The sequence below is a fragment of the Budorcas taxicolor genome, chromosome 11 (assembly GCF_023091745.1).
Source record: "Budorcas taxicolor isolate Tak-1 chromosome 11, Takin1.1, whole genome shotgun sequence".
In the NCBI taxonomy this organism is placed as follows: domain Eukaryota; kingdom Metazoa; phylum Chordata; class Mammalia; order Artiodactyla; family Bovidae; genus Budorcas; species Budorcas taxicolor.
In genome coordinates, this window is record NC_068920.1 from 59,864 (window position 1) to 170,247 (window position 110,384).

Here is a 110,384-nt window from a genome sequence, read left to right on the forward strand (position 1 = left end):
ACAACCTATTTTTACTTAACCACTGTTAAAAGAACCAGATTAAGCCTAACATGGAGTTGTTCACACTGTTTTCTACCTCCAGCTCTCCCATTAAAGGAAGGGTCAGGTCAACCAATCAGAGCTTGCCTGCTCAGCACAGGTTACCTTACCTGCTCGAAGACTTTCCACTGCTCCGTATAAGTGACACTACTGCTGTTTAGCTGCTAAGTCATGTCCAACTCTTTTTGACTGCTTGAACCATAGCCCACCAGGCTCCCCTGTCCAGGCAAGAATACTGGAGTATGTTGCCATGCCTTCCTCCAGGGAATCTTCCCGATCCAGGGATGGAACCCATATTTCTTATGTCTCCTGCATTGGCAGGTGGATTCTTTACCACTAGCACCACCATACTTCAGTAAAATAAAATCACAAAACCAAAACCAACCAACCAAAAAAAAAAAAAAAAAACATTAAAAAACTGAAAGGTCAAGAAGGCAGACTGGCTCATGACCTGAAGAATGACATGGGAGTGAGTTCCCTGGGTTTTGTTTGGTTTTGCTCTATATATGCCAGTGTTGTGGAAGAAACCAGCAACCTGGAAACACCCATGATCCCAGAAAAACTCCCTTCCCTCCCACAAAAGACCTCGACAAAATCTGCTGTGTCTAACCAGAGGACCAAGAAAGGAGCAACCTGGCAGAACAGACAACTTCTGACAATTACCACTCTACTCCAGGCAAAAACAGAGATCAAACTCTAGCCCCACCCGTAGCAGCACAGGCTGAACAGGGAGCTTAGATCTTCCTCACAGGCCAGGCTGTAACAAGGGGCTCAATTGCTCCTCAAGTTGTAGCGTCAGGAAGGAAGCTGGGACTTTAACCCTAACGGGGCTCATGAATGTCCTGTTCTCACCATGGTGTCACTGGAGACTTCCGCCATCAGCTGACAGTAATGAGCACCTTCTCTCCAGTGGAGTTGATCCTGTGGGTCTAATGAAAACTCAGGGCTTTACCATGCAGAGGTAATGAGGTCACCCCACCCAGTGTGAGAGTCGCAGCAGGGCCTCTTCCCAGCTGGGGAGATGTCGGCAGAGGCCTGCTTGGGAACCCACCCGCCCCCGAACCCCTGCACAACAGTAATAAGGATCTGCTCCTCACAGGGTGTCAGTGGAGACTGAGTGGGGACCCTGAACTTCCAACCCCACCTGGCAGTAAAGACATGGCCCCTTTCCCTTTCCCTGTTGAGCCAGTGTCCGAGGGAGCTGTTAATATGTGTGCTCAGTAGCTCAGTTGTGTCTGACTCCTTGTGACACCATGGATTTCGCTCGCCAGGCTCCTCTGTCCATGGAATATTTCCAGGCAAGAATACTGGAGTGGGTTGCCATTTCCTACTCCAGGGGATCTTCCTGACCCAGGGATCAAACTTGCGTCTCCTGCATTGACAGGCAGATTCTTTACCACTGCCTACTTGGGAAGCCCCCTAGTTAAAACAGGTTTAAATAAGATCCAGAGTCTCATAACATAATACCTCAAATGTTCAGATTCAACTAAAAATCACTCATCATACCAAGAACTAGTGAGATCTCCAAATGAATGAGAGTCAGTAGATGCCCATACCCAAAGGACAGAGACGCTAGATGTATCTGACAAAGATTTCTAAATCCTTCAATAAACATGCTTGCTTGAAACAAACAAACAAAAAAGTCTCAGCAGATAAGTAGACAGTCTCAGCAAAAGAAAATAACTTTTAAAGGTACAAAAAGCAAATAGAAATCTTAGAATTAAACAACACAATTACACATTCAGGTCCACAAGTCTAGTGGATCCCAGAATTAATTATTATTTGAAGGAATCACAAGACAGAATAGCCAACTGATGAGTCTCAGCCCAAGTTAAAGTTAATTCAGAACCAGTGGACAGGAAGCCCTAGCCAGCTTCTGGCACACTCTTTTTGATGCAGATATGAGGCAGTTATTCTCAAGGGAATATCTACAAACCATAAGAACTTTCTTATTCCCTCTGGTTACTCAAATGGCCACTATTACAGAGGCCATAGATGGTTTGGAATTACTGGCTGTAAATGAGGAGCTCCCGAGACTGGTCTCTATATTCTTCAGGCAACATATCCTACTACCTAGATAAATCTCCATCTCAGATTTTCCAGGGTCACCCTGAACTTGACATTGGTGACTCCATGATCCAGGCTTCCCCTCAGGATCTGATTTTGGATAGTAACCCCTGGGAGCTCCATGCTCAGAACATCTAATGTCCTGCATTCCTGAATGCAAATCCCCGAGGTATGGGACACAGAGCTCCATTCCCAGACCTGATCAATGGCATTCCCTGATCAAAGACAACCTCCCCGGCATTGCTAGGGACACATCATACCCCTGGATTGCAGCCATCAGTGGAGGATGTCACCGCTATACAACCACAGTGGGCCAGCGTTCTCCACATAAAAAGCAACTTTCTGTGGCCTTGACTGATGCAGTTTCCCAAATCACGGTAGTCCTCAGAGATGCCCTTAAATTTAAAAAAGGATCTCTATCCTCTCTGTGGAGTTATAGGATATAACGTTGAAGGCAAACAAGTCCACCTTACCCGACCTCTGCCACCATGCTAATGTGGTCACCTGAATAAACTGTTTCATTATTGAGTATTATATTAGTCTCCTCAACCATAAAATAAGGATAATGATGATGTCTGCTTAGTGACTAAATCGCAGGAACTTTATTGGTTACTGAATACGACAGTTTTATTGGTCTCACACTTCCATGCCTGTGGACAAACAATTCAGAGTTACTTCATCAGTGTGTTATAGGCTGGCTAATAAATTCTATGGAGTTTTATGACCTGTACATGAAAGGCTGGATGTTGGCTCCAGAAGGAGCCAGCAGTTTAGCCCCTTAGCCCAACAGAGGTCAGAAAATCATCAGTAAATAAATGGCAGTGAACTTCTTGAGGGCAGAGGCTGTGTCTTATTAAATATTTTATTCCTGGCATAAATCGAGTGGTTGGCATTTTGCAGGTACTAAGTAAATACTCATTTAATGGATGGACAGAAATACTTTGAAAGGGATATTATTGTTACTTGCTTCCTGGAATTGCTTTTCTCTATAGTCAGCCTGGGTTTGATCCCTGGGTCGGGAAGATCCCCTGGAGAAGGCAATGGCACCCCACTCCAGTACTCTTGCCTGGAAAATCCTATGGACAGAGGAGCCTGGTAGGCTGCAGTCCATAGGGTCGCGAGGAGTCGGACACGACTGAGTGACTTCACTTTCACTTTTCGCTTTCATGCATTAGAGAAGGAAATGGCAACCCACTCCAGTGTTCTTGCCTGGAGAATCCCAAGGATCGGGGAGCCTGGTGGGCTGCCATCTATGGGGTCTCACAGAGTCGGACACGACTGAAGCGACTTAGCAGCAGCAGCGTAATCAGACTAGGCATTTTTTATTTGCCTTGTTTTTGTATTATTTTTGTTAACACAAGGTCAATATTTTATTTCACCCTTATTGGAGAAAAAGCATCATATGTCTATAAATATAAAATACACAAAAATGCCTATGTCAGGTTCATAATTCAAATGCCAAATTATTCTTTTTCTTTATATAAACTAGAAGTAATCAGAACAAATTAAAGATCCAGCCTTCATTCATAGGCAATCTCCCTAATGCTTTCAGGCAAAATAATTTTTCTGGTCCATGTAATGGAAGTTTTTGACAATTGAGAAGTATTTTTCTTGGATATTTTATTATGTATAAGAGGAAAGCCAATAAAAGATGTGTTTACATGTCTGAATTTATATAGACACTCACATGTTTGTAAACTGGGGGTTTTTTTTTAATTTTTATTTTTACTTTATTTTACTTTACAATACTGTATTGATTTTGCCATACATTGACATGAATCTGCCACGGGTGTACATGAGTTCCCAATCCTGAACCCCCCTCCCACCTCCCATGTAAACTGGTATTAAATCATTGCTCTTAACACACAAGAGGACTTCATAATTTAGGGATGTGTCTAGCCAAAGATTTTAAAAGTAGTCTTGCAAAATAGAAGATTTTCCCCCAGAGAAAAACAAGCATGGAAGAACCTCTCAATGAACTGGGGCTTGACTACTAAGAACAAGACAATTCTCTGAACCCCAGAGCTGGCAGGAGGCTTCTTGTGAGCAAGATTGATCAAAATATCTCTCTTCTGCCAGCAATCACTGACAAGAAAAGCAGTTAGGTTTCAAATTTTCCTTGCAGCAACCAGCAGCATATTTAGACATGATACCTTTTCCCATCCAACAGTTTTTGGTAGTCAAATTTTTCTTAGACTGAAATTTCAATCATAGCTTTCCTTCACATTGACTTCATTGAAAACTGGAAGATATGGACTTTTAAAATGAAAGCGTAGACCTTTCTTTCTGAGGATGGCATCCTACACTGTGAAAAGAAACAGGAAAAAAATCATCCATAAATTCTGTGTTCAATGTATGAAGAAAAGGTTGCATAGATTTTATTGTTCCTGGGGTTTTGACTAATCTTTGATTAAAGAACAGGCTTCCCCAGTAGCTCAGTGGTAAAGAATCCGCCTGCAATTCAGGAGACTCAGGAGATGTAGGTTCAGTCCCTGGGTCAGGAAGATCCCCTGGAGGAGGGCATGACAACCCCCTTCGGTATTCTCGCCTGGAGGATCTTATGGACAGAGAAGCCTCACAGGCTACACAGTCCATGGGGTCTCAAAGAGTCGGACACGACTGAAGCGACTGGGCATGCATGCATGCATGAAAGAGCGATAATAAGGTTTATACGACTGAAGGATCTCTTCAAATGAATAAAAAGATTCTACAGATGCACATCAGACCAGATCAGTCTCTTCCTTGTTCTTAGAAAAGCAAAAAATATCCTTTCAGGATATGGAAACAGGAAAGCCGTCTTCAGCCTACCCACAGAGTGAGTACATCACACCCAGGATCCACGGGGTACATTCTGTGAGACTGCACCCCAAGCATGTGTCTGGGACCAGCCTCAGGGGAGGGAAAGAAGGGCTGCCAAGGGACTTCCCTTGTGGTCCAGTGGCTAAGACTCGGGTCAGGGAACTAGATCCTGCATGCCAAATCTCAAGCTCTGCCCCTCCATTTGTCCCCTTCTGGACACAGAGCCCCTAAAGCCTAAAGCCTTTAGAATTTCCTCAGTGATGAGAACCATAAAGTTGTCTTTTGTTATGTTAATGAAAGACCCCAAGGATCGGGGCTGGTTGCCAGGGAATCCATCAAGTGATCAGAGGACTGGAACTTCCAATCCTACCGAGGGGAGAGGGGTTGAAGATTGAATTCAGTCACCAGTAACCAGTGATTTAATCAATCCTGCCTCTACAATGAAGCCTCCATAAAACCCAGAAGGAGAGGAGTCATAGAGCTTCTGGGCTGGTAAGCATGTGGAGTTCAGAGTGTTCCCAGCACAAGGGGCGCTCTCCATCCCTTCCCCACCCCTTGCCCTAGGGCATCTTACCCATCGGGCTGTTCCTGAGATGCACCTTTTATAACAAACAGATGATCTTGTAAGTAAAAAGTTCTTGAGTTCTATACCCTTCTAGCAAATTAATGGAACCCATGGAGAGCTCATTGGCGCTTCTGATCTACAGCAATACAGCAGAAGCCCAGGTGCAACCTGAACTTACAACTGGCTTCTGAAGTCGGAGGTGGGAGCAGAGGGCAGTCTTATAGGACTGAGAGCTTAATCTGTGGGATCTGATTTCCAGGTAGATAGTATCAGAATTGAGTTAAATTGTAAGACTCAGCTGGTGTCACAGAACTACTTGAATAGGACAAAACACACACATTGAAATTGGTGTCAGAATTACAGAAGTGTGGCAGGGAATATCTTGAGCTGTTTCTCTTTAGTCTCACTTAAAAGCAACTTCAACAAGCTATTTTTTCAATACTTCTCCCAGCTTCCCCATGGGGTGTCCACCAGGCCTTTGAAAGGAAGGTTGTCCATAGAGACTTGCTGAAGACTGAACAAAGCCTGAGGGCATTAGTGGGCATCATTTATGTGGAGCTGTTGCCAGGCAACATGCAGGCTGCCAACCAGGGGAGAGCCTTCCAAGACGTTGATATGTGCCTTCAGTACTGGGTTAGATGGGCCCTGGGGACATGATGCCTTCACAGATGAGCCCAGGGCTTTTCCAAATTTCCACACATTCTAATGAATTTGAGTTGTCATGGGTGTGTGCTAGACCTTTGTAGACAAAATAAAGAGAGAGGATTCCATGGTTTGGTAGGGATATGGTTTATAATAGGGTATGTTGTTTATTTCCTTTTTTAAAAAAAAGTTTTTTCTTGATGTGGACCATTTTTAAAGTCTTTATTGAATTTATTACAATATTGCTTCTGTCTTACGTTTTGTTTTTTTTGGCCATGAGGCATGTGGGATCTCAGCTCCCAGATCAGGATTGAAATCGCACTTCTTGCATTGGAAAGTAAAGTATTAACCCCTGGATCGCTAGGGAAGTCCCTGTTTACCTGCTTTTCATCCCAACTCTGCCAACAACAGAGAGGAGATCAGCATTCTCACACCCTCTCCACAAATGTGAAAATCAGGAACTCTTGGTCTCTGGGTCTGGATGCTTGCTCAGAAAACCCTGCCTTCTTGTAGCCCCACCATCTCTGCCCTGGGGAGAGAACCAGGAAATCCCAGTCTCCAAAGTCTGGGTCATAGATACAGAATCGGTGACTTCCCCAAGTCATAAATATCCATTGGTTCTTTTATTCATTCCAGCAACATCTGCCAAATACCTCTCAGGTGCCATTTAGACAATACAGGGAAAAAGACCCAGGCTTTGCTCTCAGGTTGTTTTCAGGCTGAAATATCTTCCAGGCAAAATGGAACCCAAGATAGGATGTGGGGTTGGAGACTGGGTGAGACTGAAGGAACTCTTTCTGCGTTGACTGATTCAGCAAGTATTTACTGAATACACACAATGTGCCAGACTCTGATCTGGAATCTGAGGATGCAGCCGTGAATGAAGCTGCCAAGTTCACTGCTCTCATGGAGCCAACATTCCAGCTGCGGCAGAGCAGGGGGCTGGGAAAAGGCAGGGGATGCAGAGGAGACGATTTTCAGCAGGTCAGCCAATGAGCAAGCCCTTATTCCATGGGTCGAGCATCCCATAGGTGCTGGGCAGGATGTTAGGTGCTGGGGTTGTAGACTAAGGAGACGCCGATCCGGTCCCCAAGGGCGTTTCCACCAGAGGAAGGAGCCTGTCCATAGGCGCAGAGCAAACAGTGGGGCTATTTGGTGGCAATCAAGCCATTCAGTAGAAATGGGACATAGGGCATGGCGATGCAGGAGGCACCCTCTTTTAATTACAAAATTCATCTTTTGGGCAATCTGGGGCAAAGAGTCTTTCCTTGAAACTTCATATAAACCATCTTGTAGTATTTATTGGGGTAGACATTTAGGAACAAACTGTAGGTATCAAATGGGTACAAAAGAGCATCATTCAATCTAAGGCGTGGCTCTTGTTGCCTAAAATACAAACCAAAAATAAGAGTTTCTAATACTCCAAATTCAGTTCAATTCCTCCCTCCCTTTCTTCCTTCTTCCTTCTTTCCTTCCTAACTTCCTTCTCTTACCTGACCCCATTCCTAGAAATTGGTGAAAATAAAAACAAGTGTAGGATCTGAAGGGGCTTTCCCGATAGATAGCTCAGCAGTAAAGCATCCTCCTGTAATGCAGGAGACATGGGAGGCATGGGCTTGATCCCTGGGTTAGGAAGATCCCCCGGAGAAAGAAAGGCAGCCCACTCCAGTATTCTTGCCTGCAGAATTCCATGGACAGAGGAGTCTGGTGGGCTAAAGTCCATAGGGTCACAAAAGAGTCAGACATACTGAGCACCCACTCATGTAGGACCTGAAAGTGTCAAAGTGAATAGAAGTAGGATCTGCCCTCTTAGGTGTGGTCAGGATCTAATTGACTAATGTTTACAAAATGTCGGAACATTCCTGAATAAAAGGCCCTGTATAAGTTCAAAGTCTTTATAATTATTTTGATGATTACTATAATTTGTAAGACTTAGCCATAACTCTCTTCCCAAGAGGATAAAGCCAACACTTTTTGAAAGAGGAAGCAGGCCAGGGACTCTATATAAGGGGAGATGGGCTGATGGGCTCTAGGAACAAGAGCTCAGTGAAGACAGGTGAGTGGTGGAACCCTGCTCAGGCCTATTTTGTATGAAAAACTGATAAACTGATAATGAAGTCTGCTGCTAAGTAAATAAGAAAAACTGGAGTCAGAGAAAACTCAAGAAACTTGCAAGGAAAACTCAAGTTGTAAAAGATTATATAGATGATAGAATGATTTTTATAATAATACCTACACATGTTTAGACTTCTTTTAATTACAAAATGTATTAATAGTTACTTTTGGATTTGTTGTTGTTTAGTCGCTAAGTTATGTCCAACTGTTTTGCAACCCCATGACTGTAGTCCACCAGGATTTTCTGTCCATGGGATCTCCCAGGCAAGAATACTGGAGTGGGGTGCCATTTCCTACTCCAGGGGATCTTTCCATTCCAGAGATCAAACCTGCGTCTCCTGTATTGGCAGGCGGATTCCTTACTGCTGAGCCGCTAGGGAAGGGACCATGGGCAAGAGAAAAAAATGGAGAACAGAAATATGTGTGCATTTAACAGGAACTGTGATGGGCCAAATGGAATGTCTTCTTTTGTGGATTCAAAGCCAAAAGACAGAGATGTTTATATTTTTCCAGATGTAACCCCACCCACCTTAAGTGAGGCTGCTATAACAAACTCCTGTCTTCTCTGGAGGCTGTGAAAGATTGAAGGCCAACAAGTCTAACAGCATAAACTTGGCAATGTCCAAGAGTCAAAGACTGGACAGGCTTCAAGAGTCTTGGGTGGAAGAGAGACCACAGTCTATTGGACTTGATTATTGTTCAGAATAGGATATTCCTTAAGACTTCCCTGGTGGTCCAGTGGTTAAGACTTCATGCTTCCACTGCAGGGGAAGTGGATTTGACCCCTGGTTGGGGAACTAAGATCCTGCATGCTACGTGGTGTAGCGAAAAAAAAAAAAAAAAAAAGAATGGGATATTCCTGGGACAATCCTCAGCACTGGGAGAGAAACTTCATGGAGTTCTCAACTCTGGAAATCCCAGATAGGAAAAACGAGGAAAGCAGGCACAAGGGCCAAAGGGAGAGAAAGAACTCCCTCCTAGATTTCTATCAACCAGGAAAGGATTTGCCTTCAGAGAGTGAAAAGAAGAGCTTGAGCCTTCCAGGTTGGTTCCTTGCTTACCAGTCCAAATTCACTAAATACATATTTTCACAGAGCATGCCAAAATGCAACTCTGCAAAAAATGAGCTTAGAAGGCAGCTTATGTTTGACTCGAGAAAACGTGGTCTTAATGGCAGAAACATTCACTATGTGTGACTGTCATTGCTGCTATCTTAGTTTTAAGGCCTGTTGGTGCATAGCAGTCTGTGGGAAATGCGAGGGAGTGTGCGAGGAGGGAGAGAAAGAGAGGAGATGGCAAGACATGATGCTGCTCTCGGTAGAAAGGCCTGTTAGTCCACAGGGGCAAGCAAGAGACCCGAGTCAGCATTAAAGCCAGGGTGAGGGTGTACAGAGAAGTTCTCAATCCCTTCAGGACCAAATGGGGTGGGGCACGATGGGGCAGGGCCACCTCCATCTCCCAGGACCTTAGAATGTTAACATGGCACCTTTTCCAGGCAGGTTGGAAGGCCCCAAAGACCTGGGATGCCTGTGGTTTAAGATTTATGGGGAAAATCTGGGAGAACATTGGCGAAAAACAGATGGGGGCTCTCTGGTGAGAGAAGTACAAAGACCTTTATTTCCACTTTTTCAAGAAACATTGTTTAACTGAGGAGGAAATGGTCTACTATGCCTTACAGATATAAACCTGCTTTAAGAATTACAAAGTGCTCAGTGGAGGGAGGGTGAGGGGAGGCCACCAGGACCTAAACTGACCCCTGCCAGGAGCCACCACGGGAGATCCCCCCCATGACAAGGTCATGTGGAAGAGAACTGTTAAGCAAGGCTTCAGGACTCGAGGGGCTCCCTAGGCTTTCTCAAGCATCTACCTCAAAACCAGAATCTGTCTGTTTTACTATTTCATGACTTTCACCAACTCCTCTGACATTAACAGGGGGCTATCCCCGACCACCTTTCTCTGGAGAAAATCAACTTAGGGCTATAGCTAATAAGTCTCCTGGACGTGAGAGGAATATTTCAAATCAAACCCCCTCTGTTAGCATTCTAGCTTGCTTGGCAGGTCTATCCAGACTCTTGCAGCTACGCATATGATTATTCACAGCCTCCCAACTGTGAGAGGCATGGAAAGCCTAAAACATAGTGCCTTTTAAAGACTTAAAAGTTATTAGAGTAACGCTGGTGTAGGATTTCATTATTGGGCCAATGCTTGTTGCTAAGTTCCCATATCTCTTATCCACTGTGCACCTGGGAGTGCATTAGTTAACATAGTTGGAATGTAAAAAAAACAAGTGTAGCCTTGAAATTAACCACATCAGACCTTTGAGCTAATCGGTTCTTTCTTGTAACTCACTGCACCTTTGCTCTGTGAAAAATGTAACTTGTTTAATACTTTCTGAGGCTGACATAGATTAGAAATATAAAGAAAAAACATTTCAAGGGAAAATAAGTTTTCTGGTTGAGCAGCCTTTATCAAAAGACGGTCATAAAATGTCCACAGGCCTCCAAGGCCAGAAGATAAGTACACAACATTGTCTATGGGAAAGGTTTGCAGAAAAAATCCTGGTTTCGATAAAGACAAAACAGATGTAATGTTTGGGCTGACTCTGTATGACTTTGCATCTTTCATTTCCCTCTGTGTACAAGTAAAGGTATAAAAGACCCTTTGAAAATAAAAAAAATGGGCCTCGCTCGAAGAAGCTTGGTCACCCCGTGTTTTTCTTTTTTTCTTTTTTTTTACTCTCTTTTTCAGACTGATCCCTTGGAGCATAGAGGCTCCCTGCGTTCACTTATCTGCCCGGGTTTCTAAGACCTGAACAGGAAGACGTTCTGTGTCTTCACTCCCTCAGGAGACCGGGAGGGCACCAGTGGCCTCCGTGAACAGGGAAACTTCTTGTCTGGAAGTTTTATTGGCTTTCTATGTAAACCAAGGAATATCAGCCTCTTTCTCTCCTCTATTTTCTTATCTACAACATTCTTTCCTTATCTCTCTCTAAATCAATCGCTGATGCCGTTTTTCCTTCAAGTTTCCCTGGATCCTGCGGGGGCTGGACCCCGGCGGACCCCTGGGGGTGTTGAGGTTGTCAGTTTCCAGGGCATTCCCCAGTTTGACACCCTCATGCTGTCTGTCACTGTTCTGCTTTCAGGAAGGGAGAAGAGGGTTGCCATGCTTGGCATCACAAATGACCTGACACTTTGATAGTAGTTCCAAGTGGTGGAAGCCATGGGGTGTGACCAGATCAGTCCTGGGTGGCCTGTGGACAGTCCTCACATACACTCCAGTGACGCCTCAACACTCTCTTCTGAACATAGACTACTTTTTGGCACCTGGAAAGTTGGGTCACAGAGTTTGGGTTGCTTCATTATGCTGTGTTGACATCTTATTGTCACTTCTTGCTCTTTCCTGATATAATTGGAACAAAAAAAGAAGAGAGTGACTCGGTGTTCCTAAGTCATTGGCATGTGTGTTTACATAGTCTCTTTGCCTTCAAGAGCGTACTCAACACATTTAGTTCCATGGTTGGGAAATGAGACAAGCTTTCATGTTGCAATAAAAGCTAAGTTCTTCTACTTTGGTTTCCAAGAAGAAGTATTTTTGCTCCTTGGAAAAGCAGTAAAAAGAGTGAAATACTCTGGCTTTAGCAATTGGATGCAAGCAGTGCTTTTTTCTGATGGGTCCTTTCCAGAAAGCCAGTGAGAAGCCTCTGTAAAGATACACTTTCATGAAACTATGAGCTTTTCCTGCACCTACATGGCTCTTTATTCTTTTTCCTGGGCCAGAGTGTCCTCTTTCATTCAGTGCTGGGGGCTCAGTGGCTGATTCCTGTTAGGTGACTGAATCGGAGAGTTCCTGCAGACACAGCTAAGATTCCAAGTTCCTGTATCTTTCTGGTGTTTTGGACTGAGCACAACATTTTCTGCTCATCTAAGGGAAATCAAATAGACCATCTTGATACTGTAGGGGAGAAAAATGAAAAGCATGGCTTTTTGTTTGTTCAAATAACTTTCTTAATACCTCTTCTTCATCTTGGGACATATTCTCTTCCTGGGTGTTTAGAAAGAACCACCCAAAAGACTAACTTTCAAACAAAAAAGATAAAAAGAGCATTACAAAATTGCTGAGTACATATTTATACTCACGCTCTACTTGTAATGATAGTAATAATTCAAAATGATGGTAGCCAAGCTCAGCTGACCAAAGGAGATGCTGGGAGGAGCTGCAGTGGGAGGGGTTGGAGGTGGAGGCTTTGGGGCAGGTGAAGGTGGAGGCTTTGGGGCAGGTGGCTGGCTCTTCAGGCATTCCCTGGGGTCAACAGCAAGTTGTCCTGGGTGGCATTTGTGTATTCATTTAGTAACTACTAGGGGAACCAGGGCTCTTTATACATGAGGAAGATGATTAGAGAAATGGTTGGGATGAGAATGAACTTGAGAGCAAGTGCTTGACGGTGACCAGTTGTCTGATCTCTTGTCTGCCGAGCCTGCTATGAGTTCACTCCTGGACTCCGACCATGACCTGACTTCACAGGGGTTTAACTCTGCTGGCAGAAATAGCCTGTTTATTGGTATCCCCAGGCTCTGGCCCAGGTCTGTTCTCGCCTAGGCAGATGGAGAACAGGGAACATGACTCAAGGTGACCAAAAGGGTCTGAGATGCCCAGGCTAGGGGCTTAGAGGAGTGGGAATGTCTTCCAGCTCCTTCTTTATTTTTCTTTTTTAATTAGAGGTTAATTACTTTACAATATTATTATGGTTTTTGCCATACATCAACATGAATCAGCCATAGGTATACATATGCTCTTCCCTCTTGAACATCCCTCCCACCTTCCTGTCCATCCCACCCCTCTAGGTTGTTACAGAGCACTGGCTTTGGGTTCCCTGCATCATACAGCAAATTCCCACTGGCTGTCTGTTTTACATATGGTAATGCATATGTTTCAATGCTATTCTCTCAAATCATTCCACCCTCACCTTCTCCCACTGTTTCCAAAAGTCTGTTCTTTATGTGTGTGTCTCCTTTGCTGCCCTGAAAGTAGGGTCATCAGTACTGTCTTTCTAGATCCCATATATGTGCATTAACATAAAATATTGTTTTTCTCTTTCTGACTTCACTCTGTGTAATAAGCTCTAGGTTCATCCACCTCATCAGAACTGACTCAAATGCATCCCTTTTTATAGCTCAGTAAGATTGCATTGTGTATACGTACCACACCTTTATCCATCCATCTGTCGATGCACATCTAGGTTGCTTCCATGTCCTAATTATTCTAAACAGTGCTGCAATGAACACTCAGATCCTTCTTATAGCAAAGACTACGGCAAGGCACTGAGGAAAGTGTAACCTTTCCTCTAACCTAAAGGAAAAAGACCCCCAAGTAAGTGAAATACTAATATAAAATTCTCCTTTTGGTCATTATATTTTGATAATGAGGAGGCTACTAGGATAAGGCACAAACATCAGAAATTTCCTTTTCAAGATCTGTAGTCTGGTCACCATGCTTCTCCATGTTGAGAATCAGAGTATCTTGGTTTCTTGAAAGAATCAGTATTCTGTAGCTTGACAGTATGTTGAGTCTCTGTGGGCTGAGCAGGAGTCTCATCACTTTTAATTAAAAGGACAGATGGAGCACATGTCCCAGTTCAACTTATTTCATTCTGATTCCAATAATTAATTTTCTTATTCAGACATAGGGACACGGTCTGAAGGGACACTTCATTCTTTTCACGCCTTTCCATAGAAACAGTACATAGTGTTATGATGACAACTGATATTTTCACATCTTCGGGCTAATTTCTATTTAAAAATCATTTCAGGATCTGTGGTGCCAAGTCACTGATATGTCTGTGCTGTGGCTGCTTCTAGGCCTCCTTGTCCTTACAGGTGAGTGTGCTTCATTTTCCCAAATGACCTTGGAGATGGGAAAGATAAGCATGGGAATACAGTGGTATTTCTGATACTTAAAACTGCAGTGGAAAAAAAAAAAAACTGCAGTTTTTTTCCCCAAGCTGTTCAACAAATCCTGGGTTTGGTAACAGCCATCCACAGTCTCTTCCCAGATGCCTCACAAAAGCAGGGAGTTCTCCAGAATGAGGGGTGGGCTTACAACAGCATTGCTTGAAGCCAGACTTTAAATCTATTCCATTGAACAATGCTCATTGTTCCTCTATAAAAATTCTTTCACCAAAAGTGCTTACTGAATTTATTAATAGGCCATATATTTCTACAGAAGGATTAAGGTGATTTACTACTGTAAAACTAATGTAGTTCAATAGAAAACTAGCATTTTGGGGGTCAAGGAGAAGTGACTCAGTTAACTGCTGAGGCTGACATTGTTGCCATGCTTGAATTTCAGATTTGGTCCTAAGGTTCCTTGCAACTGGGGCAAAGAGGAAAAGGTCATGTTTTTTGACAAAGAAAAAGAGGAAGCATAGTGTCTTAAGAGAAGCAAATTTTTTTTTTTCCTGGATCTGAAATTTAAAAATTTCTCAAATGGGGCCGGCTTTACATTTCTTTCTTGACCCACCAATTCAAGAAATATATTTTTTTAAATTTTACAAGGAATTTTGGGACTATAACAAAGTAGGAAAGAGGAGAAAGATGGTGGAATAGAAGGATGTGAGCTCAACTCTTCTTACGGAAACACCAAAATCTCAACTAATTGCTGAACAAGCATCAACAAAAATATGCTAGGACCTATTGAAAAAGATATCCTACATCCAAAGACAAAGAAGGAGCCACAATGAGAAGGTTGGGGGGGCCATAATCTGATAAAATCAAAGTCCATACACGCCAGGTGGGTGACCCACAAACTGGAAAATAATCACGCCACCAAAGTTCTCTAACCCGGAATGAAAATTCTGAGCCCATGTCAGGGTCCCCAGCTTGGGAGTCTGGCAATGGGAGGAGGAACCCCCGGTGAATTTGCCTTTGAAGGTCAGTGGGGTTTGATTGCAGGAATTCCATAGGACTGGGGGAAACTGAAACTCCACTCTTGGAGGGTGTACATAAGGTCTCGTGCACACCAAGAATTGGGGTAAAATGCAGTGACCTCACCAGAGATGGGGTCAGACTCACCTGCTAATATCGGACGGTCTCTTATGGAGGGAGGCGGGGTGGCTTACCGTGAAGACAAGGACACTGGTGGCTGCAGTCCTTGGCATGAGCCCTCTTGGACCTGGCCCCACCCAACAGGTGGTCAGCTCCAATTCTGGGATGTCTCAAGCCAAACAACCAACAGAGTGGGAACACAGCTCCACCCATCAGCAGACAGGCTGCTTAAAGTTGTCCTGAGCACACAGCTGTCCGACAAACTATACTCCCTGACACATCCCTGTCTACCACCAGAAAGACAAGACCCAATTCCACCCACCAGTGGGCAGGGTCCAGTCCCTCCCACCAGGAAGCCTGCACAAGCCTCTTAGCCTCCTCCACCAGGGGGCAGACAGCAAGAACTACATTCCTGCAGCCTGCAAATCAGAAACTGCAATCACAGAAAGTTAGACAAAACCAGACAGCAGAGGAATATATTCCAGATGAAGGAACAAGATAAAACCCCAGAAGAACAACTGAAGTGGAGTGAGTGGAAATAGGCAATCTACCTGAAAAGGAATTCACAGAAATGATAAGAAAGATGACCCAAGACCTTGGAAAAACAATGGAGGCACAGATCAAGAAGATACAAGAAATGTTTAACATAGACCTAGAAGAAATAAAGAGCGAACAGAGGTGAACAATACAACAGCCGAAATGAAAAATACACCAGAAGGAATCAATAGCAGAATAACTGAGGCAGAAGAACAGATAAGTGAGCTGGAAGGCAGAATGGCTGCAGAACAGAATACAGAAAAAAGAATGAAAAGGAATGAGAACTGCCTAAGAGATCTCTGTGAAAACATTTAATGCACCAACATTCACACTATTGGGTCCTAAAAAGAGAAGACAGAGCAAGAGAAAGGACCTGAGAAAATATTTAAAGAGATAATAGCTGAAAACTTTCCTAACATGGGAAAGGAAGCAGTAACTCAAGTCCGGAAATAGCAGCATCTATGGAGGAATATGCTGCTGACATATAGTAATCAAACTGACAAAAATAAAAGACGAAGAAAAAATACTAAAAGCAACAAGGGAATAGTAACAAATAATGTAGAAGGGAACTTGCATAAGATTATCAGCTGATTTCTCAGCAGAAACTCTGCAGGCTAGAAAGGCATGATACATTTAAAATGATGAAAGGGAAGAAACTACAACCAAGAATACTCTACCCAGCAAGGCTCTCATTCAGATCAAACAAAGAAACCAAAAGCTTTACGGACAAGAGAATTTGGCACCATCAGACCAACTTTGCAACTAATCCTAAAAGAACTTCTCTAGGTGGAGAAGAGAAGGCCACAACTAGAAAAAAAAAATTACAAATTGAAAAGCTCACCTGTAAAGGCAAACATACAGTAAAGGTAGGAAATCATCTGTACACAAATGTGATATCAGAACCAGCAAGTGTGAGAAAAGGAGTCCACAAATGCAGGATGCTGGAAATGCATCTGAAATTAGAAGACAGCAGCTTAAAACAATCTTGTTTATATACTGCTATATCAAAATCTCATGGTAACTGCAAACCAAAAATCTACAGTAGGTACACACACAAAAAAGAAAAAGGAATCCAAACATAACACTAAAGTTAGTCAAAAAAATCACAGTAGAAGAGGACAAAAGAGGAAGGGAACAAAAAGGAGCTACAAAAACAAATTCAAAACAGTTAACAAATGGTAGCAAGAACACAGTGGTGGTGGTGGTTCAGTAGCTAAGTCGTGCCCAACTCTTGCAACCCCATTGGCTGCAGCCTGGGATTCTCCAGGCAAGAGTACTGGAGTGAGTCACCATTTCCTTCTCCAGGGGATCTTCCTGACCCAGGATCGAACCCACAGACAAGCATCTCCTGCATTGCAGGTGGATTATTTTATCACTGAGCGACCAGAGAAGCCCTACATATTGATAATTACCTTTAACATAAATAGATTAAATGCTCCAACCAAAAGACACAGACCGGGTGAATGAATCCAAACACAAGATCCGAACAGATGCTATCTACAAGTGATCCGCTTCAGATCTAGGAAAGCATACAGACAAACTGAGAGGATGGAAAAAGGTATTCCAGGCAAATGAAAGTCAAAAGAAAGCTGGAGTAGCGATATTCACATCAGACAAAATAGACTTCAAAATAAAGACTGTTACAAGAGAAACAAAAGGAACTTCGGGGAGGGAATCATATAAGGTGACTAGGAAGAGGCTACAGGGCAAGGAATAATGAGTGGCACAACCAACTACTGTTCAGGGTATTTGTCACCAGTTATAAAGATAAGAGTGAACTGATTAAACAATAAACAAGAAAATGTTGCTTGTTTAATTTTTAGTACACTCATAAAACATCAAGTCACTTCATTTCCTCATTTCTCTTAGGTTACTCATTGAAAGTTTTAAAAGTAGTATTTATTCTAAAATACCTGTATTTTCAGATGTCAGCCCCATGAAATTCTTAATAAGAAAACAGAACTTTAAAATGCATTTACATAAACCTACAGTGGGTTTCCCAGGTGGTGCTAGTGGTAAAGAACCCGTCAGCCAGTGCAGGAGACGTAAGAGACACAGGTTCAATCCCTGGGTTGGGAAGATCCCCTGGAGGAAGATCTTCAAGCCACCCCGGTATTCTTGCCTGGAGAATCCCATGGACAGAGGAGCCTGGCAGGCTACAGGCCTGACTACATGACTGAGTGACTTAGCACACAAATCTACAGTACACAGATGATGATGTGCAGCAGATATACTTCCCAAAATCTGCATATCATGAAGATTTGATGACAGTTCAATTTAGTCAAAGATGAAATAAATAAAAAAGAGTAATCTAGAGGGAAGTGCTTACAAGCTGATAGCAGTGAGATGATTCTGTCAAGGGGCAGTTTCCTGCGCTCTGTTGCTGGCTCGTGTGCCCTCCTGATGTGAACTATAAATTCTAGGGAATGCTCGCCCCTGCAGGGACTAGAATGGGAGTTAGAGAGAGAGACAGAGGGGCAAGAGGGGAACAGGAAGAAGAGGGAAGAGGAAGCCTGCTGCAGAGACCTGGTCCTGGACCTCACAGTGCGTCCTCCCCTCTTTGCTGTCTTAGGCTCCCACCTAGAAGTGTGCCCTAGAGCGGGGGAAGCCAACTCTGAGTCCAGTTTACCAGCTGTGCCTTCACTTTAACTCCGGGTTGAGCTCTCAGGGAGATCAGGCTTCACACTGTGTGTTTCTCCCGAGCAAGCACAAGTGTCTCCCCAGACTACAGAGTGAGGAGTATGAGGGAGAAGCTCTGAGGGCTCGCCTAAGACACAAGATGCAGACTGGCTTGTGGGCGCGCAGGATCTCTGCTCTGATTCCAAGATACCCACCCAGCAGCACTGTTCAGCTCCAGAGGCGTGCAAGGCTTATAACTCCAACTGTTCCTCAAGTCCATGGAAGAGGAGGTGAGACACGAGTTTCTGTAATCACGTAGTCGCCATACTATACATTTCAGACTGCTTTCCATGACTGCGTGATTGCCACTGTCATTGATTTTTGTCTGGATATTTTTATTAATATCACTTCGTAATGGACGGAGTAGGATTAGAACTCCTAGTTCAGTGTCTCAGACTGGCACTTCCTCCATTTGTAGGTTCATCAGAAAGCAGCAGTTGGGGATGCCGTGGAGACATCCGGACCCTCCACACCCCTGGGGCGTCTTGTGCCATCGGAAGGCGTCAAGGCCTGAGCTACTGTGGTATTCATCATCATTCTGTCCACCCTGCCTTCCTCCTCTTCTTCCCCTTTCTCTCAGAAGGTGACTCCTTTCAGCAAAGGTGTCTTCCACAGGGCTCTGACACTTCCCTCAGGAGGCCACCCTACGCCTCTCTGTCCTTTCCCACAGTTTTGATCCTTTCGGCATATCCTTCAGGTCCCCACTGCCTCCCACAGCCCCACCTGGTGGAGTGGTGAAGAGGGTACTAGATGTGAGGTCCACAGAGCTTGTCTGAGTGTCTTGGTTCTGGGGCTTCAGCAAGTCACTCAGTTCTCCTGTGTGTCCACTGGAAGTATAGCACCTACTGTAAGGTGGATGAGAGTGCTTGCGAAACCAGTAAAACAGACTAGCCAGGTAAACTAGTATTGATCTTCTTTTTTTGTCATTTCTCATTGTTTCTTAAAAGTTTAAGCTCACATGCTTTCTGGGTGTCATTTTAGGGTAGAAAGGTGGGCAGCGGTGAGCATACCTGTCAGGGAAACTCTCTGAGGACCCCTTGAAGGGTTGGGAAAACTTTTCTCTCACATTCTGTGTGTATGGGAGCTGGTTTTCCTGGGTCCCTCTGGGATGCTTAGGGGCCAATGGTGCCCGTGGAATTTCCCAGGTTGGCCAGAGCAGCCCCTGAGAGCCCAGCTGAGGAGCACAAAGGCCACTTCTCTGGGCATAGTGACTCAAGTTCAAAGGAAGAGAAATACAATCTCAGGTCTAGGAATGGCCATCAGGGATTTCAGACCCAAACTTGGACTTTTCAGTCCTAGACCACTGCCCAGACCCCTGGAGTGCATTTTCTCTCTCCTCTTGAGTTCCTGTTTCAGCACAAATCACCTCAACCTTCCTCCTTCCTTCTATGTTTGCTGTAGGAGTTCGTGCTTCTGAAAGACTGGCTGAAATAGACATGCCGTCCCTCCTGAGATATCGACCTATCATACATACTGTTGGCCAGAAGTACTGCCTGGACCCTGCTGTGATCACTGGTGTCTTGTCCAGGCAGTCTCATGGCAGCAACGTCCTGGCCAACGTGGACGGTGTGGGTTATGGGGTCAGGGTGGTGCAGGTAACCTGCCATCAGTCATGATATCTCATATGTCACTTCTTACAACCCAAGGGGTTCCTTCACATCTGTTAATTTTTAAAGAAAATATTTATTTATATTTATTTATTTGGCTGCCCTGGGTCTTAGTTGCAGCATGTGGGATCTAGTTCCCTGACCAGGGATTGAATCTGGGTTCCTTGCATTGGGAGCATGGAGTCTTAGCCACTGAATCACCAGGGATTGCAACGTTCAAAAAAAAAACTCAACATTCAAAAAACTAAGATCATGGTATCTGGTCCCATCACTTCATGGCAAATAGATGGGGAAACAATAGAAACAGTGAAAGACTTTATTCCCTTGGGCTGCAAAATCAATGCAGATGATGACTGTAGCCATGAAATTAAAAGATGCTTGCTCCCTGAAAGAAAAGCTATGACAAACCTAGATGGCATATTAAAAAGCAGAGGCATCACTTTACCGACAAAGGTCTGTATAGTCAAAGCTACGGTTTTTCCAGTAGTCATGGATGGATGTGAGAGCTGGACCATAAAGAACGCAGAGAGCCAAAGAATTGATGCTTTCAAACTGTGGTTCTGGAGAAGACTCTTAAGAGTCCCTTGGATAGCAAAGAGATCAAACCAGTCATTCGTAAAGGAAATTAACCCTGAATATTCAATGGGACTTTCCTGTAGCTCAGACAGTAAAGAATCTGCCTGCAATGCAGAGACCTGGGTTCGATCCCTCGATCAGGAAGAAATGGCAACACGCTCCAGTACTCTTCCCTGGAGAAGTCCATGGACAGAGGAGCCCGGTGGGCTACAGTCCATGGGACCACAAAGAACAAGCAACTCACACTCTCATTGGAAGGACTGATGCTGAAGCTGGAGCTCCAATACTTTGGCCACCTAATTCGAAGAGCCAACTCATTGGGAAAGACTGATGCTGGGAAAGACCAAGAAGAGGAGGAGAAGGGGGCAGCAGAGGATGAGATGGTTGGATGGTATCACTGACTCAATGGACATGAGTTTGAGCAAGCTCTGGGACATGGTGAAGGAGAGGAAAGCCTGGCGTGCTGCTCCATGGGGTCACAAAGATATGACTTAGTGACTGAACAACAAGATCACCAGGGAAGCCCTCCCCTCTTTTTATGTCCTTCACATGTATTGTTGCTGATGGCTTCCCTGGAGCAGTTTCACAGGATACAGTGAAAGGTGCTCCCTGGAGCTGGAAGAGCCCAGCCCTGCCTGAGAGATGGGACCAGCACTTCTGCCTTGCTTAGAGCCATAATTTCTTCAACCATACCCTATTCTGGATTCCCAATAACGTGATGGTGCATGAAAGAGATCACAGACTGAGTTCTTGCTCTGTTGTAACCATGTGACCTTGGATAAATCACTTACTCTCCCTGGATCTCAGTTTCCTCATCGACAAAATGCAGTCTCAGAGAATCATTATGAAGATTCAATGAAGCAATGTGAAAAAGTAGTTGGTATTTGGTGGATTCTCAACAAATACTGAATTTGTCTTTCCCTTGTCTTCTGTCTACACAATTCTTAGTTGTGAAGATTGGTTTCATTTTTGTGCTAATTCTGGCCAGTATCACTTACAACCAGATAGAACCTTTAAGGGAACTGTTGAATTCCACTGTTAAATTAAGTCTATGCTGGGGGAACTGAGATGGTAAAGATGACAATGAGGCTTTTTCCTCTGTATTTCACATTATTGTTTTAGTTGAGAAACCTTTAAGCTTTCAGGAAATAATTTAAGCTTTCAGGAAAACATATTCCTCAATGACCTTTAAACAGGCTACCCAAAGTATGTGACACTTGACAATTTAAAGGTACTTTCAAAAACTTTATCTTCTTTTGAAGAAAGATCTGGGGACTCACCCAGATGGGGTTGGAGGGGGTCAGGGAAGACAAGTCATCCATCCTGTACAAGTTAACAAGTGGATTTGCAAGGACAGAGTCATTGCTGCAAAGTCACCTGGCAGCTGGAAATGCACACCTGGGACCGAGGACAGCATTAGTGATGTTGTCACCAGCGTCATTTCTCCTGCCCTGTTCTGCCTTCTTTCTAAAATCTCATTCTTGGGGAAAGGACTAGCCACCTCCCCAGAGTCAGACATTTCTCCCACGTATGGTGAGACGCACATGCTGCTGCTGCTGCTGCTAAGTTGCTTCAGTCGTGTCCGACTCTGTGCGACCCCATAGACAGCAGCCCACCAGGCTCCCCCATCCCTGGGATTCTCCAGGCAAGAACACCGGAGTGGGGTGCCATTTCCTTCTCCAATGCATGAAAGTGAAAAGTGAAGTCGCTCAGTCGTGTCCAACTCTTAGCAACCCCATGGACTGCAGCCTACCAGGCTCCTCCATCCATGGGATTTTCCAGGCAAGAGTACTGGAGTGGGGTACCATTGCCTTCTCCCAAGACGCACATAGTGTCTAAGAAAAGTCAGAAATAGATTGAGACATTCAGGTATCTGGAAGAAGAGTTACGAGTACAGATAGAAAAGCCCCTTTCTAACTTTTTCCAGGGGCGGGGGGTTGTGTTTGCAGCATGGGAGGAGGGCATCAGACTGGTCCCTACACTGTGTCACCTCTGATTTCCAGCTGCGTCCGTCACCATTACCCTGAAACCCTTGCCCCGACTTGTAGCTTTACTATTTACCCTTGGGGAGATTGAAGGTGGCAATGGTTCTGCCAAAGGAGGAGGAGAGAAAAAGAAGGGAAATGAAAAAGTAGCCTTGATCCCAGGAAGCCACGAGACCCACTGCCTCTCTTCCTGCAGGACCCTGGTCTTTATGCCCCACATCCTGGTTCAGTGAGGCCCAGGTTTCCCGAGTGACTGAAGTACTGAATGTACGAATCAAAGAAACCCAGAGGAGGTTCCCAACCTAGACCCCTGACCAGTACCTGAGAGGTGCGTGTTCCCCATGGGTCAGTTTCCCAGAGTGAAATTAACAGGAATGCAATGTAATATGTTGCATCTGATTCCCCCAAACTCAGTTGCCTCCTGAAAAGCAACTCAGAAAGAGAATCTGAGTTAACTGCTGAGCACCCTGCCACGTGAGGGGCTGTGGGGTCAGCATTAACCAACGTCACAAATTCTAGGTGGACTCTGTGCCTACACGGGAGGCGCTGGCTACATCCGAAGCAGCCAGGACCTGAGCTGTGACTTCTGCAATGGTGTCCTTGCACAAGCCAAGTACTTCAAGAGACAAGGCTTCTAAAACTTCAGCTCAAACCTAAGATCCCTATCGTGCAGCCGGCCTCAGTTGTTACATAAATAAAAGTAGCCAATGAGGCCAATAACTGTGAATCTGAGTTTGCCTGAATGTCATCAAAATAACGTGAATCACATTAAAGAATTATTACCTGCATTTTGTGGTCTGATGTGTGTGTAAATAAAGGGCTGTGTCTCTTTAAAGGTATTTTTATTGGGCTTCCCAGGTGGCTCAGTGGGAAAGAATCTACCTGCCAAGACACAGGAGACATGGGTTTGGTCCTTGGATTGGGAAGATCCCCTGAAGAAGGAAATGGCAATCCACTCTAGTATTCTTGCCTGGGATTTCTCATGGACAGAGGAGTCTGGCAGGCTACGGTCCATGGGGTTGCAAAGAGTTGCACATGACTGAGCATATACACACACATATACATGTGTATATGCATGAGTTGTACTGTGGATTTCCATGAAATGCTTCCAGTACCTCATTGGCCTGCATTGCTGGATTAGGAAATAAAAATACTAGATTCCAGTTAAATTTGAATTCCAGATAAATGATTTTTTTTTAGTCCAAGTCCCACACAATATTTGGAACACAACCTAGACAGTGTACTAAAAAGCAAAGACATCACTTTTCCCAGAAAGGTCCATATAGTTAAGGCTATGGTCTTTCCAGTAGTCATGTATGGATGTGAGAATTGGACCATAAAGAAGGCAGAAAGCCAATCACCAAAGAATTGATGCTTTCAAACTGTGGTACTGGAGAAGAGTCTTGAGAGTCCCTTGGAGATCAAACCAGTCAATCCTAAAGGAAATCAACCCTTAATACTCACTGAAAGGACTAATGCTGAAGCTGAAACTCCAGTGCTTTGGCCACCTGAGGCGAAGAGCTGATTCATTGGAAAAGACCCTGATGCTGGGAAAGATTGAAGACAAAAGGAGAAGAGGGCAACAGAGGATGAGATGGTTGAATGGCATCACCGATTCAATGGACATGAACTTGGGCAAACTCCAGGAGATGGTGAGGGACAGGAAGGCCTGAGGTGCTGCAGTCCATGAGGTTGCAAAGAAATGGGCATGGCTTGGTGACTGAACAACAGTTGTTGTCTATCTGAAATTCAAATATAACTGGACATTTGGTTATTGTGTCTGGCAACCCTATCACTGATTTCTTTGAAAAAATTCATAGTTTCAAATTTTTATTGAAAACTTTTAATGAGAAAAAGGGTAAGAAGGTGGCCAGACCCATCTGCTGGGGGGAATAGCTTTGAAACAGTAGGGAAGGTGGCAAGGCACAATCTTTTAAAAAAAAAAAAAAGTCATTGAGGATATAACAAAAACTAGTTAGAACCAACTAGGTCCAAGAGTGTGAACATTTTACTTCTGGTACACCCTGATATTAGAAAAGATTGAAGGCAAAAGGAGAAGGGAGCAGCAGAGGATAAGATGGTTAGATAGCATCACTAACTTATGGACATGAATTTCAGCAACCTCTGGGAGATAGTGCAGGACAGAGGAGCCGGGCATGCTGCAGTTCATGGGGGCACAAAGAGTCATATATGACTTAGTGACTGAGCAACAAAGACCCTGAGTCTCAGTTTATGCCCATTCAAATATATTAGCTAAATGACATACCCCCAGGTACCATGACAGTTCGGAGGTCCGCCGTGAAGGGCCAAAAAGTGGGCAGTGGCCCAATTTCTAGAAATCTTTGCCTCTTCTCCAAAATAGTTGTTATACTCCTCTCACTCATTACCTTGTGAAATTACACAGCCCATAAAAGCTGATCACCCCCTATTTCAGGGCCTCTCACTTTCGGAGATGGCCCATAGTCTATCTGTGAGGTGTTTCTCCCAGGGCCTCTCTCCCTTCCTGAGACAACCCCATGCACTGGGGTGGCTCTTACTTTTTGATACAGTTTGCATTCTGTTTATGGAATGTGTGTTTCTCTAAATTAATCTACTTGTTAGCTACCACCTTGCTGGGAGCCACCACGGGAGATCCCACCCACGACAAAGGTCATGCAGAGAAGACCTGATAGGCAAAGGCGGATCAGGATTCGAGGGGCTCCCTGGACCTGCTCGAGCATCTACCCCAAAACCAGAATCTGTCTGTCTTACAATTTTATGTCTTTCACCAACTCTTCTGACATTAACAGGGGGCTATCCCCGACCACCTTTTTCTGGAAAAAATCAACTTAGGGCTCTAGCTAATAAGTCTGTTAGACATGATAGGAGTGTTTAAAATCAAACCCCCTCTGTTGGCATTCTAGCTTGTCTGACAGGTTTATCCAGACTCTTGCAGCTACGCATAAGATTATTCACAGCCTCCCAACTGTGAGAGGCACAGGAAGCCTAAAAATATAGAGCCTTTCAGAGGGTTAAAAACTATTAGAGTAGTGCTGGTGTAGGATTTCACTGTTGAGCCAATGCTTGCTGCCAAGTTCCCATATCTCTTATCCACTGTGCACCTGGGAGTGCATTAGTTAACATAGTTGGAAGGTAAGTAAAACAAGTGTAGCCTTGAAATTAACCACATCAGACCTTTGAGCTAATTGGTTCTTTCTTGTAACTCACTGCATCTTTGCTCCGTGAGAAATGTAACGCTGTTTAATACTTTCTGAGGCTGACATAGATTAGAAATATAAAGAAAAAACATTTCAAGGGAAAATAAGTTTTCTGGTTGAGCAGCCTTTATCAAAAGAGGGCCATAAAATGTTCACAGGTCTCCAAGGCCAGAAGATAATGTACACAACATTGTTTATGGGAAAGATATGCAGAAAAAAATCCTGGTTTCGATAAAGACAAAATAGATGTTATGTTTGGGCTGACTCTGTATGAATTTGCATCTTTCATTTCCCTCTATGTACAAGTTAAGGTATAAAAGCTTCCCTGAAAAATAAAGTGACGGACCAGGACCGGCTCCACGAAAGCCTGGTTCCCCCGTGTCTTTCTTTCTTTCTCTCTCTTACTCTCTTTTTCAGGCTGATCCCTTGAAGCATAGAGGCTCTCTGCGTTCACTTTCCTGCCTGGGCTTCTAAGACCTGAACAGGAAGGCGCTCTGCGTCTTCACTCCCTCAGGAGACCGGGAGGGCGCCTGCGGCCTCAGTGAACAGAGCAAGTCCCTTGTCTTGGGGTTTTATTGGCTTTCTGTATAAACCAAGGAATATCAGCTTCTATTCTTTCCTCTCTCATTCATTCATTCATTCATTCTCCAATGCCATTTCTCCTTCAGGTTCCCCTAGATCCTGCAGGGGCTGGACCCTGGCACCACCTCATCTCTCAATGAATTCTTTCTGTGATGAGACATAAAGAACCTGAACTTCATTAAGTCCTGAGACCAGGTGTGTGATCTCAATTATTGGGTAGGCCAAAAAGTTTGTGGGGATTTTTCCTTTACATTTTGTAGAAAAGCCCAAATGAACTTTTTTGGGCAACTCTAAAAACAGTGGGTTCAAGACCCAATCTCTGATGTGCAGTTTCAGTTTCAGGAGGGTCACTTTTAAACTTTGCAACATTATCTTAATCCTAGGTCTTTTTGACATGTAAGTTCACCTCTTCCTCTCCTCCGCTGGACCACAGTGTCTTCTACATCCAATTTCCCCCAACTCAGTTAAGCTCTCCCCTTGTTTAGTACACCAGACAGTGATTCCTCAGGCTTTCCCTGTGGCTCAGCAGTAAAGTATCTGCCTGCAAGGTAGGAGCCACAGGAGATGCAGGTTCTATCCTTGGTCAGGAAGATCCCCTGGAGGAGAACTTGGCAACCCACTCTAGTATTCTTGCTTGGAGAATCCCATGGACAGAGGAGCCTGGCGGGCTACAGTCCATGGGGTCACGAAGAGTTGGACGCGACTGAAGCAACTTAGAACACACACGGAGTGATTCCACAGTTGGAGCTGCCCTCAAGGACACTGACAACACACTACACTGCTAAATTTAGTCTCATGGTTGCACACTATAAAACTATTTATCAACACTTTACAGAGGGCCATTCTAGAACAGCTGTCATCATTTCAACCAAAAATATTTTTTTAAAACAACAACTTTGTCTCAGCATATATGAAGCACTGTATCAGAGGTTCTGCCCTCAGGAACGGTTAAATCAAACAACTGAGTTGAGAATAGCAGCCAGCCACACGTGCACACAAGGTACAGATGCAGGGCAGACACCGGGTGATTGTGTAAGTGCTTACATTCTGTGCTAAGGGGTATGCAGAAACTACTCGTGACCATCGATGTCCTTCAACTCCTGCAGGGCTACCTCCTTCTTGTCTCCCAACCCTCTGCCTTTCAAGACCACGCTGAAGCCTGAATCCAGTGAAGGGATTCTCACTCAGGACAGGAAGACTGAGAAGCCCTCAGGAAACAGCTTTGAAGATTTCCATTTCCCTGGCACTAGGGAGGTGAACTGGGAGACACTGGTTGCAAGCCCAGATGAGAATTAGTTGGGTGAATAAAGTCCTGAAATCACACCAGGGTAGCTCGTGTAGGCAGATTGGGTAGGGTGTCCCCAGAAGAAAAGAACAAGACTCTGAAACAGGAGGGAAGAGTGCAGGGCACAATCTTTAAAAGAATGGAAGAGGCATTGAGAATGTAACATAATCTGATCAGGACCAGTGAGGTCCGAGATGGCAGAAAACCAACTTCCGGTAGACTTTGAACCTCATTATGCGCTCACTGAACTGCGTCAGCAGAACGACACACTCACAGGTGACACGACAGTTCTGAGGCTGACAATAAAAGGACAAAAAGTGGGCATTGGCCCGATTTTTGGAAATCTCTGCCTCTTCTCCAAAATGGTTGGAATAATCCCCTTACTTGTTAGCCTATGAAATTACCCAACCTGTAAAAGCTAACCACCCCACATTTCAGGGCCTCTTATCTCCTGAGATGGCCCACACTCTGTCTGTATGGCGTATTTCTCCCAGGGCCACTCTTATTTTCTGAGACAACCCTGTTCCCTGGGGCCGCTTATGACCATAGGGTCGGACCTAAGAAGAGGTGGCGAGAATACACAGAAGAACTAGTCAAAAAAGATCTTCATGACCCAGACAACCCTGATGGTGTGATCATTCACCTAGAGCAAGACATCCTGGAACGTGAAGTCAAGTGGGCCTTAAAAAGCATCACTACAAACAAAGCTAGTGGAGGTGATGGAATTTCAGTTGAACTACTTCAAATTCCAAAAGATGATGCTATGAAAGTGCTGCACTCAATATGCCAGCAAATTTGGAAAACTCAGCAGTGGCCACAGGACTGGAAAAGGTCAGTTTTCATTCCAATCCCAAAGAAAGGCAATGCCAAAGAATGTTCAAACTACTGCACAATTGCACTCATTTCACACGCTAGGAAAGTAATGCTCAAAATTCTCCAAGCCAGGCTTCAACAGTAGGTGAACTATGAACTTCCAGCTGTTCAAGCTGGATTGAGAAAAGGCAGAGGAACCAGAGATCAAATTGCCAACATCCGTTGGATCATAGAAAAAGCAAAAGAGTTCCATAAAAAAACCTACTTTTGTTTTATTGATTATGCCAAAGCCTTTGACTGTGTGGATCACAATAAACTGTGGAAAATTCTGAAAGAGATGGGAATGCAAGACCACCTGACCTGCCTCTTGAGAAATCTGTACACAGGTCAAGAAGGAATAGTTAGAACTGGACATGGAGCAACAGACTGGTTCCAAACAGGAAAAGGAGTACGTCAAGGCTGTAAACTGTCACCCGGCTTATTTAACTTATATGCAGAGGACATCATGAGAAACGCTGGGCTGGAAGAAGCACAAGCTGGAATCAAGACTGCCGGGAGAAATAGCAATAACCTCAGATATGCAGATGACACCACCCTTTCGGCAGAAGGAGAAGAATCAAAGAGCCTCTTGTTGAAAGTGAAAGAAGGGAATGAAAAAGTTGGCTTAAACCTCAACATAAAAAAAAAAAAAAAAACCCTCAACGTTCAGAAAACTAAGATCACGGCATCTGGTCCCATCACTTCATGGCAAATAGATGGGGAAACAATGGAAACAATGACAGACTATATTTTCTTGGACTCCAAAATCACTGCAGATGGTGACTTCAGCCATGAAATTAAAAGACACTTGCTCCTTGGAACGAAAGTTATGACCAATCTAGACAGAATATTAAAAAGCAGAGAGATTACTTTGCCTACAAAGGTCCATCTAGTCAAAACTATAGTTTTTCCAGTAGTCATGTGTGGATGGGAGAGTTGGACTATAAAGAAAGCTCAGCACTGAAGAATTGATGCTTTTGAACTGTAGTGTTGGAGAAGACTCTTGAGAGTCCCTTGGACTGCAAGGAGATCCAATCAGTCCATCCTAAAGGAAATCAATCCTGAATGTTCATTGGAAGGCCTCATGCTGAAGCTGAAACTCCAATAATTTAGCCACCTGATGCAAAGAACTGACTCCTTGGAAAAGACCCTGATTCTGGGAAAGATTGAAGGTGGGAAGAGAAGGGGACGATGAGGATGAGATGGTTGGATGGCATCACCGACTTGATGGACATGAGTTTGAGTAAGCTCCAGGAGTTGGTGATGGACAAGGAAGCCTGGCGTGCTGCAGCCCATGGGGTCGCAAAGAGTCAGACACGACTGAGCTACTGAACTGAGAGGATAATGTGCTGTGCTGTGCTAAGTTGCCTCAGTTGATTCCAACACTTTGTGACCCTATGGACTATAGCCTGCCAGGTTCCTCTGTCCTTGAGATTCTCCAGGCAAGTATACTGGAGTAGGTTGCCATGCCTTCCTCCAGGGGATCTTCCTGACCCAGGGATCGAACCTGTGTCTCTTAATGTCTCCTGCATTGGCAGCTGGATTCTTAACCGCTAGCACCACCTGGAAAGCCCAGAGGGTATTATGTTAAGTGCATTACATCAGACATAGAAAGACAAATACTGCATTATTTTGCTTATATGTGTAATCTAAAAAGATAAACAAATGAAAAACACAACAGAACAGTTATAATAACACAACATTGTAAATCAACTATGCCCCCAATAAAAAATTTTAAAAAAATTTTGTAAAGCCCATAGAGTTATAGAAACAGATAACAGATATGTGTTCCAGAGCGGGAAGGGGTAGTGGGTGAAAAGAAATAGATGAAGTGGAGTCAGAGGTACAAACTTCCAGGTACAAAATAAATGAGTTGTGAGTATGAAATGTACTGTGTGGGGAATATAGTCAGTAACTATGTACTGTCTTTGTATGGTGATATGTCACAACTAGAATTGTTGCATTGATCAGTATGAAATGCATAGAAATATTGGATCACTATATTGTGTAATAGGAACTAACATGGTGTTGTAGGTTAGTTATACTTCAAAAACAAATAAATTCAGAAGAGAGATTTCCAGATCTGTGGTTACCATAGGTGGGGGAGCAGTGGGGAAGGGGGCCAAGATGAAGGCAGTCGAAAGGTACAAACTTCCATTCTAAGACAAATAAACATTAAGGATGTCACATGTGTGTGCATGCATGCTAAATCACTTCAGTCGTGGCCAACTCTTTGTGACCCCATGGACTGCAGCATGCCAGGCTCCTCTATCCTCCGCTATTTCCCAGAGTTGGCTCAGATTCATGTCCACTGAGTCTGTGATACTATTTAACCATATCATCCTCTGCATCACCCTTCTCCTTCTGCCTTCAATCTTTCCCAGCATCAGGATCTTTTCCAATGAGTCCAATGGCCAATCAGGTGGCCAGACTATTGGAGTTTCAGTATCAGTCCTTCCAATGAATATTCAGGGTTGACTGCCTTTAGGATGGACTGGTTTGACCTCCTTGCAGTCCAAGGGGCTCTCAAGAATCTTCTCCAGGACCATAATTTGAAAACATCAATTATTCGGTGCTCAGCTCCAACTCTCACACCCGTATATGATTATCGGAAAAACCATAGCTTTGACTACACGGACCTTTGTTGGCAAAGTGATGTCTCTGCTTTTTTTATATATCTCTGCAGAGAAGTGATTCTTTTCTTTAATTTTCATATGATTAACAAAAGACTCAGACCCAGACAACAGTGTAATAAAGAATCCTATTTTTAAAAATAAGAAAAAGACAATCAACCTCAATTGGGGAAATGAAACTTTTCTCACCCAATTTAAAGTATGATAACAGACAATATTTGTGCAGATGTTCCCCTCACCCCCAGAGGGTAACTGTAGTATGGCTGCTTTGAAGCATGACCTTATAAGATCTGGTACAGCTGAAGATGTAACTCTGCTTATTTTCTATAACTATATATACACCTGCTTAAAACAAAATTGGTAATATTCATTAGCGCCCTTTAATAACTTGCTTACATAAAGTGCTTAACAATGTCATGAATATTTCTTATTGATAAACAGAACACTTATTATTAAAAGCCTCCAGCTGAGGCCTTAACTGTGCTTCCTCTCTCTGTACCTCAAGGGGCCTCTGGCCTGATGAAAGGTCACCGGAGGCCTTTGCACACACCACGCTTGAAGGCCCCCCACTGCCAGTGAAGACGCTGCATGCTTGACCTGTTCCTCTCATTGATCCACTGCCCACCCCCAAATTGTCCTTCTGTCCTTGATTTTGCTCCTGTGACTGAGGGGGAAATGCTAGGGGTTTCCAGTTCTCCTGGAAATGAAAACTGCAGGAGGCAGGAAGAGGGAGTGAATGGCAGTAGAGAAGGGCCAGGCAAAGCAGGTGGAATCTTTTGTGTGGCCATAAGCTGCAGCTGTGGGTGGAGTCAGAAGTGACAGGGAGAGAGGGTCATGTGGGTCAGAGGCAAGCTCTCTGCTTTCTCCCTGTCCATGTTGAGGTTACTAAGCCCCAAATCTAGCATTTTGGGGCCTCTGAACATCGATGGGCTCCAACCTCAGCTCATTTGTGTCTGGAGCCCAGTAATCTTTTTGGCTGGGAAAGATTCAAGTCCTATCATTTCCAGGTACAATTTAATTTTTAATTTGCTGAGAAAGATTGAAGGCAAAAGAAGAAGGGGGCAGAGGAGGATGAAATGGTTAGATAGCGTCACTGACTTAAAAGACATGAATTTGAACTCTGCAAGATAGAATGGAGGACAGAGGAACCTGGTGAACTATAGTCCACCGGGCTGTAAAGAGTCGGACGTGACTTAGAGGCAGAACAACAATCCTTTTGGCTCGCTTGTCAGTTCTGAGTCTCCAGATTGACTTTCCCACATTTTCTCCATTTCCTTAAGCCTCTAATTCCACATATTTTTCACTCTCAGCACACGACTTGAACTCCTAATACACAGAGGGATTAGGAATCGTTAGAGAGCTCTCTCCATTTTCTCCCATCAATTCTATAAACTGGGGACTTCCCTGGTGGTCCAGTGGTTAAGAATCTGCCTTCCAATGCAGGGGACACGGGTTCAATCCCTGGTTGAGAAACTAAGATCCCACATGCTTCAGGACAACTAAAACCTGAATGCCACTAGAGAGCCAGTGTTGTGGCAACTTACTGAGTCCAAGCACTGAAACAAGGGAAACCCCCTCACACCACAGTGAAGAGCCCACACGCTGCACTGAAGCCCCAGCACAGCCAAAATATTGATTAATTAGCTAATAACAAATAAAATTCTATAAATTGAACTGCATTGCTATCTGACTTCTTCCTCTCTTCTTCCTGTTGCAGTGGAACAGGGGTTCCCATTCCTGCCCCAGGCCAGTCTCTCTGCTTTTAAACTCATGCCTTTAACATTACTTGATGACATAATGCTTCCACTCCCAACATCCTCAATACCTTCTACAGTATGTAAATATTCGGAGTCACTTGAAGCATCAGCCCTAGGAAAGCGGCCCCACCCAAGTCTTCCTCCAGGTGCCACCCCAGCTCTTGTCTCCATCACAGGCAGAGTGAACAATCCTGGCACATGTCTTAAAAATTCAGACTTCTCCTTTTTCCTTTTTAAACCACAAGGAAGCTTCTTTTCAAACAAATCTGTTTCTAGATGTAGTTGAATGTGGGCACCTGACCCAGCCAAGGGGTGGGAGTTCTACCTCCACTTGTTTGCCTGTTAATCTGAGTATTATTCCATAATACGGCTATACCACAGTTGGTTATCCTTTTCTTCCTTTTTTATAATTTATTTGTTTGTTTCTGGTTGCACTGGGTCTTCATTGTTGCCCGGGCTTTTCTCTGGTTGGGAGAGCAGGGGCTACTTTAGTTGCAGTGCAGGGGCTTCCTAATGTGGTGGCCTCTCTCGTGGTGGAGCGGGGGCTCCAGGGTGCTCGGGCTTCAGCAGTTGCAGCTCACAGGCTCAGTCGTTACAGCTCCTGGTCTCTGGACCACAAGCTCAATGGCATGTGGAATCTTCTCAATCAGGGGTCAGACTTGTGTCTCCTGCATTGGCAGGCAGATTCTTGATCACTGAGCCACCAGGGAAGCCCTTTGGTTTCTTTTTTTCTTTTGGTCACACTGCATGGTATATGGGATCTTTGCTCCCCAACCAGTGATTGAACCCACGCCCCTCGCAGTGAAAGCAAGTGGTCTCAACCACAGGACCACCAGGAAAATCTGCATATACCGCAATTGTTGATCCATTCCCCTGTTGATGAACGTTTGGAGTATTGGTCTATTATAAATCAAACTACAATGAACATTCTTGTACAAGTCTTCGGGAGACATTTGTTTTCATTTCTCTTGAATAAACACTGCAGAATGAAATGGCTGGGTCATGGAGCAGATGCGTGTTTAATTTCATTAAAAACTGCTACACAACTCTCCAAAGAAATGATACCATTTTACAGTCCAAATGTATGAAATTCTATTTGCTTTATGTTGTCACCGACATCGGACACAGCCAGTGCTTGATTTTAGTCTTTTCAGAGAGTCTGAAATGCTTTCTCATTGTGGTTTTAATTTGTAACAATTTCCTGATGTCTAATGATGTTGAGCACCTTCTTCATGAGCTTCTTGACCATTTGTATATCTTCCTTTCCGAAATGTTGGTCACATATCTGACCCTGGAAGGCCGTATAAGTGTGTCTTTAGAAGGATATGGCAGTTTACCTACCATATCGTGGTGCCTTCCTGCTCAGTTGCTTCAGTCGTGTCCGACTCTTTGTGACCCCATGGAGCCCGCCAGGCTCCTCTGTCTGTGGGATTCTCTAGGCAGAATACTGGAGTGGGTTACCATGTCCTTCTCCAGAGGATCTTCCCAAACCAGGGATCGAACCTGAGTCCCTTATGTTTCTTATATTAGCAGGTGGGTTCTTTACCACTAGTGCTAACTGGGAAGCCCCAGCATATAGTGGATTAAACCTCAAGCAAGAAAAACATTCAGCAGCTCAAGCCAGGCACGAAAATATCTTGAGATTAAATTGAACTTTTTAATAAAATGGGATCGAAAGGCTCCACTTCTGCCTTCCCCCCAGCTTCTGTTACCAAAGTGCCTTTGCCACGGGTGTTCAGGCAGTCCCTTCATTCCATAGGTTTTGAAGCCATGTAGTAGAGGCCTGGCTATTTCTCTTCTCCTCCAATCTCACTAGGCAGGCTGCAGAATCCCAGCAACAGCCCTTGCTTGTCCTGCCATAATTCCTTCCTGGAGGAAAAAAAGGCTTTATTTGTTACTTCCTGTCCTATAAGCCAATTCTTCACTATTGCTCCTGAAGCTTCATGGATAAATAAACGAGCAAATGAATAAATCAACAACCAGCTAACCCATCAGGATGTGAGGACAACCCCATCATAATAACTGGAATCTGTGGGAAGCGTTGCAGTTTACAAGATGTTTTCACATATATAATTTATTTTTATCTTCAAAACAAAGTTATAGGGCGTCATTATCATGCCCATTTTACAGATGAGGCCAACTAAGGCCCATAGAGGTTAAAGGAGTGACACATGATAATCAACCTTGGCTGTTCTTAAGGATGGAGCACCGTGGGGCTTCCCTGGTGGCTCAGGGGTATAAACTCCGCCTGCCGACATAGGAGACATGGGTTTAAGTCCTGTGCTGGGAAGAGCCCACATGCCATGGAGAAACTAAGCCAGTGAGCCACAACTATGGAGCCTGTGCTCCAGGGCTGCCACTACTGAAGCCTGCCCTAGAACCCACACTCCACAGCAAGAAAAGCCACTGCAATGAAAAGCCCGCGCACTACAACAAAGAGTAGCCCCCGCTTGCTGAAACTAGTGAAAGCCCATATGGAAACAAGTCCCAGCACGGCCAAAAATAAACAAACAAATACAATTATTAAAAACAACAAAGAATGGAGGACCATGGCTGGCATTCACAAATGGCAGCACGATGGAATCAAACCTGTGTCTATAACTACAGACCGGTTCTGGGAGGGAGGTGAGTGGAGATGAAGAGGCAGAGGGAACCAGGGGAGCGTGCGATGCTGGCCTGCTTTACCTCCCAAGGATGCGACATGGCTCTTTCTTTCCCGGGTGTGATTTGAGGACTCCCTCAAGGAACACCCACCAGTACTGACTTCTGGACACACACAGTGCTTCACATCCCAGCATCATTCATCTCCTTCTCCTAACTAGGAGGACATACTCCTTAAGCTTTTCCCTTGAAGGTCTGTCAATGGCAGAGGCACACAGAGGCCGCCCTGGAGGAAAGAGTATCTGAGCAGAGTCACAAGAAGGAGCAGAAAGAGAAAGATTTTAAATTTGATGCTCTATCTTAAACATTCATGAAGGTTGCACATTTTTCTCCACAATAAAGGTGTGGATTTTTAAATGTATGTGCTTTACTATAAAAATAATACCCCCTTTGCAATGATGCGTGTCACCTCTGTGCTCTGGTGTCCCCTAGCACAGCAGTCCCCAACCTTTGGCACCAAGGACGGGTTTCATGGAAGACATTTTTTTCCCAAGGACTAGGATGGGGTGGGGGGTATGGATGGACTTCAGGATGATTCAAGTGCATTACATTTATTATACACTTTATTTCTATTACTATTATATCAGCTCCACCTCAGATCATCAGGCATTAGATCCTGGAGGTGGGGGACTCACCTCAGACTGGGTCATTTTTCATTTTGAGAAAACAAAATTTAGGTATTAAGAGCCCTGGTTAAAAATTAAATCGTACCTGAAAATGCTATGACTATATACTTGCTGTCATCGTGACTACAATTCCGTTATCAGATTAGCCCAAGGAGAAGGAGGAAACTGGGGTCAGGAAGGAGAGAGGCAGCAGGAAAGAAAATTGGAATATTCAATGGACTTGCTCGAAGCCTCTGACTCTTGTCTCAGACCCAGACATCACAGTGACAGGCACTATGACAGACTGCGGCCTCCACTGAGCCCCACACTGTGAGAGACAGTGACCAGAACCTGGATTGAAGTCTCCTGACAATTATGATCTTTTAAAAGAGAAGCTTGATTTTTCAATTTACTGTATTTGTCAGCTATTTACATTATTTGGGAAATTTTGAGCCACTTGACACATGCAGTTTAAAAACCTCATTAGCAGTGCTCATACCTGCTCTTAGTCACCCAGCCTGACAGGGAAATCCATAATTATGGCTGAGACTAACAAGGAAGCCAGCAAACGACACTTCTTTTTATATTTTCCTTGTCCATATGAAAATGGTTGATGAACAGGGTCTTACATTTAAATTCTGGATTTATATATGATAAAGGTCTTTGTGTGTGTGTGCCCAGTTGCTTGTTCGTGTCTGACTCTTTGTGACTCTATGGACCACCAGGCTCCTCTGTCCATGGAATTTTCCAGGCAAGAATACTGCAGTGGGTTGCCATTTCTTCCTCCAGGGGATCTTCCTGACCCAGGGCTTGAACCCTTGTCTCCTCCATTGGCAGGAAGATTCTTTACCATTGCAACACCTTCTACTATTGACTAACTGCAAGGTAGAGAGGAAAATCAGAGAAAATTCACTTTGAAAGCCACCTTAAACACAGGATGAGTTGCATGGCACTTGTCATTTTGATGAGAACAGAAATGCAGTCCAAGTTTCCATACCTTTCTCCTCAGTTCAGTTCAGTTCACTTGCTCAGTCACTCAGTCGTGTCCGACTCTTTGCGACTCCATGGACTGCACCACGCCAGGCTTCCCTGTCCATCACCCATTCCCCGAGCTTGCTCAAACTCATGTCCATCGAGTTGGTGATGCCATCCAACCATTTCATCCTCTGTCATCCCCTTCTATCTTTCCCAGCATCAGGGTCGTTTCCAATGAGTCAGTTCTTCGCATCAGGTGGCCAAAGTACTGGAGTTTCAGCTTCAGCATCAGTCCTTCCAATGAACATTCAGGACTGATTTCCTTTAGGATGGACTGGTTGGATCTCCATGCAGTCCAAGGGACTCTCAAGAGTCTTCTCCAACACCACAGTTCAAAAGCATCAATTCTTTGGCACTCAGCTTTGTTGATAGTCCAGCTCTCACATCCATACATGACTACTGGAAAAACCATAGCCTTGACTAGACGGATCTTTGTTGGCAAAATAATGTCTCTGCTTTTTAAAACGCCATCTAGGTTGGTCATAACTTTTCTTCCAAGGAGCAAGCGTCTTTTAATTTCATGGCTGCAGTCACCATCTGCAGTGATTTTGGAGCCCAAGAAAATAAAGTCTCTCACTGTTTCCATTGTTTCCCCATCTATTTGTCATGAAGTTATAAGACTGGATGCCATGATCTTAGTTTTCTGAATGTTGAGTGTTAAGCCAGCTTTTTCACTCTCTTCTTTCACTTTCATCAAGAGGCTCTTTAGTTCTTCTTCTCTGTCTGACATAAAGGTGGTGTTATTTGCATATCTGAGGTTATTGCTATTTCTCCCGGCAATCTTGATTCCAGCTTGTGCTTCATCCAGTCCGGCATTTCACATGATGTACTCTGCATAGAAGTTAAATAAGCAGGGTGACAATATACAGCCTTGACGTACTCCTTTCCCTATTTGGAAGCAGTCTGTTGTTTCATGTCCAGTTCTAACTGTTGCTTCTTAACCTGCATACAGATTTCTCAGGAGGTCTCAGGTGGTCTGGTATTCCCATCTCTTTGAGAAATATCCAGTTTGTTGTGATCCACACAGTCAAAGGCCCACAAGATGGCAAAGTAAAAGGGTGTGTGCTTATCTTCTCCTGCAAGAACTCCAAAATTACAACTTACTTTCTCCTCAACCTCCCATGTTTATTCCCTCTCCTAGATCCAGACTCACTTGACTCACCAACTCCAGAAGATGGTGGGAGCCAGAGGAGATCTCATTGATCATCTGGTCTCATCCAACTTTTTGACTCTATAAATGGGAAAGTAGAGTCTCCACTGTTGGCTACCCTCAGCTGGTTAGTGGAGCATCAGAGACTGGGAGCTGGGTCTCTAGACATCCAGGCTGAGGATCTTTCTGCCAGAGGCTACTAGAGAATTGCTATCGTGTGAAGTTTGAGAGGCAGACAACTGATTGGAAGAGGCATGAGGTCAGGGGACTGGTCATAGAGTTCCATTTGCACCGCAAGGACCTTGCATGCATGTAGAGTGTATTTTTATTTTGGAAAGCCTGGGGACTGAGGGAGATTATAGCAGGTGACAAGGTCCCCGCAAGCCCCTTCTGGCAGCATGAACACAACTCACGTGCAGAGCCATTTTTGGCATCCCTGGGAAGAGATGGAGAATCATTCAGTAAATTCAGTAAATTCCTTTCAAAATATCAAAAATTACTAAGATCATCCAAAAATTACTAAGAAGCTCCAACACTTTGGTTACTTGATGTGAAGAGCTGACTCATTGAAAAAGACCCTGATGCTGGGAAAGATTGAGGGAGGAGAAGGGGACGACAGAGGATGAGATAGCCGGATGGCATCACTGAGTCAATGAACATGAGTTTAGGCAGATTCCTGGAGATAGCAGAGGACAGGGAAGCCTGGTGTGCTGCAGTTCACAGGGTCACAGAGTCAGACACGACTGAGCGACAGAACAACAACTAAGATCCTCATATGATAGCACTTGGGTTTAATCATCCATTGGGTCAGTAGATTGCAATGGTAAGAATTAGGCTTTAGGACTTCCCTGGTGGTACAGTGAATAAGGATCGGCCTGCCAGTGCCGAGTACACGGGTCTGATCCACGGTCTGGAAGATTTCACGTGCTGCAGAGCGGGTAAGCCCGTGAGCCACAACTACTGAAGCCTGTGTTCCTGAAGCCTGTGCTCTGCAGCAAGAGAAGCCACAGCAACGAGAAGCCCGTGCCCCACAACAGAGAGTAGCCCCCACTTGCCACAACTAGAGACAGCCTGTGCAGCAATGAAGACCTAGCACAACCCAAAATAAATAAATGAATGAATTTAAAAAAATTAGGTTTTAGGGAATGTAAATTGGTGCAGCTGCTATGGAAAACAGTATGGAGGTTCCTCAAAAAACTAAAAATAGAGTTGCCATATGATCCAGCAATTCCACTTCCGGGGATATAGCCAGAGAAAACTAATTTGAAAAGATACATGCACCCCAGTGTTCATAGTAGCACTATTTACAATAGCTATGACATGTAGACAACCTAAATGTCCATTGACACATGAATGGAAAGGCAGATGTGGTACATACATACAATGGAATACTACTCAGCCATAAAAAGAATGAAATGATGCCATGTGCAGAAACACAGATGAACCTAGAGATTGTCAGACTAAGTGAAGTCAGATGGAGAAAGACAAATCATCATACATCACTGATGGATAGAATCTAAAACATGATGCAGGGAATTCCCTGGTGGTCCAGAGGTTAGGATTCCAAGCTTTCACTTCTGAGGGTGTGGGTCCAATCCCTGGTTGGGGAACTAAGATCCCACAAGCTGTGCAGCCAAAAGTAATAAAAATAATAAAATAAATGATACAAATTTATCTGTGAAACAGAAACAGACTTCACAGACATAGAAAGCAAACTTGTGGTTGCCAAGCAGGCAGTAGGGAGTTTGGGGTTAACAGATACAAACTATTTTATGTAAAATGGGTAAACAACAAAGTCCTACTGTATGGAACAAGGGATTATATTCAGTATCCTGTGATAAACCGTAATGGAAAAGAATATGAAAAAGAATGTATGTATGTATGTATAACAGAATCATTTTGCTATATGGCAGAATTAACATGACAGTGTAAATCAACTCTACTTCAATAAAATAATTGTTTTTTTAAAGAGTTAGGCTTTAGAGTGCAACCAATCTGGGTTCAGGCCTAGGCTGTACCCCTTACTACTATTCTACTAGGCTTGCTGTACAAGCTCAATGCATGTTAGCTGCAGTTGCTGTTGATGCAGAAAAGAGACAGTGACAAGTGGACACTGAGGATACAGTTGACTCGTACTCATTTGTATTTTAAAAGTAGAACAGCATCTACCTGAATGACTGGTAAATATCTGTGACTGGAATTATTTACTCAGACCACAGATAATGCTTTGTGTGCAAACTGGTTGATTTGAGCCTGTTAGGGTAAATCACTCTCTGGGGTCTTTGGACCATGGTGGCAGTACCTCTGATGCAGTAGAAGAACATGGATTTTGGAGTTTTACAGTCCTGGGTTCACATCCCAGCTTTGCCATGTCCTACATGTGTAACCTTTGATAAGTTGCTTAACTTCTCTGAGTCTCATTTTCCTCATCTCTAAAATAAAGGATAATACCTACCTCACAAGGTCGTTGGGAGGATCAAACGATACAATGTCCACAGCAACCTAAGGGACTGCTGCTGCTGCTGCTGCTAAGTCGCTTCAGTCCTAATGGACAATGGGTGTCAAATAAATGCTCATTTGTAGTCTCATAACTTGGGCAAAGCTTCATAATCCACGTGAGTTTGAAAGCCATTTTTTAAACTGCAGAGGGCTTGGACATTAAGACCTTCATACCTGGAAGGACTGGCGGCCCCTTCTCTGAAAACAGGGAGAAGAACAAACTCAGCTCCACAGTCAACAGTCCTTCCTGTGTTTTATGATTTCTTGTATTCTCTAGAGACAGCTTCCGTCTCTACCCAGTATCTCTTACCTAATTTAACTCTTCTCTACTTGTTCTTCTCCCTTCCTTGATCTTTCTGCTCACTCCTAGCTGGTAAGCCCCACAGAAGCCCTGGCACTGGGAAGGCTATGAGCTGGTGCCACGGTCTCCCGAGGGCCATCTGGGAGCAGCTGGACCCACGCCAAACCACTTTGTAAAGAGTGGCCCTGACCACGACGTTGACAGGAGTGGTGGAGCAGGGCCTGCACGAGTCATTTTCCTGATGGCTGAGGCAGGAGCACCATCAGTCAGGACAGCCCCACCCTTCTTCCCTGGAATGCAAGGCTGAAGGCCCTGTGAAGGGCAGACTATTCTACAAATCAGAGATGGATCCGGGCAGCAGCTAGTGCAGTGGGCTGAACAGTGATCAGTTTTCCCAGGAGGTGTGGTTGCTCACTGCCAGGGAGCCTGGAAGACACTAGACTCAGGGCCTCTGTCTTCCCTGTCTCCTGCCCAGTCTCCCTCACACCTCTGTTCACCTGGGGGATGAATGAAAGAATGTGTACAGTCTTAGAAACTTCTCACACTGGTGGCAAGACCCATGTCAGACTCTCCTCCCCTCTGGGAAGTACTTTGCCCAAGACTTCCCTGGTTGTCCACTGGTTAAGAATCTGCCTTCCAAGGCAAGGGATGTGAGTTCCATCCCTGGTCAGGGAACTAAGATCCCACAAACTATGGGGCGACTAAGCCCCTGTACCAAAACCAAACAGAGGCCTGAGTGCCACAACAAAGACCCAGTGCAGACAGACGCAAAAAAAGAACATCCCTTCCACTTCCTGTTTCTGGAGCTGCACAATGGGCTCCATCTTTTCCTACAAATCAGTATGAAAAGAGTCCATCCTCAAAGAAATGTTCATCCCTGGCCAAATTTTGTTTTCACATTTTTTCAGAAATTTGGGAAACCAGTACCCCTGTTTCTAGTCCCCGGCTTTTCACTGACATCTCAGGAGCAGGCAGACACTCTTAGATCTGCTTGTCAGGCAGAATCGGAGCGAAGAGCCAAAAAGACCGTGTGACCGTGGGATGGAGACCAAAGAGCAGGAGGCTTAGCATTTCAGGTAAACAATCCAAGAGTGGCAGCTGCTAGCATTTCCTATTTATTTATCTTTTTAAGGCTAAATATCTGTTTCTTGTTCTCACACTCAGAAGGTGTTTGCCTAGCACAACTTTAGAAACCCAGAAACCGTCCACCAAATATATACCTCCAGTACAACTTGGGGGTTCATTAGATTAATTGATTAATAGTGGTTAATATATACTTTTAAATCCTTTTATTAAAAGGGCCACCTAAGCCCCGAGTACCATTATAACCAGGCCTAATGAGGTCAGTGGTTTATAGAGAGGGCTTTAAAGCATATATAAAGCTCCTCCCAGATTGGAGGTACAGGATGAAGGTGAGAGAGGCAGGCAAGTATGCATGCTGGTGTTTAAAATCTTCTCCACAGCACAAGAGCTTCACTGAAGGCAGTGGATTGAAACCAGGAAGATGGAAATTTGCTAATGGATTTTCGAACTTTAACCAACCTGTTATAGGACCAAGGTCACCACTGTGTAAAGTCCTGACAAGTTGCCGCTGAGTTCAGAAGACCTTCTCAAAGAGAAACGAGAGATTTTTTTCTGCAAAGTCCCAAACCAGGTTAGTCCTAGCTTTACTGTGTTTTTTGTTTTTTAATTGGAGTATAATTGCTTTACAATCTTGTGTTAGTTTCTGCTGTACAATGAAGTATATCAGCTATAAGTATACATATATCCCCTCCCTATTAAGCCTCCCTCCCCAACTACCCCCACCCCTCTCCCACTCCTGTAGGTCACAGAGCGCCAGTGAGCTCCTTGTGCTCTATAGCAGGTTTCCACTAGCTATCTGTGTTACACATGGCAGTGTATATATGTCAGTCCTAATCTCCCAATGTAGCCAGTATGGAGAACAGTTTGGAGTCCTAGCCTTGTTATATCTTGTAAAACGCATAAGCTGCTTTTTGAATGAAGCCAAGAATAGAGCCCACGGAGGAAGAAATGGAGCACAGCAAACCTCTTCTGAGTCATGATCTCAAAGGTTCCTCTTATCAAAAGTGGTTTCTTTTGACTTTCTCAGGAGACTAGTACAAGAATAGGAACAAAATTGTGGTGTGACCTTGTTTGGAGATGGACGGGAGTGTGTGTGTAGGTAACATATGTAAGTAGTTGTTCATAGACTCCTGTGCTGATCAAGAGGGGTGGAACAGGAGGGTGGGAGGGAGGCTGAAGAGGGAAGGGAATATATGTATACCTATGCAGATGGTGACTGCAGCCTTGGAAGAAAAGTTATGACCAACCTAGACAGCATATTAAAAAGCAGAGACATTACTTTGCCAACAAAGGTCCGTCTAGTCAAGGCTGTGGTTTTTCCAATAGTCATGTACGGATGTGAGAGTTGGACTATAAAGAAAGCTGAGCACCAAAGAATTGATGCTTTTGAACTGTGGTGTTGGAGAAGACTCTTGAGAGTCCCTTGGACTGCATGGAGATCCAACCAGTCCATCCTAAAGGAATGAGTCCTGAATATTCATTGGAAGGACTGATGCTGAAGCTGAAACTCCAGTACTTTGGCCACCTGATGCAAAGAACTGACTCATTTGAAAAGACTCTGATTCTGGGAGAGATTGAAGGTGGGAGGAGAAGGGGATGACAGAGGATGAGATGGTTGGATGGCATCACTGACTCAATGGACATGAGTTTGAGTAAGCTCTGGGAGTTGTTGATGGACAGGGAGGCCTGGTGTGCTGCAGTCCACGGAGTCACAGAGTTGGACATGACTGAGCGACTGAATTGAACTGACCTGATGACTGATTTGGACTTCCTTGGTGCTCAGAGGTCAAGAACCTGCCTACCAAAGCAGGAGAAGTAGGTTAGATCCCTGAGTCAGGAAGATCCCTTGGAAGAGGAAATGCCACAGAGGAGCCTGGCGGGGCTACAATCCATAGGGCTGCAAGAGTTGGCAAATAAACAGCAACAACATGGTTGATTCAGGCCACTGTATAGAAGAAACCAAAACAACAATGTAAAGCAATTATACCCCAATTTAAAAATAAATTTTAAAAAGATGTTCATGGGCTCATGTCAGTATGAAATCTGGTTAAAATGAGTTGGGAGTTGGTGCTTAGGATAGAGAGTGATCCAATGAACTGAGTCTATGAGAATAATATCTTGGACACAAAAAAGGGCACTGAATTGAAAAGAAACTTTTTTAAGAAAATCAAAACTAGTTTCTTTGGGAAACTTTCAAGTTTTAAAATTAACCAGTTTCTCTTTTGAATCAGCACAGGTGCTGTAAGATACGCGTCACTGCCTACCATGCTATCTTTTGCCCTGTTTGGGGGCCTTTTTGTCCTCATTGGTAAGTCCTTGACTGACATTTAGCACTGTTTCCAAGGTGTCCACAAAAACATCTAGCCCCATCCAGCCCAGTCATAAATCAGAAATGGTAGTGATTATATGTCATGGGGTTGGGGGTGGGCTCTCCTGACAGGCCCAGCCATGAATCAGCTGCTTATTTCTATAATTAACAGTGTTTTCTTGCCAAGCAAGTGGAGGTGTTATCAGTGGGAAATTCCGGAACAGTGCTTTGTGAGGCAAGACATAGGAAGAGAAAACTGTCAATTCCAGACAGTAAATAAGAGTTCTATGAGCGAATAGAAAAAATTCTTTTCTGGGAGGAGTTTAGAAGAAAGAGTTCACTTTCAGTCAGTATGACGGTGCCTAAAAGGCACCCAAAAAGGCATTTGGGGAGATATATGCCAGTGGAAGTCCCCTGCTGATGCAGGGGACGAGAGATGCAGGTTCCATCCCTGGGTGGGGAAGATGCTCAGAGGAGGGCATGGCAGTCCACTCCAGTGCTCTTGCCTGGAGAATCCCATGGACAGAGGACCCTGGCGGGTGATAGTCCATAGGGTTGCAAAGAGGCGGACATAACTTAAATGACTTAGCATGCACACATAGAGTTTTTGCTTTTCATTTTTTTAGAATGTCTTTTTCTCTATTTGATGTAATTTATTTTATTATAGAAATATTCATAAGATCAAAATAGACTTCAAGAGTGGAGTGGGGAGGTCAGTTAAGAGGCTGAACATTAAACCAGACCAGCCACGATGCTGGTTTGGCTATGTGGTAGCAGATGTGATGAGAAGTGGTTAGATTCTGGATGTATGTTTTCTGTCTGCGCCCTCACTCTCAAACCCCATGCTTCAGTTTTTAAAATTAATTAATTTATTTTAATTGGAGGCCAATTACTCTACAACCCATGCTTCAATTTTACATGTGATCTGTGTCGTGGGACTCTGTCCATTCATTCACTCATATGTATTTCACACACACCCTGTAGGCACAAACACTATCAGACACCAAGGGCCAAGAGGGGAGTCAAGGCGATGCTCCTGTTCTCTGCCTCACATGGCAATCCACACAGCTTAAAGAAATGTAAGGGCTTTGCTGGTTTATGCTGCTTCTATAATCTAGATAGGCTTTCTCAGCATCCCGAGTTTACCTGATGGTTTCACTCTCTGCCCTTTTGGTTCATTTTTTAATTCCTTTTTTGCCTGTTTGTATATGGGAGAGAGAAGATTATGTCTGCATTTTTTATTGGCTTTGATGAGTTTTGCTTTTTAAAAATCACATACTTGTGAAGAGTTAATCTTTAGAGTTGCTTTGCTTTCCTTTGAAGATAAATATTACCTAACCTATCTGCCTACCGATGCAGGAGATGTGGGTTTGATCCCTGGGTTGGAAAGATCCCCTAGAAAAGGAAATGGCAGTCTGCTCCCGTATTCTTGCTGGGGAAATCCCATTGACAGAGGAGCCTGTTGGGCTACAGTCCATGGGATCACAAAAGAGCCAGGCATGATTCAGCGACTAAACATTTGCAAGGAAGAGTTCCATTGACTTTGTGCCTAATCCTAAGAAAGTCTCTAGAATTTATACTGTCTAGTTAACCAGAACTGATCTATGAGAAAAGGGTAAAATCTACCTCTCTAGTTAAAAACACCATTCACAACACTAAGTGAAACACAGGTTTTCACAGCAAATGTTTTAACAAACATAATTTGTTACAACAAAAATTTGTGGTCTTAAGGTACAATTCAGCCATCCTAGCAACTACTAGAAGAGACTTTTCAACTTATAGACAAGCTTCTTATCTCCTTCAGTAAATAGAAACTCACTTCATAATAACAAAATAAAAAATAAGAATAGATTTAACTTAAATTTCATGGTAAGTTAAATTTTATTTCCAATTTTCTTAATTAGACTTAGAAACTCAACTTCACAGAAAAATGATATCAAATTACCATTTTAAGTGAATGATAACCTTCTTTCTTTAAGCCAATGATACTCTTCTTTCTTATCTTCCTAAACAAAAGCCGTTATGAATTCAGATGTTTACATTTCCAGAAGCACTTGTGTCGGAGGTGTCTTAAAAATTTTCTCCAAGTTTTTACTTAAAACTCTACCAGTAGCTTTCATTCTGATGAAGATTGCAGCAAATGTTTTTGAGACCTATAAGAACTGATTGTCATAATACTTTGAACAAAGTTTAGAATTAAGGGTAGTATTCGATTTTTTTAAGGTTGGAGTAGAGTGGGAAGAGGGAATCTTCTGTTCTGTTCTGTCTAGTGAGCCATTCTGGGGTCTTGGAGAGGGGTTTGGGAGGATTAAGCCTATGGCTTTGCCATCGGTTTAGTAATACTCATAAGAGCAACTCGAGCAGTATTTCCTCGAAGGTTTCAGGCGAATTATCATTGTGCCCTACAGGCGCTTCCTGGGGCTCACAATCCTTCACTCACACAATGAGTCCTCGCCTGCACTTCCGCCTGTACCATGGCTGCTACGGTGACATCATGACCATGGAGACCCCTGGTGTCCCCTGTGATAACACCAGGATGATTGCCTGCGGTGAGTGTAAGGCCATGCAAGCATCTAGCTAGCCTCCTTTCATCGTTTTCAGTCTTTCTTAGGAAGTAGCTTAATTTTGAGAAGTTCATTTTTATAGCTGCATTATCAAAATTAAAAACTAGAGAAAAACAGAATCCCGACCCATCTAACAAACTTCTTCTGTTTTCCCTTCATCCTTTCCAAACCTGACCCAGATGTGTTCACTTCTACATAGTAAAACGTCCGTTTCTGGCTCTGTTTTCAATCTGTTGCTGGGTTTGCTTCACGTTACAACATGAGCATCTTGGGCAAGGCTCCCTGTATGTCCTCTCCTGGTCTTCTGTTCTGAAGACTCTTCACGTTGTCTCAGTATTAGCATGTCAGAGTTTGAAGCAACTGCAAGGTCAATCTAATCCTACCTTGCTAATTTACAGATCAGACAACTGAGGCTTAGCAAGGAGGAAGGACTTCCCAAGGTTCCAGGGCTAGGTAGCAGCAGAACCAGACTCAAACTTAGGTTGGCTGACTTCATGTCCAAGACCTCCCCTCTTGCACCAAATGTGGCTGAAAACAGAACAATAAAGAAAGTGGAAGTGGTATCCATCTGGGCTGTGGACCTTTCTGGGTTTATGCAATGAGAGATCAAAAATGTCCTAAAATGGTTGTCCCAAGCCTGAGGGGCTACAGTCAGGAGCTGTGGCTTACTTATTAAACTGAAAAAGAGTTCTCTTATGAAGTGGAGAACACCGTTTACTTTCTATTGACGCAGGCATCCGTGGTTCTGAGATGTTTGCTGAGATGGATTTGAAGGCCTTACAGTCTTACCAAATTCTGATCAAAGAAATTGGACTGCGGCACTGCGTGGACCCCGCTCTCATTGCAGCTATCATCTCTAGAGAAAGCCACGGTGGAACTATCCTGCTGGATGGCTGGGACCACACAGGACTTAAATTTGGCCTGATGCAGGTACTCAACCAGAAGCTTTTCATCAGCCCCACTCCATCCTTCCTGATAGATTATTTGCAACTATTTGCATTTATCCTAGGCTTTAAAATACTGGTATTTGCATGGCTTTTGCTGGTAATTCTGTAACACATCAAGATATACCAGTTATTTGACATCTTTTAAAAAGAGTATCTTACACGTGTTATAACTACAATTTGCAATGAATACTATGCAATATACTTAAACTGAGAAAATCTTATGTAAAAAAAAGGGCACTATTACCAGTATCCACTTGAGGTTCATGAAATAGTAAATTTCATCCATGTAGATCAAAACATTATAATAAAGTCCTACTTGAACCAAATTGTTCATTAGGCAGTTTGGAGGAAGGGGACTCAAATTTTCAGAATATTTGCTTCCAGGCTTTTATTATTTATTTATTTAAAAATTCATACTCAATTATTTTTTGGCTGTGTCACACAGCTTGTAGGATCTTTGTTCCCTGACTAGGGATTGAACCTGGGCCCCAGAAGCAAAGTCACCAAATTCCAACCACTGGACCACCAGGGAATTCCACCAGGCTTTATTTTGAATTGTCTGAGAAACCCAGACTTCCAGTCTCCCCACTTCGAAAAAAGATATTTTTGACTGCAAATATCTAGACTTTGGGTGCTCATTATTTGTTTTAAAACAACTTTTTCCTTTATTTATTTGTTAATATTTGAGTGCTTAACTAAAACTATGCCACACCCAGTTCTCCCAAATCTTACTTTGTTTTTCAGACTCTCTTTCCTATGAAAGAAAGGGCATTTAGAATTGATTCTGTGGAAACAGAGAAAAGGGGCAAGGTGGTGCCCATGACCTTGAACATAAGGAATAGAAATCAGGACAACAGAAACCTGTCTTGTTCCATTCAGATGCTGACATTCTTATCTGAATTTTCTAGCTTGATAAAAACATTCATCGTCCTGTTGGTACCTGGGATGGCAAAGAACACCTTTTGCAGGCTGTTGGGATTCTCACAGACAGAATTAAGACAATCCAGAAAAAATTCCCCAGCTGGAGTGTGGCTCAGCACCTCAAAGGTAGGCCAGATGTGTAGTGCTTTGTTTAGAAGAGCGGTGAGTGAGGGAGCCCTGAAGGCCGGGTGTGCCCTGGGTATTCCTGGGCCCATGTCCACCAGGGCAGCCCTGGACCTGGGAGGACCTGAACGCTCTCTGAAGCACTGAGCTCCCTGGAGTGGTCTTCTTTTCTGCTTCCATTCCCCTTCTGCCAGACGTTGGGGTTCCTTTTACATCTCTCCTTGGTTCTCCTTTTTTAAAACGCATTTACTTATTTATGGCTGCGCTGGGTCTTCGTCGCTGCACGCAGGGTTTTCTACAGTTGTGGCAACTGGAGGCTACTCTCGAGTTGCGGTGCAGAGGCTTCTCACTGTGGAGGCGGGGTGGCACCGGCTCCAGGCATGCGGGCGTCAGCAGCTGCGGCGCGTGGGCTCGGCAGTTGCGGCTCGGGAGCTCCAGAGCACAGGCTCGGTAGTTGTGGTTCACAGGCTTAGTTGCCCCCATGGCATGTGGGATCTTCCAGGACCAGGGATCAAACCCAAGTCCCCTGGCTTGGCAGGGGATTTCTAACCACTGAACCACCAGGGAAGACTTCTCATTGGTCCTTGAGTGATGCCCTGAGAGCTAGTGTGATCGTTTAAAAGAATATGTTTGCCTTTCTCTGATGGGTTTTTTTTTCCCCTGGTGCAAGAAACTGTTGCCCACTTTCTGAATTGTTGGAATGAATGTTCACCCCGTGAGCATCCTCAGTGACAGCAGGGCTTTAAGTACCATGATGTGTCCAGGGAAAGATGCCTTCTAAGCTGATCACAGACCACCTCAGGTTCAGCATCTCCCAGACCGAATCAACTCACTTTGCCTGCTCGCTCAGTTGTACCTGACTCTTTTCGACCTCACGGACTGTAGCCCACCAGGCTCCTCTGTCCACGCGCTTTCCCAGGCAGGAATACTGGAGAGGGTTGCCATTTCCTTCTCCAGGGAATCTTCCCAACCCAGGGATCCCACATCTCTTGCATCTCCTGCATTGGCAGGTGGGTTCTTTACCAGCTGAGCCACAGGGAAGCGAATTAACTCACTAGCCTCCCATTATACATTTGCTTTTTCTTCGTATTTTCTGTCTCTGTGGAAGGCACCATAATATGCCCAGTCATCCTGGCCTGAACAAACAATTGTTTTCTGAGGTTCCCTGGTTCCTTCTCCTTTTACATTCAACCACACCTCCTACGGACCCATCATATGCAAGTACCTCTCTCCTTTCACACTTTACAGCCTGATTTTTGAATAAACAGTTTCTAGGCACCATAATATACCCAGTCATCCCGGCCAGAACAACCAGATTGTTTTCTGAGGTTTCCTGGTTCCTTCTCCTTTTACATTCAACCACACCTCCTACGGACCCATATGCAAGTACCTCTCTCCTTCCATTACTTTACAGCCTGATTTTTGAATAAACAGTTTCTATATTCTATTTCAAGGTCCTAGGAGGCAGGGATCAGGACCAGGGGTCTTTTTCTCTAGACATCCAAGCAGAGCACGGTTATGTTAAACACATGAGGAACTACTGAAGATTAACCTTCTAGGGTGTAACACACACGTGCACACTGCGCACATACCCCTACAAAGAAATGAGTATGTCTCGGGCATCACTGTGCAGTGTGCAAGCCAGTGTGGCACCCATCCTGGTGCACAGTAGTTGCTTAAAAACATTTACTGAATGGGTGAGTGAGTGAATAAATGAGTTACTGAACGACTGAGACAATGTTACAAGTATTCTCAGAGTGAAGATTGGTAAAGAAATGAGAAGCAAATCTGACTTCTGCAGCAAGAAAACAAAAGCCTCTAGAAAAAGAGAGACAGAAGGAAAGCAATCTGGAATTTTCTCAGTGACTCTAGAGGAAGTAGATCCTCTGAGGAGGGGAGGAAGCGGGAAAGAAGATCTGGGACTGTGCTTTTGGAGATTTGCTCATAGCTTACTTCTGTTGAAAGTTAATTTTTCAACCTGAACCTCTGGTTTCATTTCAGGTGGTCTCTCAGCCTTCAAGTCAGGAACTGAAGCCATTGCCACCTCCGCAGACATACAGGCCGACTATGTCAATGATGTTTTAGCCCGAGCTAAGTTCTATAAGAAACATGGCTTCTAGACAAAGCTCCATGGGCAGGCCAGGTTGGTAGGTGCTCATATGACCCCTCTTTGAGGATTTGATAAGGTTGTGTTGTACCCAATGCTGGCAAAGAATGGTTGCACTAAGACAAAAAATTCATTTCCTACTCTTCTTCATGTAAATAAGCATAAAAAAAGGAAAATCCTTCCAGTTCACATTATGTTTTCTGTGAGATATATATAGATATATGCATAATTACTGTGCAGTAAAGTGGATATCACAGTAAATTATGTATTCTTACCATATTCTTAGGAATAAGTCTGCCTATTCCAGCAGGGCCTCATTTTAGCCCACGATTTTTCTTTTCCTGACTACACCACACGGCATGTGGGATCTTAGTTCCCTGACCAGGGATCGAACCTGTGCCCCCTGCAGTAGAAGCACAGAGTCTTAACCACTGGACCACCAGGAAGTCCTAGTTCATGATTTCAATGCCCACATACTCCCTATCTTACCAGAATTACTAAAAAGAAGAGAGCCTGACCTGAGCCTTGGACCTCCTCCCAGCATCTGCTCAAGCCCCTGGAGCTTTGCTTGTGAGGGATGCCTGACTCATAAGCCAACCTGGGAGACAGTAGAGAAACCGTCAGGTTCCCAGGGTGGGATCTGAGCTCCCTGGGCACCTGAGAGCCAACCTCGGCAAAGCTAATCCTCCTCAAGGACTGCATCCCTCAGGCCCACTCCTGCCTCCTATGTCTTCTTCCTCTTCTTTGATGAAGATCCAGGGACTGGCTTCTCTTCTTCCCTTTTTAGTCAGTAGTTGCTGCCACATGCTCTTTCAAGGGGTCCATTCTCCACAAAATGTGGCTGAAGATAAGCATATTGGGCCTGAATTTGTTGTGGTTCTTTAGGTGCAAGTAAAAGCCAATCCTCGAAATTTTAAGCAATAAAAGGAAATTACTGAAAAGCTATCAAAAGGCTCGCAGAGCCAATGAGAAGATCGAGGACAAGAAGAGAAACCAGGCAACTCTGGACTCTGGGTAGCAGGAACCAGCTGACCGTGCTTTGTAGCACCCTACTGCATGAATCAACTAGTGCGCTCACTGCATAGATGAACTCTAATGCCTTTTTCTCCCATCCTTTCACCATTCTGCTTCACTTTTATCGTCCCAGGGGAGAGAGTCTGATGGACTATCTTGGATCATACACATACCCATGGGCTGGCTGCTTTGCTTTTTGGTCTTGCCCAGACCACCTACCATGGGGAAGAGACATTCCTCCAGAAGCATCAGGTAGAGTGCAGCTTTTGCTTCCATACTTAGGAGAAAAACACCAGTAACAGGTTGGATTGTAAAGTTCTCAAAGTCCCTGCCGATGTGGTCCTTGCTGGGCCTTTAGCTTCCTTCAGAGATATTTGATGAATGTTTCTATGCATAACTTCTTTTTCTGAGGAGGAATCAAAATCATACCCACCTGACTTCCCTGGTCCAGTGGATAAGAATCTGCCTGTCAATATAGGGAACAGGGGTTCGATCCCTGGTCTGGGAAGATCCCATCTGCTCTGAGACTACTGAGTCTGTGTGCTCCAACTGCTGGGCTCTTGTGCCTTGCAGCCTGTGCTCCACAGAAAGAGAAGTCACCGTGATGAGAAGCCCTTGCATGGCAACAAAGAGTAGCCCCACTCACCGAGACTAGAGAAAGCCCTCAAGCAGCAACCAAGGCTCAGCACAGCCAAAAAAAAAAAAAAAATCATAACTGCCTACATCTGAGCCCCCCTGGAGAAAACCAGGTAAATCCTTCTCTGCTCAATGACCTCTCAACCCTGCCTGAAGATGTGACCCAGGCAGAACTGGGACCCCTGTGTTTCACTGGGGCAGAGCCATAGTGTGACAGTATACAGGCCAGCATCTTCTATGATCAGATGAGGACCATGCCGTATCAGCTGTTAAATATTTTGATTATTACCTCTGCATATAGGCAATCCAGGACATTCTTTAGACATTCACTTTGCTTAAGAATGATTTCTTCTGTGGGGGAAACCACAAACATGTTCCCCATTTAATTGCAAACTTCTTCAATGTCACCACTGAAACAATAAAGTACACCCAGGTGAGATCATTTCAAAATAATTTAAAAACAAGAAACAGTATGATGACTTATGACTGAGACACCAGATGTTGTAGGCGAGAGCCCATATTTAAGGTGTCATAGTTTGGTTACCATAGAAGTAGACCCTGACCCTCAGGTGCAGGTGGTTTATTTGAGCAGTGCAGGGAATGCTGGTATGAAGTGGCTCAGGGATACAGGGAAGGGAAGACAACTCATATCATCAAGCTGGCTACCACAGTGGGCATTGGAGTCTGGTCCTCCAAGCAAACATCAAGGAATTGTACAAAACACACACTGCAGAATTATTAATATTACACTCTAGGGACAAGAAGCTGGGGTATTTATGCATCAACTTCTAAGAGCCATTGACTGAGTATCTGCCTGTTGAGGGGAGAGCACGTTAATTCTTTGCTCTTCTGGTCTGCCGTGCAACTAGGCGGTGTACTTACCTGCACTTCCAAGGGAAGGAGGCCGTAGATGCCGACATGCAGATCCTGGCAGTTGTAAATCAACTGAGGATCCTGAAATGTCTAGGGACATAGGAAGGCCCTTGCTTGTGTATAGGGCACTCTCCAGAAAACCTCTCTTTCCTCCCTCTAGCATGTGCTGTTGCTTCAGTCGTGTTCAACTCTGTTATCCTATGCACTGTAGCCCGCCAGGCTCCTCTGTCTATGGATTCTCCAGGCAAGAATACTGGAGTGGGTTGCCATGCCCTCCTTCAGGGGATCTTCCCGACCCAGGGATCGAGCACGTGTCTCTTATTTCTCCTGTGTGTTCAGTCACTGGTCAGGGAACTAAGATCCTGCCCCAAAACAAACCTCACAAATACCTGGAACAGAGGCTGGCTTTAGTCAAAGGAACACAAAGGAAGGCCTGGCCAATGAGGGGGAGAAAACACAAAGAACAAAACACAGATTAAAGTGTGAAAGGAATTATGCCATGTGGACATTCCTATTGCTTGGGTTCACTCAATACGTTCCTCAGAAAAGCTATGCTGTTTATTTTTAAGAAGATGACAGGTTAAAACATGGCTGAAGCTTTAAAAATGTGAAGGGCAGAAAGGGATGGGGAGGCACGGTTTCTCATTGTGCCTTTTGAGGTTAAAGAGCCTGAACACTTTACAACAGGGTCCCCAACCTCCAGGATCTAATGCCTGGTGATCTGAAGTGGAGCTGATGTAATAATAGAAATAAAGTGCACAATAAATGTAATGCACTTGAATCATCCTGAAACCACATCCCCACCCCCAGTCCGTGGAAACATTTTCTTCCAGGAAACTGGTCCCCGGTGCCAAAAAGGTTAGGGACCACTGTTTTACACGAATCTGCAGGCTCTGGCATCCCGAGAAGGGCTGCACACCAGCAGCCACCGGAATCTGGGTGTGAATTGCTTCTCATTTCTGTTTCACTTGTTTATCTTTTTGGCTGGTTGCCTGGGGTTGAATTCCTATTTGATTGACAAGCTCAAATTTAACAGCAGCAAAGAGTAGCAACACCACTCCAGTGCTTGGCTTTGTCAAATCCAGTTTGAGTGTAATTATCATTGAGGAAAAACAGCTTTTCTCATTTTTTAAAGAATGAAATTAGTTGCTGGAGGCTGTTCACTGTAATTTGAAACTAGCAAAACCATATGGAGCCGTGACTGTGAGCATCCCATCTTATCTGTTTGCACATCCCAAGTCAATGTTGTGAAAATCAACAGGTTTGGCTTCCCTAATTCTCCGTGTGGCTCTGTTCCTAACCATGTCTTCTCCTAGCCTACCTAATTCTCGCTCCCACTATGTCCTTCACTCAGTCGCTCACACTCATGGTCCTCCCTCTGCAGGGTCTGTGCTCCTCCACCTGTTCCCCAGGCTGTCTGCCCCTTCGAAACTCTTAGGTCTACACAAACCTCTCCATTTCCTAAGGCTCTCCCATGGGCTTGGCGTCCCTTCCTGCTGCCTCTCTTCCCCAGCCTTCCGTCACTACTTCCTGCCTTTTTCCCATACTGAATTCTAAAATTAAGATAAAGACATGTTACAAAGTGAACTCTCGGTCAAGGTATTTCTGACTTAAGGAACTGGAGCCAGAGAATCTGGATTAGCCTTTTCACAGGTAAAGAACAAAAATTCCTTATCACTTACAGGTTTGAGGAGGTTTTTTGGAGTCCTCTCTAAAGAAAAAGAGTTCCCTGCTCAGGTATCCTTTGAGATTTGTGCCCATGGATCTAAAATAAAATGATCAGATAAAAATTTTGTTCCAATGTGTGTTCCTATCCTTTATTAAAGTTATAGAAAGCATACTAATTAGGTTAAACTGGATTATGCACACACATTTTTAGCTTCATTTTCTTGCAAAAATATAATGAACGGATCTTAGGATTGTCCTGGGTTCTGGAATGTTTTGACAAGAGTATCTTAGGGGAAAAAGATACATCTTAAGTGCAGTACAGTTTTGAAGGTATTGTTGTAGGGTTTATGAGGGCACAAAACACAGTTTTCCTCACAGTTGCTCAACACTGGTGCTTGCGAAGACTTTCCTATACGTGCAGTACATGGGTTGTTTTTGTTTCTGTTACCTATCTTTCTAGCATCTGTCTATGCTCTTGTTTACAGAGCAGTGCTAAGAGATAGGGTCTATCACCATATTGTCTCATATACTCGGCATTCTTTGAAGACAGGTGAAGAGCATGAGGCTCTATGGATGGTTCTGGGCCTTGGGGTCTTCTCAGGGGGATCTGGGGAGAGTGTCCACACTATGGAGGTCTGTGGAGGCCTTAACTATCATCACCAGGGAAGACTTCTGAAAAGTCCTGAGGTCTAGTACCCCCAGTGAGAGGAGAGTTGGAGGGGGAAGTTGTGAGAGTCATGGGTATCTTCAGAGTATGGAAGATGCAATCTGAGAGGAGAGAAGCCTGCTCAAAGAGCAAACGGGTGAATGTCCACCTGACAGTGTGTTTCAATAGCAGCTTTGTATGCAAAGCGTACATTAGTACCCCTATTAGTAAAGGTATTACTCATTGAATACTGATCAGTGATGGCAAATTAATCTTATTCTCTAATGAATGTACTGTGTATGTGAAAGTCGCTCAGTGGTGTTTGACTCTTTTTGACCGCAAACTGCAGCCTGCCAGACTCCCCTGTCCATGGGATTCTCCGGGCAAGAATACTGGAGTGGGTTGCCATTTCCTCCTCCAGGGAATCTTCCTGACTCAGGGAATCTTCCTTGAATCCATGTCTCCTGCATTAGCAGGCATATTCTTTATCACTGAGCCACCAGGGAAGCCCCCATAATTGACACATAATACTGTGTAAGTTTAAGGTATACAGCACAATGACGTGATTTACACATTTTATGAAATGATGATCACAATGAATTTAGTTCATGTCCATCATCTCATGATGACACATTAAAAAGAAAAAAAACCTTAACTTGTGAAGAGAACTCTTAGGATCTACTCTCTTACAAACTTTCAAATACAACATACAGCAGTGTTAACAAGTTATCACAAGGTACATTACCTCCCAGGATTTCTTTGCTTATAACTGGAAGTTTGGACCTTTGCCTATGGTAACCACAAACCTGATCTCTCTTCCTATGAGTTGTTTCTTTCTTTTTTTTTAAGAGTCCCCATATTAGTGATATCATACACCATTAAGTCTTTCTCTGTCTGACTTATTTCATTTAGCATAATGCTGTCAAGGTCCATTCCTGTTGTTGCAAACGATAGGATTTCCTTCTTTCTATGGCTGAATAATATGGGGCTTCCCAGGTGGTGCAGTGGTAAAGAAGTGGCCTGCCAATTGGAGACTTAAGAGACAATGGTTCAGTCCCAGAGTCAAGATCTCCTGGAGGAGGGCATGGCAACCCACTCCAGCATTCTTGCCTGGAGAATCCCATGGACAGAGGAACCTGGAGGGCTACAGTCCAAAGGATCACAAAAAGTCAGACACAACTGCAGTAATTTAGCATGCAGTGCTCATTATACAACCACATTGTTTATCCATTCAGCCATTGATGGACACTTGGGTTATTTCCATGTCTTGGCTATTGTAAATAATGCTGCTATGAACATGGGGGTACAGAAGAGACCCCCAGAGACAAAGAGGGAGTCTAGTTGGGGAACAAGAGTGTATATCTGAGTGTGCTCTGGTGGGGGCTGGAGGATGGTCCAAAAAGACTGTAGTTCAGGGGCACAAAGGGCTCGAGTGGGAAAGAGGTGGGACTAATGGCAGAGAAGACCTTGGTGGCCAAGATAAGAAAGCCAGAGGGGATGAGGTGGAGTGAAGAGGATGAGTGATGATTAGGAGGACACAGTGGCTAGGGCATTCTGGAGCAAAGTGGTGAGGCCAGCCGTGGGAACAGGAAATGCCAGTGAGAAGGGAGGGGCAAAACAAAAGCCAGTGATGAGGTGGGAAAGTGTGGTGGGGCAGGACCCATCAGTGAGAAGAGAGACAATGAGGGGAGCCTGGACAGGTGCAGTGAGGGAAAATGGGCCTGTGGAAGGCACTCCAGCAGAGGCTGGGAGACCTTGTAGGGCCCACTGAGAAGGTGGAGGCTGGTGTCAGGGAGGCTCTGCAAGAGGGCTGTGGACACTGAAGTGGGGACAGTGGAAGCAGCATCTTCTCCAGGCTCCTCAAACAGCAGAATGCCAGCTCTGGGAGGTTCCATATATGTACATGTATGAAGACACCTCACAGCCAGTTAATGACATGCAGTTGTTGACAGTGGCCCTTATCAGGGATGTCCTTGGGAATGTGGAGGGCAGGGCACAAGCCTTAGACAGGGAGGAACAGGGGCAGGGTGTCCTGGTGGGGGCAGCGGCACCTGATGGCTACTCCCACCCTGTTCCCTGCACCCTGTTCCTCACCCCCATGGCTTGACCTCATATTCTCTTCCCTGGAGATTCCCCTCACATGTCATGCCAAGCCATCCTGAGGGCCTGGAACTGCACCAGCCGTGCTGGGAAATGGAACACAGAAAGCAGGGAAGTGATGGATCCCCCTGCACAGAAGAAAAAGGAAGACTTTGGACCACTTGAGTTTCTTTCTGGCGAGTTCTCCAAGCAGGGGAACCAGCAGACTAGGTTACCTGTGGTGAAGCTAGGAGCACAGAGATACTCTAAAGAGGTGGAGGCTGAGTGGAATGATCTTAAGGAGAGATCCTAGCAGCTTAGACCATGAGAGCAACAAGAATTAGCATCAGGGGACTTCCCTGGTGGTCCAGTGGAATCCACCTTGCAATGCAGGTGACTTGGGTTCAACCACTGGTCAGGGAACTAAGATCCCACATGCCATGGGGCAACTAAGCCCATGCTGCAACTCTTGAGCCTGTGCAATGCAATGAAAGAACCTTCATGACACAACAAATTGCCCCAACTAAGACCTGACGCAGCAAAAAAAAAAAAAAAAATTAGCATTGAGAGTGCTGGCTCGCCGCAGACCAAAAGACACATCTGGAGCTTGGTAAGTTCCCTTTATTGCATCTCAGAAACAGTTCTTTGGGAAGGACTTTACAGGATTTGGGCTTTTATTAGATGATTTTGATGAGTGTTCACAGAAGCAGGGGTTGCTCAGGATTGGACGCTGTCAGGAAAAAGAGATGGCTCTATGACTGGTGTCTTCATTAATCTCATCTAGAAGGTGAGAGGGAAGAATTGAGGCTGAAGCTTGTGTCAAGGAGCAGCAGCCCCCACGTTACCCAGAAGAGGGGAATGTTCAGTCATTTTTCTGGCTTGAACAATATTGGTGTTTTCAACTATTCTCAGACATGATTACATAATGAGCGTGTTTTTGTCTTGATCCGTCAGTCACAGATGGAGAAGGAAATGTCAACCTACTCCAGTATCCTTGCCTGGAGAAGCCCATGGACAGAGGAGCCTGGTGGGCTACAGTCCATGGGTTGCAAGAGTCGAACACAACTTAGCAACTAAACCACCATCAGTCACACAGAGGCTTTATCTGATGTTGGTGATCTGTGAAATCGCTCCAGCTCCTAGACACACCAAGGTGTGATGGTTCCAAGCCAGCTCCTGACTGTCAGAGTTGTTTTTCTCTAATGATCCTCCTTGGCCAAAGACAAAATCAGACCACAGGTATGAATCCAAGACAGCCAGATTTTTCACTTGTTAAGAGTTTGCTGATTCAGGGAATTCCCTGGGGGTCCAGTGGTTAGGACCACTGGAGGGGGCATGGGTTCCATCCCTGGTTGGGGAACTAAGATCCCGAGTGCCGTGGGGTGTGGAAAAAAAGAAAAACAAAACAGGAAAGTTTGCCAGGTGAGACCAGGAAGATGTCCAGAGGGCATAGTCTTTATTGGACCAGAGCTAATGCCCCCTCTTCTGTCATAGGATGAGTTGCTGAGTCATCTGATGTGACAATGACTGCACAGCAGCATTTAAGATTTTGGACAGGATACAATGAGAAAAGATAGAAGGCAGGAGAAGGGGATGACAGAGGATGAGATGGTTAGATGGCATCACCAACTCAACGGGCATGAGTTTGGACAAACTCCAGGAGATAGTCAAGGACAGGGAAGCCTGGTGTGTTGCAGTTCACGGGGTTGCAAAAAGTTGGACATGACTTAGCAGCTGAACAATAACAACAATGACCAACCATAACACAGGCAAGTACCAGAAACCAAAGGATCGTGAGTCTCGTGACAAGTCTTACAAAGCCAGAGTCCCAGATTATAAAACTCAAGCAATGAACACACTGAAAACATCCCAGAATCCAGCAGGGTCCTTTAGAGAATCAGGTGTTTTATTTATCCTTATATCCACAGTTGTGCTTGCCCTGTAGTATGTAAATACAATCAGAAATACACCGCCTCACCCCCAACCACCACCAGTTGAGAGGAAATCAAGGTGTTCAAAGGGGCTTTGAACATCCTGTCTAGTCTTGTCAGAATTGCATTGCTGGCAGGTAGGACGTGCAGTGGAAAAACTCTCAGTGGTATCTTTAAAATTACCCTACCAATGCTGGCCCAATGTTGCTGCTGATTTTCCTCTGCTTTGTGGGTAATGGGCTTCCCTGGTGGCTCAGAGGTTAAAGCGTCTGCCTGCAATGTGGAAGACCTGGGTTCAATCCCTGGGTCGGGAAGATCCCCTGGAGAAGGAAATGGCAACCCACTCCAGTATTCTTGCCTGGAGAATCCCATGGACAGAGGAGCTTGGTGGGCTACAGTCCACGGGGTTGCAAAGAGTCGAACACGACTGAGCGACTTCACTTTCACTTTTACTTTGTAGGTAATATCACAAAACATACTTGCCAAGTTTCACTTTTTATTATGTCCACCTCCTTACATATAGAAAATCACTTCAAGGCTCTTTAATTCTTTCTCAGTTTTGTAGGGCTCCTGTGATGATCAGCACATTTGTTTCTAAAGCATTTCAATGTCACGGAATAACTCCAAATCAGCTACCTAGCCCATCAGTATAAATATTTAGTTTTGTTACTGGGCAGATCTGGGAGAGGGCATTGAATGGATCTAATTTTTTAAATATTAAAAAAATATTTATTTATGGATGCACTGGGTCTCTGTTGCTGCACTTGGGCGTTCTCTAGTTGTGGTGAGTGGCAGACTGCTCTTCATTGTGGTGCTCAGGTTTTTCACTGTGGTGGCTTCTCTTGTGGAGCTTGGGCTCTAGCGTGCTCAGGCTTACTTGCTCCGTGGCATGTGGGATGTTCTTGGGCCAGGGATCCAATCCATATCCCTTGCATTGTCTGGCAGAGTCTTAATCTCTGGACCAAGGAAATCCAAATGGATAAAACTTTTGAGGAAAGCTTATATTTCAAGGGCAAATTTGAGTCTGATGACCCAGCCTTCTTAGTAATTTTTAATTTTACTAAGTATGTATAATCTACACACACAATTAAATCAGTATTCCAGGGAGTCTTTAAAAGGTCAGTTTAGGGTATGGCTAGTTCCCTGAGGCAAGCAACTGTGGGCTGTCCCTTTGTGGGAGAGGGAAGGAGGTGGCTGGGTTTAGAGTGACAATATTGGACAGCGATGTGTGAAGGAACAGCACCAGTTTACCACAGGTTAGGTGATTACCTGAAATATGCTAAGGGTTTACCGTCAGTGGAAGTCTATATAGCACAGCATGGGGAGCCATTAAGATTAATGGAGACCCAGGAACTAAATCAACTGAAGTTTTCATACTTTTATTATTGCTGCTGTGGTTCTTACTCAAGGCGGATACACATCTTGGCTACTGGAGGTAAAGAAAGACTGAAATAAGCCAAGAGCCTCTGGTGATTTCCATTTAACTGAAGCTGTTCCCTAGTGCCTGTTCAGATTCATAATGAAAAGAAAGGGAGTGGGGGCAAGGAGAGAATGTTTAATTTCATAACAATGGAGAAAACTTCTAGAAGATAGTTTTATGGTACCAGTCTTTGTGTCCAAGGACTATGTTTCTTTTAACATTAAAAATATATTCACTGAAATATATTTAATAGACATATAACTAACCTAGGAAGATCAATTCCCTTCATTTTTTATTTTTTGCTGATACAAATTTATTACTTTTTATAAGTAATTTTGTCCTCATAGGTAGATTTATTATACAGGAGACAGGGATCAAGACCATCCCCAAGAAAAAGAAATGCAAAAAAGCAAAATGGCTGTCTGAGGAGGCCTTACAAATAGCTGTGAAAAAGAGAAGAGAAAAACAAAGGAGAAAAGGAAAGATATACCCATTTGAATGCAGAGTTCCAAAGAATGGCAAGGAGAGATAAGAAAGCCTTCCTCAGTGATCAGTGAAAAGAAATCGAGGAAAACAATAGAATGGGAAACACTAGAGATCTCTTCAAGAAAACTAGAGATACCAAGGGAACATTTCATGCAAAGATGGGCTCAATAAAGGACAGAAATCGTATGGACCTAACAGAAGCAGAAGATATTAAGAAGAGGTGGCAAGAATACACAAAAGAACAGTACAAAAAAGATCTTCACTACCCAGATAATCACGATGGTGTGATCACTCATCTAGAGCCAGACATCCTGGAATGTGAAGTCAAGTGGGCCTTAGGAAGCATGACTATGAACAAAGCTAGTGGAGGTGATGGAATTCCAGTGGAGCTATTTCAAATCCTGAAAGATGATGCTGTGAAAGTGCTGTACTCAATATGCCAGCAAATTGGGAAAACTCAGCAGTGACCACAGGACTGGAAAAGATCAGTTTTCATTCCAATCCCAAAGAAAGGCAATGCCAAAGAATGCATAAGCTACCGCACAATTGCACTCATCTCACACACTAGTAAAGTAATGCTCAAAATTCTCCAAGACAGGCTTCAGTAATACGTGAACCGTCAACTTCCAGATGTTCAAGCTGGATTTAGAAAAGGCAGAGGATCAAATTGCCAACATTCACTGGATCATGGAAAAAGCAAGAGAGTTCCAGAAAAACATCTATTTCTGTTTTATTGACTATGCCAAAGTCTTTGACTGTGTGGATCACAATAAACTGGAAAATTCTGAAAGAGATGGGAATACCAGACCACCTGACCTGCCTCTTGAGAAATCTGTATGCAGGTCAGGAAGCAACAGTTAGAACTGGACATGGAACAACAGACTGGTTCCAAATAGGAAAAGGAGTACGTCAAGACTATATATTGTCACCCTGCTTATTTAACGTCTATGCAGAGTACATCATGAGAAATGCTGGGCTGGATGAAGCATAAGCTGGAATCAAGATTGCCAGGAGAAATATCAATAACCTCAGATATGCAGATGACACCACCCTCATGGCAGAAAGTAAAGAGGAACTAAAGAGCCTCTTGATGAAAGTGAAAGAGGAGAGTGAAAAAGTTGGCTTAAAGCTCAACACTCACAAAACTAAAATCATGGCATCCGGTCCCATCACTTCATGGGAAACAGTTGGAGAAACAGTGGACACAGAGGCAGACTTTTTTTTTTGGGCTCCAAAATCGGCAGATGGTGATTGCAGCCATGAAGTTAAAAGACACTTACTCCTTGGAAGGAAAGTTATGACCAACCTAGACAGCATATTAAAAAGCAGAGACATTACTTTGCCAACAAAGGTCCGTCTAGGCAAGGCTATGGTTTTTTCCAGTAGTCACGTATGGATGGGAGAGTTGGACTATAAAGAAAACTGAGTGCCGAAGAATTGATGTTTTTGAACTGTGGTGTTGGAGAAGACTCTTGAGAATCCCTTGGACTGCAAGGAGATCCAACCAGTCCATCCTAAAGGAGATAAGTCCTGAGTGTTCACTGGAAGGACTGATGCTGAAGCTGAAACTCCAATACTTTTGCCACTTTGATGTGAAGAACTGACTCATTTGAAAAGATCCTGATGCTGGGAAAGATTGAAGGTGGGAGGAGAAGGGGACAACAGAGGATGAGATGGTTGGATGACATCACCGACTCGATGGACATGGGTTTGGGTGGGCTCCAGGAGTTGGTGATGGACAGGGAGGCCTGGCATGCTGCAATTCATGGGGTTACAAAGAGTTGGACGTGACTGAGCGACTGAACTGAACTGAAGGTACATTTAATCCTCGGAATTTTTTTCTTTTTGATCTGATGGTGAATGGGATTGTTTCCTTAATTTCTCTTTCTGATCTTTCGTCTTTAGTGTATAGGATTGCAAGAGATTTCTGTGTAGTAATTCTGTATCCTGCAACTTTACGAAATTTATTGATGAGCTCTAGTAGTTTTCTGCTGGAATCTTTAGCATTTTCTATGCATACTTCTTTTCCAATTTGGATTTCTTTTATTCCTTTTTCTTCTTTGATTATCATGGCTAGGACTTCTAAAACTATGTCGAATAATAGTGGAGAGAGTGGACATCCTTGTCTTGTTCCTGATCTTAAGAGGAAATGCTTCCAGGCTTTCCACCATTGAGAATGATGTTTGCTGTGAGTTTGTCATATATGGCCCTTATTATGTTGAGATATGTTCCCTCTGGGTTTCCCAGGTAGCTCAGTGGTAAAGAACACGCCTGCCAATGCAGGAGACTTGGGTTCCATCCCTAGTTTGGGAAAATCCCCTGGAGGAGGAAATGGCAATCCACTCCAGTATTCTTGCCTGGGAAATCTCATGGACAGAGGAGCCTGGCGGGCTACAGTTCACTGGGTCAAAAGAGTCAGACACGACTGACTGACTAAGCAGGCACACACACATAATTAACCACATTATCATTCACTAAAGTGATCAATAATTTTTTCTCCAGACAATGAAGAAAATTAGAGGACAGAAAATGAAATATTGTTTAGCTATTTTTTTCTCTAATCATTTCCTATCATCTTACTACTTCTGAGGGAAAAAGAAATATAAGTAATCTTATCCAAAGGCATTTCATCATTTGTCACTAGATTGTCATTCTAAGAAATAAGGGTAAAATTTTTATTTAGTGATTAACATTTTATGTCTGTTTCTTATTTGGAAACTGTACAGACTTCCAGTCTTTTTTTTTTTTTTGGCTGGGCTTCATGGCATGTGGGAGCTTACCTCCCTGCGCCCCATGAAGTGGAAGTGTGGAATCTTAACCACTGAACTGCCAGGGAAGTCCCCCAGTCTTAATTAATTATTTACCTAAGATATTAAAGTTGAGAAAAGTTTAAGTGTATAAAACAGATTGTGACATGTATACTTTAAAAAAGGTGACAGATGGTTTAGACAGTAATTTAGACCCTTGATATTTTTATCAAGCTGTGTGCTCGAAAGTCAACTTAATACTCCTCAAAATATAAGAAGGGAAAAATACCACCTACAGTTTAAAGTCTTTTAAAAAATTTTTTAAAGAAAAACAAGACAAATAATGTCTTTTTTCTTTATTATTATTATTATTTTTTACTTTACAATATTGTATTGGTTTTGCCACACATCAACATGAATCTGCCACGGGTGTACACGTGTTCCCAATCCCGAACCCCCTTCCTCCTCCCCACCAACACCATCCCTCCGGGTCATCCCAGTGCACCAGCCCCAAGCATCCTGCACCCTGCATTGAACCTAGACTGGTAATTCGTTTCTTATATGATATTATACATGTTCCAATGCCAGACAAATAATGTCTTCATTGAGATTTCCTTACTTTTTGTTCTAAAGTACCTCCCAAACAATCTTGCTCATGCCAAAAGCTTCCTAAAATGGCCTGTGCGATTCCAAACTTTGGTGAACTTGTGATAGAATGATAAGCATACTATTAACAGTTAGTACTGTTAACAAGAAAAGATGAAGAAAACAGGTGTTTGGACTGAAAGAGGCACCATTTAGATTGAGAAGACCCTGGGAACTGGAGAGGCTCTTAAAAAGATAGTACTTAGGTAACTTTATCTCCCCTGAGCCTGACCAAAGGGCCTATGGTTTCACCAAGGAGTGGCCAGACAAACCTTCTGAAATAAAGCAATTCTCAGAGACACAAAGACAGGAGAGAAGAAGTCCCTAAAAGGTTTGAAATGATGGGAGGCAAAGGAGTATGAATCTCGGGATTCCCCTTGTCCAGCTTGAGGATGGACTTGACCAGGCTTGGCATATCAACTTAATGGAAGCCCCCTGGATCCCGGCCCCTGGCAGTCATGCCTTTGTGGAACTTCCGTCCTCCTTGAATGTGGGCTGGACCCGTGACTTGCTTCTAACCAGTGGAATGCAACAAAGGAGATGGAATCCAGATGACTGCATTTACATGGCTACCTAAGAGGTAGCACCCATCTTGCTGGAGTCTCTCATTCTGATGCTGCTTTTAAAGAAGCAACTTGCCTTCAATTTTATAGCCACAAGGAAATGAATTCTGCCAACAACCTGGGAGAGCTTAGAAGCAGATACCCGTTCTGTCAAGGTTCTGAAAAGAGGCCAGTTTTGGCTGATACCTTTTTTGTAACCTTGTCAGACCCTAGGTGGACTAGCAAGTTAAGCCATGCCCAGATGCCTGACCCAGACAAACAGTGGGATAATGAGCACATGTGGTTTTAAGCGGCTGAGACTGTGGTACTATGAAAACAGAAAACAAACGCTCTAGCCTGTGCTCATCTCCCGACAGGCTTTTACTCTTCTGGACAATTTCATTTCTAAACATCCAAATGAAGATTTAGATATTTTCCTTTAGTCAGGCACAGCTAAGGTTAAAATAACTTATCCAAACTTTGTTAGACTCTTTGGGTAAAAATTAACCAATGGTCCTCTCCCCATGTTAAACAATATTAGCCCAGTAAAAGATGGGAAAACATCAGCAGGGGCAACTTTCATATCCACAACTGGCCTCAAGCTAACTAAAGCATGGACAGCTTCTGTTGTGGCAAATAGGCATCTCTCCAGTTAGAACCAGCCCTGTGAAGTTAGTATCCTTCCGCTTTATATCCTCTCCAGGCTATATACATACCGGATGTTCAGTAATTGTAGAACTGAAACTGTGACTGCCTTGAAGCTTATTAATTCATGGATCTGGCTTCACTTCAGGCAGCACTTCTGCTTGATGCCCAGATTTTGACAGGACAGACACGGGACCACAGGCAGCAAGTATGCCAATGTTACTGCTGCCTGAGCCAGGTTTTAGGAGAATAAAGGGCAAATAAACGACAATAAAGCGCAACTAGAATTCCGAGTCTTCAGTATCATCTTTAGTTATAAGCTGCCAAGGGATCTCCCAGTACTGAACCTCTGCTGAAATTCTTACTTCTCCCCACCCCTACAAGTATCTGAAAAGGAAACAAAAGGAAATAATTTTCCCTAAAGAATTTTTCCCTTCTCATTTACTTCTTTTAAATAATAAACCTCAATTGTTGGCAGAGGTTTCTAGGAATTCAAGGAATATCAATAAAGTTTAGGCCAAATGAGATTTATAACTAGAAAATAGATACTGCTGCTGCTGCTAAGTCACTTCAGTCATGTCCGACTCTGCGACCCCATAGACGGCAGCCCACCAGGCTCCCCCGTCCCTGGGATTCTCCAGGCAAGAATACTGGAGTGGGTTGCCATTTCCTTCTCCAATGCATGAAAGCGAAGAGTGAAGGTGAAGATGCTCAGTCGTGTCCGACTCTTAGCTACCCCAACGACTGCAGCCTACCAGGCTTCTCCATCCATGGGATTTTCCAGGCAAGAGTACTGGAGTGGGGTGCCATTGCCTTCTCCCAGAAAATAGATACTACTGGGTGTTAAAGAACAGAATGAAGCCAAGTCCACACATGTACGTATAGACACGACAGCACACAGCCATCTGCCGAGCTATACCTGGTGTCTAAAGCCTCTGGCTGAATCTCTGTTCCCCAGCAGAGCAGACTAAGCTCCTTTAGGGCAGGAACCACATCTGGTCAGCCCTGGATTTCCCCAACACATAACACACTCTTCACTCAAAGGGCCACTTATAGACTCTGTAACAACCTAGAGGGATGGGATGGGGAGGGAGGTTCAAGAGGGAGGGGACATATATATACCTATGGTTGATTCATGTTGATGTTTGGCAGAAACCAACACAATACTGTAAAGCAACTATCCTTCAATTAAAAATTAAAAAAAAATTTTAAAGGACCACTCATAGAGTGTGCTGAATCCAAATGAGAAAACCAGTTTTTAAAAAAGTTAATGATTGCTAATGTGTCACCTGAACCCACGTGTTTAACCATTGCTATTCTTACCCATTTTCCAGTTACACTACTGGGGGGTGGGGGGGGGAGGGGAGATAAACTACTGAGGGTGGGGTGGGGAGTGAATTAAAGCAATTAATTGCACTAAAACCTCCAAGTCTACACCAAGGAAGAATCACACCATGTTTAGCCAGTGAAAAGGATTAGAATTTTTTCAATATTTTAATGAGAACACTTTCTCACCATCTTTAAATAGAAATGACTTCCACTTTTTACTCTGAAGCTGCTGGGCTGTCGCTGTCAGCACTTCTTCGCTTCCTGGTCCGTGGGGTTCAGAAGCCACCTCACAACCAGCTCACCAGTGCTTTTCAGGCACGTGTTGGACATGTCCTCCTCTGTTGGGAGACCCTGGGGCAGCTTCAGGGGCTTGATTCTGTGACATGAGAGGATGCTGTTAGTGTCATACCAGGTAACACATTTTAAGAAACTGCTAGAATACCAAATGACAAACCTTATCAAATGTTTAACCACTTTCAGCTTTGCATTCACTGAAGGGATATTCTTGTGAACTTGAGGAGTGTGTGCCTACAAAGGAAACAACATTAGGGATCAGTTTCAACAGTGCAGATGGTCCCACGCGCCAGGAAGAGGGCAAGGTGAAGTCTCCTTCTATCTAAATCAAACTTTCTAATATATTACATGAACTAATACGTTTAAACAAAAGAAATATTAAATAAGCAGGTTAAAAGTTTTAAAGGTGGAAAATTTACAGCAAATTTAAACAACACTAAAGATGACTACATACTTTTTGTAACCCAAGCATCTTTATTATATCTTTCTCCCAATATGGACGTCTTTTTGTACTTTTTATTCTGGTAACAATATGCAGTTTATGAGGTTGCTGCGGATCCCCACCGTATTTTTCATGATCTTCAGGTGAAGGCCGAAAAACCTAGAAAGAAGAACTACAAATGATAAATTTTCAACATAGCTTCAATGTATTCCCCTCCTTTTTTTCTCTTAAAAAAAAAACTTCAAACAACTACATAATGATTTCATATCTAATCATTCTACAATCCTTATCCTCAAATTGAACATTTCTACCAGTCCAACTACTCAGATAGAAGAAGTCAAAGGAGTTCCTGCACTAAGAAAAACATCACACAGCCGGGGATTTCGTTTTGTTTTGATAAAAAACAAAGCAGGAGGAACCGGATGACAAATGCCAGGAGAAGGCACTGCACTATAGTGGATTGGCCTTGAACTGCATCCCCTACCCCATTCAAGGACGGGATAAATGTAAACTTATAGTAACACGTGAGTATTATTAAACAGAAGTATGTACTGAGCTACATTCCCAAATAAGGATATACGTATAACACTATTTATAATACTGGAACATTTAAAGGTCATATCCATATTCCTCAAGAGAATAGCTATAAAAAATTATGATTATTGTGTAGTCATAATTATTACATTCTAAATAAAACTAGTAATAATATAACTAAATCAGATGTGATGCAAATAAATTCCACTGTATTCTACTGGATTTAATGCTGCTATTAAAATGAATAAGGCTTATCATTTACCATTTTTGTAGGTACTAACTTTGAAGGATGGTCACAATATACTCTTGAGCAAAGACAACCAAATTTCCACACCACAAAAAAACAAATTTCCACACCACTATGTGTAGTAGGATTCTGTATTTGCTTCACCTATACCATGATGGAGGTTCATGACATTGTACAGGAGACAGGGATCAAGACCATCCCCATGGAAAAGAAATGCAAAAAAGCAAAATGGCTGTCTGGGGAGGCCTTACAAATAGCTGTGAAAAGAAGAGAAGCCAAAAGCAAAGGAGAAAAGGAAAGATATAAGTATCTGAATGCAGAGTTCCAAAGAATAGCAAGGAGAGATAAGAAAGCCTTCCTCAGCAATCAATGCAAAGAAATAGAGGAAAACAATAGAATGGGAAAGACTAGAGATCTCTTCAAGAAAATCAGAAATACCAAGGGAACATCTCATGCAAAGATGGGCTCGATAAAGGACAGAAATGGTATGGAACTAACAGAAGCAGAAGATATTAAGAAGAGGTGGCAAGAATATACAGAAGAACAGTACAAAAAAGATCTTCACGACCAAGATAATCACGATGGTGTGATCACTCACCTAGAGCCAGACATCCTGGAATGTGAAGTCAAGTGGGCCTTAGGAAGCATGATTACGAACAAAGCTAGTGGAGGTGATGGAATTCCAGTGGAGCTATTTCAAATCCTGAAAGATGATGCTGTGAAAGTGCTGCATTCAATATGCCAGCAAATTGGGAAAACTCAACAGTGGCCACAGGACTGGAAAAGGTCAGTTTTCATTCCAATCCCAAAGAAAGGCAATGCCAAAGAATGCTCAAACTACTGCACAATTGCACTCATCTCACATGCTAGTAAAGCAATGCTCAAAATTCTCCAAGCCAGGCTTCAGCAATACGTGAACCGTGAACTTCCAGATGTTCAAGCTGGTTTTAGAAAAGGCAGAGGAACTAGAGATCAAATTGCCAACATCCGCTGGATCATCGAAAAAGCAAGACAGTTCCAGAAAAACATCTACTTCTGCTTTATTGACTATGCCAAAGCCTTTGACTGTGTGGATCACAATAAACTGTGGAAAATTCTGAAAGAGATGGGAATACCAGACCACCTGACCTGCCTCTTGAGAAACCTGTATGCAGGTCAGGAAGCAACAGTTAGAACTGGACATGGAACAACAGACTGGTTCCAAATAGGAAAAGGAGTATGTCAAGGCTGTATATTGTCACCCTGCTTATTTAACTTCTATGCAGAGGACATCATGAGAAACGCTGGGCTGGAGGAAGCACAAGCTGGAGTCAAGATTGCCAGGAGAAATATCAATAACCTCAGATATGCAGATGACACCACCCTTATGGCAGAAAGTGAAGAGGAACTCAAAAGCCTCTTGATGAAAGTGAAAGAGGAGAGTGAAAAAGTTGGCTTAAAGCTCAACACTCAGAAAACTAAGATCATGGCATCCGGTCCCATCACTTCATGGGAAATAGATGGGAAAACAGTGGAAACAGTGTCAGACTTTTATTTTGGGGGGCTCCAAAATCACTGCAGATGGTGACTGCAGCCATGAAATTAAAAGACACTTATTCCTTGGAAGGAAAGTTATAACCAACCTAGATAGCATATTGAAAAGCAGAGACATTATTTTGCCAACAAAGGTCCGTCTAGTCAAGGCTATGGTTTTTCCAGTGGTCATGTATGGATGTGAGAGTTGGACTGTGAAGAAAGCTGAGTGCCGAAGAATTGATGCTTTTGAACTGTGCTGTTGGAGAAGACTCTTGAGAATCCCTTGGACTGCAAGGAGATCCAATAAGTCCATTCTGAAGGAGATCAGCCCTGGGATTTCTTTGGAAGGACTGAGGCTAAAACTGAAACTCCAATACTTTGGCCACCTCATGTGAAGAGTTGACTCATTGGAAAAGACCCTGATGCTGGGAGGGATTGGGGGCAGGAGGAGAAGGGGACGACAGAGGATGAGATGGCTGGATGGCATCACCGACTGGAGGGACGTGAGTTTGCATGAACTCCAGGAGTTGGTGATGGACAGGGAGATCTGGCGTGCTGCAGTTCATGGGTCGCAGAGTCGGACATGGCTGAGCGAGTGAACTGAACTGATACCATGATGAATGTGTACATATGATGTATTCTATAAATACTGATTCTAAGAATATGACTTTAAATTCTAAACATAAGTCTAACAATTCTATACATATGTGTGTGTGTTGGCCGTTCAGTCGTGTCTAACTCTCTGCTACCTCATGGACTATAGCCTATCAGGCTCCTCTGTCCATGGAATTCTTCAGGCAAGAATACTGGAGTGGGCAGGGGTTCTTCCCAACCCAGAGATCAAACCCAGCTCTCTGAATTGCAGGCAGATTCTTTACCACTGAGCCACCAGGGAACCCATATAGGTGTGTGTATACATGTATACACACACACACCCTTAAATGTAGAAAGGTCTCAAAAACATTAGGTCGAGAGTCATACCTCTGGGGACAGACTGAGGAAGGACAAAAAAAATTTTACTTTAATCACCAAGAATATTATTCAATCATTAACTTCTCCACGGAGGGATCAGGTTACACTGCTAAATGATGAAAGCCGCCGGAGAAGCATTATAGCCAAGATGATGCACATCTTTAAAAATACATAAAAAAGAAGTACATGGAGGGTATGCGCAGTGGCTGTCTCCAAACAGGTGAGATGAAGGGTATTTTTCTAGAACTTTTGATGAAATGTTGGTGAGAAGAATGGTGGCAAACAGAGGATGGGGTAGGCGCACCAAAGAAAAGGAGAGACGACATGAAGAAACGGTGTGAGGAGCATGAAATATTCAGGAAAAATCAGTGGTTCCATGAGAATAGGCAGGAAAAAAAACATGAAAAGCAATGCAAGGGGAGTTAAACCAAGCTCAACTATGCTGAGTCTTTAGAAATTTCCAGAAGGCATATAAAGCTATTGGAGGTTTGAAACAATATGACATTTCAAAGACAGGTTCGGAAAGAAAACTCTTTCAAAAGAACTGGAGGTGGAGATTGATACAAAAAAACTCAGGAAGGACTTAAGGACATGGTTTAAGGGTCTGAATTACAGCAGCTGTAACAGAAAAGGACTGATCTGGGGACTTTGGCCAGTAAAATAGATGGATTTATGGTAGGTGAGGGAGCAGATGGGGTTGAGATTGACTCAAAGGTTTTCAGTCTGTGAAATCAGACAGAGGATCAACTGACATCACTAATACAAGTGATGTATTAGTAATACAACTAATACAAGCACGTTCTTTTAGTTTGGTTATTTGGAGGGAAAGTAAGACAATGAGTTCAATTTTGGATAACTTGAAATACCTATGGGTTATCCAAGCAGCAAGGTTTAGAAATTATTTGAGAAAACAGGAGTAAGTCTGGAAGATGGGCAACGGGCTACAGATGTACACTTCAGAGTCATTTCTATGAGGCTGGAAAGTTTTCACACTCACTACAGCTGGCGATCAAAATCACTGCTTTCCACATTTTAAACAAATGTCAACATCTGTATCTATCCTTTTCTTCCAGAAGTTTACAGTCTAAGAAACATGGAAAGATATGACAATGTAGTTGCAGACCATGACTTGGAAAAAAAGAGAGTTCTGATAAAAGAACATCAAGCATGTTACAGGTATCAAAATAATTGACGGTAATACTATTTTAGCTTTTAAACAATCAGTAGAGAATGGTGGTTGCCAGAGACTGGGGAAAGAAGGTATGAGGAGTTACTGTCTAATGGGAACAGAGTTGTTCCAATTTTGTAAGATGAAGAGTTCTGGAAAGGGATGGTTGTGATGGTCACACAATAATATGAAAGTACTTAATATCACTGAGAGAAAGTGTTAGTCGTTCAGCTGTGTCCAATTCTTTCCGACCTCCTAGACTGTAGCTCACCAGGCTCCTCTGTCCATGGAATTCTCCAAGAAAGAATACTAAAGTGGGTTGCCATTCCCTTCTCTGGGGGATCTTCCCCACCCAGGGACTGAACCAGGGTCTCCTGCATTGCAGGCAGATTCTTTACCATCTGAGCCACCAGGGAAGCCCATAGTATCACTGAAGTGTACACTTAAAAAAAGAGTTAAGATACTAAAGTTCGTATCTTATGCATTTTACCATAACACTGAAAATTTGGAGAAAACAAAACAAAAATCTACTGAGGGCTTAGCCAGAGTTTTTCGAAAGGATGATAGGTACACACAAGTTTAGCAGAGAAGATCCAAATTAGCAACAGTTGATAGAGAGTGAAAACCAAGAGCCACAGGGACAGTCTGAGCAGGAGGAAGACAGTTTGTTTTCTCAGGACAACGGTGATATGAAAACACAAAATATTAAGGGAAAAAACCATAATCAGGAATAAACAGGTTCTGAGATGACAAAAAATCCACTACTTAAAAGGCCAGTAGCACAATTTTATTTTTAATAATTATTTACCTAAATCACACTATGTTTAAAACTCTACCCTTCTACCTATATCGACAAATAATTTAACGTGAAAGTTTCCAATATTGCAAAACCCAGTGCCTTTCAAAACACAACATGTTTTTCAAAAACAGTAACAGGAAAACAAAACCTTGTTCTTACTTCATCTGGAATTCTTGACCTCGTAAATTTGTGACGAATCCAGTCTGTACAAACAAGAGGTTCCACACCTTTTGTTGCCGTCTAAAATGTGACATAAAACATTTGATTTTTAGCACTCTATCTAGTGCAGAAATCCAAACCTACTATTTTTAGGTGACGAAAGTCTACTCTTTTTGTTCTCGTGTTAGTTGCTCAGTCTTGTCTGACTCTTTGCAGCCCCATGGACTCTAGCTTGCCAGGTTCCTCTGTCCATGGAGTTCTCCAGGCAAGAATATCGGAGTGGGTAGCCATTTCCTTCTCCAGGGGATCTTCCCAATGCAGGGATCGAACCTGGGTCTCCTGCATTGCAGGCAGATTCTTTACTGTCTGAGCCATCAGGGAAGCCCTATTCTTACCTAACCTGTAATTATTAAACATTTATCTCAACCACCTAGCTGAATGAATACATCTTATCTTACCACTAACATTAAATATTAATATAAATGTTTAAGCCAGCGATTGGCAATAATTTTCTGTAAAGGAGCAGACAATAAATATTTCCAGCTCTGGGCTACATGGTTCCCAGAGCCAAGTCTCAGCTCTGTCGCCGCAGGGCCAAAGCAGCCATCAACAATATGTAAACAAATCGTTGTGGCTATGTTCTAATAAAACTTTTTCAAAAACAGATGGTTGGCTGAACCTGGCCTGTAGGTTATAGTTCATCAATGCGATCAAGACAACATATGGTAATTTACCCTTCAACAACACAATGTAAAAGAAAGTCAAAGTGAGTTTCCAGTTTTCTTTCTAGTCCCAACAGTGCCATCAACTCTGGGTTCCTGTCTCCTGTTCTCTTTCTACAAGCCTGCAGTAGTATTTCTCCCGGGCTGCAAAAGAAAAAGGTTCACTGCCAATCCTTCATACCAGGAAACTCCTCTGGGTAGGCAGTAATCCTCCTCTCTATGCCTTCCCTGGACAGCAGACAGCACTGAGAAGCAGGAAGGAATGGGGGTGGGGGGAGGGGGGAAGTGATGGACACAGGCTCTGATCCACCAGGAAATAATACTGACCACTCAAGATTAATCTGAGGCTAAGGTAAGAATCTCAGCACCTGACATTATTATCATCTAATTGCAGGTCCTACCTAGACTCTGGCCCTCATGAGTAGTCTAGGCTACACCACTCCAATTTCTAAAAGACTAGAAAGAAACACATGAAAGTACAAACATAAATGATCTCTGAGAAACTGTTTCTTTTCTTTCTACTTTTCTACATTTTTCTAATATTCTAAGATTGAAAATGGACTCTTTTTAAAATTGAAGGGAAAAAAATCTAAAAAGATTAAGGTGAACAAAGGGGAATCAACACTAGTCATTTTTTACCAGCATGTTCTCCAGGAAAAGGTCTTTTGTGATTTCAATTCTTTAGGAATAAAACAGCAAATAAACCAAATAAAATCAACTCTCAACATTAAAAAAAAAATATATATAAAGAAACTTAAAAATGTAACTTGCCTGTATGTTTTGTTAATTAGAAAAGAGATTAAAAGTTCTGAAGGAATAGAAAAGCAAGACAACTGGAAAAGATAATTACTGAAAAGAAACACTTACTTGTAGTCTCCCTGGGGGCCTCTGAACTATTGAGCGCAAAATCCCTGCCATGGCTGTGATGGCTGTTCTCCTTAGAGGCTATGAGAAGTGAAAAATAGATCTGTGGGTCACGTATGTTTTGGAAACAGATAGCTCTACCATTTCTGTAGTAACAAAAAGCTGAGCAAATTGAAAAACTGAATGAAGCTTAACAGTACAATCTTGGTTGTTTTAATACAATAAAGACAAGAATTAAGTTATAATAAATGTTTTAGTCAGAGTTCAAGAAAACCATAAGCAGTAATTATACATTAACCATGTACCATTTTCACCAAAGAGTTAAACCCTAAGTTGATTTCAACAACAAAAATGGGCAGTGGAGGTTCAGTTCAGTTCAGTCACTCAGTCGTGTCCGACTCTTTGCAATCCCATGAATCGCAGCACGCCAGGCCTCCCTGTCCATCACTAACTCCTGGAGTTCACTCAGACTCACGTCCATCAAGTCAGTGATGCCATCCAGCCATCTCATCCTCTGTCGTCCCCTTCTCCTCCTGCCCCCAATCCCTCCCAGCATCAGAGTCTTTTCTAATGGGTCAACTCTTCGCATGAGGTGGCCAAAGTACTGGAGTTTCAGCTTTAGCATCATTCCTTCCAAAGAAATCCCAGGGCTGATCTCCTTCAGAATGGACTGGGTGGATCTCCCTGCAGTCCAAGGGACTCTCAAGAGTCTTCTCCAACACCACAGTTCAAAAGCATCAATTCTTCGGCGCTCAGCTTTCTTCACAGTCCAACTCTCACATCCATACATGACTACTGGAAAAACCATAGCCTTGACTAGACGGACCTTTGTTGCCAAAGTAATGTCTCTGCTTTGCATGCTATTCACCTAAACATGCTATTTAGGTTGGTCATAACTTTTCTTCCAAGGAGTACGCGTCTTTTAATTTCATGGCTGCAGTCACCATCTGCAGTGATTCTGGAGCCCAAAAAATAAAAGTCTGACACTGTTTCCCCATCTATTTCCCATGAAGTGATGGGACCGGATGCCATGATCTTCGTTTTCTGAATGTTGAGCTTTAAGCCAACTTTTTCGCTCTCCACTTTCACTTTCATCAAGAGGCTTTTCAGTTCTTCACTTTCTGCCATAAGAGTGGTGCCATCTGCATATCTGAGGTTATTGATATTTCTCCCGGCAATCTTGATTCCAGCTTGTGCTTCTTCCAGCCCAGCGTTTCTCATGATGTCCTCTGCATAGAAGTTAAATAAGCAGGGTGGCAATATACAGCCTTGACATACTCCTTTTCCTATTTGGAACCAGTCTGTTGTTCCATGTCCAGTTCTAACTGTTGCCTCCTGACCTGCATACAGGTTTCTCAAGAGGCAGGTCAGGTGGTCTGGTATTCCCATCTCTTTCAGAATTTTCCACAGTTTATTGTGATCCACACAGTCAAAGGCTTTGGCATAGTCAATAAAGCAGAAGTAGATGTTTTTCTGGAACTGTCTTGCTTTTTCGATGATCCAGCAGATGTTGGCAATTTGATCTCTAGTTCCTCTGCCTTTTCTAAAACCAGCTTGAACATCTGGAAGTTCACGGTTCACGTATTGCTGAAGCCTGGCTTGGAGAATTTTGAGTGTTACTTTACTAGCATGTATGATGAGTGCAACTGTGCGGTAGTTTGAGCATTCTTTGGCATTGCCTTTCTTTGGGATTGGAATGAAAAACTGACCTTTTCCATGGCAAGAATACAAAGAACTGTACAAAAGAGATCTTCACGACCAAGATAATCATGATGGTGTGATCACTCACCTAGAGCCAGACATCCTGGAATGTGAAGTCAAGTGGACCTTAGAAAGCATCACTACAAACAAAGCTAGTGGAGGTGATAGAATTCCAGTTGAGCTATTTCAGTGGAGGTTCAGTTCAGTTCAGTCGCTCAGTCGTGTCCGACTCTTTGCAATCCTATGAATCGCAGCACGCCAGGCCTGCCTGTCCACCACCAACTCCCGGAGTTCACTCAGACTCACGTCCATCGAGTCAGTGATGCCATGCAGCCATCTCATCCTCTGTCGTCCCCTTCTCCTCCTGCCCCCAATCCCTCCCAGCATCAAAGTCTTTTCCAATGGGTCAACTCTTCGCATGAGTTGGCCAAAGTACTGGAGTATCAGCTTTAGCAGCCTTCCTTCCAAAGAAATCCCAGGGCTGATCTCCTTCAGAACGGACTGGTTGGATCTCCTTGCAGTCCAAGGGACTCTCAAGAGTCTTCTCCAACACCACAGTTCAAAACCATCAATTCTTCGGTGCTCAGCCTTCTTCACAGTCCAACTCTCACATCCATACGTGACCACTGGGAATCTTTAACAGGGAGGGCAGATAAAGAATGCTTTTCTCTAGTACCACAATAAAAGAAAGAGCTGGAAAGGACTGAAGAAATCCCAACCCCTAATTGGAACTGATGACCTTCTTACTTTTTATATGGAAAATGAATCCCAGAGAGTTCAGTCATTTTACCCAAGAGCTTCCAGCTTTTAAGAGAGTATATGGTCTGGAACCTAATTCTTCTATCACATTTTCATTAAATCCTAATACCCTTCTGTTAAGAACAGTACGATGCTCTTTTTTGCTTACTTGCATTTTAAACTATTCTTAATGAACATGCATTGTTTTTATAAAGTAAAAGTCACGTTTATTTGGACACAGAACAATTATAGCCTACTATACTGACTTAAGGGCTTCCCTCGTGGCTCAAAGGGCAAAGAATCTACGTGCAATACAGGAGACCTGGGTTTGACCCCTGGGCTGGGAAGATACCCTGGGGAAGGAAATGGCTACCCACTCCAGTATTCTTGCCTGGAGAATTCCATGGACAGAGGAGCCTGGTGAGCTAAAGTCCACGGGGTCACAAAGAGTCGGACATGACTGAGTGACTAACACACACACACACACACACACACACACACACACACACACACTGACTTAAACGGAATGTAGAAAGATTAAGTTCATGAACTACATGCATTAATATATTTTGGATACGTGACTTAATTCATATGTTTCAATTCCCTCCCTGCCCCCACACTCCAAGATCAGAAAGAAAATAACACCTATCTTGCAAATGAATTATTCTAAAAACATCTAAAACAGTACTTGGCACATCAGTAGCCCTTAATAGATGGTAACTTTTACTATTATAAGATCATTAAGTTATTATAAAGCTATAATAAGAGTACCTTAACATGCCAAAATAACGTAAGTGCTGTATTTCAGTGTCTACCAGATTTTGGCTCACTCAAGCTCTGCAGGTTTTTCCTGTGGTGTGGAAAGAGCAATGAAGTTGGGGAATCAATGCAAGATGTCCCCCTAAAAGGGCCTGACTTCAGAAAAATTATCAGCAACTGAACCAGTACTTCAAAATTCTATATCAGTTTTAGAAGAGCTAACTACTATATTCTTAGTGCCCCCAAAGCAAAAATTTTGCTTTATTCATATTCTATACCTGTGGCATCTAGCATACTATCTGATAGACAGCAGGCACCCAGTGTTTGTTGATGCATGTCTGAATTAATTAATGGGTTACATCCATGGTCCACTCCACCGAGCATTCAGAAGTAAATCAGAATTTCATAACAGTCATTCAGATTTTATACTTCAAGCATTACAATACAGCATAGCACTTTCTACTTCAAATTATCCAGTTTTCTTGGCTGGCTGTTTAGATCCTTTGTATCAAGGCTTCTTTAGAAGAGATGCTTAATCCTCCAGCCCTCCAATCAAACAATCTAAATTATTTTCCCTACCATACTTCTTCCTCCAAAGTTAAGCATTTTCTTAGGTACTAACAAAGATAGTAGGTACCTAAGCACAAAGTCAGGTACTAATCCAATTTATTTAGCTTCGCTCTTTGTTAAATCTTTCTCTTATCATTTAGATTCCAAGCAAAGCCTCCTAATTTGCCTTCCTGCTTCTATTCTAATTTCCCCAAGGTCTTTTCCCCACAGCAGCAATCATCTCACTAAATCTGAAATCAGGTAATATCAACACCTCTGCTCAAAACCTTCCAAAGAGCCAGGTTTCTCATTGTTAGAGTAGGTGGTTACATACAAGCCAGAGAGGAAGGGTAGAATATCTATGTCATCCGATGACACAGGATTAGTGGTGGAACTAATATTTAGCTAAATAAAGATGTGATAGATATAGAAATAATTATAGATACATATACATACTTGGGTTGGCCCTCTTGGCTGAGAGGACCTAAAAACAATGGCATCCCAATAGGGATGAGCACACCCAGTGCTAAGATCTTAGTTCCTAATAGCATTCTCTGATAAAAAGAACCAGGACTCCTTGGAGAAAAGGCTGATTACACGGCTGTAGCAAGGAATATATAAAGAATATATAAAGATAAGTCTGGAGCATCTTGTAGTGCTAGAAAGGAACTACTCAAAAAAGTCAAAAATGACGGGGGTATGTCAAAGGGACTAGAACCCAACTGAAAGAGCTCCCAGCGGCTACAGCTGAAATAATATGAGCAACAAGGTAAGTAATACAGTACTGGCATATAACCCAAAACATAAACTAACTATGAATCCATACTGATATAAACAGATGTATAATGAGAGAAAGGAAAAAAAAAAGACCTCTCTTACAGAAGAATTTCAAATAATTTATGTAGATACTTCCCTCTCAAAGAGGCGGAGAAAAGCTATCAACACTTAAGCATGGGATATGCTTAAAGACTTTCTGCCAGAGTCAGGAAAGAAGTCGGGGTGGGCGGGGAGGAGGGAATAATGTAACACTAGAGAAATCTAACCAACGCTACATCTTCAAAGTGATCAAGATTAACATCAACTGTGATAAAAGCCAAGCTAATAGCATATATGGAATGAGAGAATGAGAACAGCACTTCACCTCTTCCAAAAACCCCTTTCATCACTCTAACAGAAAAATATCAGACAGACTCCAATTGAAGGACATTGTACACAATACTTGACCAGTATTTCCTCAAATACCTGACTGCCTCAAACTGTCACGGTTATCAAAACCAAGGTAAGTCTGAGAAACTGTCATAGTCAAGAGGAACACTTGACAACTAAACATAATGTCATATTTTGGATGGAATTTTGAAAGAGCAAAAGGACATCAGGTAAAAACTAAAAAAATCTGAATGAAGTATGACCTTTAGTTAACAATGTATTCATATTGGCTTATCAATTATAACAAATATACCACATTAATGTAAGATGTTAATAAAGGGAAATTTTGTGTGGGCAGGGTATATAGGAAATATTAATATCTGCTTAACTTTTCTGTAAATCTAAAATTACTCCAAAATTAAAATTTATTTATTTCTAGACTGAAAACTTCTAACTTAACACTTTTTCATTTTAGAGTGGCGGCCAGTCCTTACCCTTCCACCCTGAGGATTTCATCTCCAATTATTCTCTTGCTCAGTTGCTATACACATCCGCTGCAAGAAAGCCCTGTTCCCTGCCAGGCAGGCATACTCCCCTGACTATTCCCTCTCCTGGAATGTCCCTGATATCCAAATAGTTAATTCTCTCACATCCTTCAATTTCTGGCTCCAATCTCATCTTCTCAATGAGGTCTACCCTGATTCCATTATTTAACATTTTGACCCAGAGGACAATTGTCAGCACTCCCAATGTCTTTTACTCTACTTGACTTTCTTTCCATAGCACTTCACATCTTCTAACATAATTTAATTACTTGTTAGGTTTGTCGTTTACTGTCTGTTTCCACCCAATAGCATGTGAGTTCCACAAGGACAAAGATTTTAAAATTTTGTTTTTGGTTTGCTCTGTCTATTCACAGATCTATTTCAAGCATCTACCTAAGCAGCACAGCCTTGTAGCAGCCACTCAATCAATTTTTGCTGAATGAAGTTTCACTTCCAGACTTCAGAAGTTGTGACAGTCAAAAGTCATTAACTTTTAATAAGTAAAAGTTGTTCTTAATAATTAGGCACATAACTCTTGGACCTTGAAGCAATGATACTGTCTTTCACTGTACAACTACCTTTCTCTTGGACAGATAAAAGGCCAGGGAAATAAATGCAGGGCTTCCCAGGTGGTGCAGAGGTAAAGAATCCGCCTGCCAATGCAGGAGAGGCAAGAGATATGGGTGCGATCCCTGGGTCAGGAAGATCCCTTGGAGTAGTAGGAAATGGCAATTCACTCCAGTATTCTTGCCTGGAGCTACAGTCCACGGGGTGACAAAGAGTTGGACAAGACTGAGCACACACACACACTTGAGGAGTATGATCCCACTTCCATCCCATTAAAAAGAGAGAGCGCTGTCTGTGAAACTCTAGAAGCCTATCAGAGAAACGTTAGCATATCTGGGGAGAGAAGGGCAGGCTACCAGAGCTATTTTCCCTAACTTCCACCCCTGATATTGTCTGATAGGTCTGCTGCTGTTGTTTTACAATGACCGTACATGTAACTGTTCTTAAAAAAAGAAAACTAATTCCTTTTCTAAAGAGGCAAGGTACATGGGATTTTCCAGGCAATAGTACTGGAGTGGATTGCCATTTCCTTCTCCAGGGGATCTTCCCAACCCAGGGACTGAACCTGGGTCTCCTGCATTGTAGACAGATACTTTACCATCTGAGCCACCAGGGAAGTCCAGAGGCAAGGCATCTATTTAATAGTAAATGGGGGTCGGGAAGGAACGCAGAACGTAGAACCTCCCTTTGAGCAAAGTGACATCTCTGAGGGGAAGAAATGCCTCTTTTTTGAACTCTAATGCCTACTAGGCAGCCCTCCTAAGTGCCTCTTGGGAAAATAGAAAACAAAACAACGCAGAACAAGTAGCTTTGAGTAGGCAGCGATCAAGACACGGTTGCAAAATCACGACTTTTGGTAAAACGGTAATTTTTTTTTTTTTTTTTGGTTGCGTCCCACAGCAAGCGGGACCTTAAGTTTCTCTACCAGGGATAGAACCCACGCCTCCTCCAGCGCAAGCGCGGAGTCTTAACCACTGGACCTCAGGGAAATCCCAAAAGGTAAAATAAGCCAACTCCGGAGGGTTTGCGTTCTAAAATGCAGCAATTTTTAAATTATACAATTTTGTGTCACCATTAACAATTCGTTAGGCTGACCCCAGCAGAAAGCCAAAGTTACGAGTAAAACAGAAGCACAGAAAATGCGAAAACACCCTTTCCCGCCAGACTGCCCGGCCGGGGACGCTCAGTCCTCGAGCTCCAGTAAGGCGGGGCTCCTCAGGCCGCATCCCGGGAACCCTCAAACCGAGAGACGGGATCCAGCCGGTAAGCGGCTTTTCGGGAGACCAAGGGCCAACCCTGGACGCAGGCCCATACAGCTTACTGTGACTCGTAAACCCAGAGCCGAATAGACAAAATCAATCCTCATCCGCATAGGGTTCACAGATACATGCTCCTAGCAAAAATGCACTACCTTCAGCCACTCATTCCCCACTCACCAGCAGTTGCTAGAAGTCTCTCAGCCTTAAGTTAACCACTGAGGAGAACAGGAGCCGAGGAAGGACCCAGAGTGCCACACTCAAACTCGGCCGTAACAGTGCATACACACAGTGCCGCACTTTAGTTCCAGACGACTCCCTCCCACTCCGGCACCACAAAAAGAGAGCGCAGAGGCATAGGTTCACGTGACCGCATGCTGGCGCGCCGCTGACCCACCCACCAAGGAACGGGAAAAACTAATTTCCGAGATTATGGCGAGGTCCGGCTTGCAGCAGGAAACTAGGAGAACAGCTGCACTGACGGTGTTAAAGCGGGCGTTAGATCTGGAGTCCGAGTCCCGGAACCCGCAGGCTCTGGTGTGTTACCAGGAGGGGATCGATATGCTCCTGCAGGTTCTGAAAGGTGAGCACTGAGCCGGGGAGCAGAGACTGGAGGAAATGGAGTTGCCGGCCGTCTTGCCTGAGTGGGAGTGAAAGAGTTAAAACGATTCCTTTCGCTGCGAGACAGCAGTGAAATACCGAAGATGGGGTATTCTACAGGACAGGTGGACTGGTTTCTTTTATATCTTTATTAGAATGATGTCGTCAATGAAAGAGAGGTTGCTGTTCTAGAATTTTAAGAGGTAACTAGACGTAATAGTTCGCAGAAGGCGATGGCACCCCACTCCAGTACTCTTGCCTGGAAAATCCCATGGACGGAGGAGCCTGGTGGGCTGCAGTCCGTGGGGTCGCTAAGAGTCGGACACGACCGAGCGACTTCCCTTTCACTTTTCACTTTCATGCGTTGGAGAAGGAAATGGCAACCCACTTCAGTGTTCTTGCCTGGAGAATCCCAGGAACCGGGGAGCCTCGTGGGCTGCCGTCTGTGGGGTCGCAGAGAGTCAGACACGACTGAAGCAACTTAGCAGCAGCAGCAGCAGCAGCAGATGTAGTAGTTGCCTTGAAGGGACTTGGGTTTGAACGAACTGTATAAAATATTTGGGGATCAATTTAGGAAGATTGTATATGGAACAAGTAGCAATAAAATTATTAACTTTGTTAGGTAGTATGGTATTTTTCAAACTCTATTCTTAATTTTAGGGGTGCAGACTAACATGTTTGGGCAGGAATTGTCATGATGTCTGAATTTGACCGTTGAAGCAAATATGACAAAATGCTAACAATTTTTAAATCTAGGTGATAAATAATAAGGGTGTTCGTTACACCCTTTTCCTTATTTTTCTCATTAAACATTTTCATTATAAGTTAAAAAAACTAATAAGGGCCTACTGTATAGCACGGGGACCTCTACTCAGTACTCTCTACTGACTTACATGGGAGAAGAGTTTTAAAAAGAGTGGATATATGTGTGTGTGTAACTGATTCACTTTGCTGTACCCATGAAACCACCATGACAGTGTAAATCAACTATGAAAGTATTAGTTGCTCAGTCATGTGGGGATTCTTTGTGACCCCATGGACGGTGCCCTGCCAGGCTCCTCTGTCTATGGGATTTTTCAAGCAAGAATACTGGAGTGGGTCTTCCTAACCCAGGGATTGAGGCAGTGTTTCCCATGTCTCCTGCACTGGCAGGTGAGTTCTTTATCACTAGCGCCACCTGCGAAGCCCAACTATACTCCAATTTAAGTTTTTTCATTAGAAATGGATATACTGAAATTTGGTGTGAGAAATGTATAGGATTGTGAGAGTTAAGACTTTCTGTTACATGGTTATTCAGTGTTGTTGTTGTTGTTGTTCAGTCATTCAGTCATCCAGTTGTGTCCGACTGTTTGTGACCCCATGGACTGCAGCATGCCAGGCCTCCCTGTCCCTCACCATCTCCCAAAGTTTGCTGAAGTTCATGTCCATTCCATCAGTTGATGCCATCCAGCCATCTCATCCTCTGATGCCCTCTTCTCCTTCTGCCCTCAATCTTTCCCAGCATCACGGACTTTTCCAATGAGTTGGCTGTTTGCATCAGATGACCAATTCAGTGTTGTGAAGTAGCTCAGTCGTGTCCAACTCTTTGCGACCCTGTGGACTGTAGCCTACCAGGCTCCTCCCTCCATGGAATTCTCCAGGCAAGAGTACTGGAGTGGATTGCCATTTCCTTCTCTAGGGGATCTTCCCAACCCAGGGATCAAACCAGGGTCTCCCACATTGCAGGCAGATACTTTAACCTCTGAGCCACCAGGGAAGCCCCTAGAAGTACCCAAATAACCTTAACACCGAGCACAATCCCTTGCAAGTAATAAACATGTAATTATATATTAATTGACTTAAAACAAGCCCCTGCTCCCCATCCTCTTGGGTTCCCCGTCTGGCCCAAGATCTCCCCTCTATGCCTTTTTGCCTGCATATTTCTGATATGTTTCAGAAGCTTTGAGACAGCAGAGGCTGCTCTTCAGTGTACAGTGCTTTTCTTAGAACTCTAAAACCCTACCTTGGGCAGGGACCATTTGATGATGGTGATAATAAGAGTAATATCATTTGTAAGTCTTAAGTGGTAGGCAGTGTGCAGAGCACATTAGAAGCATGATCCCAGTTCGTCCTTATGGTTGCCCTATGAAGTATGAGGTGATGTTACCCTCATTTTAACAGCATAAAAAGCAAAGTTCACTTTCCAGTTCTGCTACCATTGGTAGAGTCACAACTGGAACCCAAGGCTTTAGCAACTCTGCCCTGCTGACTCCCAGAAAGGGACATGGCATACAGTGCTGGACCCTGAAGCAGCAGAATCCCAGGAGTTCTGCTCCTGTGTGCTCCTCTGATCCTGTGGTGGTTAAAGAGATGGTGACATGATCTTGAAGGTTAAGATATAAATGCAATAACTCTACTGCAGGGAATAAGTGCCAAGAGCTATGGAAACAAATGCAATGAGGATTTAAACAGCCAGTGGTCATTTGGGGATGGAAAGGTGGGGGTTGCTTTCGATAGGGGTTTTGGAAGGGTAAGTAGAATTTCAGAAACTCAGCTAAAAGTGTACTAGTTCTGTCTGTGCTGTTTTACTAAATAAGTGGTTCAGTTCACTTTAGCATATACCTATAGAGGAAGAGGAGAAGTTTAAAGATAGACTGATGGTTGGAGCATGCTGTGGATGGCCTTGACTGCCAGGAGATTTTAGCTCATTCCATTGACAAGGAGAAACTAAAGTTTCTGCAAAGGAGTGACATAATTAAAGTTGCCTCTCTTAGGCATATGTTTTTCTCCCAAATATTTGCATGACCTATTCTCTCTCCTCTTTCAGGTATTTATACAAATAATCACCTTATTTGTGAAGCCATTCCCTGACCCCCAATGTGAAATTACAACCCCTATCCCAGGACTCGCTTATCCTTCTTCCTTGCTTTATTTAATAGCACTTTATCACAGTCTAACATATGTGTTTTACCAATTTATCTCTGTTGTTGTCTTCCCTCCCGTTTGAATGATAGTGGGGAATCCTGTTTTGCTTTATTAACTGCTGTGTCTCCAGTGCTTAGAATAATGCCTGGCATGTGGTAAGTTCTCAGTAAATATTTCTTGAATAAATGAGTGAACAGGTCAAGAGTGTAGGAGAAACATGAACCTGAAGAGACTGAAGTCAAGCAGATCAATTAATGAACTCCTGCAGGAGTCAAGATGAGAGGAGATGAGGGCCTGAATGAACCATGACCTGAATGACACCACTGATTAGGGAGAGGACAGAGTGGACATTGAATTACTGGCATTGACTCATAGATTAGATGTGGGAGTGAGTTTCCAGTGGGACTTGGAGATGGCTATCTGATGAAACCTGGAAGACAAAGTCATGTTTGAAGGATGGGTCAAACTGTGATCGAGGATAATGATTAAGAAAGAGGACAGGGGAAATAGCATATATTTAAAGCGACTTAGCAACAGCAGCAGCAGCATAGGCAGTAGCAAAGTAACAGTAGAGTTAAGAAAACAGGTGTTAGATAAAATCTAGTTCTAAAGGAAGCCGAGAGGGCAGTGTATAAAGAAATTAAGTAGATGATAATGATACTGACAACACTGAGTATTTTCTGCATGCCAGTATCATAATTTGTTGTTGTTCGGATGCTAAGTCATGTCAACTCTTTGCAATTAGTTTTTCATAATTAGTCCTCTCCACAATTTTCTAGGGTGCTGCTACTCTTTCCGTGTTAGACAAGAAGATAAAAAGAGGTTGAATAACTGGCCAAGGTCACACAGCTAAAAGTGGCAAAGCTGGTTTTGTTTTTTAATTCTTTTTTGATTGTGCTGGGTCTTCGTTGCAGCACGGGTTCTCTAGTTGAGGCAGATGGGCTTAGTTGCCCTGTGGCATGTGGGATCTTAGTTCCCTGACCAGGGATTGAACCCGAGTCCACTGCATTGGAAGGCGTATTCTTAACCTCTGGACCACCAAGGAAGTCCCAAACACTATATTTTAGTTGGTTAATTTTTTTTTTTTTTCTCACAACAGTATGGGTTAAGAATTCTGAAACTGCTTGATGTCTATACTGAACTTGAAAGTGAAAGTATTAGTTGCTCAGTCATGTCTGACTCTTTGCAACCCCATGAACTGTGGCCTACCAGGCTCCTCTGTCCATGGGATTCTCCAGGCAAGAATACTGGAGTGGGAAGCCATCTCCTTCCCCAAGGGATCTTCCCTACCCAGGGATCTAAACAGGAACAAGCTAGTAAATATATTGTGGATAATGAAAGAAGTTACAGGTAAGGAAAGGAGGAAGGCTAGAATAAACCCTGTGGGATCAAAGTTAGTATGAATTTGTGGGATTTGATGCAGATGGATAGATACAGCAATAGAGATGTATGTATTAGTAAACCTCCATAGACTTTCTGCCTGTATTGACAGAAAGGGTCTAGACTTTCCCCAAGCCACAATGAGCACACTTAGCACTCAGAATATGATCTCTTGATACCCTTCTTCAATAAAACAAACCACAGTCTCTGGGAGAAGTGATTGATTTTGGGGCTGGAGCAAGAAAACTACAACATTCCGCACCAAAATATAAGGAAGTAGTCAAAAAATAATGGGGTACGTCAAAAGAACACAGGAGCCAGCACAAGGAGCTCTCAAAGCCAATGCTGATAATATTTAAGCAAGAAAATGATGATAGTTTCCCAAAAGCCCAGGACCAGATGACTTCGCAGGAGAATTCTATCAAACATTTAGAGAAGAGCTAATGCCTGTCCTTCTAAAACTCTTCCAAAAAATGCTTGCAGAGGAAGGAACAGTTCCAAACTCATTTTACAAGGCCACTCTCATCCTGATACCAAAACCAGACAAAGACAACACACAAAAAGAAAACTACAGGCCAATATCACTGATGAACATAGATGCAAAAATCTTCAACAAAATTTTAGCAAACACAATTCAGCAACACATCAAATAGTCCATACACCATCATCAAGTTGGGTTTGTTCCAAGAATGCAAGGATTTTTCAACATACGCAAATCAATCAATGTGGTATACCGTATTAACAAATTGAAAGATAAAAAGCATATGATAATCTCAATAGGTGCAGAAAAAGCCTTTGACAAAATTCAGCACCCATTTATGATTAAAACTCTTCAAAAATGGGCATGGAAGGAGCCTACCTCAACATAGTAAAGGCCATATATGATAAGCCTATAGTAAACATTATTCTCAATGGTAAAAAACTGAAAGCATTCCCCCTAAGATCAGGAACAAGACAAGGGTGTCCACTTTCACCACTATTATTTAACATAGTTACACTAATCAGAGAAGAAAAAGAAATAAAAGGAATCCAGATTGGAAAAGAAGAAGCTCTCACTGTTTGCAGATGACATGATACTGTACATAAAAAACCCTAAAGATAGTTCAGAAAATTACTAGAGCTAATCAGTGAATTTAACAAAGATGCAGGATACAAAATCAATACACAGAAATCACTTGCATTTCTACATACTAATATACTAACAATGAAAAATCAGAAAGAGAAATTAAAGAATCAATCCCATTCACCATTGCAACAAAAAGAATTAAATAGGAATAAACTTACCTAAGGAGACAAAAGAACTGTACACAGAAAATTATAAAACACTAAGGAAAGAAATCAAAAGACTACATAAACAGATGGAGAAATATTCCATGTTCCTGGGTAAGAAAAATCAAGATTGTGAAAATGACTATACTACCAAATGCAATCTGCAGATTCAGTGCAGTCCCTATCAAATTACCAATGGCATTTTTCACAGAACGAGAACAAAAAAATTTCACAATTCATATGGAAACACAAAAAAACCCAAACAGCCAAAGTTGTCTTGAGAAAGAAGAATGGAGCTGGAAGAATCAACCTTCCTGACTTCAGATTATACTACAAAGCTACAATCATCAAGACAGTATGGTACTGGCACAAAAACAGAAATACAGACTAATGGAGCAAGATCAAAAGCCCAGAAATAAACCCATGCACTTGTGGGTACCTTATTTTTGACAAAGGAGGCAAGAATATACAATGGGGCAAAGACAGGCTCTTCAACAAATGGTGCTGGGAAAACTGGACAGCTATAGGTAAAAGAATGAAATTAGAACACTTCCTAACACCATACACAAAGATAAACTCAAAATGAATTAAAGATCTAAATGTAAGACCAGAAACTATAAAACTCTTAGAGGAAAACATAGGTAGAACACTCGATGACATAAAGCAAGATCCCCTATGACTCACCTCCTGGAGTAATGGAAATAAAAATAAACAAGTAGGACCTGATTAAACTTAAAAGCTTTTGCACAGCAAAGGAAACTATAAGCAAGGTGAAAAGACAACCCTCAGAATGGGAGAAAATAATAGCAAGTGAAACAACTGACAAAGGATTAATTTCCTAAAAAGCAGCTCATACAAACCAATGCCAGAACAACAACCCAATCAAAAAAGAGGGAAAAAGACCTAAACAGACATTTCTCCAAAGAAGACGTACAGATGGCTAACAAGCTCATAAAAAGGTGCTCAACACCACTCATTGTTAGGGAAACGCAAATCAAAACTACAATGAGATATCACCTCACACCAGTCAGAATCAGTTCAGTTCAGTTCAGTCGCTCAGTCGTGTCTGACTCTTTGCGACCCCATGAATTGCAGCACGCCAGGCCTCCCTGTCCATCACCATCTCCCGGAGTTCACTCAGACTCACGTCCATCCAGTCAGTGATGCCATCCAGCCATCTCATCCTCTGTCATCCCCTTCTCCTCCTGCCCCCAATCCCTCCCAGCATCAGAGTCTTTTCCAATGGGTCAGCTCTTCGCATGAGGTGGCCAAAGTACTGGAGTATCAGCTTTAGCATCATTCCTTCCAAAGAAATCCCAGGGCTGATCTCCTTCAGAATGGACTGGTTGGATCTCCTTGCAGTCCAAGGGACTCTCAAGAGTCTTCTCCAACACCACAGTTCAAAACCATCAATTCTTCGGCACTCAGCCTTCTTCACAGTCCAACTCTCACATCCATACATGATCACTGGAAAAACCATAGCCTTGACTAGTCGGACCTTAGTTGGCAAAGTAATGTCTCTGCTTTTCAACATGCTATCTAGGTTGATCATAACTTTCCTTCCAAGGAGTGAGTGTCTTTTAATTTCATGGCTGCAGTCACCATCTGCAGTGATTTTGGAGCCCAAAAAAATAAAGCCTGACACTGTTTCCACTGTTTCCCCATCTATTTCCTATGAAGTGATGGGACCGGATGCCATGATCTTAGTTTTCTGAATGTTGAGCTTTAAGCCAACTTTTTCACTCTCCTCTTTCACTTTCATCAAGAGGCTTTTGAGTTCCTCTTCACTTTCTGCCATAAGGGTGGTGTCATCTGCATATCTGAGGTTATTGATATTTCTCCCGGCAATCTTGACTCCAGCTTGTGTTTCTTCCAGTCCAGTGTTTCTCATGATGTACTCTGCATATAAGTTAAATAAGCAGGGTGACAATATACAGCCTTGACATACTCCTTTTCCTATTTGGAACCAGTCTGTTGTTCCATGTCCAGTTCTAACTGTTGCTTTCTGACCTGCATACAGGTTTCTCAAGAGGCAGGTCAGGTGGTCTGGTATTCCCATCTCTCTCAGAATTTTCCACAGTTTCTTGTGATCCACACAGTCAAAGGCTTTGGGATAGTCACTAAAGCAGAAATAGATGTTTTTCTGGAACTCTCTTGCTTTTTCCATGATCCAGCGGAAAGTCTACAAACAATAAATGCTGGAGAGCATGTGGAGAAAAGGGAATGCTCTTGCACTGTTGGTGGGAATGTAAATTGATAACAGCCAGTGTGGAAGACAGTATGGAGATTCCTTAAAATACTAGGAATAAAACCACTATATGACCCAGCAATCCCACTAGCAGGCTTATACCCTGAGGAAACCAAAATTGAAAAAGACACATGTACCCTAATGTTCATTGCAGCACTATTTAAAATAGCTAGAACATGGAAGCAACCTAGATGTCCATCGACATGATTGGATAAAGAAGCTGTGGTACATATACACAATGGAATATTACTACATTTTTATATTACACCATAAAAAGGAACACATTTGAGTAAGTTCTGATGAGTTGGATGAACCTAGAACCTATTATACAGAGTGAAGTGAGTCAGAAAGAGAAAGAGAAATGTCATATTCTAAGGCATATATACAGAATCTAGGAAAATGGCACTGAAGAATTTATTCACAGGGCAGCAGTGGAGAAACAGAATAGACTTACGGACATGGGGAGAGGGGAGGAGAGGGTGAGATCTATGGAAAGAGTAACATGGCAACTTACCTTACCATGTATGAAATAGATAGCCAATGGAAATTTGCTGAATGGCTCAGGAAACTCAGACAGGGGCTCTCTATCAATCTAGAGGGGAGGGATGGGGCGGGAGATGGGAGGGAGGTTCAAAAGGGAGGGGACATATGTATACCTATGGCTGATTCATGTTGAGGTTTGACAGAAAACAACAAAATTCTGTAAAGCAATTATCCTTCAGTTAAAAAATAAATTTAAAAAATTGATAGTTTTCAACTACAACCCATAAAGTAAAATATCCATGAGTCCATATTGATATAAATTATTAGTAGAATAAATAAGTAGATGAGCGAGAAGGGACAGCTTTTCCTTACACTGGAATTCCAGTTAATACATTAAGTAGAAATGATGGAAATAGAAAATCACCATTTGGCAAATACTGCAGTAGTAATTCGGAGAAGGCAATGGCACCCCACTCCAGTACTCTAGCCTGGAAACTCCCATGGACGGAGGAGCCTCGTGGGCTGCGGTCCATGGGGTTGCTGAGAGTTGGACACGACTCAGTGACTTCACTTTCACTTTTCACTTTCATGCATTGGAGAAGGAAATGGCAACCCACTCCAGTACTCTTGCCTGGAGAATCCCAGGGACGGGGGAGCCTGGTGGGCTGCCATCTCGGGTCGCACAGAGTCGGACACGACTGAAGCGACTTAGCAGCAGCAGCAGCAGTAGTAGTAATTGTTACAGGGAAAGGCCATCAATGGGACTTCCTTGGCAGTCCAATAGTTAAGACTTTGCCTTCCAATGCAGGGGGCTCAAGTTCAATCCCTGGTCGGGCAGCTAAGATCCTACATGCTGCATGCCATGGCCAAAAAAAAAAAAAAAAAGGAAACCATCAGTGGATCCTAAAATTAGTGAATGAAGAGTGAAGAGAGACAGGATATTTACCCACAAGATAGCTTTTCATACAAAAGAGAAATTAGTGACTTTCTAGTGGAGAAATCTGTAAACTCCACCTTAACCAAGTCATCAAAGTTGACATCTCCAGTAATAAGACATATTGACCTCATGTACCCACCAAGAAGGGCACAACACTTCTGTGATTTTCTTGCTAAAAATATGTATAACCTCAGTCTTATCCTCAGAAAACAGGGGCAGCCCAAAATGAGACACATTCTACAAAATAAGTGAGTGCTTACTTTTCCTAAATGTCAAGGTCATAAAAGGCAGGAACATACTAAAGGAACTATTACAGACTGGAGAAGACTAAAGAGGCATAACCCCTAAATGCTATGTGGGATCCTAGACCAGAAAACTTTCTTTAGTGGGATAATTGTTGATATTCAGTCACCCAGTTGTGTCGGACTCTGCAACCCCATTGACTGCAGCATGCCAAGCCCCCCTGTTCCTCACCATCTCCCAAAATTTGCCCAAGTTAATGTCCATTGGATCAGTGATGCCATCCATCCATCTCATCCTCTGACGCCCTCTTTTCCTCCTTCCCTCAATCTTTCCTAGCATCAGGGACTTTTCCAATGAATTGGCTGTTTGCATCAGATGACCAACATACTAGAGCTTCAGCATCAGTCCTTCCAATGAATATTCAGGGTTGATTTCCCTTAAGATTGACCGATTTGATTTCCTTGCTGTCCAGGGGACTTTGAGGAGTCTTCTCCAGCACCACAGTTCAAAGGCATCAGTTCTTTGGCGTTCTGTCTTCTTTATAGTCCAGCTCTCACATCCATACATGACCACTGGGAAGACCATAGCCTTGACTACACAGACCTTTGTCAACCAAGTAATGTCTCTGCTTTTCAGCACACTGTATAGGTTCGTCATAGCTTTCCTGTCAAAAAACAGTTGTCTTCTGACTTCATGACTGCAGTCACCATGTGCAGTGATTTTAGAGCTCAAGAAGAGGAAATCTGTCACTACTTCCTTTTGCCCTTCCATTTGTCATGAAGTAATGAGGCCGGATGCCATGATCTTAGTTTTTTTAGTAGTTACTCTCCTCCTTCACTCTCATCAAGAGGCTTTCTAGTTCCTCTTTGCTTTCTGCCATTAGAGTGGTATCATCCGCATATCTAAGGTTGTTAATGTGTTTCCCACCTATCTTGATTCCAGCTTGTAGCTCATCCAACCCAGCATTTCTCCTGATGTGCTCAGCAGTGTATAGGTTAAACAAACAGGGTAACAGCAGACAGCCCTGTCATACTCCTTTCTCAATCTTGAACCAATCAGTTGTTCCATACAGGCTTCTAACTGTGCTTCTTGACCTGCACACAGGTTTCTCAGGAGACAGGTGAGATGGTCTCATATTCCCATCTCTCTAAGAGCTTTCCATAGTTTGTTATGATCCACACAGTCAAAGGCTTTAGTATAGGTGATGAAACAGAGGTAGATGTTTTTCTGGAATTCCTTTGCTTTCTCTAAGATCCAGCAAATGTTGGCAATTTGATCTCTGGTTCCTTTTCGTTTTCTAGACCCAGCTTGGACATCTGGAACTTCTTGGTTCACATAATGCTGAAGCCTAGTATACAAGATTTTAAGCATGACCTTACTAGTATGGGAGATGAGTGCAATTATCTAACTGTTATCCAACTGTTAGCTCATTCTTTAGTACTACCCTTCTTGGGAATTGGGATGAGGATTGACCTTTTCCAGTCCTGTGGCCACTGCTGAGTCTTCCAGATTTGCTGAGATACTGACTGCAACACCTTGAGGGCCTCATCCTTTGGGGTTTTGTTTGAATAGTTCTACTGTAATTCCAGGTGGTGCCAGTGGTAAAGAAGCCACCTGCCAGTGCAGGAAATGTAAGAAATGTAGGTTTGATTCCTGGGTCTGGAAGATCTCCTGGAGAAGGGAATGGCAACCCACTCCAGTATTCTTGCCTGGAGAATCCCATGGACAGAGGAGCCTGGCGGGCTACAGTCATGGAGTCTCACAGAGTCGTACACGGCTGAAGTGAGTGAGCACTGGAATTCCATCACATCCACTAGCTTTATTAACAGCAGTGAGTCCTACAGCCCACTTGACTTCAAACTCCAGAATGTCTGGCTCTGGGTGACTGACCACATCATCAGAGTAATCTGGTTCATTAAGACCTTTATTGTATAGTTCTTCTGTGTATTCTTTCCATGTCTTGATATCTTCAGCATCTACTGGGTCTTTACTGTTTCTGTACTTTATTGTGCCTGTCTTTGGGTGAAATCTTCTCTTGATATTTCCAATTTTACATCCAACTAGACGCAGAGTTCCAGAGAATAGCACAGAGAGACAACAAGGCCTTCTTCAATGAACAGTACGTAAAACTAGAAGAAAACAACAAAAGGGAAAGACTAGAGATCTCAGGAAAATTGGAAATATCAAGGGAATATTTCACCCAAAGATGGGCACAATAAAGGACAATGAAGTGGGATAATTAGTGAAATACCAATAAGGTATGTAGATGAGCTAATAGTGTTGTATGAATGTTCATATGCTTGCTCTGATAATTGTACTCTAGTTGTGTAATATGTTAATATAGGGGAATCTGGATGAAGGGAGTCTCTGCCATGTTCCTAGCTTTTCCATAAATATATAATTAATTCAAAATATAATGTTTTTAAAAACAGAGTTTAAAAATGAAATTAAAGTAAAAAAAATGAAAGCGGTGTTAAAAGGGAGGAAGGAAGGGACCAGAAGTAATTTGTTAACTGGTTGGAAGTGGAACTTGGAATAAGCTTTTATTGATAATGTATACTCAAAAATACCTTTGATTTTGGGGATGGCTGGGAAAATGAGTCAATGTAAGCTGTAAAGGGGAAGTCTGGAATAGAGACGGGTTTGTGGAAGAAAGCTGTTGTTTGCTATCTTTTGATTGTGCTAAGATTTCAAACTTACGGGTAATTGGAACAAAATGGTGCTCATAGTCAGTGACATGTAATAAGCCACCTTTGTCTCCGCACCAGATTGAGTGTCCCCATCTGTCAGTCACAGTGTCAGAGTCCCCACTCCTAAATAAAGTGGCTTCCAATGCTCAGTGCAAAGGTGAAGGTCGTACAGGATCAAGCTAAATTGGGGCCTATTATTTGTGTATTTTAGCACGAAGGTGAACCATGCCAAAGGACAGGAAATCCATGGAAAACTTAGGAAACACTGCCTGTACCAAAGAGAAAGCCTGTTTGGAATCTTGAGAGTCTGTTTTTTAATTTGTAGGCACCACAGATGAAACAAAGAAGCATAATCTCAGAAAAATAATTTCTGACTACATGGATAGAGCAGAACACTTAAAGAAACGCTTGGAACAAGAAAAAGAAGGTAAGAAGGCTATTTTGGAGAGTATGTGCCTGAGCTCTTGTGACAAAGCGTGTTTCATTCAGTGTTTCTGGCTGTGCCCTTTGGAGCTCTGTGTGGTCTGGACTGTTTACCCTTGGGAGCTTACAGGTCTCCTCTGCATTTCCAATTCTTAACTTTTTAAAAAAATATTTATTTATTTGGCTACATTGGGTCTTAGTTGCATCACTAAAAAAAGGACAGGGTCTTTTTTTCTTTTTTTTTTTTTTCAGTTGCAGTGTATGGGATCTGGTTCCCTAACCAGGGGTCAAACCTAGACCCCTGCTCTGGGAGCTCAGAGTCTTAGCCACTAGACCACAAGGGAAGGCCCTTTGCCCTGTTGTTTTGTTTTCTGCTCAGGGGAAGGTGGCAGTCAGATACCCTCCTGAGAATCTGAGGACAGCTCTACATACTGCAGAACTTTGCATGCCATTTTAAGGAATTCATGATCCCCATGAAGCAGAACAATACTGAACGTAAAGCCTGTATCTCATTTGTATCTCCCTTTATAAAATGACCAAAATATTAAAGTAGCTCAAGAAATGCCCAGGGCTTCTTTGAGATTTTTGTCTTGATTCAGAACGTTTGAGGAGTTAGGTATTCTTAATGATCAGAGATGCAGAAGGTATGGTTCCCTATTTATAATTGGTTCTCTGGGGGCTCCCCAGGTGGCGCAGTGGTAAAGAATCAGCCTACCAATACAGGAGACATGGGTTTGATCCCTAGGTGGGGAAGATCCCCTGGAGGAGATGACAACCCACTCCAGTATTCTTGCCTGGGAAATCCCATGGACAGAGGAGCCTGGTAGGCTGTTGTCCATGGGGTCATAGAGTCAGACATGACTGAGACTCACAGTGATGAGAGATGAGGGAGGTATGGTTAGTTCACTACTTTTTGAGCATCCAGTTTACGGACATATAGACACAAACGGCCGTTGCCACCTGACATTCACAGCTGCTGCATTCTAAGTCAAAGGAACTGCTGTCCTCAAAAAAAAAAAAAATATCAGTGTCCCCCAGCCCTCAGCTCCTGCTTACTCCTGCCCTCTGCACGCCTCTTCCTGGTATTCTGTACTATCGCAAATCCTGGCTACCCTGATTAACCTGGCTAGCTGGCTCCTTTGTTGAGGAGTAATAAAATTGTTTACTTCATCCCAAATTGAAACCTGCAATGCAGTTTCCCTCTGAAATCTGAAGGAAATAGAGTACCATCAACTTTGTGGCTTAAATACACTGGCTTACACTAACCTATGTGACTTGACTTGAAAACTGATGCACAGTTTATAACATTTTATGTTTTGAAATATTAGGAACAGAATCCAAACCACTGATTTTCAAACAAAGTTTAAAAGTGCAACCGCCATATAAATCAGGAACTACCGTTAAGGATCATATTTAAAAAAAAAAAAACAACAACCTTAAAGGTCTTTGATAACTTATTCAATAATTATTCATTTTGAATGAACAAAAACAATAGAACTCCCCTGCTGACCCTATGGCATTCTAGTCTTTGGCTTGGATTATTAAGAAGTACTATAAGTTTCTGCTTAACACACTCTACAAGTTCTAAGACTCCTAGACTCCATATTATATTTCATTTATATATTTAATGTGTGCTTAGTAACTCACTCATGTCTGACTCTTTGTGACCCTTTGGACTGTAGCCCACCAGGCTCCTCTGTCCATGGGATTTTTCAGGCAAGAATACTGGAGTGAGTTGAATACTGGAGTTCTCTAGGGAATCTTCCCAACACAAGGATCAAAGCTAAGTCTCCTGCATTGCAGGTGGATTCTTTACTGCTGAGCCGTTGGGAAAACCATATATGTAATACCTCAGCTATTACATTGCAAGACATAAAAAGACTTAAATCTGAAGAAAAAGACTAGTTGCCCACTGGATCATAGCTTATGATTCTACTCATGGTGATAAAAATATTAGATATCTTTATATACAGTATGGTTCTCTCTTGAATAAACTGTCTGGTTCTATAGGATTTAGCTCAAGAACCTATTCCAAGAAATCTCTGGACTTTCCCACTTGCCTGGCCTCCATGAAGGCAAAACTCATTGGATAGTTTTTTATTTACCTGTGTGTGTGTGTAGCATCTTGCAATGTGTCTGGTATAGATTAAGCATTTGACAATGCTCGCTGAGTGCATGAGTTTATTTATTTTTTATTTTTTTAGTGCATGAGTTTAAAAACATTAACTTGTATGTGCTCCTGATTTTTCACTGTTTCTAAATATAGTATGTATAAAAAGAAAACAAGTAGTCACTGGTTTTATCACAGAAACTTCTGTTTTGTAGCCGGAAAATATCACAAGCAAATTAAAATAGAAGAGAATGCAACAGGTTTCAGTTATGAGTCCCTTTTTCAAGAATACCTGAGTGAAACAGTTACAGAAGTTTGGATAGAAGATCCTTACATTAGACACACACATCAGGTAGGTGAAATGTACTCACATAGGATGAAATAGTTATTGTTTAACATGTATGAGTAATAACCTATCCTAATGTCTTTCAGCTGTATAACTTCCTTCGATTTTGTGAGATGCTGGTTAAGAGACCATGTAAAGTAAAAACTATTCATCTTCTCACCTCTCTGGATGAAGTAGGTACCTGAAAGCATTTTCTCTTTCTTAACATCATGAACTTTACTCAGTTGTAGGATGTAGTTGTAGGACTGTAGGACAGTCCTCTGTCCATGGGATTCTCCAGGCAAGAATACTGAGTGGGTTGCCATTTCCTCCTCCAGGAGGTCTTCCCGACCCAGGGGTCAAACCCGCGTCTCTTGTATCTCCTGCATTGGCAGGTGGGTTCTTTACTCCTGAGCCATCTGGGAATAGGCACAAAACACACTGGAGAAAATGCTGTTGATTTTAGTATGTTGTACCTTGCATTTGGCCACTTAGCTGAGCTCTCTTATTCAAATAGTTGTTCAAGTTAGTTTCTTGGATGATCTATGAGTCAATCACTCTGTCTTCAGTATTGATAGTTTCTATCATCTCTATCTTGATTTTGATTTAAATAGGGATAATTCTAAACAATTCATATTTCCAGGATCAATTTGAGAAGAAAGCCTCATCTGAATAAACAGCACCATTAGAATACATCTTAGGAGATGGCACCAAATTGGGTTATGTTCACATTAGGAAAAAAAATGATTATTTTGATAAAAACAGTTGCTCTTAAATGACTTCATCTTCTTTGGCTGCTTCTTTGCAGTAATGGACAGTGAAACTAGGGTAGGATATTTACATTTTAATTCACCTAAGATATACGTTGCATGGGCTTCCTAGGTGGCTCAGAGGTGAAGAATCTACCTGCCAGTGGCACAACTGTGCAACTGAACACACACACTGCATAGCTGAGGGATAATTTAAAATATTAACAACTGAGTCAAAAAATTGGGGTTTTCTTTTTCCTATTAACAGGGCACTGGGAAACGGCAGCAGAGTAGTGGCCTGGAAGAAATAAAACAGTCGCTCAGGAATCACGGCGTGTGTTTGGAATTAGAATATTCTTCTTCAATACATGACCGAGAAATTAGGTTAGTATATAGTAATACTTTAATTTTTATGCAGTTGAAAAATACTTTTTATTTCTCATAAATTATATATAATTACATATACTATTCCACTTAAGTATTAAAATTTTAAATAAAGCTTAATTTTAGTATTTTTCACTTTTGAAGAAAAAAAATCTGGCTAATTGTGTCCTCTGTGTGAGTTTCCTATTTTCTAAGGAATAAAATTTACATGTTCTGTGTCATCTGAGCAAAGTACTTTAATATCCAATTATACATACAGTATTATGACATTGGGATGATTTCCTTTTGGGGTGATAGTGGTATTTATTTAATTTGGCTTTACTTCTTATAGTTTATTAAGTTTTCTAGTAGGCATGACAGGATGCTGTGTTGTGCCCATCAGGGCTTCCTCTGCCCTGGTAGATCCCCATCTCTAGGCAGGGGAGTCCCTGAAACATCACCAGTCTGCCTGAGTACACTTGGAAGCCACTTGTTAGCAGAACAGGGAAGCTTTCTCAGGAAGATGAAATTCATAAGGAAGGTTTAATTGAACTGTTAAAATCTTTTATCAGCTAATGGTTGTTTTGTTTCATTGTAGACACAGCCCATAGGTAAACTCAGGTTTGGGTCAACTCTTGCCACTGAAAGAAGTGATTTTATTTGTTAGGGGGAGATTTAGCTGACACTTCATACAACTTTGATCATTGTCTGACCTAAATGTCTGGAGTATAATACTATATTACTAATTTCAATAGGTTCAACAATGGATGGATAATTAAGATTGGAAGGGGACTTGATTATTTTAAGAAACCACAGGTAGGATATAGTCTCATGTGTGACTGTGTAGCATTCTTTAACAAAATGGCTTTGATCCTTTTTGTTAAAAAAAACTCTTCTCTTCTCTTCTTAGAGTCGTTTTTCCCTTGGATATTGTGATTTTGATTTAAGACCATGTCATGAAACAACAGTGGACATTTTTCATAATAAGCACACGAAAAAAATATGATAGAGAGTAGCCTAATTTACATATATATTTCTACTTTAAATGAATGTTGGTTTTTTTTTTAAACTTTGGACAGATCATTCCTATAATGTATGAATTTAACAATAAATTTTTATATTTCTACTAATGTATGGATTCCTTGTTCAGTTGTGTGACCAGTCCTGAATACTTTTATCAATAGGTTACTCAGAGTACTTGTGTTTCAAGTATAGTTAGTTGAAACATTTCCCCAGATTTTCTCTTATTTGGATGTTGATGAATGAATCAAGACCTTAGCCACTGGACCATCCAGGAAGTCCCTACAATTATGTGTCTTTGAAGGCAATGGCACCCCACTCCAGTACTCTTGCCTGGAAAATCCCATGGACGGAGGAGCCTGGTAGGCTGCAGTCCATAGGGTCGCGAAGAGTCAGACACGACTGAGCAACTTCCCTTTCACTTTTCACTTTCATACATTGGAGAAGGAAATGGCAACCCACTCCAGTGTTCTTGCCTGGAGAATCCCAGGGACGGGGAGCCTGGTGGGCTGCCGTCTATGGGGTTGCACAGAGTCGGACACGACTGAAGCGACTTAGCAGCAGCAGATATTTACCTAAATTCAGTTATCCTCTATTATTTAACTCCTTATAAAGGCAAATCAAACCTTTTAGTAATACCAGATGCATTTTGCAGCTCACTTAACCTTGACTGGAACATCTGTAAAGCTCTGCAGCTTAGCATCAATTGTCCTGGGAAAGCCTATCCATCGAGATGCCAGTTGACTGGTTGGGGACAGACTAGGTCCCATGGGGATCAGCTGGGAGAGGGGATACTGCTAGAGGCAGTGGGAAGACCAGAAGCTTGAAGAATAAGCTAAGCCAAAGTCTGTAGAGGGAAAAAGAAGTCCTGGTGTTGCAGAGTGCCCTTCTGAACATCACATCTGGAAAAGCTTGAAGATTTCAAATCAAGAGTGAATAGTGTGGAGGGACAAAACCAGGTAGAGGTCATAGGAACAGAGTTGGGCAGAGTAGTCTGGGGTTGTGGGGGACCCTGAAAGCCCTGTTAAGGGTTGATTGTGCACACACATAACCTTTAGAAATTTACATGTTTAAATCCCAACCCCTGGTACCTTGGAATGTAACCATATTTGGAAATAAGGTCTTCAAAGAAATAAGTTCTGTCTGTGCTGCTGCTGCTGCTGAGTCGCTTCAGTCGTGTCCGACTCTGTGTGACCCCATAGACGGCAGCCCACTAGGCTCCCCCATCCCTGGGATTCTCAAGGCAAGAACACTGGAGTGGGTTGCCATTTCCTTCTCCGATGCATGAAAGTGAAAGTGAAGTCGCTCAGTCGTGTCCGACTCTTCGCGACCCCATGGACTGCAGCCCACCAGGCTCCTCCATCCATGAGATTTTCCAGGCAAGAGTACTGGAGTGGGGTGCCATTGCCTCCTTGGACTGCAGGGAGATCCCACCAGTCCATTCAAAAGGAGTCCATTCTAAAGGAGATCAGTCCTGTGTGTTCTTTGGAAGGTCTGATGTTGAAGCTGAAACTCCAATACTTTGGCCACCTGATGCAAAGAGCTGACTCATTTGAAAAGACCCTGATGCTGGGAAAGGTTGAGGGCAGGAGAAGGGGACGACAGAGGATGAGATGGTTGGATGCCATCACTGACTCAATGGACATGAGTTTCGGTGGGCTCCAGGAGTTGGTTTTGGACAGGGAGGCCTGGCGTGCTACGGTTCATGGGGTCACAGAGTTGGACATGACTGAGTGGCCAAACTGAACTGAAATGAACTGAAGGTCGGTGACCATGTCTCTTTTACCAGGAACATCCAACAACTAACAAAGTACCTGGCGCAGAGTAGGCACTCGGTAGACAGGAACTACTGTAGGAATCAGCATGTGAATGAACTAGAGAGACATTAAACGGTTGGCAGGAGTGCTACTCTTTGAAGCAGTTTGGCAACCACGCAATGGAAAGAAACAGTAAACCCTTGAGCAGCAGTCTTTGAGAAGGGGGAGACATTCACATGTCCATTCACTAAGGCTGCTGTTGCTGCTGCTAAGTTGCTTCAGTCGTGTCCGACTGTGCGACCCCATACGGGGCAGCCCACCAGGTTCCCCCGTCCCTGGGATTCTCCAGGCAAGAACAGGGGAATGGGTTGCCATTTCCTTCTCCAATGCATGAAACTGAAAAGAGTCATGTCCGACTCTTAGTGATCCCATGGACTGAAGCCTACCAGGCTCCTCCGCCCATAGGATTTCCCAGGCAAGAGTACTAATGATTCAGTAAAAGTTGAGACAGACTTATGCAAGATAAAGGAGATAAATAATTGATAGTACAAAACACAAACAGACCTCCCTGGTGGTCCAGTGGTAGAAAATCTGCCTTGAGATACAGAGGACATGGGTTTAATTCCTGGTCGGGGAAGTAAAGCTCACATGCATGGAGCAACTAAGCCCCAGAGCCACAATTAGAGAATCTGCTCTGCAACAGATCTCAGTGATGCAACTAACACCACATGCAGCTTAAGTATTTTTTTTAAAAAAGCTGGAGAAGAAAAATCCACAGTACAAGTAGGGGGCTCAGCTTTAAGGAAGAGAAGGTATTTCTTTTTCTGAGATTGAATGAAATGAGAAAAGTTGAAGTAGAAAACAAGCAGCTGAAGGAGCTCATTTCTGAAAGCCTTTACCCACAAATTATAAATGAAGGTTTGTGACCAGATTAAGTGTAGCAGAATTCTCAGCTTACGAAGAGTGGGAGCCGTTAGGAGTAAGGCCTCTGGTGAATGTGAGAGGCAGTCAAGAGAGGTGAGTTGAATCTGATACCTACAGAACAAAAACAAGTGAAAAACTATAAATAGGAAATTGGGCGAATCTGTGTGTGAACATGCGCGTGTGTGAGCTCAGTTGTGTCCGACTCTTTGCAACCCCATGGACTGTAGCCTGCGAGGCTCCTCTGTCCATGGAATTTTCCACACAAGAATACTGGAGCAGGTTGCCATTTCCTACTCCAGGTGATGTTCTCCACCCAGGGGACAAACTCATGTCTCTTTCATCTCCTGCATTGTAGGCGGATTCCTTACCACTAGCGCCACCTGAGAAGACACATGATTCTGTGAATTTTCTTCTAGCATTGCCCACCATCTAGTTATAGGAGTAGAAAATCAATTGTTGAAAGAAAAAAGTGGCTATGATAGGTCAAGAGAAATGTGAGAATGCTGGTAAGAAATGGAGACGAAGCAAGAGACTGGAGAAAAGTTACTGGCTTAGAAAAGACTGGAGAAAAGTCATTGGCTTAGAAAAGTGCAGTAAGCTTGGTTTAGTGGGAGAGAATTAAAGGATAAGGAAATGTAATTAAAAGGGAGAAATTTATAGTATCAAGAAGCCAGGGTTATATTCCCTAGTGGAAAGAAAAAGAACGGTGAGGTCAGAGTGTTCAATATGGTATCCAACCCCAAGATGGTAACAAAAGAAAGAGCTGAAATACAAATGCAGTGAAATACAGGGTTGGCCAAAAAGTTTGTTCTGGTTTTTGCATTAACATCTTATGGAAAATCCTGAATGAACCCTTTAGCCAGCTCAGTATTAAAAGCAATGAAGACAGACAGGGATTCCCCTGGTGGTCCAGAGGTTAAGAATCCACCTGCCAATGCAGGGGACACAGGGTTGATCCTTGGTCCGGGAAGACTTCACGCGCCCCAGGGTGACTAGGCCTGTGTGCTGTAACTACTGAGCCTGTGCTCTACAGCCTGCGAGTCACAACTACCGATGCCTTCGAGGCTAGAGCCTGAGCTCTGTAACAATGAGAAGCCCACGCGTTGCAACGAGAGAAAGCCCATTCACAGCCAAGAATAAAATCTGAAAAAACAATGCACTGTCACATTTTAATTTTCTCATCAAAACCGTCAACATTAAGAAATTTACCTGGAATCACATTATTCCCTTAATTTTTTCACACAGAATATTCCATTTACTGTGTAGTTCATCATCCCCTGGATATGTTCTATGTAATATACTTGTTAGCACTGTCGTTTCAATTGGGCAAAACTTATTACCAATAAGACTTGCATTTAACTGGTCGCATATTTCCAGCGGCAACCAATGATCAGGTGCTTCAATATTACAGACTTCAATTCTCCCATTCTTGACGTCTATGAATACTTTAATTTCCAAGTGTGACTGTTCATGTAACACAGTGAAGGAAGTATCCACACTGAACTTCGGAGTTTTGCCATATATCCATTCCCAGGTCTGTAGTTCTCTGGCTTTGCTGTTTATTCCAGGAAACACTGTCTCGTCTGTTGGGTTTATTAGGTGAATGTGGTTATCGATTTGATGAGAAGCAGCATACTCTGTGGCAACAGCGTTTATCACTACTTCACAGGTCAGAGTGGGATCTTTTTCCATAAGGTTTTTCACTAAGGCAGGTGTGCTGGCAGTGGCATTGCTCCTGATCCCTTGGTAAGGGCTCTTCAGCAAAGATGATAAGAAGGTCCCGTCAGTGCTGCACAGCAAAGTGCAATGGTGATAAGCTGCATTGCGGCCAATCTTGGAAGCTGTTCCTGAGATTTTAAACTGTCCGTCAAGCAAAAGGTCAAATCTTTCAGTAGCCTGCACGTCCAGGTGTGGCTGGACAGCCTTCAGGGCTCTCACAACTAATTTTAGATTCTCCATCCTATCATACTTTTTCTTGGTTGTAAAAAAAGTCAAGTTGATGTTACCCATATCATGGTAGACTGTGCCTCCTCCACTTCTCCTCCGAGCCAGTTTCACACCTTCTTCTCTCATCAGATTCAGGTTACATTCCTGCCAAGGGTTCTGATGCCGACCAATTACCACAGTGGGAGAATTCCTCCACAAGAAAAGGACTGGCTTACCTTCTAAATTCATATGGTCGTGGATCCAGTCTTCCACAGCCAGATTGTGGTAAACGTCATTGGAAATCGACTGTAAAATGAGTCCACTTTTAACTGTGTTTTTAAAGCCAGCTGCTGGGACCTTGAAATTATAAAGTAACTGGAAGCAATTCTTCATGGAAAATGGGATTAGCATGCTGTCAAAAATGGAAGACAAATTAATGATCGAGAAAAAGAAAATTAAATTCTACTTTGTAGCTATCGCTTCTTGGTTATTTGATCCAAACTTATCTAAGTATCCAGTGTAGTCCCTTTTCTTGCCTTTTGGCTTTACCATTAGTCTTTAATAAAACTTCTCCAACGGAGTACTCAAAGGAAATAAATCATACAAACCTCGAACTGTTTTAGCTGAAGTGGAATAAGGGCAGAGATTATTCAAATAATAAAGCTGAAAATAATTATGTAATATACTTCAAAGCCAAAACATTATTTTTAATTCACAGGTAATACACATTCATTGAGAAAAATGAGAAAATACAGACAGGCAAGAAAAAAAAATCCATAATACCACCACTGGGAGATAATTACAACTAACATGTTGGTGTGTGTCCATTTTTTTCTGCGCTGCTGCTGCTGCTGCTGCTAAGTCGCTTCAGTCGTGTCCGACTCTGTGCGACCCCATAGACAGCAGCCCACCAGGTTCCCTTGTCCCTGGGATTCTCCAGGCAAGAACACTGGAGTGGGTTGCCATTTCCTTCTCCAATGCATGAAAGTGAAAAGTGAAGGGGAAGTCGCTCAGTCGTGTCCAGCTCTTAGCGACCCCATGGACTGCAGCCCACCAGGCTCCTCCATCCATGGGATTTTCCAGGGAAGAGTACTGGAGTGGGGTGCCATTGCCTTCTCCGTTTTTCTGTGCATGTGTAAATCCACACACACTTCCCCACCAGAAGTGTAACCAAACTGTTATTTAATTCAGTGTTAAACCAACTTTTACATCAGTCTTAATGTGTAATATTTCATTGTCAAATACCACTACCTTTTACTCAACCAATCTCTTAGTTTGTAAGTTTAGGTTGTTTCTAGTTCTGTGTTATCAACAATGAACATCAGTGTAGAAAGATTTATGTCCTTATAATACTTGAAATGTAATTTCTATTTGACTGTGAGATACATGATTTACTGGCAGTCTGTTTTATTTTGATCAATATTAAATTAGGATGGATCCTTCTGAGGTCAGAGGAGAGGTCAGAGTAGGAAGGTTATGTGGAGAGGTTATGAACAATTTTATTATGTTTCGACACTCCACACATTATTTGTTAGGAGTGCTGATGAAAAGAGTGAAAATACTGGCTATAATAATGAAGTATTCTGATTAGCTATGATTGTAAAGAAATCATTTAATTCCATTCCTTAGAATGGTTATAATTTTCTTCTAGGTTAAAGGCCTGGGATGGACTGGGGTACTAAAATCCATAACTAGGCCAAATTATTTTGTAGTTACATCCTGGAGGAATAATTTCTATAGTAGAGTCTTCATATTTTCATCACTCTTGCTATACCTTGATACTACAGAAAGCGGAACCAATGTACACTCTAGAACGGTTAGGAGAGGTTTAACAGAGGAAGGGATACCTGAACTGAGTCTCCACATCTGATGCTTTCTACCACGTTGAAGGGAGTAGCATATTCCAGGCAAACAGAGAGTTCTCCAGCAGTAAGAGGGCCTTGGGGACTCTCCCCACGGAGTTCCACTACCAGTCTTGCAGCTCCACTGAAATCTGTGGCTGTGCTGACACGATCCCATCTCTTAGCACTTAACTTATCCAGAGTCTCCGGACGGCCGTGTGCCTGTCTGATTTCGGCTTTTTGGCTCTCGAAGGGCGCGCCAAGGGCTGGCACGCAACATGCCTAACTTGGGACACTCCTGTGTTGAGGATAAACCGGTCCTAACCGCAGAGCCAAGTCCTCCCAAACTCTAAGCGGACACCGCGGGGCCTGCTGCACCCCGGGATCGGAGGTGCCCGACCGCTGCCAGTGCCCGGGGCCCACGCTGCCATCCTGCACCCGCCGCGCCTCCGGCTTCACACACCTGCTACTTCCGGTCGCGCCCACGCCGCGCGCAGGACCGTGTGCGAGGTACGCGTGCGACCCGAAGACCAGCCAGCCGCGCATGCGGCCGCTCTGCCAGCCGCCCAGGCCAGCGTGGGGCGGAGCACCGGAAGCGGCGGGAGGGGGCGTGGCTGAGAGTTTCCGGTGGGAGGGGGAAATCCTGCGGTGCCCCCTCCTTGACGCCAAGCCTCATCGGAAACAGGGACGCCACTCCCTTTCTAATAATAGCAGTCATTATAGTAGTATCGAAAGTCCTAGAGCCCCAGGCCAGATGGAGGCTCCCCGCGGGACAGCCCAGAGCCGGCCCAGGGGGTGGAGGGGGTGTCAGCAGGACGCAGGTAGGCGCGGGGCCGAGTCAGGCTGGAGGGGGCCGGCCAGGTACCCAGAGTAGTCGGGTCGCATGCTCTTCAATGAACATTTATCCAAGCATCGTGCTGAGCTTTGCGCGTCTCATAGTCCAAAGGGCAGGCAAGCAACTCCAGTTGGAAGGGGACGAAACTAAAATCCGTTTTAAAAGACAAATGGCATTTAAAGGAATAAACGCCACTATTCCCAATACAGAGATGGTAACAGGTAGGAAGGAGAGAGCCGGAAAACAAACACACCGAGGGCCATGAACGTCCCCATTCAGGATATCCCTCAATGCAGTTGGCAAGAACATCCTTGTGGGGCTTAGCCAGATGGGGAATTCCCCCAGCAGGTAAAGTTCTAGGTAACTATAGCGGCATTAAACTGCCTCAAACGCCAGTGGCTTAACGCGACGATTTATTATTTCTATCATGCGAAGAGTTGACTCATTGGAAAAGACTCTGATGCTGGGAGGGATTAGGGGCAGGAGGAGAAGGGGACGACAAGACGATGAGATGGCTGGATGGCATCACCGACTGGATGGACGTGAGTTTGAGTAAACTCCGGGAGTTGGTGATGGACAGGGAGGCCTGGCGTGCTGCGATTCATGGGGTTGCAAGGACACGACTGAGCGACTGAACTGAACTGAACATTTATATGGGCAAGGCTTGCTTGGGTGGCTTCAGTGAGCATTCGGCACAGGTTGGCTGAGCCGAGAGCTCCACACCCTTATTCACACGTCTTATTCACATCCTCGGCAGCTGGTGCTTGCTGGCTGCTGGTGCACTTCCATTCAGGCATAGCCTTCGATATAGTATGTCGGCCACATTCTGTTGGCCAAAGCACCAGCGAGGACAACCCAGAGTTAAGAGGTGGAGTAATGGACCCCTCCTCTTGATGAGAGGAGCCCAAAGAATTTGCCGTCCTTTTTCAGTCTTGGACAGAAATCATCAGTCTCTCCTTCGAATAGAAACCATCGAGACTTGAATTTTGGAGTGAGAATCATCCAGAATTCACAGTTAGGTGGTGCAGATACCCCGACCAGGGCTTCATTTAAAGCTACAATAAAGACACAATGGCTCCTCATTTATGTTACCCCTTTGATTGAAGTTAGTCTGAGTAATTAGTCTTTCTTGGATTATGCAGGTGGGAATGGATTCTGTGCAAAGTTAGTTCCAGTAGAAGTTTTCCTAGTTATCATTAAAGATAGCCACACAATTGTGTTGCCCTTTGCTTATATTGTTGTTGTTTAGTTGCTAAGTCATGTCCAACTCTTTGGAACCTTATAGACTATCCCACCAGGCTTCTCTGTTCCTGGGATTTCCCAGGCAAGAATACTGGGGTAGGTTACCATTTCCTTCTCTAGGGGATCTTCTCAACCCATGATCTTCTCAATTCATGTTGCTAGATCCAGTGAACTTTCAGTCTGCATTTACCCTTTCAGTTGGCTGCCCCCACCTTAAAGACTGGTGGGCAGTCTTGACATTATCCTGTCTTGGTTTTCCACCAGCCTGTCAACTCTTCCATCCCCTCTGCGAGCTCCCCCAGCACTGGCCAGCTTCTGAATGTTGTAGTTGCTTTATCTCACACTCTACATTCACCCTAAGCAACCTCATTCATTCCCATAACTTTAGACACCACTCTGTATACAACTTTCAAATTGGTATTTTTCATTCTGTACACATAGAACTGCCTGCCTTGGAAACTGGTATGTCCAAAACCCGTGCTCCTCAGCTCACTCTTTCTCCTAGAGAACCTTCAAGCATCTAGCCATTTTTTTTTTTAAACTAGAAACCCTTTCTTTCCTCCACTTTCAGACCATCATGATGTCCTGCCAAACTTCACCTAAACTCTGTCCCCTTGGCCATCATCTCACTTGGACAATCGTGTCCTTGCAAAAACTGTAAATGTCACCTCTTCAGAGAATCTTTCCTAGCTCCCACAGTTAAAAATCAAGTTTAAAACAATAAAAATCAAGTGTATGTTATGTCTCCTGTCAGTTTGACTGTTTAACTTTTTCTTCATGACACATCACAATTTGTATCTTATATAATTAGTCTGATGTTCTCCTGGTAGACAGCATTACAAAGGTTATTATTGTTTCAGTCATTCATTCATGTCCAACTCTTTGCAACCCTATGGACTGTAGCCCATCAGGCTCCTCTGTCCATGGAATTCTTCAGGCAAGAATACTGGAGTAGGTTTCCATTTCCTCCTCCAGGGGATGTTCATGACTCAGGGATCGAACCTGCAATTCCTGCATTGGCAGGTGGATTCAATACCATCTGAGTCACCAGGGAATCCCACCAAAGAAGGCAGTTGCTGTTTTATTCACAATTCTATCCCAAGCACCAAGCACAGTGGCAGGTTAGGTGAACAAATGATTTGTGTATTTTTGTGTCTCCCAAAGAATTATGTTCTATAAATGATAAAGAGTGTCATCTTATTGGCTTACATCCTTT

At 43.3% G+C, this 110,384-nt stretch overlaps 5 protein-coding genes and 1 non-coding gene across 8 annotated transcripts; 3 read left to right on the top strand and 3 right to left on the bottom strand.

Moving 5' to 3' along the window:
* Window positions 1-14,057: 14,057 nt before the first annotated feature.
* On the top strand, window positions 14,058-23,289 carry LOC128056938 (lysozyme g-like protein 1). Its single transcript, XM_052649764.1, is given in 6 exon segments — window positions 14,058-14,100; window positions 18,902-19,006; window positions 19,885-20,055; window positions 22,024-22,038; window positions 22,848-22,979; window positions 23,171-23,289. Coding segments are annotated over 6 exon segments (585 nt in total).
* Window positions 23,290-44,556: 21,267 nt separating this feature from the next.
* LOC128056759 (lysozyme g-like protein 2) lies at window positions 44,557-51,274 on the top strand. Its single transcript, XM_052649566.1, has 5 exons — window positions 44,557-44,599; window positions 47,008-47,148; window positions 47,897-48,093; window positions 49,019-49,157; window positions 51,156-51,274. Exons 1-5 carry the CDS (start codon window positions 44,557-44,559, stop codon window positions 51,272-51,274), a joined length of 639 nt encoding a protein of 212 aa, XP_052505526.1.
* A 360-nt stretch (window positions 51,275-51,634) lies between these two features.
* On the bottom strand, window positions 51,635-51,707 carry TRNAR-UCU (transfer RNA arginine (anticodon UCU)). Its single transcript has one exon. It is a non-coding gene; the product is annotated as a tRNA-Arg (tRNA).
* A 7,119-nt stretch (window positions 51,708-58,826) lies between these two features.
* On the bottom strand, window positions 58,827-83,144 carry LOC128056556 (39S ribosomal protein L30, mitochondrial). 2 transcript variants are annotated; one of them, XR_008200169.1, is made up of 7 exons: window positions 83,080-83,144; window positions 75,642-75,719; window positions 74,053-74,133; window positions 68,671-68,817; window positions 68,377-68,450; window positions 68,109-68,298; window positions 58,827-58,957 (listed from the first exon to the last, which is right to left on the bottom strand). XR_008200169.1 is itself a non-coding variant. In XM_052649342.1 (6 exons), exons 2-6 carry the CDS (start codon window positions 75,690-75,692, stop codon window positions 68,166-68,168), a joined length of 486 nt encoding a protein of 161 aa, XP_052505302.1. In that variant the 5' UTR covers window positions 75,693-75,719; window positions 83,080-83,144; the 3' UTR covers window positions 68,062-68,165. The 2 variants fall into 2 exon arrangements, 1 of the variants encoding a protein (XP_052505302.1); XM_052649342.1 differs by lacking the exon at window positions 58,827-58,957 and having other exon boundaries at window positions 68,062-68,298.
* A 187-nt stretch (window positions 83,145-83,331) lies between these two features.
* LOC128056581 (MIT domain-containing protein 1-like) lies at window positions 83,332-100,636 on the top strand. Its single transcript, XM_052649372.1, has 7 exons — window positions 83,332-83,482; window positions 95,979-96,080; window positions 98,402-98,538; window positions 98,619-98,705; window positions 99,529-99,644; window positions 100,379-100,439; window positions 100,534-100,636. The coding sequence occupies exons 1-7, from the start codon at window positions 83,332-83,334 to the stop codon at window positions 100,627-100,629; spliced, it is 750 nt and encodes a 249-aa protein (XP_052505332.1). The 3' UTR covers window positions 100,630-100,636.
* Window positions 100,637-104,486: 3,850 nt separating this feature from the next.
* On the bottom strand, window positions 104,487-107,637 carry LOC128056431 (lipoyltransferase 1, mitochondrial-like). 2 transcript variants are annotated; one of them, XM_052649197.1, is made up of 2 exons: window positions 107,555-107,637; window positions 104,487-105,662 (listed from the first exon to the last, which is right to left on the bottom strand). In XM_052649197.1, exons 1-2 carry the CDS (start codon window positions 107,635-107,637, stop codon window positions 104,540-104,542), a joined length of 1,206 nt encoding a protein of 401 aa, XP_052505157.1. In that variant the 3' UTR covers window positions 104,487-104,539. The 2 variants fall into 2 exon arrangements, with proteins under 2 accessions (XP_052505157.1, XP_052505158.1); XM_052649198.1 differs by lacking the exon at window positions 107,555-107,637 and adding an exon at window positions 107,098-107,423.
* Window positions 107,638-110,384: the final 2,747 nt, after the last annotated feature.

Bases quoted from the DNA above. Each gene is read 5' to 3' on its own strand.
- LOC128056759 (XM_052649566.1), top strand. From the start codon at position 44,557: ATGCTATCTTTTGCCCTGTTTGGGGGCCTTTTTGTCCTCATTG. The intron at 48,094-49,018 runs GTACTCAACCAG...TGAATTTTCTAG, and splicing joins TTAAATTTGGCCTGATGCAG to CTTGATAAAAACATTCATCG. The intron at 49,158-51,155 runs GTAGGCCAGATG...GTTTCATTTCAG, and splicing joins TGTGGCTCAGCACCTCAAAG to GTGGTCTCTCAGCCTTCAAG.
- LOC128056431 (XM_052649197.1), bottom strand. From the start codon at position 107,637: ATGCGCGGCTGGCTGGTCTTCGGGTCGCACGCGTACCTCGCACACGGT. The intron at 105,663-107,554 runs GTGTGTGAAGCC...CATTTTTGACAG, and splicing joins GGCGCGACCGGAAGTAGCAG to CATGCTAATCCCATTTTCCA.
- LOC128056581 (XM_052649372.1), top strand. From the start codon at position 83,332: ATGGCGAGGTCCGGCTTGCAGCAGGAAACTAGGAGAACAGCTGCACTG. The intron at 83,483-95,978 runs GTGAGCACTGAG...TTTAATTTGTAG, and splicing joins GCTCCTGCAGGTTCTGAAAG to GCACCACAGATGAAACAAAG. The intron at 100,440-100,533 runs GTAGGATATAGT...TTCTCTTCTTAG, and splicing joins ATTATTTTAAGAAACCACAG to AGTCGTTTTTCCCTTGGATA.
- LOC128056556 (XM_052649342.1), bottom strand. From the start codon at position 75,692: ATGGCAGGGATTTTGCGCTCAATAGTTCAGAGGCCCCCAGGGAGACTA. The intron at 68,451-68,670 runs GTATGTAGTCAT...TTTCCTTTGTAG, and splicing joins AGATGCTTGGGTTACAAAAA to GCACACACTCCTCAAGTTCA. The intron at 68,299-68,376 runs GTTTGTCATTTG...CTCATGTCACAG, and splicing joins GTGGTTAAACATTTGATAAG to AATCAAGCCCCTGAAGCTGC.